Genomic DNA, 144,179 nt, shown 5'->3' on the forward strand with positions numbered 1-144,179 from the left:
TGCCCCTGCTTTGCACAGATTGCACCAATATGTCCACCTCTGTATATAAAAACCTAATTTCTAGTCACCCTCTTGTAATATCACTTATGCCTCCTGCCTGCAGACCCTCCATTCTGTAATGAGGTGCCTAGAATTGGGGGTCTGTGAGCAGCTCCTGGGGTCACTTCCATTGCAGAAATGTCAGTGAGCGAACTAGAATGGCGGTGCTGACTGCATGCCACCAGCCACAAGACTAGTCTCAGACTAGAAGGAAAGTATGGGTACGCCTTCGTGACGTCACGTCATTCACGTTTCTCACGTGACCTCCCGGAAGTACGCGCAGCTGTGCGACAGTCATGTGACTGGTTGATCCTACGTCGTGCAGTGTGGCGGCCATTTTCTCAGAGACCAATTGCATTCACACGTTGGGACTCGGTTTCTGGGCTCAGGCAGAATGGCGGCGAATTGAGCGGAAGTATCTGTATCACACCGAGCATTGTAGGCGCGTGTTCTCGGAGCGGTTGCTGGTTTGGGTGAGTTGCTCAGCTTTTGTGCGTGTGTGTATGAGGCCTGGGAGAGAAACGAGGCGCCCAGGAACCCTAATGTTAGGGCCAGTGCTTCTTACTGCTGGCCAGGCCTCTGTATGTGAGACCCAGCCTCTCATGTACTCTGCCATTAATATAGCACTGACCCCAGTGATCTGCCCCATGTACAGCACAAAAGGCAGCGAATGTGACAGAGGATGTCAGTTTATATTTATTTTCCATTTTTGACTTTTTTTCCCTCCCTTTCTTCCAGTAAAGTTATTTTTTTTATCTTCCTGCTGACATCGATACTGATGTTTTTTGTGTGAGGAAGAAACCTTTTTAAACTTGTAAACACTGGTAACCTTTTCATTTGTCTGTTGATGTGGTGTGAGGCCGTGTTTTTCTTGCTCCCATCTTCTCCCCAGGTCTGCCCCATCGTTACTGTGATTGCTGTGTTTCCTGGTGGCAGCACTGACCTGCAGTTCAGAAGGATTCCTCCCCAGGCCTGTGGTAAGCAGACTTATATATGACCAAGGTCAAAATGTGTCCTCTCAAGCCAGAGATGAGCAACACATACTTTTCATTTCTAAAGTTTTCTATCTCTTTTGCAGAGATATTGGCTTGAAAAGTTTAGTTTGTTATAAAAGTACAACTGGGCGGTCCTAGAGATGTCTCTTGAGTCATGTACTTCTCATTTGTGACAGAAGACAGTATATGGGTGGCCTTGAACAGCACCTAGAGGACATGTCATCAGATCAAAAGTGGCCAGTTTGCTCTCGTTTTAGTCCTGCTGGATCCCGTTTAAATCCACCATACTGTTCTAAAGATATGGGCCTTTTTATTTGGTGCTATTTTTATGATCTTTACCAGGGAGGTGATGCTCACAGGGTAATAATGCAGAGCAGCCTAAGGCTATGTGCACACACTGCAGATTCACCTGCAGGTTTTTTCCTGTGGAACCGCAGGTAAAACCACAGGTAAAGTGACCTGCGGTTTTGCTGCGGTTTCCCCTGCGGTTTCACACCTCTACTATGTTAAAGGTGTGAAACCGCAGCAGAATCCGCAGAAGCAATTGACATGCTGCGGAAAAAAAAACGCAGCTTTTCCGCAGGTAAAAAACCGCAGCATGAGCACTGCGGTTTTGAAAACCCATAGGCTAACATGGTAAAGTACCATGTCAGCGGAAATGCTGCAGTTCTGCAGGGCCAGAACCGCAGCAAAAACCGCAGTGTGTGCGCATGGCCTAAATGTACCCAGAGAATCCTGTCAGCAACACCCCTTTGGAAAGACCATAAAAATCACTAAATAAAAAGGCCAATATCTTGGGAACCAAAAGACAGATTTAACATAAAAAAGGGCAGAAGACTCAGGAGCAGCAGAAATAAAATGACAGGTCCTCATTAACCACTTAGGGTATGTTCCCACGGTCAGTGAATGCTGCGGGTGGAACGATGCGTACATCCGCAGCATCAAACTTGCAGCGGCCAGATGTTACAGCATAGTGGAGGGGATTTCATGAAATCTCATGTCCACTATGCGTGCACCCACACCCTCAGCGCCCCTGCAGAGACAGACACACGGCACGTCTTTCCACACTGCAGCATGTCTATTTATCTTGCGGAGACGCAAGTCTCCGCAAGATAAATTTAACCTGTCCAATGTACTGGATGCGGTGATTATGCACGTTTCAATGAACACATGCAGATTCACCTACATTCAAAAGCCGGCAGCACTTTGGACACAGCGGTCATGTGCTCCCTCCAAAGCGCTGCTTAGTACTGAACGTATGGACATAGCCTTACTGCCATGAAGTACTGTTATGTCATGGCTGCCTCCGCCCCCGGCTGTTAACCTGTTAAATCCCTCTGTCAATCTCTGACTGCGGTCATTAGTATGTGGTGTGTGTGGGGGGGGTGCGCACATTCCACGCTCCCATCAGCACGCTCGTGACTTGTCCCAGGGGTCTGCTGATGACCCCCGTGTATGTCATTACGATGACTGCCATTCATAGGAGAAAGCCATTTTAGCTATATATAGCAGTGCTCTTGCAATGCTAGGTATATCACAAGCAATCAGATGATTGCAGCTTCAAGTCCCTGAAGGGAACTAATAAAAAAAATAGTTAAAGAAAAAGAAAGTTTTTAAAAAATATGAAAAAAACAACATAAGTTCAAATCATGCCCCTTTTGCCCAATTAAAAATAAAAGAAAAAAATACACATATTTGGTATTGCTTCTTTCATAAAAGTCCGATCTATCAAAATATAAAATAAATTAATCCGATCGGTAAACTGTGTAATGAGCAGGGCTGTGGAGTCTGTGTCCATTTTCGTGGCGTTGGAATTGGAGTCGATATAAAACGGACCGAATCCTAAAATATATAATACATTGGGTACAGTAGTACAGTGCAGGATGTGATGTAAATGTTTCCTAAGAATTTGGAGAAATAATGAAATGTCCTATAAGTGTCTGATCTATTCCTCATCTAAGGAGAAATAAAATGGAAACACCAGAAGTACGTTTTTTTTTTGACCGCCACAATAAAATGCAATAAGAGGCGACTAAAACACTGTATCTACACCAAAATGTTATCAGTAAAAACGTCAGTTGAGAGTGCCAAAATTAAGCCCTCACCCAGCCCCATATCCTGAAAATATATAAGAAATGTGAGAATGATGGCCGGGTCTGGAAATTTCTTTACGAATTTCCAAATTTTTTTTTTTATTATTTAAAAAAAAAAAAAAAAACAACCCAAAACTATGCATGTTTGGTATCGGTGTACTCGTACTGATCTGGGGAATCATATTGCCAGGTCAGTTTTGCAGCAGAGGGAACAAGGTAAATTAAAAAAAAAAAAAAAACAGTTGTGAAATTGTGTTTTTTTTTTTTTTTTTCTTCCCCTCTTTCCAGTGCATCACATGGTAAAATGAATGCTGTCATTCAAAAGTACAACTAGTCCCTCAAAAACCAAGCTATAAAATAGCTATATTGGTAGAAAAATAAAAAAAAACTATGGTTCTTGGAAGAAGGGAAGGAAAAAAAAAAATGGCCTGGGGTGGTGGTGCAACACTCAGCACCCCGATTGTAAGCTTTGTCAGTACCCGGATGTAAACGCATTGAACCGAGCTAGGTGCTGTAGGCCAGGGTTCCCCAACTCCAGTCCTCAAGGCCCACCAACAGGTCATGTTTTCAGGATTTCCCTTGTATTGTACAGGTGATGCTGTAGGCCATCTGTTCAAGAGACATTCAGTGTGCTTTGCAGCTCTGCTCCAAGTGTTTACATCCGACTGCCACCAGGTCTAACATCTGCTAACAGCCGGTCAGTGGGAGCACTGGGGTTAGACTAGAAATGATCTGATATTAGTGATCTAAGGATAGTTCATCGATATCTGGGGACCGGACCTTTTCATCAGTATTTTGTGGCCGGACCCCTGCTGAATTAGTGGGGCTCCTTGTCCTTGCTTAGCGTTGGCCACTCTGCAGTCACTGTCTATTATCATGGGTGGGAAATAATGGTACAGCCAAGCTGACTGGATTGTTTGTGTCTCCTACAGCCTATTTGGGTTGTTGCTCACTGTTTAGACATTTATGACATAAAAATCCTAAAACTAAAATGTTATTGTGGAAAAAACAGTAAATGGAGAAAAGGCACCTGCAAACAAAGAGGTTATTAATATTTTTTTTCTCTTGTTTTAGCTACTGCTTGCTAAAAAGAACTATGAGTCGACCAAGAAAATATTTTAAAAGCGGAAGAGGGAATTATAGAAGTTTTTCTTATGTAAGTATTGTAATTTTTTATTTTCCGACACAGTTGTCAGACATTTTGAATATTATAATAATGTTGCAGAAAATACTCTAAATTATACTACCATCTGCATCTTACAGATTTAACTCACTAAAGGGAACCAGTCACCAGAAAAAAACGCTATCAGTCTGCAGATATGGGGTTAATCTGCGGGTTAATAGCGTTATCAATCTTCCTGGCACCTGCATGTAGCCGAACACTGCCCGGAAGAAACTGAGCTTTATTCCCCCCATAGCATTCCGGTTCACAGGGTCTGGTGCCCTCTCACTGGTTGAGTCACCGCTCTGAGAATACAGAGTGGCCGCTGTAACTGCGCCCCCAGCCCTGACTGACACTGGCTTTGCATTAGGGCCAGCTGTCAGTCCGTGCCGGGGCCGCCTTTACTGGACCCGCCACTCCCATGACTGACACCGAATGCTACCGGGGAGAGTAAAGTTAATTTTATAACCGCAGCGTTTAAGTGCGGGCACCGGGCAGATTAGTGACGTTATTAACCCTATATCTGCAAGTTAATAGCATTTTTTTCTGGTGACAGGTTCCTTTTAAATCACTTTGAAAACCAGTTACAGTGAAATGTCACTAAGGGTGCATTTGTACATCCGTGTGAAATGACTGGGTGATGACCAAATTTTTTTTTTACTGAATGGCACTTGGACTCATAGGGTCACAAATCCTTTCACACATCCATGAAAATCATGGATCCGAGCATGAGGTTTGTAAAACCTAGGCTGGTTTCACATAAGCGATTTTTAGCGCAGCGCATCATGCGCGTCCATGGGCTGTGCGCTACCTATGTTTAACATGGCGGGCGCATGGTCTAGCATTTGCACACGTTCATATGCGTTTTCGTGCGCATGCTTCTTTTGTAGTGTGCGCCTCGGCGCGCCAGACGCAACCTGTTGCATTTTTGGGTCCGTCCAACAGCGTAAAAAAACGCATGCGCAAACTTGTGCACGGAATGTGTCAAAATAATGCATTACAGTCTGTGGGAACACTGGCGTGCGCATGGAGATGACACTGGTGTGCGCATGGAGTTAGCATGACTAGAAACTGGTTAAAACGCATGCGCCTAAAAGACGCAAACGCATGCAAAACGCATGATTAGTTTTTTTGCATGCGTTTCTATTGCGCACGAAGCGCAGCGCTAAAAAACGCTAATGTGAAAGTAGCCTTAGAGCATGTTCTATTCTGATCCGATTTTGAGGATGAAACTAGAACATTATTCAGTTCGATAAAAAACAAATATCAGGTAGTACACCCACATTCACACAGATGTGATAAAGAACCTTAACCCCTTAGGCCTGTTTCACGCATCAGTTTTTGTCCATCAGTCAAAATCCGCCGTTTTGCAAAAAAAAATGGATCCGCCATTTTTTTTTTGCGGATCCGTTTTTTTTTGCCATTGAGTTGCATTACCGGCGGATCTTGACGGATGGGCATCCGTTGGATCCGTTTTTTTTGTGGATCCGCCAAAATTTTGACGTCCGCCGACATGCCCGAACGGAGCATGTAGCGTTTTTTCGGGCGGCAGGATCCGCACTTCTCACTGCGCATGCCCGAAACACTTCACTCAGGCAGAAATTTAACTCTAAACTCTGTTCTGGCGGCTGGAAAATTTCTCTCTCTCTCTCTCTCTCTCTCTCTCTCTCTCTCTCTCTCTCTCTCTCTCTCTCTCTCTCTCTCTCTCTCTCTCTCTCTCTCTCTCTCTCTCTCTCTCTCTCCCTTCCTTGTATTGCATTTATTAATAAAGATATCAGAAATGTAACAAATTAAAAAAAAATTGCAAATGTCAACTTTGATTATCTCTTTAACCAGAATTGTCAAATTAGCGGTCGGCGGCCACGTCAAAATGCCGCATGTGGACGCATGTCCCTGCGTACCCAATGTTAAAGATAGGGATGCATGCGGAAGTAGGTGGAGCGTAGACAATGCTTAATGGAGGAAGTACGTAAACCAGCCATACGCAAGTGTGAACTTAGCCTTAGGCCATTATTTGGCTGTGAATTGCTATGGAAGCCATCAGAACCACAAAATCATAATTTCAGGGTGCCAGCAGGGTTAAAGAGGAAGCCCCCACGCTCTGTTAAGAATCTAGATGCCATAGTTCCTATTGACAGGAGCATCTAAGGGGTTAAACTGCCATGGTTGGTGTCAATACCAATCTTGGCTGATGCAGCAAGGTGTCAGCTATAGTGTACAGCCGACACCTGTGGCATTTTCACCCATCGAGGGATGCTATGCTGTTATAGCTCAGCTCTAGGAAAAAAGCGTATTGGTGGTCATTAAGGGGTTAAAGCTGTGACACCACAATGTTGGTCATGATTAAAGGGAACTTATTGGAAGGAGGGTGAATTTATCCACGAAGTTATGGGTGGACACTTGTATAGAAGGGAGTGTAGTTTAAATATGCAAGTGAACATTTTCTAATTTGTCATTTTAAAGGGAAGGTGCCATCCCAAAAAAATTTTTTCAGCAATTGAAAAAATGTAAAGAATTAATGTTTACATTTTCTTAAAAAATATTATCATTTGTTTTTAATTTTGTAAAATATGAAAAATAATTTTAAAAAGTTTGGCATTTCCACTTGCTAACACTAGGGGGATACTAGCAGATACTGAAATTTGGCACAAAAACCTAGTGTACAACTAGCTCACATTACTGTCCTGCAGTAATTATGGGCATACAGTGTCCATGATGTTTGATTTTGATATATGATCATGCCCTAAAATGGACACTGTATGGGCGGAATCTGCTGACATGGGTGTGGTGTCACTCCTCTCCTCCCCTACTGGGTGCTTGCTAAGGGAAAAGAGAGGACGACATCTAGGAACACAGTGAGCAGCCATTTTGATGGGGCCTGCAAAGTTATACTGACTGTCTTTTCATATAAAGTCTGGATCAGAACAGGCCACCAAATCAGCAGAAATGTTTCCTGGATTTCTGTGGAGCAGACAAGCAGACGGTCCATCCATGTGTATATAACACAGCACTCTATGTACAATCCCTGGCACCGAACAGGGTGCCCCCCATAGACCAGCACACTGCTCTCCTGAAATACTCTGTGCTGCTGTCACCCTGCTCCTTCCTCCATATATCAGGCCCCTGTCGCCTCGCTTTCACACATCGCCAGGACAGGATCTGAGGAGAGGAATGGGGTCTTCGGTCACCGAGGATGGCAGGCAGCAAGGATTCTGGGAGCAGGGTGACAGCAGCACAGAGTATTTCAGGAGAGCAGTGTGCTGGTCTATGGGGGGGCACAGAGGGAGGTATATGGGGGAGGAGCAGGGTGACAGCAGCACAGAGTATTTCAGGAGAGCAGTGTGCTGGTCTATGGGGGGCACAGAGGGAGGTATATGAGGGAGGAGCAGGGTGACAGCAGCACAGAGTATTTCAGGAGAGCAGTGTGCTGGTCTATGGGGGGCACACAGAGCGATATATGGTAGAGGGAGCAGAGTGACAGCAGCACACAGTATTTCAGGAAAGCAGTGCGCTGGTCTATGGGGGGCACAGAGGGAGATGTATGGGGGAGGAGCAGGGAGACAGCAGCACAGATTTCCAGGAAACATTTCTGCTGATTGATGGCCTGTTCTGATCCAGACTTTGCATGCAAATACCACATTCCCCTCCTCAGATTCTGTTCTGGCGATGTGTGAAAGCGAGGCAACAGGCGCAGTCCGGGGTGACGCTGGGAAGTAGGATGGGGGGGGAATGGAGCCATACAGTAACAATAAAAATGAGACCCCTCTCTTCAGCTGCCTCACCAGCCCTCCCCTGACTGCGCCTATTACCCCTGACCCGTGTGCAGGTGCTCAGCCAGAAACACCCTACAATGGGTCCCCTTTTAGCAGATCACAAATAATACCGCCATATACTTCACACACAATGCCGCCATATAGATCATACACAATACCACCATGTAGATCACACACAAAACCAGCATGGTGACAGCAGCACAGAGTATTTCAGGAGAGCAGTATCACACAGGATAGGATTAGATACACGGCTAAGCAGATGGTATCACACAGGATAGGATTAGATACACGGCTCAGCAGTCAGTATCACACAGGAGAGGATTAGATACACGGCTCAGCAGTCAGTATCACACAGGAGAGGATTAGATACACGGCTCAGCAGACAGTATCACACGGGAGGATTAGATACACGGTTCAGCGGTCAGTATCACACAGGAGAGGATTAGATACATGGCTCAGCAGACAGTATCACACAGGAGAGGATTAGATACACGGCTCAGCAGACAGTATCACACAGGAGAGGATTAGATACATGGCTCAGCAGTCAGTATCACACAGGAGAGGATTAGATACACGGCTCAGCAGTCAGTATCACACAGGAGAGGATTAGATACACAGCTCAGCACACAGTATCACACAGGAGAGGATTAGATACACGGCTCAGCAGTCAGTATCACACAGGAGAGGATTAGATACACGGCTCAGCAGACAGTATCACACAGGAGAGGATTAGATACACGGTTCAGCAGTCAGTATCACACAGGAGAGGATTAGATACACGGTTCAGCAGTCAGTATCACACAAGAGAGAATTAGATACACGGTTCAGCAGTCAGTGTCACACAGGATAGGATTAGATACACGGCTCAGCTGACAGTATCACACAGGGGAGGATTAGATACACGGTTCAGCAGTCAGTATCACAGGAGAGGATTAGATACATGGCTCAGCAGACAGTATCACACAGGAGAGGATTAGATACACGGCTCAGCAGTCAGTATCACACAGCATAGGATTAGATACACGGCTCAGCAGACAGTATCACACAAGATAGGATTAGATACATGGCTCAGCAGTCAGTATCACACAGGAGAGGATTAGATACACGGCTCAGCACACAGTATCACACAGGAGAGGATTAGATACACGGTTCAGCAGTCAGTATCACACAGGAGAGGATTAGATACACGGTTCAGCAGTCAGTATCACACAGGAGAGGATTAGGTACACGGCTCAGCAGACAGTATCACACGAGAGGATTAGATACACGGTTCAGGAGTCAGTATCACACGAGAGGATTAGATACACGGTTCAGGAGTCAGTATCACACAGGAGAGGATTAGATACACGGCTCAGCAGTCAGTATCACACAGCATAGGATTAGATACACGGCTCAGCAGACAGTATCACACAAGATAGGATTAGATACATGGCTCAGCAGTCAGTATCACACAGGAGAGGATTAGATACACGGCTCAGCACACAGTATCACACAGGAGAGGATTAGATACACGGTTCAGCAGTCAGTATCACACAGGAGAGGATTAGATACACGGTTCAGCAGTCAGTATCACACAGGAGAGGATTAGGTACACGGCTCAGCAGACAGTATCACACGAGAGGATTAGATACACGGTTCAGGAGTCAGTATCACACAGGAGAGGATTAGATACACGGTTCAGCAGTCAGTATCACACAGTAGAGGATTAGGTACACGGTTCAGCAGTCAGTATCACACAGGAGAGGATTAGATACACGGTTCAGCAGTCAGTATCACACAGTAGAGGATTAGGTACACGGCTCAGCAGACAGTATCACACAGGAGAGGATTAGATACACGGTTCAGCAGTCAGTATCACACGAGAGGATTAGATACACGGTTCAGCAGGCAGTATCACAGGAGACAGTATTACAGATATGCCCACACTGGTGAAAACCCCCCCCCCCCCCTCAATTATACATTAGACTATGGGCTGTATATGTCACTGTCCTCCTCAGACAGCCATGAAAGCTCTCATAAAAGCAAAGGTATCAGATTACCGGAGATCACTGGGGCTGTGTGTGAGTGAGGAGGCGGAGACAGAGCAGGAGGACAGTGGAGCTGGAGCAGGAAGCACGGTGCAGAAAGTGGAGCTGGAGCAGGAAGCACGGTGCAGAAAGTGGAGCTCAGCAGTTAGCACTGGGCTACAGTAAAATGGCGCCCAGCCACACCTACAGCAGTGAATGGTGCAGCCCACAGGGGCGTGCCCAGTTCACTGCTAATGAGGCTGCATGGTGGGGTCGGGAGCCGTCGCAGTCTCCTATGTCCAGGGACGGCCATATTTGCAGACTGTATGAGTCCTCCACAGATCTGCAAATCAAGATGGCAGCGCCCAGTGGCTACATTAAAACATTATTACAAACAAACCATAAATCCTAGTTAGTACAACATTTGCTGAAACAACATGTTTTGTTACTTACTCTTTTTTTGCAAATTATATAAAATTGCGGCACCTTTCCTTTAAGGGACTGTTCACCCCGCTCCCTCACCTTATGCTTTCACCAAAAGTGAGAGTTTATCCTAGAACATGAAACAAACAAATTTTAGTTGTTGATTTTTAAATGTCTTTTTTTTTTTTAGTTAAACCAAAATCTACTCTAAGGCTGTGTGCCCACGTCACGTTTTTTTAAGCGTTTTTTTATGCGTTTTTCGGGGTCAAACCGCATCAAAAACACCTAAAAGAAGCATCCCATTCATTTTAATGCATTTTGGCCTTTTTGTGCCAATGGATGCGTTTTTTACCGCTAAGGAAACGCTTAGCGGTAAAAAAAACGCAGCATGTTCATTAGTTTCCGCTTAGATCTGCATTTTTGGCTATTTCCTATAGTTCAAAAGACATGCAGAAAAAAAAAGCGTGTTTTTTGCGCAAAAAAAGCGGAAAAATCGCGGCAAAAAAACGCGCGTTTCCTGGGCACATAGCCTTAATCAGAAAAAAATAAGTTTGTCTTGAAACAAAATCTCAATTGTATCTGTTTTCCTTTCTTTATTAAATAAGTTAATCCTTCTTTTTTTATTTTAGATAAGGACACAACACTTATGTGAGGTGAGTGCCTCTGTAAGAAGTACATAACCATATTTTGATATAAAGTGATTGTTTGGTTTTAGCAACCCATTAACAAATATTCAGCCCAAATCCTGAAGCAATACAGCAGTTTTCGAAAACTTATACAGTGGGGAAAATAGCTATTTGATACACTGCTTATTTTGTAAATTTTCCCACCTACAAAGAATGGAGAGGTCTTTATTTTTTACTGTAGGTACACTTCAACTGTGAGAGACAGAATCTTAAAAAAAATCCAGAAAATTGCATTGTATGATTTTTACATTATTAATTTGCATTTTATTGCATGAAATAAGTATTGGATCACCTACTGACCAGCATGAATTCTGGCTCACAGAAATATTAGTTTTTTACTCTTCGCCACGACAGCACCCACTGGAGGTATCGGATCCGCCCATTTGGAACAGGAAACCCTACAGGAAAGATAAAAGGGGCGGTCCGCCTTTCCTCCTCAGTTTTGGTTTCCTGTTCCAAATGGAGCAGGATCCTGCAGGATCTTACCCGGGCCATGCATCCGCCTGTGCGGTCTCCTCGGGAACGGCAGGGGCTGCGGTCCGGAAGCAGCGTCGGGGGAGATTCCGTTTGACGGCTCCCCCCTCGTCTGGTGGCATAGTGGTAATGACCGGGTCCGGGGAGGGCCGCCCGGTCTTACCAGGGAGCGGGCCGGGCCGGTCCGGGGGATCCCCCCCCCCCAATCGGTGGGGATATAGCGTGGAGGTGAGGCCATGAGCGCGCGAGCCGCGCTTGTGAGTAGCGGTGGCGCGGAAGCCGGCCGGCACCCGACGCTCCTATACCCCGGAAGTAATGGTTGAACTTCCGGGGTAGGATGGCGATGATGCGGCGCATGCGCCCTGTGACAGGGCGACTTCCGGGGGCACGACAAGAAGAAAGATAAAACAGCGCTGCAGCGCTGCATCGTTGGAACCATGTCGTCCCCCGCAGAGTCGCAAACCCCAGCAGGGGATTCAGCTGGGGGCAACTCCACCAGGGACCGCAGCGCCAGGACAGAGACTGCCCGCAGGAGCGAGGCAGCAGAAACCCGATCCAGACCGTCTCAGCCATCCGACCCGGTATTAAGCTTCACTGGGTGAGTGTGCAAAGTATATACTCTACCTATTAAGCTAACCTCCTCCCTCCCCCCCCCCCTCTCTCTTTACCTTTGACCTCTCACTTCAGTCAAAGAAAAAAGAAAAAACTAAACATAAAGAATGCGCATTATGTTCAGATCCTCTCCCTGGCTCCTACCCCAAAAAACTCTGCAAACAATGCACGAAAGAGACCAGGCAGGGGTCGACGATATCTTCCAAAGATATCCGAGCCATAATTAGGGAGGAAATACAAGCCATCAACCGCGCCAGCACTCCCGCAGAGTCCAGTCATAAGAAACAGGTCATTGTTAGTTCAGAGTCAGAGGAAGAACAGGAGTTAAACTCAGGCTCCGCATCCACGTCCTCATCGTCATCCTCGGAGATGGAAGGACGCGCATGTTTTCCACTGGACAGCGTAGATAACCTTGTAAAAGCGGTTAGAAATACTATGGGATGTGAAGAAGAAAGGGGAGCCCAAACCGCGCAGGACATTATGTTTGCGGGATTGGCAGAGAAAAAGAGGAGATCATTTCCGGTGATACCGGCAATTAAGGACCTCATCAAAAGAGAGTGGGAGAAACACGACCAGAGGGGTTTTCTCCCATCAGCTTCAAAACGGAAATACCCGTTCACTGATGAAGATCTATTAAAATGGACTAAAGTACCAAAGGTGGATGCTGTCATATCCTCCACTTCCAAACAGACCTCGATCCCGGTCGAGGACGCAGGATTGTTAGCAGACCCATTAGACCGAAAGGCTGAATCTTCGCTCAAAAGGTCCTGGGAATCCACCACCGGGGTATTCAAACCCGCAATAGCCAGCACATGTACTGCTAGATCAATGCTGGTATGGCTAGATCAATTAGACCAGCAGATTGAGCAAAGAGTGTCAAGGGAGAAACTGCGTGCAGCCATCCCGTTGATAAGAGGTGCAGCTGCCTTTATGGCAGACGCTTCAGCGGACACCCTAAGACTGGCAGCGAGGTCGGCAGCCCTGGTGAATAACGCCAGACGCGCGCTGTGGATAAAGAGCTGGAAAGGGGATGCACAATCAAAATCCAAAATTAGTGCAACCCCATGCGAGGGTGAGTTCCTCTTTGGAAAAGCCTTAGACGAAATTCTCGCCAAGGCAAAAGAAAGGAAAAAGGCCTTCAGTGATTCTCCCATTCCGTTTTATAGGAAAACCTTTAAAAGATGGCCATTCGGGAGAAGAAGGCAATCGGACAGAACGAACAGATGGGCCACGAAAGACGAAAAGCAGAAGGGTACCATCTTCAGAGGGCCAACATATAGGAGAGATAAAAATTAAGAGTTTAGACCCACCAGTTGGGGGTAGATTAAAAAATTTTTTTACCAAGTGGGAACAAATTACGTTAAACCCATGGATTTTGAACATAATCAAGGAAGGAATAAAGATTGAATTCCTTCGGATCCCCTATGAGTTCTTTGTTATAACTCGCCTTAATTCCTCACTTCAGCAAAAGGCTCTCGAAGACGAGATTCGAGTCCTACTAGCTAAAAAAGTTTTAGTTGACGTCCCTGAGGAACAACAGGGTAGAGGTTTTTACTCTCCCGTTTTTGGTGCCTAAACCAGACGGTACGTGTAGAACCATTATTAATTTAAAGAAGCTAAATTCATTTATAAAAAATTATAATTTCAAAATGGAATCAATTAGATCCACTATAAAGCTTCTTTTCCCAAATTGCGTAATGGCAGGGATTGATTTAAAAGATGCTTATTATCATCTCCCTATACACAACAGATTCCAGAAATACCTAAGAGTCGCAGTGGAAGTCGAGGGAAGGATTCGTCATTTCCAATACGCGGCAATGCCCTTCGGGCTTTCCACGGCACCAAGAATATTTACCAAGGTGATGGCAGAAGTGATGGCCTACCTTCGCCAAAAAGACACACTAATTGTGCCATATCTAGACGACTTCCTAATAATTGGGAATTCAGTCAAACAATGTACTGAACGCGTAACTGACGCAATCTCCTCTTTTCAGAGCCTTGGCTGGATCATCAATATCCAAAAGTCCAGACTCGATCCGCAATCTCTCCAGACATTTCTGGGATTTCATCTAGATTCCTTGACCCAGAGATGTCTACTACCTCAGGTAAAAATCACCCTCACAAAACAAAAAATACAAGCAGCTATAGATAAACCACGTGTATCCTTGAGAGAAGCAATGTCACTATTAGGATCACTAAATTCTTGCACCCCGGCAGTCCGGTGGGCCCAGTACCATGTCCGTACGCTACAACACCAGATCCTCCAAGAGGATAAGCGACATAGTGGTCATTTGCAGAGCAAAATAACCCTGTCACAAGAAGTCTTGACTTCCCTAGAGTGGTGGTTAGACGATAACCATTTATGTTCAGGAGTTCCATGGGTTATAGTTCCATCCTGTATCGTAACCACCGATGCCAGTCCCCAGGGCTGGGGAGCCCACATGGAGAATGGGTTTCATCAGGGAAGGTGGAGTAAAGAGGAATGCGATTACTCATCTAATTTAAAAGAACTGACTGCAGTGTTCTATGCTCTATACAACTTCCTTCCGCAGCTCCAACAGAAGCATGTAAGGATCCTGTCGGACAACACCACCACAGTGGCATATATAAACAGACAAGGAGGAACTCGATCAGAGACTCTGATGTCTTCAGCGTCAAGAATTTTAAACTTAGCAGAAAACTATTTTTTGTCCCTCTCGGCCCTTCATATCAGAGGCGAGAGCAATCAAAAGGCAGACTTCCTAAGCCGACACACTCTACGACAAGGAGAGTGGTGCCTCAATCGGAAGGTCTTCAGGGACATAGTAGCCTCATGGGGACAACCCGAGGTGGACCTTTTCGCCACAAAGGAGAACAGGCAGATAAAAACATTTGCCTCCCTATCTCCGTCAGATCACCCAGACATACTGGACGCCTTTCTGACTCCATGGAATTTCAACCAGGCGTATGCGTTCCCTCCATTGATCCTCCTACCTCAAGTAATTCGGAAGATCAGAGACGACAAAGCAAGAATAATCTTAATAGCACCGTTCTGGCCAAAAAGACCGTGGTTTTCGTGGCTGCAGATTATGTCAATAACAGATCCTTGGATCCTTCCGACTGCCAATCTACTCTCCCAAGGCCCCTTTTTCCACCCTCAAGTGCTCAGCTTGCACTTGACGGCGTGGAATTTGAGAGGCAGTTATTGAGGACAAGAGGATTCTCGGAGTCCTTAATTACTACACTACTACAAAGTAGAAAACAGTCCACGACCCAAATTTTGCACTAGAATATGGAAAAAATTTCTTCAATTCCATACAGTACCTCATACAGCAGAAGTTCCGATAATCCCAATCTTGGAATTTCTGCAGAAGGGGAAAGACTTAGGCTTAGCAGTAAATACACTGAGAGTACAAATATCGGCATTAGGAGCACTATATGGCCATAATATAGCAGGCAACAAGTGGATAACTCGTTTCATTACAGCATGTGAACGAATAGCTCCAATCCACATACCCTCCGTCCCTACATGGTATCTAAATCTGGTCTTAGACGCCCTAACGGTAGACCCCTTTGAGCCGATCGACACAATACCCTTCAAATACTTAGCACTTAAAATGGCCCTCTTAGTATCACTGACCTCAGCTAGAAGAGTGGGTGATATCCAGGCCTTGTCAATAGATCCACCTTTTTTCCCAAGAATACCAAGACAGATTGGTATTAAAACCAGACCCTGCCTACCTGCCAAAAGTGGCAACAAAATACCATAGATCTCAGGAGATACTCCTCCCAACCTTCTATAAAAATCCCTCTACTCCGGAAGAGCAGAAGTTCCATACTCTGGACGTCAAAAGAACTGTCCTGAAATGTATTGAGAGGTCCAACAGTTGGAGGCAGAGTAGGGCCCTATTTGTTTCATTTCAGGGCTGTAAGAAGGGGTATGGAGTCACGAAGAGCACCATTTCCCGGTGGATCAGAGAGGCCATTCGTTTAGCCTACTCCGCAAAAAACGAAGATCCTCCAGGGAACATCAGGGCGCATTCCACCAGGGCAATGGCAACCTCTTGGGCGGAAAAGGGAGATGTTCCGATTGAAACTATATGTAAGGCGGCAGTTTGGTCATCCCCTTCTACCTTCTATAACCACTACAGACTTGATCTTTCATCAACCTCTGACTTAAGCTTTGGCAGGACTATCCTTGGCACGGTGGTCCCACCCAGGTGATGGTCTCTGGAATCTCTCCAGTGGGTGCTGTCGTGGCGAAGAGTAAAAAGCCGGATTACTTACCGGTAATGCTCTTTTAATGAGTCCACGACCGCACCCGTTCACTTCCCCTCCTAAGGATATCAATAGTTAAAGTATATTAACCAAATAATGGATAAGAAAGATGTTAAAATAAGAGAACATTGCCTAATCCTTGGCGGTCCCTCTGGTACTCTGAAACGAAAAACTGAGGAGGAAAGGCGGACCGCCCCTTTTATCTTTCCTGTAGGGTTTCCTGTTCCAAATGGGCGGATCCGATACCTCCAGTGGGTGCTGTCGTGGACTCATTAAAAGAGCATTACCGGTAAGTAATCCGGCTTTTCTTTAAGAAGCTGTCCAACTCTGCACTCATTACCTGTATTAATTGCATCTGTTTGAACCCGTTACCTGTATAAAACACACCTGTCGACACAATCAGTCACTCTCCAGCCTCTCCACCATGGCCAAGACCAAAGAGCTGTCTAAGGACACCAGGGCCAAATTTGTAGACCTGCACAAAGCTGGGATGAGCTACAAGATGATAGGCAAGCAGCTTGGTGAGAAGGCAAGAACTGCTGGCACAGTTATTAGAAAATGGAAGAAACACAAGATGGCTGTCAAGCTTCGTCGGTCAGGGGCTTCATGCAAGAACTCGCCTCATGGGGTAAGGATAATTCTGAGAGAGTTCAGAAATCATTCCAGAACTACAAGGGAGGACCTGGTCAATGTCCTGAAGAGAGCTGGAACCAACAGTCTCAAACATTACCATTAGTAATACTACGCCTTCATGGATTAAAATCCTGCAGGGCATGCAAGGTCCCCCTGCTCACACAAGAACATATCCAGGGTCGTTTGAAGTTCACAAATTATCTTCTGGATGATCCAGAGGAGGTATGGGAGAAGGTCATGTGGTGAGATGAGACCAAAATAGAACTTTTTGGTATCAACTCCACTCGCCGTATTTGGAGAAAGAAGAATGAGTACAACCCCAAGAATACCGTCTCAACCGTGAAGCCTGGTGGGGGGACACATCTTACTTTGGGTGTGCGTTTTTTAAATGGGAACTGGACGACTGCACTATATTGAAGGGAGAATGTATCGCAAGCCAACAACCTCCTGCCCTTAGAGCTTTGAAGATGGGCCGTGGCCGGGTGTTCCAGCATGATAATGACCTGAAAAACACATTCAGGGCAACTAAGGAGTACCTCAGTAAGAAGCGTATCGAAGTCCTGGAGTGGCCTAGCCGGTTTCCAGACCAAATTCAATAGAAAATCTTTGGAGGGAGTTGAAACTCAGTGTTGCCCAGCAATAGTTCCGAAACATGAAAAACCTGAAAAAGATCTGTATGGAGTAGTGGGCCAAAATCCCGGCTTCAGTGTGTGCAAGGTCAAGAGCTACGGTAATTGCAAACAAAGATTTTTGTACCACATATTAGTTCTGTTTTTCTATTGTATCAAATGCTTATTTCATGCAAGTAAATGAAAAATTAATTATGTAAAAATCATACAATGTGATTTTCTGGATTTTACTTTTAGTTTCTGTCTCTCAAAGTTGAAGGATACCTAAGATAAAAATTACAGACCTCTCCATTCTTTGTAGGTGGTAAAATTTGCAAAATAGGCAGTGTATCAAATACGCATAAGCTTAGATCCTCCAAAGGATGTGGTGCACTTTACAGCAACTCTCCTCTCTGGCTACTAAAGAAAAAAAACATAATAGAACTGTATTTGATAACCACAAAATTACTTTTTTAAATTTAAATATTTTTTATTGAAAAACTCAAGATACAAATTTTCCATCTTTCAAATAACATAAATGACATAATAATTCCATAGTATAGTACATAAAGTAACTTAGCTTCAATTCCCTAACCCACCCTAAACCCAAATCCCAGCATTCCAGGGAGGACCATTTTCAGAGTAGTTGTAGACTAACAGAGTATAAAATTTGTAGAAGGGGGAAAAGAGGTTAAAAAGAGAAAAACAATTAAGGGATAGCATCGTAAATATTCTCTCTCTAATTAGAAGATTTGTGGGCAGCCCTGGAGTATCCAACCAAGGACTCCATATCTTCTTACGTTTGCGAATAGAGTTAGGTTAATGATAGACTCCTCTTTCCAACCAGATTATATTATTTATCCTTCACTGTAGTTCTCCCATAGATGGAGGTTGCGTATCTAACCAATGAAATTCAAGAAGTTTATGTGCTTGAAATAAGATATGATAGATACCTGTGAATAGGGGCAAGTCAGAATCCACTCCTCAAATAATCCCAATATACATATACGGCGATCTGTTAGCAATTTCACTTCATGCACTCTTTCTGTCAGAAGATGACCTAATCTTAAAATGGGCCAATCTGTCTACATTCCCACATTATACTCATCAAATGTGCCTCATCAATCCCATACCAAGAATATCGCTATGTTGCAAGATGCTGTATCTTGTGTAAAAAGCTTGTAATTTTGTATACTCTGTGAATTAAATACACTGCTCAAAAAAATAAAGGGCACACTAAAATACAACATCCTAGATATCTGAATGAAATATTCCAGTTGCAAATTTTTATTCATTGCATAGTGGAATGTGTTTAGAACAATAAAACATAACAATTATCAATGTAGCTCAAAATTAATATCCCATGGAGGTCTGGATTTGGAATGATACTCAAAATCAAAGTGGAAAATCAAATTACAGGCTGATCCAACTTCAGTGGAAATGCCTCATAACAAGGAAAAGATGCTCAGTATTGTGTGTGGCCTCCATGTGGCTGTATGACCTTCCTACTGTACAACGCCTGGGCATGCTCCTGATTAGGCGGCGGATGGTCTCCTGAGGGATCTCCTCCCAGACCTGGACTAAAGCATCCGCCAACTCCTGGACAGTCTGTGGTGCAACGTGACGTTGGTGGATGGAACAAGACATGATGTCCCAGATGTGCTCAATCGGATTCAGGTCTGGGGAACGGGCGGGCCAATCCATAGCTTCAATACCTTCATCTTGCAGGAACTGCTTACACACTCCAGCCACATGAGGTCTGGCATTATCTTGCATTAGGAGGAACCCAGGGCCAACCGCACCAACATATGGTCTCACAAGGGGTCTGAGGATCTCATCTCGGTACCTAATGGCAGTCAGGCTACCTCTGGCGAGCACATGGAGGGCTGTGCGGCCCTCCAAAGAAATGTCACTCCACACCATTACTGACCCGCTGCTAAACCGGTCATGCTGAAGGATGTTGCAGGCAGAAGATAGCTCTCCACGGCATCTCCAGACTCTGGCACGTCTGTCACATGTGCTCAGTGTGGACTTGCTTTCATCTGTGAAGAGCACAGGGCGCCGGTGACGAATTTGCCAATACTGGTGTTTTGTGGCAAATGCCAAGCGTTCTGCACGGTGTTGGGCTGTGAGCACAACCCCAATCTGTGGACGTCAGGCCTTCAGACCATCCTCATGGACTCGGTTTCTAACCGTTTGTGCAGACACATGCACATTTGTGGCCTGCTGGAGGTCATTTTGCAGGGCTCTGGCAGTGCTCCTCCTGTTCCTCCTTGCACAAAGGCGGAGGTAGCGGTCCTGCTGCTGGGTTGTGGCCCTACTACGACCCCCTCCACATCTCCTGGTGTACTGGCCTGTCTTCTGGTAACGCCTCTGGATACTACTCTGACAGACACAGCAAACCTTCTTGCCACAGCTCGCATTGATGTGCCATCCTGGATGAGCTGCACTACCTGAATCACTTGTGTGGGTTGTGGAGTCCGTCTCATGCTACCATGAGTGTGAAAGCACAGCTAACATTCAAAAGTGACTAAAACATCAGCCACAAAGCATTGGTACTGAGATGTGGTCTGTTGTCCCCACCTGCAGAACCACTCCTTTATTGAGGGTGTCTTGATAATTGCCAATAATTTCCATCTGTTGTCTATTCCATTTGCAGAACAGCATGTGAAATTGATTGTCAATCAGTGTTGCTTCCTAAGTGGACAGTTTGATTTCACAGAAGTTTGATTTACTTGGAGTAATATTCTGTTGTTGAAGTGTTCCCTTTTTTTTGAGCAGTGTATACTTGGGAGCCAATTTGGGAAGTTTCTAGAATCTCTTTCCATTGTCCATCGATATAGGGACTACATATGTCTCCCATTTAGCTTTCATAGAATCATAGAATCGTAGAGTTGGAAGGGACCTCCTGGGCCATCTGGTCCAACCCCCTGCTCAAAGCAGGATTCGCTAAATTATCCCAGTCAGATGTCTGTCCAGCCTCTGTTTGAAGACTTCCATTGAAGGAGAACTCACCACTTCTCGTGGCAGCTTGTTCCACTCATTGATCACTCTAACTGTCAAAAAGTTTTTTCTAATATCCAATCTGTGTCTCCTCCCATTCAGTTTCATCCCATTGCTTCTAGTCTTTTCTTGTGCAAATGAGCAGTAGCTATATAGCGCCCCAAAGGGACCCTCCACAGGGCCCCAGTCACGCGCATGGCCCTACCGCCAGCCTTCCTTTCATTCTGGGGGGGTCTGGTTTAAATCCGAGCCCCCCCCCCCGGACGACCGCGCCGTCCTGGAGCCCTGCTGGGCAGGAGACCTCAAATTTAGGCCGTGGCTTAGGCCTAGCCGAAGTCGCCGCCCCATTCCTGCCCCCCGGCCCGACCCCCGGATGACGAAAATGACACTGCAGTGTCATAGAAGGGGTGGATCAAGGCAGGAAGGGCGCGCTTTTACATAGCTCAGCGCGCCCTTTTCCAGCTCTCCGCCCCCTTCCCTCTCCACCTCAGAATCCGGTGGCCATCTTGCTGCACCTGAAGGAAGGCAGCACAGCAGTCTCTGGGGCGCACAGGACGTGGGACTTATCAGCGCTGGACCTAAGGTGGAGCACCTGTGGGGTAAGATCACAGCTGGGTTCTTTGTACTCAGCTGTGAATTCCTATAACCTATAGCACTCTCCTACTCCTTTCCTCTGCGTAGATACCCCTGTAGGGCCTCCACTAATCAGCCTAGGTACTATGTCGGGCTCAAGGAAAATAACCAGGCAAGACTGCTTTTATGCAGTCTACACACAGCCTGCAAGGCCACTCTCCCCAGCGGCAGCATGTACCCGCACTGCCGGGATTGTACTCAAAAAACAGGATCAGAACCCCAAGAAGTCCCTACCAATGCTTCTGCGACCACTACTGCGCCGGAATGGGCGACTCAGATGTCGCAGTCTATGACACAGTCTATAGATAACCTGACCTCCACATTACTGCAGGCTCTGCAGGGTCATGTCTCGGCTATGAACGTTACCCAGCAAAGGGACGTCTGGTCTCATGAACAGGGCGCTTCCGACAGTTCGAGGCGTAAGCGGACCCACAGGTCGCGTTCATCTGCGTCCTCACATAGCAATAGGTCTTCCCCCTCCAGGGAAAGACACAGTGGCCTCAGGTCACCGAGGCCGTCCCCTGATAGAGAAAGACAATGCGGATCTCCACAACGATCCCAGACCACGGGAAACCTCCGCTCTAATTCGCCCGCTAGGGAGCTCCTTAGCGATGCGCAAGACTCAGAGGGCATATGTGACTCCAATTCAGATAACGAAACAGAGAACGTTTTGCTCCCTTGTCCCCCTAGCAATACTGCGATAGTTGAGGATATCGTCTCTTCCATCCTTTGGGTGTTGGACATTTCAGAACCAACCCCGGAAGCACCAGAACACAAGATTTCCTTTGAAAGTGTTCAGAAACCATCGAAAGTCTTCCCTAATCACCCGGAATTTCAAAAAATCCTTTCTAAGCATTTTTCGCAGCCTGAGAAAAAATTCGCCAATCACAAGTATTTGGAAGCAAGGTACCCCTTTCCACAGAAAGACACCAAGGATTGGACAGATCTGCCTGAAGTGGACCCTCCAGTCTCTAGACTAGCAGCACAAATGCTTCTCTCGCTGCCGGACAGTTCAACCCTCAAGGACACAGCAGACAGACAAGTAGAACGCATGGCTCGTTCAATCTTTGAAGCGGCAGGTGCCTCTCTGGCTCCCGCATTTGCTTCAGTTTGGGCAGCCAAGGCCATCATGGCCTGGGCTGATCTATTGCAAAAGGGCCTTCAAGCTTCAAATCCTCAGCTGGTGGACCAGGCGATGCAAATTGCAGTAGTGGCAGATTACATGGTCCATGCAGCGTTGGACTCTGTAAGAGGGATAGCGGGAATAGCATCAAACGCCATCACAATCCGGCGTATTCTCTGGCTAAGAGAATGGAAAGCGGATGCGGCCTCAAAAAAGTCCCTAACAAATCTCCCGTACTTCAGTGGCCATCTTTTCTGTGAAAAGCTGGATACAATGATATCCAATGCTACCGGGGGCAAAAGTACTTCCCTCCCTCAACTAACACCAAAACGCACGTTTAAAAAACGTAATCAATCTCATTTCCGATCCTTTCGGAATTCTTCAGGCTGGTCCGTCTCACTCCCAGCACAAAACGTAATCGTTCCCCCGCAGGGACATCACACGTGCGGCACAGAGGCCGGACAGGAACTGGCAGTCAAAGGCAAGCCAGGCAAAATCTAAAGGAGGAAAACCTCAGACTTTTCCCTCATCTTGACTCATGCCCTCTGGAAGACACCCCACTTGTAGGCGGACGACTGCTACTTTTTCAGCAGGTCTGGCTGCCTATTACAGAAGACAAGTGGGTCAAGGAAATAGTGTCTCCAGGATACAAAATCGAATTTACTACCTGCCCACCGCACAGGTTTTTTCCCTCTGTCCCTCCAAAATCCCCGCTCAAAGCTCAGGCCTTCCGTCAAGCGGTTTCTTCCATCCTGCAAGCAGGAGTCATAGTGCCAGTCCCAGCAAAAGAGCGCTTCCGAGGGTTCTACTCCAACCTGTTCGTGGTGCCCAAGAAGGGAGGCAGCGTCCGACCCATACTAGACCTCAAGCAACTCAATAAGTATGTTCGAGTTCGTCACTTCCGCATGGAATCCCTCCGGTCAATCGTTGCGTCCATGGAAAAAGGAGAATATCTCGCCTCCATAGACATACAGGACGCATACCTGCATATACCGATTGCTCCCGCCCATCGGAGGTTTCTCAGATTCGCAATCAACCAAGACCATTACCAGTTTGTGGCCCTCCCGTTCGGTTTCGCCACGGCTCCCAGAACATTTACAAAGGTCATGGCAGCTACCATGGACGTTCTGCACTCCAGAGGCATAGTAGTCGTTCCATACCTGGACGACCTTCTTATCAAGGTCCCCACCCTCAAGGACTACGAGGTCAACGTCTCCATCACGATCGACACTGAGGCGCCTGGGATGGTTAGTCAATTTACAGAAGTCCTCGACTACCCCAAGTCAGTCTCTGACCTTCCTGGGGATGCTATTCGACACCTCCAAGGGTCTGTTGATTCTCCCCAGGGACAAGGCACTGGCTGTCCGTCTGGGAGTTCACACACTCCTCCGCAAGTCCCCCAGATCTCTCCGGTATGCCATGAGAGTACTTGGCAGGATGGCAGCAGCAATGGAGGCGGTACCATTTGCCCAGTTTCACCTCAGACCCATTCAACTGGCCATCCTCAAGTCCTGGGACAGGAATCCGTTCTCCCTCGACAGGGAGTTCCGGTTATCAGCAAACACCAGGAGGTCCCTGCACTGGTGGCTCGAGCCAACCTCGCTTGCAAGGGGAAAATCCTTTCTCTCCGGTCAATGGAAGGTTTTGACCATCGACGCAAGCCTTATGGGTTGGGGCGCGGTGCACCTACATCACAGAGCGCAAGGCAGGTGGTCACCAAGGGAATCGACCATGCCCATCAACATCCTGGAAATTCGGGCCATCTTCCTGGCGTTGAAAGCCTTCCATCACTTGCTAGCAGACTCTCATATCAGAGTACAGTCGGACAATGCTACGGCAGTGGCATACGTGAGCCATCAAGGCGGCACCCGCATCATCCAGGCGATGACCGAAGTAACACGTATCCTACAATGGGCAGAGGCTGCAAGGTCGGTACTCTCCGCGGTCCACATTCCGGGTGTGGACAACTGGGAAGCCGACTATCTCAGCCGACAAGGAATGGACTCGGGGGAGTGGTCTCTCCATCCCGAAGTCTTCTGTCAGATCTGTCATCGTTGGGGGACCCCGGACGTGGATCTGATGGCATCCCATCTCAATGCCAAGGTTCCCAATTTCATGGCCAGGACGCGCGATTCGCGGTCGCTCGGAGCAGATGCCCCGGTTCAGGACTGGACCCAGTTCCAGCTTCAGTACATTTTTCCACCCCTCCCCCTGATCTCCAGAGTCCTGAGGAAGATCAAACAAGAGGGTGTTCCCACCATTCTGATCGATCCAGACTGGCCCAGGCGTACATGGTACGCCGACATCATGCAACTCACAGCAGACGCTCCCTGGCGTCTCCCCACGCGTCCCGACCTCCTGTCAGAAGGCCCGTTCTTCCACCAGAACTCAGGGGCTCTCAATTTGACGGCGTGGCCATTGAGACCTGGGTTTTGACCCAAGCAGGTTTTTCACCGGACGTCGTTAAAACCATGATCAGGGCTCGAAAGCCAACTTCAGCCAGGATTTACTATCGTACCTGGAAGGTTTTCTTCACATGGCGCGAATCTCGTGGGCAGATCCCACTTCCCTATTCTCTTCCAAAGGTCCTTGGTTTCCTTCAGTCAGGCCTGGACGCTGGGCTATCCCTGGGCTCGCTGAGGAGCCAGGTGTCAGCGCTTTCAGTGCTCTTTCAGAGGCGTATTGCCAACAAGCCGCAAGTGAAGACTTTTCTCCAAGGGGTTTCCCGATTGGTTCTCCCCTACAAACGTCCGTTGGAGACGTGGGACCTCAACCTGGTCTTGACAGCACTACAGTCACCTCCTTTTGAACCCCTTAGGGTGGTCTCACTCCGCTTTCTATCACAGAAAGTGGTTTTCCTGGTGGCAATCACCTCGCTATGCAGGGTGTCTGAACTTTCAGCTCTTTCCTGCAGACAACCCTTCCTGCTGTTTCATCAGGACAAGGTGGTTCTCCGTACAATACCGTCCTTCTTTACGAAGGTCGTGTCCAGCTTCCACCTCAATGAGGAAATATCACTACCGTCTCTTTGCCCGGCTCCCGTTCATAGGGTAGAGAAGGCTCTGCATACGCTTGACCTTGTCAAGGCATTGCGTATTTACGTGTCTAGGACTGCTCCCTTCCGGAAGTCTGATTCACTTTTCCTTCTTCCAGAAGGCGTTCGCAAGGGCTTACCGGCTTCCAAAGCCACCCTTGCTAGGTGGATCAAGTCCACCATTCAAGAGGCTTACCGCCTCAACAATTCTCCCCTTCCGGCCGGTATCACGGCACACTCTACGCGGGCGGTAGGGGCCTTTTGGGCCATTCGGCATCAAGCCTCGGCACATCAAGTGTGTAAGGCAGCCACTTGGACTAGCCTGCACACATTTACAAAACACTACAGAGTGCATACCCAGTCCTCAGCGGATGCAAGCCTGGGTAGATGGGTCCTGCAGGCGGCAGTACCCCAAGTCTAGGGGACTGTCAGCACAATATTCGTCCACTGCTTCCCACCCAGGGACTGCTTTGAAACGTCCCACGGTTCTGTGTCCCCCAATAAGGCGACAGAGTAAAGGAGATTTTTGTGTACTCACCGTAAAATCTCTTTCTCTTAGCCTTTAATTGGGGGACACAGCTCCCACCCTGTTGCCCTTGCGGGCCGTTGTTACGGTTGGGTTCTCATATTGTTGTTTGAGCTTGTTTATAGTAGCCTTTTTTACAGGCATGGTTATGTTTCTGGTATATTCCTCCTAATGCTTTTGCACAAAACTGGAGAAGGCTGACGCCGTACAGGGGTGTATACTGCAGAGGAGGAGCCAAAGTTAATCTTTTTCAGATTATGCATAGTGTCGCCTTCTAGTGGACAGCAGCATAACACCCACGGTTCTGTGTCCCCCAATTAAAGGCTAAGAGAAAGAGATTTTACGGTGAGTACACAAAAATCTCCTTTTTGAGGAATAACCATGATTTTTAATCACAGCTTTCATGCGTCTTGGCATGCTTCTCACCAGTCTTTCACACTGCTTTTGGGTGACCTTATGCCACTCCTGGTACAAAAATTTGAGCAGCTGTTCTTTGTTTGATGGCTTGTGACTATCCATCTTCCTCTTGATTACATTCCAGAGGTTTTAAATAGGGTTTATGTCTGGAGATTGGGCTGGCCATGACAGGGATTTAATGTGGTGATCCTTCATCCACACATCGATTGACCTAGCTGTGTGGCATGGCTCATTGTCTTGCTGGAAAAACCAGTCCTTAGAGTTGGGGAATATTGCCTGAGCAGAAGGAATCAACTGCTTTTCCAGGAATACCTTGTATGCGGCTTGATTCATACGTCCTTCGCAAAGATTAACCTGGCCAATTCCAGCCTTGCTGAAGCATCCCCAGATCATCTCCGATCCGCCACCAAATTTCACAGTGGGTGCAAGACACGGTGATTTGTACGCCTCTCCAGGTCTCCGTCTAACCATTAGACAACCAGGTGTTGGGCAAAGCTGAAAATTAGACTCATCAGAGATTACCTTACTAAAGTCCTCTATAGTCCAATCCTTATGGTCTTTGGCAAACTTCAGCCTGGCTCTTCTTTGCTTCTCATTGATGCAAGGCTTTTTTTCTAGCTTTACATGACTTGAGCCCTGCCTCTAGGACCCTGTTACGAACTGTTCTTTCAGTGTATTTCACCCCAGCTGCCATTTGCCATTCCTTTTGTAGGTCACATGATGTCATCCTGCGGTTGCTGAGTAACATTCAAATAAGATGACGGTCATCCCGGTCAGTAGAGAGTCGTGTTTGCCCTCTGCCGATCTGTAGCTTTGTTGTCCCCATTGTCTGATGCTTGACCTTGTTGTAATGGACTGCCGTCTTAAATGTTAAGGATGGAGGCAATATGATGCTATCTGTATCCCTCTGCTAGTAAAGCCAGAATTGAGCCCTTCTTTTCCTCACTCAAGACTATTCTTTTCAACTCCTTTGGCATGGTTAATTATTTTTTCATTCCTTTTACTTTTGGGATATTACTAGCACTTGTTTTTCCCTCCAGCTTGTCCTATTGCAAGAGGATTGTGAACACCACAGCAGGGTTTTTTATACTTTTCCTTCGTTAAATAAGATTTGGTTCAGGTGATCACCTAATCAGAAGCACATTAAGTAGAATGAGGTGTACTCTGTTTGGAATTCAACTGGCCCTGGAATAGAATGGCTGTTAGACATGTAGAGAAGCTGATTTTTATAAAACTGTGCAGTGGTCTCTTAATTTTTGTCAGAGCTGTATATAGTAGTCATTAAACCTTGTATGACATGTAGAAGCAATAGTATCTATTAGGGGATGATGTTGTATGGTAATATCCAGAAATTTTACTCAGCATGGTAAAGAACCAAGTTTGAAAATACCATATTTTTCTAATTATAAGATGCACTCCCAGTTTTGAGGAGAAAAATGGGATTTTTTTTTTTTTTTTTAAATAAAATGGTGGTGCTTCTTTTAATCCATGCATCTTTTTTCTTACCGGGAGTGGTGGCTGTGGTGAACCGGAGTCCCAGGGTCACTGCTGGAGGAGGTAGGAGTGGGGTGATGCTGCAGGCTGGGATGAGAGAGCGCTCTGATGTGCGGCGCGCCTCTGCTGGTGTTCGGTGGTGCTGGTGTCCTGCGCTGTAGCAGGTGTCCGGCGGTGATACGGGGGTGTCCGACGGTGCTGCCCGGTGCTGTTGCGGGTGTCTCCGCACAGGAAACCTTGGAACTACCAGGGTTCTGGCCTTTCAGAAAATGTCGGCAGAGCCCTGGCAGCATCGGAGACACCCGCAGCAGCATCGGGCAGCACCGCCGGGCACCCCCTCATCACAGCCTGCGCCCTGCAGCAACGGTATCAGTAAGGTATATACGCATTATAAAGCGCACCCCCATTTCCCCCTTATAATTTAAGGGGAAAAAAGTACGTCCTATAATGCCAAAAATACGGTAATTGTTCTCTCGACCAGATCCCTTTTTGCTTTCGATCTGAAAAACACTTTAACTTTGATACTTCACCCAAATTGGGATTACGCCATAGTGGTGTGTATTTGGTGAATACCCATAAGTTTCTTTCCTCTGTCTCACACTTTATACATGAACGCCAGTGTGGGAGTTAGAGGATAGTGTCACAGGTACACTGTGTAAGCCACATGAAAAAGTGCTAAGAAATGTTAAAAAGATTGAACATATGCACTGCATTGACAAAACGACTTGCCCTGTGTTTTCAGTCTTTTGAGCTGATTTGGTTTTCAAAACCGTGACGTGGTTAAAAGAAGTGACCTGACCTTCCTTCAAGCATCTTCCTCTTGGAAACTGCTCACTGTTTTTTTTTTTTTTTTTTTTTAACTTGTATATGTAAAATAAACTCTAATGCGATTTCTGCTTACAAAACTCAACAGGTACTCCTATGTCTAAAAGATGACGTGTACACATAACCTTACTGTTTTATTCTCTTGTCCTCCGTTTGGGTATACTGTTCCCTACCGCTCTTTGGGTTCCCAAATTTTCTGGCAAAAACAGTGACATGATTGTAGACATAAAGTTTCCCAGATTTATATAGATACAGTGCTGTAACAAATAAGTGTAGTCTAAGCACCATTTTTTTAGTTATAGGGTTAAAGGGTTATCTGGCCTTAGAGTACAAGTCTGCAGTCACTTATTGTGACCGCAGACTTGTGAATCTTCACAGAGAGCAATTCATGCTGTGAGGATTCTCCAGCGCCGGGCACGATTACGAGTATATGATTTCTATACGTGCAAGTGTATTGATCGAGGCTGGACAAGTCTAGTCAGAATGTGACCAGAAGTATGTAAATCGCATACATGCAGTCATGTGGTTGCCCGCTACCTGGAAACGAAGAGTCTTCTTAGCATACAGTTGTCGAGTAAGATGCTGTGTTTTTTGCCCAGTGAAACTGCAGGACCGAAAACTCGCCAAACATTCATTGTGGGAACATAAGGGGGTTGCTCAGACTTAGGCTACAAGTCTGCAGTCACTCAATGTGACTGCAGACTTGTGAATCCTCACATTGAGCGCTGTGAGGATTCTCGGTGTCGGGAGGGAGCAGGCAATCATGTGACCGTACGTATGCAAATCACATACTTGAGCTCACATGACTGCCTGCTTACGACACCGGAGAATCCTCTCAGTACATGCGATGTGAGGATTCAGAGATCCTCAGTCACATAGTGCCTGCCGACTTGTAGCTTAAAGGGAATCTGTCACCCTATTTACATTCTGTAAAGCTGTAGATAAGCCTCCGATGTAACCTGAAAGAGAAGAAAAATTAGTTAGATTACACTCACCCAGGGGAGTTCCGGGTCCGGTCTTGGTCCGATGGGTGTCACGGTCCGGTCCGGTGCCTCCCATCTTCTACTGCAACGTCCTCTTCTTTGCTGCCTGTCGTGGCTCCTGCGCAGGTGCAGGATTCTGCTCTGCCCTAAACAGGGCAGAGCAGTGCGACTGCGCAGGAGCCACGACGGGAAGGAAAGAAGAGGACATCACCCGTGGAAGAAGGTAGGTGCCGGACCGGACCGTGACACCCATCGGACCAAGACCGGACCTGGAACGCCCCTGGATGAGTGTAATATAACTCCTTTTTCTTATCTTTCAGGATACATAGGGGGCTTATCCTACAGCATTACAGAATGCTGTAGATAAGCCCCTGATGTCGGTGCCAGCAGCTGATAGGCGAAAAATAGGGTGACAGATTCCCTTTAAGAGAGTACAACCCCTTTAAGTTCCCACAATGACTATCCACAGCAGACAGAGGAGCGAGTCTGCTCCTGATGAAACAACATGAAGAAGTCTGATTTATCATCAATTTTTTTTTTTATTTTACAATTTGAGGGGTTTTTTTGTTTTTATTTTTGATACATTATATGGTAAATTAAATTGTCATTTAAAAGCTGCGACTTGACTTGCAAAGAAAACAATCCTTGATATGTCAACAGAAAAAACGATGGGGGTGAAAAATCCAACACTTGGTTGTATTAGAAGAGGACTAGAAAAAAAAATACATCTCGCATTAAAGGCAATTTGTCACCACATTGGACCTATATAATCTATTAATATGCGAGTACAGGTTAGACTGCTCAAAAAAGTCATCCCTTATATAAAATGACCTCTTCCAGGCCAAGGTGGAGGACATTGCCTGGAAGATAACGCTGCCTCCAGAGCTTATTTTACATGAAGGGGATTTACCAGTATGATGTGTAATGGCTGCTCTCTGATCTCCTCATCTGTCTGCAGAGCTGTGTGTGATTATACCTGACACATCTGCAGGTTCCTCTCAGCTTCCATCTCACAGGCAGACAGGGCTGCAATATTGTGCTACTGTTCTGTGTTAATTACTTGTCTCACACTGGTAACTCCCCTTCATGTAAAATAAGCTCTGGAGGCAGAGTTATCTTCCAGGCAGCGTTCTCCCCATGGGCTGAAAGAGATCAATTACATAAAGTGATAAAAGATGTTTTCTCACCAACAAGGCAGCTGATATGAGGCATAAAGGTATCACTGTTTTCAGCATTTATAACCTGTATGCCCTTATTAATAGTATAGATAGATCAATTATAGTGACAGATTCACTTTAAGCAGGCTGCTGTTCAAAATCTTAAAGGATGTGGATATTTTTGTTTCTTTTAGGAAATATTTTGAGGGCATGATTAGGCCTCTTTCACACTTCCGTTTTTTACAATCAGTCACAATCCGCCAGGTTTTGAAAAAAAACGGATCCTCAAAATTTTTTTGAGGATCCGTTTTTTTCCCATTGACTTGCATTAATGGCGGATTGTGACGGATTGCTGTCCGTTGCATCCGTTTTTTGTGAGGATCCGCCAAAAGTTGCTGTCCGTCACCATCCTCAAAAATTTCAAAACGGAGCTTGTAAGGTTTTTTTCTCTGGCGGATCCTGCAAACACTGATTTAACTCTCTCTCTCTCTCTCTCTCTCTCCGCCCAGCGATTCCTTTAAATTTCTTCATTTTCAGGATCCGTCTGAAAACGGATCCTGTGCCATCCGTTCACATCAGTTGAGAACGGATCCGCTTGTCCGCCTTTTTGGCGGATTATAACTGATGCAAAAAACTGAAGTGTGAAAGAGGCCTTATGTGACGCCCAATATAAATATTACATCTTCTCCAAAATAAGACAAACTGCTCACCATACCTGCAGTCAATCCATGTAGGGTGTTTGACAAGTTGAGCAAGGCGTGTTAACCCCTTCATGACCAAGCCTATTTTGACCTTAATGACCAGGCCATTTTTTGCAATTCTGACCAGTGTCCCCTTATGAGGTAATAACTCAGGAACGCTTCAACGGATCCTAGCGATTGAGTGTTTTTTCGTGACATATTGGGCTACATGTTAGTGGTAAATTTAGGTCGATAATTTTTGCGTTTATTTGTGAAAAAATTGGAAATTTGGCGAAAATTTTTAAAATTTCGCAATTTTCAAATTTTGAATTTTTATTCTGTTAAACCAGAGAGTTATGTGACACAAAATAGTTCTAAATAACATTTCTCACATGTCTACTTTCCATCAGCACAATTTTGGAAACCAAATTTTTTTTTGATAGGAAGTTATATGGGTTAAAAGTTGACCAGTGATTTCTCATTTTTACAACAAAATTTACAAAATCATTTTTTTTTATGGACTACCTCACATTTGAAGTCACTTGGAGGGGTCTATATGGCAGAAAATACCCAAAAGTGACACCAATCTAAAAACTGCACCGCTGAAGCTACTCAAAACTACATTCAAGAAGATTATTAACCCTTCAGGTGCTTCACAGGAACTAAAGCAACGTGGAAGGAAAAAATGGACATTTTAATTTTTCCAACAAAAATTTTCTTTTAGCATCAATTTTTTTCATTTTGACATGGATAAAATGGATCCTAAAATTTGTTGGGCAATTTCCCCTGAGTACACCGATACCTCATATGTGGTCAAAACCACTGTTTGGGCGCACGGCAGGGCTCGGAAGGGAAGTAGCGCCATTTGACTTTTTGAATGGAAAATATGCCGAAATATTTAGCGGTTGCCATGTCTTGTTTGGAGAGCCCCCTGTGTGCCTACATATTGGAGCTCCCCCACAAGTGACCCCATTTTGGAAACTAGACCCCCCAAGGAACTTATCTAGATGCATAGTGTGCACTTTGAACACCCAGGTGCTTCACAAATTGATCCGTAAAAAAAAAAGTACTTTTTTTTCACACATTTTTAGCCTCCGTTTTTTCATTTTCACATGGGCAACAGGATAAAATGGATCCTAAAATTTGTTGGGCAATTTCTCCTGAGTACACCAATACCTCATTTGTGGTCATAAACCACTGTTTGGGCGCACGGAAGGGAAGGAGCGCCATTTGACTATTTGAATGGAAAATTAGCTCCAATCGTTAGCGGACACCATGTCGCGTTTGGAGAGCCCTTATGTGCCTAAACAGTGAAAACCCCCCACAAATGACACCATTTTGGAAACTGGACCCCTTAAGGAACTTATCTAGATGCGTAGTGAGCACTTTGAACCCCCAAGTGCTTTACAGAAGTTTATAACGCAGAGCAGTGAAAATGAAAAATCATTTTTTTTCCTCAAAAATGATTTTTTTAGCCTGCTATTTATTTTCACAAGGCTAACAGGAGAAATTGGACCACAAACGTTGTTGTGCAATTTGTCCTGAGTACACCGATACCCCATATGTAGGGGGGGGACCACTGTTTGGGCGCATGGGAGAACTCGGAAGGTAAGGAGCACCATTTTGAAATGCAGACTTGGATGGAATGTTCTGCGGGCATCATGTTGCGTTTGCAGAGCCCCTGATGTGCCTAAACAGGAGAAACCCCCCCACAAGTGACCCTATTTTGGAAACTAGACCCCCCAAGGAGCATATCTAGATGTGTAGTGAGCACTTTGAACCCCCCAAGTGCTTTACAGAAGTTAATAAACACAGAGCCATGAAATTAAAAAATCATTTTTACAGGTCACCCACCTGACAGCACCATGGAGGACGTCCTTCTTACCCTCAGTGGGACAAGAAACAACGAGAGTTAAAAAGGACCCTCCCCCACCACCCTTCAGTGTTTTTCCTGTCCCACTGTGGATCGGATCGACGAGAGAACCTCTGGCCGCTCCAAGCAGATGGTGAGGATTGTGGGGCTCAGCCTTACCCTTCCCACCCCGTCGAGTCTGCAGCTGACACCCGACCAGAGGGTCCCTCAGCATACCTCAGTGCAGCGCTGCTCCTGAGGAAGGGGTCGCTTCCCTCTGATGGGGGCTCTTGACCTAGCACGTTTTCCTCGGATTCCTCCGGGTCCGCCTCTATGAGAACTGACGGCAGGGTCCATCAAGTGGGTCCCGGAGGAAGCAGCGTTACCACAGCATCAGGGGGCGTCCCAGCGTGACCAGCACCGGCTTTCAGCTGCGTCATGTTTCACTTCCGGGTCAGGGGCAGCGTCACTCCCCCCGGGGGAGGGTGAGCTTCCGGAGTGAGGCCGGCAACACAGCGTCGGGATGGAATGAGCATCGCCAGGATATAGGAGGTAACGGGGATCCAGGGTCTTGTCAGGCGGGCTCAGACACAGGGTCTCCCTGTTTCCAGAATGGAAGATGCAGGCAGAACGGAAATGAGCTCGGAGAGCCAGGGGCATGTGAGTACCGGGCTGCAGATCCCCACATAGGCCATGACAGACGCTAGAAACCACAGGGTATATACGTTGTGTTTTCTAGGGAGAAGCATCCACCTTGACGGCGGTAAAAAAAAGGATGACAAGATGCCGGGGAAAAGTAAAAAGTGCCCTGTCTGCAGTAAAAAACTGACAGAGACTTGGCAGAAACCCCTCTGTAAAGCATGCACCAGCCGGATCGTAGAGGAAGAACAGGCGGCCCTTATGACAAACATGAGATCCGTCATAAGGCAAGAGGTGCAGGCTTCAGTGGCAGGGCTCGTATACCCCCAGGCCATCCAGGCAGACACCCAGGGACCCCGGAAGAGACTGAGAAAGTCGGGTACGTTTTCTGAAAGGGACCTCTCCGAATCTGACCCAGAGGAAGGAGGGTCAAATATGGATCCTCTAGAGAGGGGAAAAAGATATTTGTTTTCCTCCGCTGACACAGAGGAACTCCTCGGGGCAATAAGGCACACCATGCAGATAGAGGAGCCTCCTAAAACCCTCTCCGTACAAGATGAGATGTTTGGGGGGGCTGCGTTCACAGACATCTATGGTTTTTCCTGTAAACCTTCATATTCAGTCCATGATTCTAGAAGAATGGGAGGAGGTAGACAAAAGGCTCACGATTCCCAGAGACTTTAGACTACGACTACCATTTGACACTGAGGAGGTCAAGATATGGGGGAAGAGGTCCCTAAGATAGAGACTTTCGCCACTGGGATGTCTAAGGGAACGGCTATTACTTTCGAGGACTGCTCTAATCTGAAGGAGCTCCTGAAAAAAACATGGAAATCCTCGGCAGCCATAATACGTGCAAATATCGCAGCGACAACGGTAGCATGTTCCATGCACCTATGGGTAGATGACTTAGAGGAGCATCTGACATCCAGGACCCCTAGGGAATCGATTCTAAAATCTCTCCCCCTTTTATAATTAGCTACGGGATTCCTGGCTGATGCATCCGCGGAATCAGTGCGGTTCACAGCCAGAAATCAATCACTGTGCAATGCAGCTCGAAGAGCCATTTTGCTAAAGAGCTGGTCGGGGGACACGCAATCAAAGAACAAGCTCTGCTCCATCCCTTTCTCAGGTATTCGGGCCTGTCTTAGACGACATTGTAGAGAAGGCCTCTGATGAGAAAAAAGGTTTTCCTGAGGAAAAGCGTAAAAAATACCAGCCCTTTCGGAGGCCCAGTTATAGTCAGAGATCAGACTATAGGGGGTAAGGGAAGTTGGGAAGATGGAGCTATCCCAAGGGGGGAGAGGGCAGAGGAAGAAATAGAGCTTCTATCTTCTCAGGATCAGAGAGTTGGCAAAAGATTTCCATGAGTCCGTGGATTCTTCAGGTTATTGCCCAGGGGTACTGGATAGAGTTCGAAGACCGCCCACCAGAAAGGTTCATCGTAACCAGTTCCTCTATATCTTCAGCCTCCCTCATATGGTCAGATATTCAGGACCTCCTAAAGATAGCAGCAATCATTCCAGTTCCTATTCAAGAAGAAGGCAGGGGTCATTACTCAAGCCTCTTCTCGATAAAAAAGACCATCAGGGGAATCAAGGACGATAATAAATCTCAGGCCCTTGAACAGATGGTTGAGGTACTAAAAATTCAAGATGGAGTCCATAAGATCCACAATACCCCTCTTAGGCAAAGACGTGGTAATGTGCACTTTAGACTTAAGAGTGCATTTTACCACGTTCCGATTCATTCAGACCATCAAAAATATCTAAGGTTCGCAGTAAAAAGGGAAGGCAGGATACATCATTACCACTTCTGTTGCCTCCACTTTGGCCTGGCATCAGCCCCCAGGATCTTCACCAAGCTTATGATAGAGGTAGTGAGAAAATGGAAACGGTCTTGGGAGCGCAGGAAAGAGACTCAGACAAGAGATGGGGTTAAACCACCTGCGCTACTAAGACCGTTTCCATTTTCTCATTGCTCCTATCCTCCATTGGAGGTTTTCGGCTGGAGCTGCAGTGGAGACCTGACATTCTTGTCTGCCCCTGGGTTGCTTCCTAAGCGCTCCTCTATGACCGCTTATCACTGACTCTTATGATAGAGGTAGTAGCCTATCTAAGGAAGAGATCTATCACGGCGATCCCCTATCTAGACGACTTCTTGGTAGTAGCAGATTCATTAGAGCAGCTCAGAATCGACTGTCAGTCTGTAATCTCCACGCTGCAGAGGCTCGGATGGATTATAAACTGGGAAAAGTCAGACTTAGTTCACAAATCAAGAATAAAGTTCTTGAGCGTCATGCTAGATTCCAGCGCAAGAATGTCCTACCTACCAGAAGTAAAATTGACCAGCATAAGGGAAAAGATTTGTCTGTTTTCAAGAAGCCGAACCTCCATCGGATGCAATGAAAATTCTGGGGCTGATGACAATCCTGCATACCCTACGTAAAATGGAGCCAGTTCCATACTCGGGACCTACAGCTGGCGGTCCTAGCAGCCTGGGACAGAGAACAGCATTCACTGGACAGAAAGATACGGCTGTCCCATCGAGTAAAGAGATCCCTACACTGGTGGACCATTCCAAGGAATCTCCGTTCGGGCGTATCATGGATCCAGTCCCCCTGCGTCACCGTTAACACAGACGCAAGCCAACAAAGATGGGGAGGACACGTGCAGGGAAGATACTTTCAGAGGCTCTGGAGTCCAGAGGAAAGCAAACAATCCTCAAACTTCAGGGAGTTACACGCGGTATGGAAGGTTCTAGTCCAGGCCAGGTCCAGGTTGAAGAACAAGCACGTGAAGATCCTATCCGACAATGTAACGGCAGTGTCCTTCCTCCGTCATCAGGGCAGTCCAAGGCATCCAGCATTACTGCGGCTAGCAGAACGGATCTTCACTTGGGCAGAAGTATGGGTCCAGTCCATTTCAGCGGTGCATCTGGAAGGTACCAAGAATCAAGTCGCAGACATTCTCAGCAGAAAGTAAATTGTTGCAACAGAGTGGGAGTTGAACAACGAGGTATTCAACATGTTATGCTGTCGCTGGGGAAGACCAGACATGGATCTGTTCGCGACCCGACAAAGCTCAAAAGTGGAACCATTCTACTCTCTGAACCTTTGGGGGGGGGGGGCCCAGCAGGGGTAGACGCCATGGACCGGAGGTCTTCTGTACGTGTTTCCACCTCTCCCCCTGATCCCAAGAATACTCAGGAAAATATGCGACGAGGGAGCGACAGTGATCTTAGTGGTACCATTCTGGCCAGGAAGAAGCTGGTTTCCACTGCTGAAGAAGACGGCAGAAGACGATCCCTTTCTACTACCAAGAAGGAAGGACCTCCTCCACCAGGGCCGGTTTTTCATCAGAGCCCAGAATCCCTCCGGTTATCAGCATGGATCCTGAGAGGCAGGTCCTGAGATCCAGGAGGCTGTCGGATGAGGTTATCTCGATACTCCAAGCAAGCAGGAAACCAGTGACATCCGCAATTTACTGCAAGATTTGGAAGAGATTCTGCAGCTTCTGTGGAGAGACGACAGTGGATACTGACCATCCAAATATTCCCAGGATCCTTGACTTCCTTCAGTCAGGGTTCAAAAGAGGGCTTAGGCCTAGTACACTGAGAGTGCAGATTGCAGCCCTCAACGTATTCTATGATTCCCCTCTTTCTTCCCATTCCTGGGTAGCTAGGTTCTCCAGGGATGTTCAGAGACTAAAGCCACTAATACGCAGGTCAGTCCCGCCATGGTACCTTAATCTAGTTCTGAACACATTATCTAGCGACCCATATGACCTAACGGGTGAGATGGAGATCAGTAAGCTCTCAAGACTGCGTTCCTAGTGGCCATTACATTAGCGAAGAGGCTGGCAGAGCTACAGGCCCTGTCTATTCAGAACCCATACATGCAGGTCTTTGACGACCGGATAGTTTTAAGACTTGACCCACCTTTCCTCCTAAAAGTTATTTCAGAAGCAAACATTAATCAGGAGGTGGTTCTGCCCTCATTTTGCCAACTCCCTAAGAACCCGAAAGAGAGCGTATGCCATAACTTAGACGTTAGGGAATCGATCCTTATGTACCTAGAGGCGGCTAAACCTTGGAGGGTGGATAACAATTTGTTTATCCAGTATAGAGGGCCAAATAAGGGGAAGAAAGCTTCGAAATCCACAATTGCTAGATGGATAAGAAAAATAAGTTTAGCCTATAACGCTCAGGGGAAGAGCCCCCCGGGAGGTCTCAGGGCCCATTCAACTAGGTCTATGGCCGCCTCTTGGGCGGAAAAAGGGGGGGCTTCGGCAGAACAGATCTGCAAAGCGGCATCCTGCTCCAGTCTTAGCACCTTTTCCAAACATTATAAATTGGATGTGGTGTCAGCACAGTTAGCATTCAGTAGGAAAGTGCTTCGTGCCGTTTGGCAGATTCGACGGATGCACTGCGCATGCACCTGCCATTTTGGAAGATGGCGGTGCCCATGCAGGAGGGAGGAGGGCTCCGGGAGCGACACGGGGATTCAGGAGGTACCGGGGGCGGGGAGGGACGGTGATCGGAAGGCGGGGGGAGCGGAGGGCAGGGGAGGGGGAACAGATGGTGAATGCGGCGGCAGAGGGCAGATCGCCCCCGTTAGCCGGGGGGGGGGGGGTCGGATCGGTGTCTCCAGCCATGTCCGATGCTACTGCAGCATTGGCTATGGCTGGATTGTAATATTTCATCAAATTTCATTGATGAAATATTACTATCGCTCTGATTGGCTCTTTCACTTTTAGCAGCAAATCAGAGCGATCGCAGCCACGGGAGGGGGGGGGATGAAGCACAAAGCCCTCTGTACCTGCGGGTCAGGTGACCTTTCATTGACTCCGGTCACCCGCAGGGGGGGCTTTCAAGTCATGGCAAAGCATATGCGTCATTGGTCGGATTGGCACCAACTTTCATGACGCATACGCTGTCACTGGTCGGGAATGGGTTAATATAAATGAGTAAGAGAAAAGACTGCATGTGAGAAACTTGTAAAGATGGTTGACCCCCACACTCCAAGCCCAGCTATCAGGAGGAATTGAGCTTTATGCCTTCCAGGAGCTGTGGTGGAAGGCCAGGATATTACTTCTGTTGCCAGATGTTTCGAAGGCTTTTTGTTGGTGACCTTGAACTTGAGAATGCAAACAATTAAGGTGTGTACGACACTTATTTCTCTCTTCTCTCTGCTTGACTGTTCACGATAATCTTCCAGTGTAATCAGGCTGCCGATCACCCGATGAACGAGCAAAATGCTGGATCGTCAGGTGAAATCTCATGTGCTGCACAAAAAAAATTATCATTTTTAGCAGTGTGTCACTCTGTGTAAACAGACCTGTGCTGGCGACAACAATCTATCAGTGCGATTATGGTGTGGGGTTGGTGTGTAAACAGGCTATTAACCCCTTCGCGACCTATGACGTATACATGCGTCATAGGTCATGTCTCTGCATTCCATCTGCATTTCATGTTCCATTCCTCATGGTTTCCTGCACATGACTGCTGATTTCATCAGCTGACATGTGCCCCTAACAGCAGAAAGTGGAATCGAGATCCACCGAAGCTGTTAACATGTTAAATGCCGCTGTCAATGTTCGACTGTGGCATTTAACGTGGCCACGTCGGAAGCGCGTCAGTATTCCCGCCCATCGGCATCACTCACTTGATCACGGGTGCGCTGATGGGTTGGCAAGACAACCCGGGTCCTGCAGGAGACCCCTGTGCTTGTCGTTGACCCTCTGCTATGAGCAGCGCCCATTGGCCGACGTTCATAACGGATGAAACCTTGCTATGTGTAGCACAGATAATCGGAGTATTGCAGTTTCAAGTCTCCTAAGGATATAATTGAAGTAATTAAAAAGTAGAAAAAAATATGTTTCCAAATATAAAAATGATATGAAAGTTCAATCATCCCCATTTTGCCCCATTTCAAAATTAACAATACCAGTACACGATATGGTAAAAGCTAAATACTCGTCCCGCAAAAAAACAAGCCCTCAGGGCCATATTGACAAAAAAATAAAAAAGTTATGACTCTGGGAAGACTGGGAGCAAAAATGAAAACAAAAACTGAAAATCCCGAGGATCTGAAGGGGTTAAACAACTGCCAGTCAGCAAACAAGTAGCGGCTGTTTAGTGCTGTGCCACTGGTCAGCTACTGTAAATGAACCTTATCTGTCATATACCATATGTCTTGGTGTGTTACATGGCAAGAAGGTATCACTGCAGCATTAAACTATGCAGGATTTCTAGTCTATTATTATAATCAGGAACTGTAGAATTGAATGTAAATTTGATGTTCCCTGGTATGTTTTCCACCTTCATGTATAGTGATGTACTTTTCCTTCTCTGCAGGTTTGCGGAATTGCCTGTACATCTTTTGCACAGCTAAAGCAACATCAAAAGGGAAAAAAACATGTAAGTTTCTTGAATATTTCAGGGTCTATCATAAACAAGTATGAGTAAAGGCTGTTGATCATGTTACTGATATTTTAACCCCTTAGTGACAGAGCCAATTTTTACACTTCTGACCACTGTCATTTTATGAGGTTATAGCTCTGGAACGCTTCAATATATCCCACTGATTCTAAGCCTGTTTTTTTATGACATATTGTACTTCATGTTAGTGGTAAAATTTCTTCAATATAACTTGCGTTTATTTATGAAAAAACAGAAATTTAGCAAAAATTTTGAAAATTTTGCAATTTTCAAACTTTTAATTTTTGTACCCTTAAATCAGAGTGTGTGGCTCACACAAAATAGTTAATACATAACATTTCCCACATGTCAACTTTACATCAACACAATTTTGTAAACATTTTTTTTTGTTAGGACGTTATAAGGGTTAAAAGTTGACCAGCGATTTCTCATTTTTCCAACAAAACTTACAAAACCATTTTTTTAGGGACCACCTCACGTTTGAAGTGAGTTTGAGGTGTCAATATAACAGAAAATACCCAAAAGTGACACCATTCTAAAAAATGCATCCCTCAAGGTGCGCAAAACCACATTCAAAAAGTTTATTAACTCTTCAGGTCCTTCACGAGAACTAAAACAACATGGAAGGAAAAAATGAACATTTTACTTTTTCACAAATTTACTTTGGAACCATTTCTCCTACGTCTCATTGGGTGACACAGGACCATGGGTGTTATGCTGCTGCCACTAGGAGGACACTAAGTGAACATAGAAAGATTAACTCCTCTGCAGCATACACCCTCCTGGTGGCTCAAATTGAATCAGTTCTTGCTTAGTGTCTGTAGGAGGCACTTGGGTCCCTTTTGATTTTTCTGTAAACTTTTATTTTTTAACGGAGTGAAGGGGGCGACGGATCCTTTCAAGGGTCCGATCTCCCCCAAATCATCAACAGGCGAGAACGCCTCCCCGTACCTTCTCCTATGACGACTGGGTCATGCCTGAGATCACTTTAGAGGCGACGGTTCCTTCACGGTCCAGATCGCCCCACACCAGGAGCAGTCGAGCACATGGAGTGTCGCCTCCATGTATCCTCTCCTGGAGCCAGGCCTATAGCTGGACAACTTGCCTTGTTCCAAGGCTATACAGAGGCCCCACCATGGCGTCCGTGCAGCCCCCTCTGCATCTGATTGAAAGCGGATGATGGAAGGAGTCAGAAAGGCCCTCTCCACCCCCCTGGCTATGTGGATGGTGGATTGAGTGGGAGTTCCATGACCAGCAACACCGCAGCTCCAGCTCTGCTACATCACCTGGTCTGTGAGTGTGACTTCGGCTGGCACCATCCAGACGCAGAATGGGGTCCTGGTTCCTGGGGGGGGGGGTGGGCGGTGTCCTGGCGTCCAGCGGCGTTTTACACCGTTTTTGGGCCCTATCGGCTTGCGACCCCGCCTGCACTCATTTCCGGCAGGCTTCATAAATTTAGTCCCCGGCTTCTAGTTGGCCTACGCCACGATTTGCATGGCTTCGCCTACCGTGGCCTGTGCTGCCCATGCTTCTGTCGCTTCTCTTCCTAAATGAGAGGCGCCCCTTCTGCTCTCAGCGGCCATCTTCCTACACCTCAGAGCAAGGAGCCTGCTTATTGACAGTGGGGACGCACAGAAAAGCAGCGCTGACAGAAGCGCTGCGGGGAGTGAGGCCACTGACACCTTCCCTGGGGACACAAGAGCAGGACCTGGGTAATCTGAATCCTCTGGAGCTAAGAGCTTAACCCCTTCTTCACATGCTGTACACTTTTTCTCTGCATCTGCAGCACATACTCTCTCTATATCTTCGAAGGGTACACGATGTCTCAATCTAAGGCGTCCAAAAAGGCTAACAAAAGTGTTTTTTGCCTCATATACCATTTGCAATACTGTCCTGCCCCGAGGTCACAACACTCCATTCTACACTGCTTGTGATCCGGCACGCGCCCAGGAGCCATCCGCCGACGCTACAGACCCTAGTGGACCTAGTCCTCCTGAGAGGGCTACTTCTCTGTCACGGTCTATGGCTTCCCTGGCCAAGGCAATAGACTCTCTCCGGGACCCCTCCTTAAGTCAGGGCATCCGTTTTGCCAGCCGTGGAAGCCTCCTGCGACGGACGAGAACCGTCGACCAGCAGGGGTCGTACGCTATCAGAGAGTGCTCAAGTGTCTAGGAAAAGGACCTATGACCCGTCCCCTGTGCATTCTCGCGTTTCGGCATCCGTGAGTTCAATTTCTCGCTCCCCCTCTCCAGAGGTTCACAGCGAACATGATTCAGAATTTGAGTCTGATGCTTCATTATTCCAGGACTCGCATAACAATCAGGAGACACTTGATTCCCTCATTGAGTCAGTCAACAAGACTCTGAGGGTGGACGAGGAATCTATATCTGCTCCGGATCACGTAATGTCTTTTAAAAAGACTAAACCTCCTCACAAGGTGTTTGGCAATCACCCTGAGTTTCAGGACATTGTTCAGAGGCATAGGGATCGACCAGATAAATGGTTCACAGGACAAAAGCCTATGGAGTTGAAATATCCCTTTGCTCCTGCTTTAAGGAAAGATTGGCTACAGTCTCCTTCAGTGGATCCCCCTGTATCGTGCCTCGCATCCAAAACGCTTCTATCCTTGTCTGATAGTTCCTTAGTCAAAATCCCACTAACCGTCAAATTGACAACCTTGCTCGGTCAGTTTGAGGCCTCCGGAGCAGCGCTCTTTCCATCCTTTGCTGCGACCTGGGTGGCTAAGGCTATGGTCGCTTGGGAAGAGACTTTAGCCGCAGTAATTCAGGACAGTAATCTTCCCCCGGAGGCAGCAACCCTCGCTAGTCAGATATCTCAGCCGGGAGATTGGCGTAAGCGCTTCCTTAGATGCGGCCAATTGCGCAGCACAGGCGGCAGCAAACGCTATCACCATCAGGAAGATGCTGTGGCTCAGAGACTGGCGAGCGGATTCTGCTTCCAAAAGGTCTTTAACCTCTCTGCCTTACCAGAGCGGTCGTTTATTTGGAGAAAAACTGGATCAACTTATCTCCAACGCTACTGGAGGGAAGAGTAAATTCCTTCCGCAGCAAAGGACCATTCGGCCGATTCGGAGTCAACAGCAGGTTCGGACCCGGCCTTTTTGCAGCAATACCAGCCGGTCCTCTGCAACCGTCTCTTCCTTTTTCAGGGCGACCCCAGCGTAGGGACAGAGGTTCCCAGGTCAGATATAGGCCCGATCGATCGTTCCTGGAAGAGCAGGTCAAAACAGTCTGGATCCAAGGGAACCAGATCCTATAGTACCTCGACGCAATGACACGTTAACGGTATCCGATAAACACCAACAAAGTAGGCGGCCGTCTACTTTCGTTCCGCCAAGCCTGGCTCTCGGTCATTCACGACGAGTGGGTCAGGGAGCTGTTGTCTTCTGGATAAAAAATAGAGTTTTCTTCTCCTCCCCGACACATTTTTTCCTGTCTTCTCCTCCCAAAACAAGGGCAACAGTTTTTTTCCAAGCCATAGATGCGCTCCGAAGGGACTGAATCATTATTCCGGTACCTCAAGACGAAAGGTTCAAGGGCTTTTACTCGAACCTATTTGTGGTTCCGAAGAAAGGCGTATCAGCGCGGCCCATACTAGACCTAAAACTGTTAAACAAGTCTGTCAGAGTGCGATGTTTCAGAATGGAGTCTCTCTGCTCTATCATCGCCTCGATGGAAAAAGGGGAATTCTTAGCATCCATCGACATCCAGGATGCTTACCTTCACATCCCAATTTTTCCCCCTCACCAAAGATTCCGACGCTTTGCACCTTCTTCTCATGGTGCAAAGACCGTGGACGATCTCCTCTTGTGTTCTCCATTCCTTCCATTTTGGATTTTGTGCAAACCGGATTGGAGTCAGGTCTTGCGCTTAGCTCACTCAAGGGACAGATTTCAGCCTTATCCATTCTGTTCCAACGCAGGATTGCCACCAGATTACAGGTGAAGACATTCAGGGAGTTTCCCATGTGGCGCCTCCCTATAAAATGCTTTTGGAACCATGGGACCTTAACTTGGTTCTCGGAGTTTTACAGGAGGTTCCTTTTGAACCACTGCAGGACGTATCGCTAACCTTCCTTTCTTGGAAGGTGGTTTTCCAAGTCGCGATCACGTCAACCAGGCGGGTCTTGGAGTTGGCGGCCCTGTCCTGCCGACCTCCGTTCCTGATTTTCCATCAAGACAAGGTAGTTTTGAGGACATCCTCATCTTTTCTGTCAAAAGTTGTTTTCTCTTTCATCACAACGAGGATATTGTTTTGCCTTCATTCTGTCCAGCACCAGTCCATCCTATCGAGAAAGCTCTTCACACTCTAGATGTGGTTAGAGCTCTTGGAAAGTATGTCTCGCAGACGGCGTCTTTCCGCAAGTCAGATGCCCTGTTCGTGCTTCCGGAGGGGCATAGGAAGGGCCTAGCCGCTTCAAAGGCCACAATAGCCAAGTGGATTCGCTCGGCTATTCGAGTCCTACCGTGTCAGGGGCGAACCTGTCCCAGCAGGGATTAAGGCGCACTCCACTCGGTCAGTGGTTGCCTCTTGGGCCATTCGGCACCAAGTGTCAACAGAACAAGCCTGCAAAGCTGCGACTTGGTCCAGCTTGCATACTTTTATGAAACACTACAACATACATTCTCAGGCCTCTGCAGATGCAGCTCTTGGCAGGTGAATTCTGCAATTGACAGTACCACATCTGTAATTTCGTAGTACATGGGGTATTAGCAGTTGTGTTGCTCCTCACCAAGGGACTGCTTTAGGACATCCCATGGTCCTTTGTCCCCCAATGAGGAGTAGGAGAAATAGGGATTTTTGTGTACTCACCGTAAAATCCTTTTCTCCAAGCCAATCATTGGGGGACACAGAACCCACCCTGTTAACGGCTTGTATCCGTTCTTAGTTTTGACATAGTTTATTCTTGTTAATTGTTAGAAGCTCCTACTGCTTTGTTACTGAACTGGTTCAATTTGAGCCAGCAAGAGGGTGTATACTGCAGAGGAGGAGGTAATCTTTCTATGTTCACTTAGTGTCCTCCTAGTGGCAGCAGCATAACACCCATGTTCCTGTGTCCCCCAATGATTTGTGAGTACACAAAAATCCCTATTTTTTTTATTTTAACAAGGGTATCAGGAGAAAATGGACCACAAAATTTGTTGTGCAATTTCTCCTGAGTATGCAAATACCCTATATGTGGGGAAAAGCCACTGTTTGAGTGCATAGCAGGGCTCAGAAGGGAGGGAGCACCATTTGACTTTTTGAGCGCAAAATTGTCTAGAATCAGTGGTGGCACCATGTCGCGTTTGGAGACCCTTGATGTACCTAAGCAATGGAAACCACCCAATATTAACCCCAATGCACCCCTAACCCTAATCCCAACCCTATCACAGTGATCAAAATGAACCAATAGAAAAAGTTTCCTATTGGTGCCGGCTGGCAGATCTCTTCGGGCGCACTGCGCATGCGCCCGCCATTTTCTCCCGGAAGAAGACGCTAGCGGCCTGGGGAACTTCAAGGGGGGTTGCAGGGACAACCGAAGTACCGGGGAGGGGGATCGGGTGACCCTATGTCTCTTTCCTCTGATGTGCGATCACATCAGAGGAGATAGAAATTAAATGGAAAATCTGACTTTTTTTGCGGTTGCCGTTTTACCGTTTGTCATGTACCCGTTTCTCAGCACGTGACTTGGGGTTGCGCCTGCAAGGCTTAATCTATCTCCTCTCCCTCAGTCCAGCATTCAACCGCTGTTCTATGCTGCAATGGGAGCATAAATCACAGACCACGAACCCCTCTCATATACGCTGCCACCACTCACCACATGGGCGGATCCCGGAGATATTACTACTACTACTGTCTGCCAATCACCAGAATCACACTGTAAGGCTATGGATTCTTTAGAGCATACAAGGTTCAAACTTACTAAAGTTTTAAGCTTTAATAGAAAAAATACAGTGCTTACAATAAAAAGATATAAAAAAATGGAAATATAATATCGACATACAAATATGCAAAAACAGTGATAAAATAAAAGGGAGAAAACTTACAGAAACATCGAACTTTGCATTCTGGTATTCTGTCCCTGAGGGAGGGAGAAATATGAAATGGAACACATCAGCCTAGCTGCCCCTCATTGTGAACAGCTTTCTGTGTGTAAAGGCCTAATTTATAGATTTAGTCTGGAGATCGGATTTCTAGACCAACCTCTCATGTTAATTTTATAATTCTTGGTTTGTGACTGGATCATGGCGACTTTACCCATGAATACATTATTTTCTTCTGAACCGTATTTGTGTGATCTTTCTCATGGATAGTGTCAGGCTGTAATTGGCACCTCTCTTCAAGAGTCAGAAGGGTGTGAAATGTTTCCACTTTGTATGTTCTTAGCAAGGCCCCCTGGAAAGACTGGAGACAGGAGGACTACCTTTCTCAGGATAACATATGTTGGGACCATTGTGAGACCTGCAGCCTAGAACAAATGTTAATTAGGCTAGTTTCACACTAGCGTATGGAGGAGTGTTATGAATGGGTCACCGAAGAGAAAAAAACAAAACAAGCTGAGTCCCAGAAAAAACAGAGAGGTTGGTAACTATGCAGATTGCAGATCCCTGATCCTAACCACACAACTAGCAGCAGCCGTGGAGCGTTCCTACGATGATCCTAGACGCCTCGCCACCGCCGGAGGACTAAATAAGCCTAAAGGGGAAAACTATCTGCCCCAGAGCAGACCCCAAAGGAAAGACAGCCCCCACACATGTATTGACGGTGAAACAAGATGAAAACACAAACACAGGCAGGAAAATAGGCTAAGCAAGAAAGACACTGTCTGCAATCTGCCAAAAACCCTACAAAAATAATGTCCAACACTTCTGATAACAAAATTAACCCTGAAGTCACTAGACTTCTCCCACTATATCAGCACTCTGAAATATTCTGAGACAGAGCAAAAAGAGGCCAATCTAATAGGGGACAAAAGCAAATTGGCAAATACAGATAAATGAGTGGAAATTCAGCACAGCACCAGCCGGGGCTGACTGACCACACAAAAAACTGAATAGACCAACAAAATCAAGTGTGAACATTAGCAGAAAAAATTAGCTTTAGATGACTGGAACAGAGCTGAAAACCAAGACCTGACAAGCCAGAAGGAATCACCAGCACCAGAATAGGGCGTCGGCTGACTTAAATCCAGTCTGAGATTCCTGAGGTCCAATCGTCATCCTCCTTATCAGGTGGCAGATCTCTACTGATTAAATCAGCCTCACTACCTCCTGTTACCACCAGAGGGAGCCTGCAAGGAGAACTCACAACTGGTAGACCAGAAAATGAACTCACAACAGTACCCCCCCCTTGAGGCAGAGACCCAAGAATTATTCTCCTGGCCATAACCCTTCCATTTGACCAAATACTGGAGTCTCCGTCTAACCAAACGATAATCCAATATTTTCTCTACCTCATATTCCACGTTGCCTTCAACCAACACAGGGTCAGGAGGTGCTGCCATAGGAACCACTGGCTCAACAAACCTCTTCAACAGAGATTTGTGAAATACATTATGAATCTTGAACGTAACTGGAAGAGCCAATCGAAAAGAAACAGGATTATGAATCTCCAAAATCTTAGAAGGTCCAATAAATCTTGGCTTAAATTTTGGAGATGCAACCTTCATAGGAAGGTTCTTAGACGACAACCAAACCATATCACCCACTTTAAACCGGGGACCAATGGTCCTATGCCGGTTGGAAAATCGCTGGGCCTTTTCCTGAGAGAGTGACAACTTATCCACCACTTGGTCCCATATCTGCTGCATTCTCTCAACCACAGTGTCCACACCTGGGCAGGACGAAGATTCCACTTGCCCTGAAAAGAATCGAGGATGAAACCCAAAATTACAGAAAAAGGGTGACATCAAAGTTGCAGAACTATCTCTATTGTTCAACGCGAATTCGGCCAAGGGCAAAAATGAGACCCAATCATCCTCATCAGCAGATATAAAACATCTTAAATAAGACTCCAATGTCTGGTTTGTTCTCTCGGTCTGTCCATTGGTCTGGGGATGAAACGCGGAGGAGAAGGATAACTGAATTCCCAGATTGAAACAAAAGGCTTTCCAGAATCTGGAAACAAACTGGACTCCTCTGTCGGGCACAGTGTTCTCAGGAATCCCATGTAACCGAACCACCTGTTGTAAAAACAAGGGCACCAACTCAGCGGAAGATGGCAATTTTGGGAGTGGTACAAGATGGACCATCTTAGAGAATCTATCACAAATCACCCAGATAACAGTCATTCTCTGAGAGACAGGAAGATCAGAAATAAAATCCATTGAGATATGGGTCCATGGCCTCTTGGGCACCGGCAGGGGCATCAGAAACCCACTAGAATGAGAACAGGGTTTAGACCGAGAACAAGTCCCACAGGACTGTACAAAATTCCTGAAATCACGAGATAAGGCAGGCCACCAAAATGACCGACTCACCAAATCTCTAGTATGAAAAATACCTGGATGACCAGCCAATGTGGAGCAATGAATTTCAGACATCACTCTCTTTCTCCTCTGGTCAGGAACATACAATTTTCCCATAGGGCAACGCTCAGGTTTATCCTCCTGAAATTCCTCCAGACGAAATGGCAGAAAGAACTACCTCCTCACCTAGGATGGTAGTAGGCTCGGTCACATTAAGAGAATCGGCAAAGAAACTCCTAGTAAGGGCGTCTGCCTTAACATTCTTAGTGCCCGGAAGAAAAGAGACCACAAAATTAAAACGCGTGAAAAACATGGCCCATCTAGCCTATCTAGGATTCAAGCGTTTGGTTGACTCCAGATAAATCAAATTTTTGTGATCGGTGAGGACCACAACTTGATGTCTAGCTCCCCCCAACCAATGTCTCCACTCCTCAAATGCCCATTTCATGACCAACAATTCCCGATTCCCCACGTCATAGTTGCGTTCAGATAGGGAGTACTTTCGAGAAAAGAAGGCACAGGGATTCATCTTAGAAGTCACAGGGTCCTTTTGGGACAAAACAGCTCCTGCACCAATCTCAGAAGCATCTACCTCCACCTGAAATGGAAGTGAAACATCAGGTTGCCGTAAAACTGGAGCTGAAGTAAATCTCCACGTAAGCTCCTGAAATGCTGAGACAGCCTCAGGAGACCAGTTCAGCACATCAGCGCCCTTCTTGGTCAGATCAGTCAGTGGTTTTACAATACCAGAAAAATTACCTATAATTTTACGATAGAAATTAGCAAAACCCAAAAACTTCTGGAGGGCCTTCAAAGAAGTAGGCTGAACCCAATCATAGATGGCCTGTATCTTGGCCGGGTCCATTTCAATAGTCGACGGAGACCAGATAAATCCCAAAAATGAAATCCTCTGTACACCAAAGAGGCATTTCGATCCCTTAACAAACAGGGAATTCTCCCTCAAAATACGGAACACAGTCCGGACGTGTTCCACATGAGAATCCCAATCACTAGAAAAGATCAAAATATCATCCAGATAGATGATCAAAAAAACTTATCCACAAAATCACGGAAAATATCATTCATAAAGGACTGGAAGACAGAAGGGGCATTAGTGAGCCCAAAAGGCATCACCAGGTACTCAAAATGTCCCTCCGGAGTATTAAACGCCGTCTTCCATTCATCCCCGTGCTTGATGCGAATAAAATTATACGCCCCCCTGAGGTCAAGCTTAGTAAACCAGCAGGCACTCTTAACTCTGGAGAATAAATCAGACATCAGAGGTAATGGGTACTGATATTTAACTGTCATCTTGTTAAGGGAACGCTAATCAATACACGGTCTTAATGAACCATCTTTCTTGGCCACAAAAAAAAGCCCCAGCACCTAAAGGTGATGAGGATGGTCTAATATGACCCTTCTCCAACGACTCCTTAATATAGGATCGCATAGCATCATGTTCGGGTACTGATAAGTTGAAAAGCCGACCCTTGGGAAATTTACACCCAGGCATCAACTCAATTGCACAGTCATAACTCCTATGAGGAGGCAAAGATGCAGACTTACTCTCACTAAATACATCAGAAAAATTGGCCAGATAATCAGGAATATCATGAGACTGAGGAGAGGTGGAGAAAACAGGAGCGTCCTTAAGAACACACTGACAACCCCAACTCACCACAGACCCAGATTTCCAATCCAAAACTGGATTATGAGTTTGCAACCAGGGAAAACCCAGAACAATAGTATCATGCAAATTATGCAGCACCAGAAATTTACAATTTACTTGGTGGTCTGGGGTAACTCGCATTATCACCTGGGTGCAAAACTGGGGTTTATTCTCCGCCAAAGGAGTAGCATCAATACCCCTCAAAGGAATAGGCATCTGCAGAGGTGTCATGGACAAACCACAACGTTTAGCAAAGTCCAAATCCATCAGATTCAACGCTGCTCCTGAATCCACAAAAGCCTTAGTGGAAAACGTGGATAAGAAGCAGATCAGAGTAATTGCCAAAAGGAACTTAGGTTGTACAGTGCCCACAGCAAATGTGTGTGCAAAGCATTTCTCTCGTTTAGAGCAGACAGAAATAGTATGAGAGGCGTCTCCACAGAAAAAACAAAGCTTATTACGCCTTCTAAACTCCTGATGTTGCGCCCTAGACAAAACCCCATCACATTGCAATAGGTTCAGACGTTTGTTCAAAAGGTGGCAGCACCTCCCGTGTAGTTTTACGTTCACGTAAGCGCCGATCAACTTGAATGGCTAATGACATAGAATCATCCAGACCAGAGGGAACAGGAAATCCCACCATAACCTCTTTTATGGTCTCTGATAAACCCTTCCGAAAGAGAGCTGCCAAATCACCATCATTCCATGTAGTAAGGACCGCCCACTTTCGGAATTTTTGACAGTATAACTCTGCAGAATCCTGACCCTGGTTTAATGCCAACAGTGTTCTCTCAGCTTGATCAACAGCATTAGGTTCATCATACAACAACCCCAAGGCTTGAAAAAATGCATCCACATTAGTCAGAATAGGATTTTCAGGTGTCCGAGAAAAAGCCCAATCCTGGGGATCGCCGCACAGCAAGGAGATGACAATTTTAACCTGCTGCGCAGAGCTCCCCGATGAGTTAGGCTTCAAGGCAAGAAATAATTTACAATTCTTAAAATTCAGAAATTTAGACCGATCCCCAGAAAACACATCAGGAGTAGGGATCTTAGGTTCAGCAGCATGTGGCTGAATGAGGTAGGTGGAAATTCCCTGCACTTCAGCAGCAAGTTGCTCCACACGATCAGACAATTGCTTAATCTCCATTAGGGAAAAAAATCCTCCTACGGCCCCAGAGAAAAAGAGGAAAAAATCCATAAAAAATTCTGAAACTTTTTTTTTTAACAACCTTTATCTGCTTTTGAGTACCCTAGAATCTGCGAAATGGCTGGTGATTCTGTTATGAATGGGTCACCGAGGAGAAAAAAACAAAACAAGCTGAGTCCCAGAAAAACCAGAGAGGTTGGTAACTATGCAGATTGCAGATCCCTGATCCTAACCACACAACTAGCAGCAGCCGTGGAGCATTCCTATGATGATCCTAGATGCCTCGTCACCGCCGGAGGACTAAATAAGCCTAAAGCAAGAAAGGGGTAAACTGCCCCAGAGCAGACCCCAAAGGAAAGACAGCCCCCACACATGTATTGATGGTGAAACAAGATGAAAACACAAACACAGGCAGGAAAATAGGCTGAGCAAATGATGGGGCCCAAACTAACTAGAAAGGACAGGAAAGGAAAGACACTGTCTGCAATCTGCCAAAAACCCTACAAAAATAATGTCCAACACTTCTGATAACAAAATTAACCCTGAAGTCACTAGACTTCTCCCACTATATCTGCACTCTGAAATATTCTGAGACAGAGCAAAAAGAGGCCAATCTAATAGGGGACAAAAAGCAAATTGACAAATACAGATAAGAGTGGAAATTCAGCACAGCCCCAGCCGGGGCTGGCTGACCACACAAAAACTGAATAGACCAACAAAATCAAGTGTGAACATTAGCAGAAAAACTTAGCTTTAGATGACTGGAACAGAGCTGAAAACCAAGACCTGACAAGCCAGAAGGAATCACCAGCACCAGAATAGGGGGTCGGCTGACTTAAATCCAGTCTGAAATTCCTGAGGTCCAATCGTCATCCTCATTATCAGGTGGCAGATCTCTACTGATTAAATCAGCCTCACTACCTCCTGTTACCACCAGAGGGAGCCTGGAAGGAGAACTCACAACTGGTAGACCAGAAAATGAACTCACAACAGAGGAGCTGCGAAGGGATGCAAACTTCCTCCGTGAAGATCCGCCCCCTGCTTCGCCTCCTCTGTTCAGCCCCGCCTCTGTTGGCATGCGGCCTGCGTACCTTATCTTTAGTATTAGGTATTCAGGCCGTGCCGATGAATGCAGATGCCTCCGCATGCGTCTTTTTGACGGTGCGGCGAGCGCACCAAAATGCAACACGTTGCATTTGGCGCAGGACTAACCATGGGGGCTGGACTAACCATTATCGTTTGCAAACTTACCAGGGTGTCTTGCAACTTTCCCAGAATACATTGTGAATGGAGGGAAAAAATAGAAGCAAAAGTAAAAAAGAATAACCCGGCGGTTATGACTCTGGCCACTAGATGGAGCCAGAAACAATGAAAACATTAAATCTATGGATGAAACTGAACATTTTGAATATTCACTAGTAATATTATCAGATAGACAATCAAACATTATGAATTAAGTGTCGGAGACAGAATACTTCCCGTCTGGCATCAACGGATGTCACTATTCTTATTCTTCGAAGACAACAATAGGACCAGCTCAGTTACTGGTCTGGAGAATGTCTTAAGTTCATTTCCTTTGGGCATCCTAAGTTGGACTTTGCGGACATTGCCATCTTTACTCGGGAATGTTGCAGTCACTAGTCCAAGTGGCCACTGGTTTCGATGGGCCTGACAGTCTTTCCAAAGGACGCGGTCACCAATCCTCAGATTAGGCCTGGTAAATCGCCACTTCGTCTGTGGCTGCAGGGTAGACAAATACTGTTTGCGCCACCTGTCCCAGAATGTATTGACAAGACTTTGTACATGTGTCCATTGGCGCTTGTAGAGGTCCTTAGCGTCAAATCCTCCTGGAGGGGCATTGGATAGTCCTGTTTTTTGAGTGAGGAGAGTAGCTGGAGTCATTGTATGAAGTGTAGACACTTGGGCGGATTTCAGCATCTGAGTCCTCTCCTACTAGTTCAAAGGTGTCTGGACAACGTTCCTCAGTGTACAATAGTTTTGGTCCTGAGAGCCATGTTGTGCTTCCTAGTCGACTTGCATCAACTGCTCTAGTTGCGTGATCTGCAGGATTTTGGTCCTTGGGAATGTAATGCCACTGATTTGGATGAACTGATCTCCTAATTCATAGCACTCTGTTGTTGACATAAACGTAGATTCTTCTAGTTTCATTGTGGATATATCCAAGGACTACTTTGCTGTCCGAGTAGAACTTGGCCTGTGTCAGGTCGCTGTCCATCTCGGATGCGATGAACTCTGCTTACTCGACGGCTAAAACTGCAACACAAAGTTCTAACCTTGGTTATGGTGTGCTCTGGTTGTGAAGCAAGTTTGGCCTTCCCCATAATGAATCCAATGTAGCTCTGACATTTGGAGTCTACAGTTTTGAGATAGGCAACTGCGGCAATTGCTTTGACAGAAGCATCTGCAAATACATACAGTCTTTGGCTTTGTATTTCTGTAGATGGCACAGGGGTGTATGGTCTTGGAACATTCAGGATGGAGAGGGCTGCTAAAGAGTTCTTCCATACTTCCCACTGGATTCTCTTATCAGGTGGCAGAGGTGCACCTTAGTCAGATATTTCCTTAGTTAAGTCTCTTAGTTTGGCTTTGCCTTGTATGATAACAGGAGCTGCAAGCCCCAAGGGATCGTACAGACTGTTGATGGTAGACAGGGCACCTCTGCGTGTGAAAGGCTTTTCTTTCTCTTCCTGGCTGACCTGAAAGGTAAAAATGTCTGACCGTAGATTCCAGAGAAACCTAAGGCTGCGTTGCATTGGTGTGGGGTCAGACCCCAGGCCCAGGTCTCTGAGACTGTTACACAAGTCTTGTGAAGGGAATGCTTTCATGAGTTTTTGGCTGTTTGAGGCTATTTTGTGAAGCCTGAGGTTAGAGCAAGCAAGCATCTCTTGGGCTCTCCTGAGAAGACTGATGGCAGTCTCATTTGAAAGCATGGCTTTCAGACAGTCATCAACATAAAAGTCTTTTTCTATGAATTGTCTGACATCTGATCCGTACTCTGTTTCTCCTTCTTGAGCTGACCTTTTGAGACCATAAATGGCGACTGCAGGAGAAGGACTATTGCCAAAGATGTGCACTCTCATGCGATACTCTGTGACCTCTTTAGTAGGATTATTGTCTCTGTACCAGAAGAATCTTAGGAAGTTCCTGTCTCTCTCTCACAAGGAAACAATGGAACATTTACTGGGTGTCAGCGATGAAGGCAATGGAATCCTTACGGAAGCGCGTATGTACTCCCAGCAGTTTGTTATTGAGGTCTGGTCCTGTCAGTAGAACTTCATTCAGGGAGACATCCTCAAACATAGCACTGGAGTCAAGCACCACTCTAATCTGGCCCGGTTTCTTAGGGTGGTATACTCCAAGCATGAGTAGGAACCAGCATTCTTCAGAGTCTTTGAGAGTGGGAGCTAGTTCTGCATGGCAGTTCTAAAATATCTTTGACATGCAGGAGAAAAAGTGATCTTTCATCTCTGGTTTCTTCTGCAGATTATGTTTAAGGGAGGAGAAACGTTTTAATGCCTGATTTCTGTTGTTTGGTAGACGTGTGTGCGTTCTGAAGGGGAGAGGTGTGACCCAGCTGTTGGTCTCATCTTTTACAAGTCCCTTGTCCATTACCTCTAGGAACAACTTGTCCTCTACCGACATTGCTACTTGGTTGTCTTAGTTCTCTGTAAGACAGTGCACCCCAACTGATCCTCATAGCTTCCTGATACCATACTGCTGTCGTGAGTAAAGTCTATTAAATGATTGGGCAGTTGGATTCTGTGTGGTAGTTCTTTGACATGGAACTCGTTGTTACAAGGTTGAAACAGAGATGGGCGTCCTTTCTCCAATGTATTTGTTAGCATACTTGTCACAGAAGATGGGGCGTGCAAATGTCCCAAGCATACGTTTCCTATTATGACCCATCCTAGGTCTAGCCTTTGGGCATAGGGAGCATCGTGGAGTCCATTGATGTGACTTCTCACTTTATGAACCTGTAGGATATCTCTTCCCAACAGCAGTATTATCTGTGCCTGATGGTCGAGTTCCGGTATAAGGTGTGCTATGCGTTTTAAGTGAGCATGATGGATTGCCACATCTGGTGTAGGGATTTCAGATCTGTTGTGTGGGATCTGATTACACTCGATGATTGTAGGTAGTGGTAGGCAGAATTGTCCGTCTAAGGACTCAATTTGGTAGTCAGTGGCTTTCCTGCATGCTGTTGTCACAGTACCTGCACATATCTTTAATGAGAAAGGAGTGCTTTGTCCTTTGATGTTGAATAGGTCAAAGAATGTCGATCTAGCCAGGAATCAATTTCTTTGATCATCCAAGATAGCATACAGTCTGACAGATTTGTCTCTATGGTCCTTTGGGTACACTCTGATGAGGCATATTTTAGAACAGGACCTACTGTCTATTGTCCCTTTACAGACTTCAGTACATTGTGAAGTGATCTCTGGCGTAGCTGCATCAGTGCTACTTTCCTCCCCACCATGCTCACTGTCAGCTGGCGTGTTTTGCGCACTCCATGGAGCTGGGCCAGGGAGTAGGGCAGTGTTATGACCTGTGGTGCCACATTCTGTGCATTTTACACTGTCCTTACAATCCTTGGCAAGATGAGTGGTGGATGAGCAGCACTTGTAGCAGATACCGTTCTCTTTCAGGAAGCTACTGCGATCCGGCATAGATTTTCCTCCGAAGGCTCTGCATTTCAGGAGAGGATGAGGCTTCTGATGAAGCGGCCACTGCTTGTCAGGGTCCTGCACCTTTATCTCTGATTGAGAACGGCCGGCAGACCTGTAATTGGAACTTGGAGAAGAAACATAAGTCTTGTGCACTGCCACAGATGATCTGCGTGAGTTTGCAGCTGGTGGTGATGCGGCATATGACATTGCAAAGTCAAAGCTGGGATCATTTCTGATTGTCACTTGTTTGTGTATAAAGTCTACAAAAACGGAGAAGGGAGGGAATGGAACACTGTGTTTGTATTTCCACGTGTGAGCCACCTCTCCTGTAGATTGTAGGGCAACTTTTGGACTATAGGGTTAACACCTTTTGCTGTGTCAAGGTATGCAAGTCCTTGTAGGTCACCTCACATTTGGCAACTAGGACCTCCTTTAGCAGGTCACTTAGCTCTCAAGTTTTGGGAGACCTTTGTTAGATATTTTAGGAAAATCATGGATTCTTTTGAACAAGGCTCTCTATGACCTCTGCTGAGCCGTGTCACTCATCCAGCCTCTTCCAGATCTCTTTGAGGCTGATTTGAGGGTGGTTTATATTAATGTCTCTGAACCTTACTGCGTGTTTGACTGACTCTTCTCCTAGGTATTTGACTAAGAGGTCTTTCTCTTCCCTGTGTTGTAGCCCCAAGTCTCTAGTGACATTTTGGAAGGAAGCTTTCCAAGCTCTATAACCTTCAGCGTGGTCAGTGAATTTTATGAGTCCCTTGGCAACCAGATCACGTCGTGTGAAGAACTTAGCAAATTCTTTTGTGAACCGGTTGTCAGCAGAGTATACTGGTGATGGGTCATCCTGATAGTGATGTGAGGTGCGTTCATACTTGTTAGTATCCTCAGGGTGGCGCCTGCCGGTGTCATATTGCTTCGGTCTGATGTGTGGTGTGTCAGCAAGGTGATTCACGTTGGTTACCTGGCAAGGGGCAAGGTAGTCATTAGCTGAATTGTTTTGTTCCACGTTTTTCTGGAGCTGAGCCTCATGATGACTCTCACTCGCTTCACTGGATGTGTCGTGTTCTTGGTTATAGTTTAGATCAGGAAGTTCATTTACATACTGAGATGTGCGTTGTGAATCTTGCAGTGGCAATTTCAGACTTGATGCACTGCTACGGCTATGCAGCTCAGGGTTGTGCGCGGCTTCTAGTGATTCTGCCTCAGCTAGTGCTGCAGCAGTCTCTCTTTTTGCTGCTAAGCTCTCTAAGGCGGCATCCACGCGTGCCTTCTCTAACTGCGTCCTGCTCTCTAGGTCAGCTCTCTCTAATTTAAGTTGCATCTCTTGATCAGCAAAGCTTGCTTGTATTTTGGCGGCCTCGGCATTTGCGTAGGCAATGGCGACCGCACTGCTGATGGATACAGTCTTTGAGGAGACAGATGTAGCAGATTTTGACCTGTGTGATTTGTGGGACATGGTCTCTTGGAGGGATGCTTGGCTGTGCAGAGTTTGCTGTAGCTGTATTAGTCTCTGTGTAGCTGGTGACTTGAATCTCACTAGATGGATTTCTGCAGTTTCACTAGTTCCTGCAAGCTGGATGAAGGGCTGTCTTTTCCCTGAATTGCACTAGCTAGACGGCGCGGCGCTGTGTAACTGGCGGAGTTTAGTGTCATCTGCAAAGATTGAAATTTTGGAGTTTTAAAATTATTTTTCATGCTGGTGTTATAAAGTATTCTAATTTACTGACATAATTGTTTTTGGGTTTTCATTGGCTGTAAGCCATTGTTCTGTCCTCACTAATTGAAGCAGACTTCATGTAGCTTAAACAGGCAGCTAAACTGCTATACCGTGGTCCAATAAGGAGACTAGGTTGAATCTATATTTTATTGAACGTGGTGGTATATTGATGCGGTGAAACTACAAATAAAACATATACATACACTGAGTCAATACAGGGTACATCAGGGATACATAACATACATAACACATTAAGAATCAACATCTGCACTTTTAGCTGATGAGGGGGAAACTAACTGAGCAGGCTGATCTGAGACAGGAATTAGACACAGGAAGCATGTTTTCTTACCAGCGATGCTGACACAAGGGGAGGAGAGGAATGAGATGCTTCCAGAATGCAGGCAGAGAGAAAATCGCAAAATGGGGGCTGGACTAAGCATGATCCTTTGCAAACTTACCAGGGTGCCTTGCAACTTTCCCCCAATACATTGTGAACGGAGGGAAAAAATAGAAGCAAAAATGAAAGTAAAATAGAATAACACTGCAGTTATGACTCTGGCCACTAGATGGAGCCAGAAACAATGAAAGCATTAAATCTATGGAAGAAACTAAACATTTTGAATATTCACTAGTAATATTATCAGATAGACAATCAAACATTATGAATTAAGTGTCGGAGACAGAACAGCCATAATCATCAACATTAACTGAAATAAACACTTGAAATAGATTACTCTGTATAATATGAGTTTCACGTTTTATATTGAAGAACTGAAATAAATTAACTTTTTGAAGATATTCTAATTTTGTGAGAAGCACCTATATATTGTTTTAATAAATATGGCCAGGTTATCATAACCAATGCAACATCCTATTAAATTGTTTTTTTTTTTTCGTGCAGAATCTTCTGGCTTGGAGCTATCAGAAGGTGAGTGTCAGTAATTTGCAGATCACTTAGTACAGGGTAGAGTAGGTAAATGCCTTTGGGTATGATCAATGATTGAGTACAGAACTCATGCTGCTGATTGTTAATGGTTACAGAGCAGTAACAGTTGATATTTTTTAGAAGCAATCATAACACACACAAAAAATCTGTGACTTAATACAGTCGTTTGCATTCATCAAGGTGTTTCTACTGTAAATTCCTGTCTTTAAACTGTTGATCAAACCTGCATTAAATGTGCAACACATTTTTAATTGCTCAGAAATAATTAAAAAAATGGCAAATTTGTTGGAAAGCTCACCAACTACTCTTTACACTTTGATGTAAAACATGCCAGAATTAGGATGAATTTACACTGGCTAATTGTCAGCAACAAGCATTCCTGGGAAGATTCCTCCCGATAATCGACTAGTATAAAGAGGCAGCCAATCAATCAATGCATGAGCATTTACATTAGCCCCTTTCTGACATCTGACATACTATCCCGTCCATGTGCCCCGGCACAATTTGACCATGGATGGGATGGTACGTCATGGCGATCGGCGGCGCTCACGGGGAGAGCGCAGCTGATCGCAGTCGGGTGTCAGCTGATTCTCACAGCTGACAGCCGGCACTAAACTAAGTGCCAGGAGCGGTCACAGATCGCACCTTAACCCCCGGAACACTGCGATCAACAAGATCTCAGCATTCCGGTGCTGGCAGAAGGGCTGAGAGCTCCCCTGCCTTTGGATCGGAGACCCCGTGGCATGATGTGTGTTCCCGATCGCTCCCTTGGGGTAAACTAATGTCAGGATATCCGGGTTACCAGAACTGAGAAACTTCCTGGTCATGCGCAGTGCATGTCAGGAAGTCTCACAGGTCAGTGTGCATAGAGTGCAGCGCTGGCAGCTTATATGGCCTGCAGATGCTGCTTCATCTGCATGCTATAGAAGCTATCAGCCTGCAAAAAATGCGTGTTCCATAGTGGAACTAAGAGTAAAAAAAAAAATAAAAATTTTTAAATAATTGTAAAAATATAATAGTAATACCATAAATATTCTATCATTAAATCAATATTTGAATAAAAAAATCTAAACAAAAGTACACATATTTGGTAACGACCTGACCTATAAACTTGTCCCACTAGTTAACCCAGTTAGTGAACACCATAAAAAAAACAAAAACAATGCTTTATCATCATATCACCAAGCAAAAAGTGGAATAAAATGCAATCAAAAAGTCGGATATAAATAAACATGGTACCGCTGAAAACGTCATCTTGTCCCGCAAAAAATGAACCGCCATACAGTGTCATCAGCAAAAAAATAAAAAAGTTATAGCTGTCAGAATAAAGTGATGCAAAACCAATTATTTTTTTCAGTAAGGCTGGTTTCACATTAGCGCATTTTCAGCGCGCGCACGGCCGGGGGTAGCTCCGCTCCCGAGCCGGCTCTCTGCCCGGCGTGCCCGCCCCTTCCTTGTAGCGCCGCCTCCTAGCGCACAGCGGCGCCTGCGATCGGCGCACCCTATCTTTAGCATAGGGTGCGCAGATCGTGCGCAGGCCGTGCGCTAGTTGCGCTTTGACCTGCGCTGCGCACTTTTGACGGTGCGCCGTGCGCGCCAAAATCCGAAAAGTTTGATTTTGGCGCGCACGGCGCACCGTCAAAAGTGCGCAGCACAGGTCAAAGTGCAACTAGCGCACGGCCTGCGCACGATCTGCGCACCCTATGCTAAAGATAGGGTGCGCCGATCGCAGGCGCCGCTGTCCGCTAGTAGGCGGCGATACAAGCAAGGGGCGGGCACGCCGGGCAGAGAGCCGGCTCGGGGGCGGAGCTACCCCCGGCCGTGCGCGCGCTGAAAATGCGCTAATGTGAAACCAGCCTTAGATAGTTTTTATTACACTAAAGTGCCAAAACGTAAAAAAAGATAAAAACTGTCTTACCAATTTTAACACAACGCTGAATGGTGTAAACCCCCCCCAAAAAAAAAAAAAAAAAAAGAAATTCATGAATTGCTGGTTTTTGCTCTTTCTGCCTCCCAAAAATCGGAATAGAAAGCAATCAAAAAATGTCATGTGCCCAAAAATTATACCAATAAAATGTCAGCTCGTCCCGCAAAAAAACAAGACCTCGCATGACTCTGTGGGCCAAAATATGGAAAAATTATAGCTCTCAAAATGTGATGATGCAAAAACTATTTTTTGCAATAAAAATTGTCTTTTAGCGTGTGACAGCACCCACTATAAACGCCTCTTTCACACATTTTGATATTTCCGGTACATCAGTGTCTTTGTGTGTAATACTTGCGGCACACGTGTGGCATTTGTGTGCTGCATCAGAGCCACACGGACGGACGCCGGGGAGGAAGCGTTGCAGTAAGCGCTGTTCCCCAGCACCGGGTGCTGAAAACGGCTCTCGTCATTCTCCCCTTCTCACGCCGATCTCGGGAAGAACTCATGCTGCTGAGGAGTGTTACATTTAACCCCTTAACGATCGCCGATAAGCCTATTAACGGTGGAAGTTAAGGGTACTTAAACCACAGCGCCGCTTTTTAACTGCGCTGAGGTTTAGGGTTATAGCACCCCCCAGCATCGGAATTTCTCCGGGGTCTCTGTTGCCCGGGTTAGCTGAGACCCCAGAGAACATGATTCGGGTCAGTTTTTACACACCCCGGAGTTGCGATCGCCATTTTTAACGTTATAACGCAAAAAAAGTCTGATTTTTCCATTTAATTTCTCTCTCCTCTGTTGTGATCGCACATCAGAGGAGAGAGAAATAGGGTCCCCCGATCACCCCCCCCCCCCTCCGGTACCTCCGTTGTCCCTGCAGGATCCCCTGAAGTCTCCCGGGCCGCCGGCATCTTCTTCCGGGAGAAAATGGTGGGCGCATGCGCAGTGTGATCGCCGAGATCTGCCTGTCGGCACCCAGCAACAATAGATTTTTTCCTATTGGTTCATTTTGATCACTGTGATAGACCCTATCACCGTGATCAAAATGAAAAAAATAGTAAATCAAACCCCCCTTTATCACCCCTTTAGTTAGGGATAAATAATAAAAAAATATTCCATTTTCCCACTAAGATTAGATTTGGGTTAGGGTTGGGGCATACTCAGGACAAATTGCACAACAACTTTTGGGGTCCAATTTCTCCTGTTACCCTTGGGAAATCGTCATTTGTAAGCCGGACATGTGCTGCTGAGAACAATGACAGTGTATTTGCACTGAACGATTGTATTTTGGATTTTCCTGTGCACATGGGAAGTGCAGTTTTGCCTGTCTAAATAGGCTATTAAACAACTGTCGTTCAACAAAATATAAACCACTTTTTGATGCTGGAGCTCCATGTTGGTAGATACAGGTGAACAGAATAGTACATCAGATCACAAATAATTTTGAGCATTTCATTAAAATATACAATGTTTAACCAAGTTGAGCCACTAATCAAGAACGGACCTGGCAGCCATTATCTTGAATTTTGCTTTATTTTTTAGCATTAATGGCACACTAAACATAGATGTGAATTTTCAAATAAATACAGTATAGTTTTCCTTTTTTTTTTTTTTTTAGTCTGCAGCTTGTCTGCATAGTCATAAAACTGTCCATCTTGTAGATATCCTGCAGAGAACACAGATCTTAACCCCCGGAGCCTGCATCAAAGTCAGGACCTGTAAGCTGTTCAAAACAGGTGACATGTCCCGTCTTTGATGCGGGCTCACCCCCGGGAGCCCTCATCAAAGCGGGGATACTGCCATTGGACATACAATTCCGTCCAATGGCAGTAAGGGGTTAATCTGCTAATTTCGTTCAGTCTTCAGTTGGTGACTAGGTGAAACCCTACCCTTTTATCAAATGGGCAGGACTTTTATCTTTTGTCCTATTGTACACAGGGCATAGCAGGGTATCTTCTGCTTCAGCCAGTTATCTTACAGCAAGACACAGGATAGTGTGGATGAAGTAGGAGATGTGACTCAGAATGTGTTTAGTGTTTCTTTGAGCATAAAGGATACTTCACACATAGCGATATCGCTGAAACGTCACAGGTTTTGTGACGCAACAGCAACCTCGCCAGTGATCTCGCTACGTGTGACACATAGCAGCGACCGGCCCCCTGCTGCGATATCGCTGATTGTGCTCGAATGTCCTAGGCCATTTTTTGTGTTTTTTCAACGCCCCCTCAGCTCCGGTTGGTGGTCTCAAATTAGGATCTTTGTAGCGTTTCCTTTTATAGGTCAGCTATCAATTATATACAATCATAACATTTAACACAGTGGTCCTCAAACTTTTTAAACAGGGGGCTGGTTCACGGTCCCTCAGACCATTGGAGGGCCAGAATATAGTTTAAAAGAAAACGATGAACAAATTCCTATGCACACAGCACATATCTTATTTTGAATCTAAAAAATAAAACCGGAACAAATACAATATTTAAAATGAAGAACAAGTAAAGTTAAATCAACGAACTTACCGGTATTTCAATGGCAACTATGCGCCTACTTTTGTGTAACGAGATGGTCAATGTCCGGTTCTATATTTGTCACTGCTAGTCGTAACAAGTGAAGCAATTTTTCTCTTTCTTGATATCATTGTTTCCTAGGAATTTCAAATTGCTATTAGTAAAATACCAATATATATACAGCGCTACAAAAACCATATACCAGCAAAAAATTGCCCACACAGAGACATACAGACTGCACTGCCCATCAGTGCAGTCTGATTAGTGCCCATCAGTGCAGCCTTGCCAGTCCATATAATTTCAGCCTCACCAGTGCCCATATTGGTGGAACTCAGCTTTTACCTCAGCCTCAGACTGGTGTGGTGCGAGAGTCCCCAATAGGCAGGTAAATCTCCCCCGTAGGCAGCATAATCCCCCATAGGCATCATAGTAATACCCCCATAGGCATCATAGTAGTCACCAATAGGCAGCATAATCCCCCATAGGCATCATAGTAGTCCCCAATAGGCAGCATAATCCCCCATAAGCATCATAGTAGTCCCCAATAGGCAGCATAATCCTCATAGACAGCATAATCCCCTATAGGCAGCATAGTTGTCCCCAATAGGCAGCATAGTAGTCCCCAATAGGCAGCATAGTAGTCCCCCATAGGCAGCATAGTAGTCCCCCATAGGCAGCATAGTAGTCCCCCATAGGCAGCATAGTAGTCCCCCATAGGCAGCATAGTAGTCCCCCATAGGCAGCATAGTAGTCCCCCATAGGCAGCATATTAGTCCCCAATAGGCAGCATAATCCCCCATAGGCATAGTAATCCTCGATAAGCATAGTAGTCCCCCATAGGCAGCATAGTAGTCCCCCATAGGCAGCATAGTAGTCCCCCATAGGCAGCATAGTAGTCCCCCATAGGCAGCATAGTAGTCCCCCATAGGCAGCATAGTAGTCCCCCATTGGCAGCATAATAGTCCTCCATAGGCAGCATAATAGTCCCCCATAGGCAGCATAATAGTCCCCCATAGGCAGCATAATAGTCCCCCTTAGGCAGCATAATCCCCCATAGGCATCATAATAGTCCCCCATAGGCATCATAATAGTCCCCCATAGGCATCATAGTAGTCCCCAATAGGCATCATAGTAGTCCCCAATAGGCAGCATAATCCCCTATAGGCAGCATAATAGTCCCCCTTAGGCAGCATAATCCCCCATAGGCATCATAGTAGTCCCCAATAGGCCGCATAGTAGTCCCCCATAGGCAGCATAGTAGTCCCCCATAGGCAGCATAGTAGTCCCCCATAGACAGCATAGTAGTCCCCATAGGCAGCATAATAGTCCCCAATAGGCAGCATAATCCCCAATAGGCAGCATAGTAGTCCCCAATAGGCAGCATAGTAGTCCCCCATAGGCAGCATAGTAGTCCCCCATAGGCAGCATAGTAGTCCCCCATAGGCAGCATAGTAGTCCCCCATAGGCAGCATAGTAGTCCCCCATAGGCAGCATAGTAGTCCCCCATAGGCAGCATAGTAGTCCCCCATAGGCAGCATAGTAGTCCTCCATAGGCAGCATAATAGTCCTCCATAGGCAGCATAATAGTCCTCCATAGGCAGCATAATAGTCCCCCATAGGCAGCATAATAGTCCCCCTTAGGCAGCGTAATCCCCCATAGACATCATAGTAGTCCCCAATAGGCAGCATAATCCCCTATAGGCAGCATAAGTCCCCCATAGGCAGCATAATAGTCCCCCTTAGGCAGCATAATCCCCCATAGGCATCATAGTAGTCCCCAATAGGCAGCATAATCCCACATAGACATCATAGTAGTCCCCAATAGGCAGCATAGTCCCCCATAGGCAGCATAGTAGTCCCCAAGAGGCCGGGCCCGGTGTAAAAAAAAAAGCAGTACTCACCTATGTCCTCTGATGCTCTGAAGAGGCACGCGCTCTACTCCGTCTTCTTCTTGCACAGGCGGCGGGACGTCATCAGGCCGTGCAGGGGGCGTGATGACGATCATGTCGTCTGTGCTGTATATGGAAGGCCGCAAGTCCTTCCTCGCCGCCTTGTAGCTCTGCCCGCTAATAAGGGCCCGCCGGCATTGAACTGTTTTGACATTCAATGTCGGCTGGGCCGACGGGCCGGATAAATGTCCTCGGCGGGCCGCTTGGGGCCTGCGGGCCGTAGTTTGAGGACCTCTGATTTAACATTTACAGTTATAATAATCGTGTGTCCCCGTGTCAGTGACTGTGGATCCACGAATAAATAGTGCACTAGCGACTCAGACAGGGACGCTGAAGCAAACTGCGTAGTGATAGCACAGTAGTTAGGCTACCAATCGGAGCAGAGGGGCGTGGAAAAGGCAACGCTGAAGCACGCCTATGAAGGTCTGAGTCGTCAGAATAGCTGCTGTGTGACAAGGTCCCAACGACCGCAGAGGTCGTTATATGGATCGCCGTATCGTTGCTGCGTCGTTGAGTAGATCTGCCTGTTTGACAGCTTACTAGCGACCATGTAGCAACGTACCAGCGATCCTTACCAGGTCGTATTGTTGTTGGGATCGCTGGAGCGTCGCTATGTGTAATGGGACCCTAAGTCTTTCCTAATGGTGTCAAGGTTTAGTCTGAATAGTTTATGGTGAAAAAATGTGCAGTGATTGCAAATTATTTGTATTTTTTTTTTACAGAAAAAACAATTACGAAATCCCTCTGTCGAAGGTAATGAGCACCAATCTTTCACAATTTTATTTTAAAGCATGGAAATGTAATTTTTCAGTTAAATTGTTTACTTTTTTTCTAAACAGTTCATGTACTTGCATATATGCAGTTCATTTGGTTGCATAAGGCTAACTTCAGACTAGCGTTTTGGCCCGCAGCGCACGGCCGCCGCTAAGCCCTGCCCCCTGCCGCGCCCCCTCCGGTCATCTCCTCCTATTGTCGCACATCGCTGCATGCGATCTGCACACCCTATCTTTAGCATAGGGTGTCAAAAGGGCGCAGCACACTCAAAATCCTACTAGCGCACTTTTTCACACAGGGCCCTATCGGTTTGGATTTCTTTTCCCATTAATAACAAAGGCCTTCATTTAAAGGGAATCTGTTACCCATTTTTAGAGATATCATGTAAAGATATGACCCAATTATGCATCCCATAAGGATTCTATTAGGACTTTTGATTCCCCCCGACCCCGCACCTTTGATGCATAAATACCTTTTTAATTTTGGTGGAGATGTATGCAAATCGCCGTGGTCCAGTCCGATGGGCGGGGCTTATTCACCTCCCTCCCCCCCCCTCGGCTTGCTGAACGTAGTCTTCATCTGTGAATATCACAGATAACATTGTTTTCCACGCTAGCGCATTGAAAAGGCCTGTGCAGTATGCTTTGCCCAACTATGGGCGAAGCATATAATCGGTACTGCAAATGCGCCGGTATTTTTCGGCGTGGACTATGCCCCGGAAGTATGTCCTGCATGTGAAGACTTCTGGGGCATAGACCGCACTGAAAAATACCGGCGTATGCGCAATACCGATTATATGCTTCACCCACAGTTGGGCAAAGCATACTGCGCAGGCGCTGGAGGCCTTTTCAATGCGCAAGCGCGGAAAACAACATTATCTGTGATATTCACAGATGAAGATTACGTTCAACAAGCCGAGGAGGTGGGGGGAGGGGAGGCGAATAAGCCACGCTCATCGGACCGGACCGTGGCGATTTGCATACATCTCAACCAAGATTAAAAAGTTATTTATGCATCAAAGGTGCGGGGTCGGGGGGAATCAAAAGTCCTAATAGAATCCTTATGGGACGCACTATTGGGTGATATCTTTACATGATATCACTAAAAAGGGATGACAGATTCCCTTTAAAAACTGCATTTTGTGTTTACTTGTTTAATCTTTGTCTATTATTTAACTTTGTTTGATGATCTGAAACATTTAAATGTAACAAACATGCAAAAGAATAGGAAATCAGGAAGGGGGCAAGCACTTTTTCACACAACCTGCACTTCAGTTTATTTTGCCTTATGTAGATTTTCCATTTCTATTTGGAAATCCATGGTCTGCTTCTGTTCAATAAGTTTGTGTGATTTCATAGTGACCACTTGAAAATTACTTTCTGTATGTGTGAGTCACCATATAAATCAATAGACGTTCCTGAATGATGAAATTAAATGGACTGTACCACTGAAAATGTCCTGTAGGGGAAGACAGAAGCACTCATCACAGATTATGATGATTACTAGACAGCTTTCAACACACAATTGTAATGTAGAAGTTTACAATTCAGCCTCCTGACTGTATACTTAGTTAGTAGAAGGATATTCCCAGTGTCATTTCCGCAGACAGAGATTATATTGGCTGTAACTGATCATGTCATGTTATACTGCTACATCATGGGATCTATAGCATAGAGAAAAAAATAGGCTGGATAAGAGCTAGACATCAAAATGGAGGGCGAAAGGTAGGAGGTTGGAAAGCTACATGGAAGCAAGTACACAATATATAAGAAGTGCAACTTGGTACAATCAGGTCTTTAAAGAGGTTATTGTTATTAATTACTAATAAATTGCTGAGACCTTGTTTGCTGTGAATACAACTAATCCATACAACACAGCAAGTCTGCTAAGAAAATGTAGGGGGTGTAGCCTCTTCTTTGGAGTGATTTAGTAAGGGACCAGTGGTTTTACTATCATTACTCAGCAGCTTGTGGCTTAGTCTGTGCAATTTTATATATAGTCGACTACTGTAAAATGCTGAATTTATATTAGTGATAACTGCAAAATGATTCTAGCATTTAATTTGTGCAAGACCTGGCATGCTTATTTATTATGAAGATTTTTCAGATTGGGGATTGTGAACTTTTGAAATTAAGCTGCAGACTTATGGTTTTTTTTTTTCTTATGTCTTTCAAGTTGTAGAGGACACTTTCCCCCTGGAGCATATGGTTGTATTAGATGAGACTGAAGATGATTTACCAATTGCCAGTGCTGCTTTACCCGCTTCTTGTGATTCTTCAGACTCGGAGATTGCAACCACTTCAGGTAATCATCTGATTAGGTAGGTTCAGACCAATTACTATATTTTTTTTGGACTATAGAAAACACCTTACTAAGAAGCACCCTAGGCTTGGACAACATCTAAGCATACACTCACTGGCCACTTTATTAGGTACACCATGCTAGTAACGGGTTGGACCCCCTTTTGCCTTCAGAACTGCCTCAATTCTTCGTGGCAGAGATTCAACAAGGTGCTGGAAGCATTCCTCAGAGATTTTGGACCATATTGACATGATGGCATCACACAGTTGGCGCAGATTTGTCGGCTGCACATCCCTGATGCGAATCTCCCGTTCCACCACATCCCAAAGATGCTCTATTGGATTGAGATCTGGTGACTGAGGAGGCCATTTGAGTACAGTGAACTCATTGTCATGTTCAAGAAACCAATCTGAGATGATTCGAGCTTTATGACATGGCGCATTATCCTGCTGAAAGTAGCCATCAGATGCCTGTTCTTAGCTGAGAGGAGTGGTACCCAGTGTGGTCTTCTGCTGCTGTAGCCCATCTGCCTCAAAGTTCGACGCACTGTGCGTTCAGAGATGCTCTTCTGCCTACCTTGGTTGTAACGGGTGGCAATTTGAGTCACTGTTGCCTTTCTATCAGCTCGAACCAGTATGCCCATTCTCCTCTGACCTCTGGCATCAACAAGGCATTTCCGGCCACAGAACTGCCGCTCACTGGATTTTTTTTCTTTTTCGGACCATTCTCTGTAAACCCTAGAGATGGTTGTGCGTGAAAATCCCAGTAGATCAGCAGTTTCTGAAATACTCAGACCAGCCCTTCTGGCACCAACAATCATGCCACGTTCAAAGGCACTCAAATCACCTTTCTTCCCCATACTGATGCTCGGTTTGAACTGCAGGAGATTGTCTTGACCATGTCTACATGCCTAAATGCACTGAGTTGCCGCCATGTGATTGGCTGATTAGAAATTAAGTCTTAACACACAGTTGGACAGGTGTACCTAATAAAGTGGCCAGTGAGTGTATTTCCTTCTAATTAAAACTTCCCTGGTGGTGTAAAGAAGTGAAGGAGTCAATATCATCATTTTTTTGTTTATCTGCAGCATGTGTATTATACACACACAACTTTACAGCACACACCTTATGCACGCTCTCTGCAGCACGCACATATACACAGTACACATAGACATGCACAGCTCTGCTGCACCAAAATGGCCACAGATGATTCTGGACACTACAACACACACATTTTTAGCAATATTTTTTCTTGCTAAAAAGTGAATAATATAGTAAAAAAAATATTGCCTGATGTTTTCAATCAACAGTATTTTGCTATCTTACAAAAAGCCTCCTGCAAGAAGATAAGGATACTTGTTTGGGTACCATGGCAGGTTAAGGCAATTTGTACACAGCACAGTGGTCATGCTGCAAAACACTGACTTGGGGCCCAAATATAATTACTTTTTTTCTCCGTGTGGTAATGTGACAATTTTACAATAATTGTGGTTTTTAACATTTTCCTAGAAATGAATTAAGTGAAATGCCATATTGGAGTGCTGCAGAGGTAACTGCAAGTAAAGTTGTGCTTCATTTATGGTTACCACTTAATTACGTGAAAGTGGGGAAAAGTTCATCAAAATCTCCAAAAGGGTATTTCAGTATCAACAGTATTCCGATCATTAAACAACGCAGTTACTAAAATGGAATGACATCGCATTTACTACAGTCCAATATCAGAAAATACACGTGTGACTTCTACTTGACTGCCTAACTATCTACCAAAGGGAGTTCACCTCATACAATGATTGAGTGACCAGGTTGTGACAAAATAGAGTCTGCACTGTGACTATATTTTGTTACATTCCATTTCTATTTCTCCTCCAATGTCATTTTGGGTGAGTCCACTTTTGTATTAGCGTTGAATACCATATTTTTTGGACTATAAGACACAGCCCATATTATGCACCTAGGTTTTAGAGCAGGAAAAGAGAAAAAAAAAATGAAGTAAAAATGTGGTCATGATGCACTGTTATGGGGGTTGGGGGGACGCTGCTGACACTGGTATAGAGGTAATGTCCCACAATTCTGTACTAATATCCACCATCCTGATATATATGACTCCCAATCCAGGTATACATGGCCCCCTATCCTGTTAAACATGCCCCCCCATCCTGGTATACATGGCCCCCTACCACAGCTATAGCCGGACTAAATAAGGTACACTCAGACTACAAGAAGCACTACATTTTTGGGGGGAAAAGTGCATTTATATATGAAACATAATGTAATTCGGGCTGTCTTGCATCATATATTATTTAATTTGGACATTCCCACTTATTTGTATTATACATAAAATGTATTTTTTCAAGGTTTTGCAGAGTAAAAAGATAACTATCAGTGTTGAGCAAACATGTTTGGATAAAACTGCTGACAGATTCTATTTAAAGGAGTATGCTCATTTCCAAGATCCTATCCCAATATGAAGTAGATGAAATCTTATTGGCAAAGACCTCCAATTAGAGATGTAGTATAGTTCTTCTGATTTGCTATCACACTTACCCCACGTGCAGGGCATTCCAGTAGCTTGGTTGTAACCAGTTGCCAGTGGTCGTAACATGGATACCTATGCTGCTGCAATGCACATGGGATTAGTGACATAGTGTATAGGAACTATACTACATTTTAATTGGTATATTTGCTAATATTATTATTATTACGCCTACTACATAATGGGATAGGATTTTGGAGATGTGAATACCCCTTTAAGTCCTGGTTAACATTTATAGGGGTTCTCCAAGAATGTGAGAAATTTGGCGCTTGTGACATAATTCACATTGCAGCCGCTTTAGTCAAGGCTGCTACTGTGCAGGCGCGGGCAGCGCTATCTTGGAGGAGGAATGTTTTTTTTTTCCTCTCTAGCAAGATGGCACCGACGGCGCATGCGCAGTAGCAGCTACCGGAACACCTCTATATACACTTATAGCTGCTACTTCGCAGGCGCCATTTTCAAATGGATTTTATATATATATATATATATATATATATATATATATATATATATATATATATATATATATATATATAGCTGAAGAGCCCGGCGCTGCCCGGGCATAGTAAACTAACTGTGGCTAGTCATAGAAAATTATAATTATCCTCCATCCCATAGTCCCATGCCCATATACCCATCATACATATCCACGATCCCATAGGCCCGTGCCCATATACCCATCATACATATCCTCCATCCCATAGTCGAGTGCCCATATACCCATCACACATCCTCCATCCCATAGTCCCATGCCCATATACCCATCATACATATTCTCCATCCCATAGTCCCATGCCCATATACCCATCATACATATCCTCCATCCCATAGTCCCGTGCCCATATGCCCATCATACATATCCGCCATCTCATAGTCCCGTGCCCATATACCCATCATACATATCTTCCATCCCATAGTCCCGTGCCCATATACCCATCACACATCCTCCATCCCATAGTCCCGTGCCCATATACATATCCGCCATCCCATAGTCCCGTGTCCATATACCCATCACACATCCTCCATCCCATAGTCCCGTGCCCATATGCCCATCATACATATCCGCCATCTCATAGTCCCGTGCCCATATACCCATCATACATATCCTCCATCCCATAGTCCAGTGCCCATATACCCATCACACATCCTCCATCCCATAGTCCCGTGCCCATATACATATCCGCCATCCCATAGTCCCGTTCCCATATACCCATCATACATATCCTCCATCCCATAGTCCCGTGCCCATATACATATCCGCCATCCCATAGTCCCGTTCCCATATACCCATCATACATATCCGCCATCCCATAGTCCCGTTCCCATATACATATCCGCCATCCCATAGTCCCGTGCCCATATACATATCCTCCATCCCATAGTCCGGTGCCCATATACTCATCACACATCCTCCAATCCATAGTCAACCATTATGACATCATAATGAGCGGCGGCGGGGCTTGCAACCTTTGATGACATCAGCGTCGCCATGGCAACCATTGTGACATCATAATGAGGGGCGGGGCTTGGCGTGCACACACTGCTTCCCCAGTATGCAAATAGGGGCATTGTGACATCATAATGAGGGGCGGGGCTTGACGCGCACACACTTTTCCCCCCAGTATGTAGATGGGGCAAAATTGTTTGGTGAATTGTAACGCGCGGTGTTAAAATTTCGCCTCACAACATAGCTTAGGACGCTCTCGGGGTCCAGACGTGTGACTGTGCCAAATTTTGTGGCTGTAGCTGCGACGGCGCGGATGCCTATCCCGGACACACACACACACACATACATACATACATACACACATACATACACACTTTGAGCTTTATATATATATATATATATATATATATGCACACATACATACACTATCAGGAAAATCTCAAGCACATTTATTATTAACACAATAAACATGCGGTTATGCTGCAGCACAGATGCCATGGCTGGAGCCTACCTGCAGAAGGTTTTTTTTTTTCCAGTATGTACTGTACATACATTCATTATGAAAACTAGAGGGTAAGTCATTGAGGGATCGGCGACCTGTCAGTCTGCATTTTGAGTAACTAATCAGAGCACCACATGAAGGCCGCCCCCGGAGCACGAGCATATCATTAACTCAAAACTGAAAAAAAAGATTAAAGATCAGCCAAAAGACGGATTTCATCAACCAAGGTATCAATTTAATCAGTATAACGGCGCTGACCTGACACTGTCTGTAGGTTACTGTGCACAATCCTGGTGACAGGTTCCCTTTAAAGAGGTTTTCCCAGACTTAAAGGTAATCTATCTGCATGTTATTTTTGCTACCTCATCTGAGTAGCAGAATGTAGGGGTAGAGACCCTGATTCCATTGATGTATCACTTACTGGGCTGCATACTGTCATGTTGATAAAATCGCTACTTTATTGCTTCAGATCTACCACTTCTCTACCAGTTTTAAGAGTGCTGAGCTGACGGTTGTAGTTTGAATTATGTCACAGGTGCCATGTTTTTCACATTCTCGGCAAACCCCTATAACCTTACAGTAAAAAGTGTTGTTTTATGTGACCAGTAAATTTTGAAAATCTGAATCGATTACATTTACCGGTAAAAAAAAGAGTCATTTTTAATGTAATAGTAATGCTTTCTTGTTCTTTTACTTTCTTGTTCTTTTATTTTTTTCAAAATAGACAACATTCTCAGTAGCCATATGGTTATCTTAGATGAGACACATGACGACAATGATCATCCTGCTTCCCCTGCATCTTGTGACTCTTCTGCTTCAGATTCTGCCCCGTCAAATTCAGGTATTATTACCATCTGTTTCTGCCATACCCCTTTTTATTTAACAATTTTTCATTTTTACTCATCTGCATTTGGCTATTTTGTTTTGCATATGTGTGTCATAAGATCTAAAAGTAGCAGCCTATGCATCTTTTTCGAGAGAACGCATGTTTTCCCCAATAATATCAATTTTCCATGGCTGTTGTCCCAGGAATTACCTTTTGAAGTTACTGTACTTTTCAGATTGAGATGCACTTTTTCCCCCAAATTTGGGGGGAAATGGGGGGTGTGTCTTGTTATCCAAATTGTAGCTGTGGTGGAGCTTACTTTGTGCTGTGGAGCAGGTGCCACGATCGCTGCTGCCGGAAGCTTCTGGCGGAGACCGCAGTTGGGCAATGACTGCGGGGCCCAGGCTGGTACGAAGAGATGTTCGGCAGTGCGGGTGCTCCCCCGACATTTTGTGAAAGCCCTGCACTTTCCATACTCTCCTACTCGCTGACCTCCGTGAAAATGGCCACCGAACTCAGCTCATGCACAAACTGAGATCTCATCGCTTGAGATCTGAATTGCAGATGCGGCGCCTCCAGCAGCTATTTTCACAAAGTCCACATCATTATGGAAAGTGCGGGGCTTGAGGCTGTTACAAAATATCGGCAGAGCCCCCAAACCACTGAACTTTTTGTCGTGCCAGCCTGGGCATCCATACCCCAACTCCTGCCGCCGCCAAACACCCCATCTTAACTATAATAAAAGTACCAGGTAAGATACCTATAGCAGAAGGCTAAAGCACTGAATAGTCCAAAATAATCCAAAAAATGGAAAAAGCATAAACTTCATACAAATTGTAAACAAAGGAGAAACAGTGCATATATAAAATGCAAATATTTAATAATGTCATATCAAAAAGTCATAATAATAACAATAAAATACAAACAGTAAGGGATACAAAAGGATGGACTGATGGAGAAAAACCCAAATGGTGCCCAGCCAGCTTAAAAAGTAAAATTGCCTAGGCAGAGAGCTGCTCCAGTATAATCTCAAAGCCTGCTCATTGTGGTAATAAATCACAAAATAGCAAGTAGGCAAAGTGAATCAGCACTGAGCCGGCACCATGTTTAGGATCTGGCAGAGACCCCCGACTCGCATTCCGCTTTGAATGTGACTGCTTTCTCAAGGGAATGTAAATGGAAAGAGCACAAGGACGTTCAAATACCATTGGTGGCCAGTCACGTGACCCGGTCACATGTATATTCATTGACCCATAGCGGCAGCTTTCTCGGTGCATTAGCATTCGAAGGCGCACAGGCAGCGCCCATAGCTGTGCCACGCTTCTGTAGATAAATGACGTCCTTAAAGGGGTTGTCCAGGCTTTTCACATAATCTCAGTGCCTATCTGGGCTGCAGAATGCTGACAATAAGTAATTTACCTTCTGTGGCCAGTCTGCACGGTTTCCAAGATATCACTCTCTTGCTTCTGAAAAACGTCCGGGGGGATGTTCTGGCGTTGAAATGAGAACTGGTCTTTTCCTCCTTCTCTACTTAAAACATGCCCTCTATAGCAACAACCCCACCCTCCATAGCTACAGGCCCTCCCCGACCACATGAACAAGCCCTCCTCACACAGTAACAAATCCTCCCCCTCTAGCAGCCTCAGTGCAGAGAGCAGGACCACCCAGCTGCTCCTCCCCCAGACACACGCTGAACAGTGATCTATAGAAAGTGAAACTAGTGAGGAGGAAATGACCATTTCTCATTTCAATGCCAGAACACAGCCCCCCCCCCCCCCCCCGAACGTTTATCTTAGAAGCAAGAGATGATATCTTGGAAACCGTGCAGACTGGCCACAGAAGGTAAATTACTTATTGTCAGCATTCTGAAGCCCAGATATGCACTGAGATTATGTGAAAAGCCTGGACAACCCCTTTAAAAACAAAAAAGTTGTGGGTTAGGACAAAAAAGAGCAGCTGTTCTGTTTTGTCCTAACCCGCAACTTTTTTGTTGTTAAGGATGTCTCTTATCTACAGAAGCGTGGCACAGCCATGGGCGCGGCCTGTCCGCCTTCGTACGCTAATCTCTTCTTAGGTGCCTGGGAGAGATCTATCTTTGGCGACGGAGGCGCGCAGGCTGCTGACCATGTGCTGTGTTGGCTTAGATATATAGATGATATTTTTATGATGTGGGGAGGGACGGCACTGCAGCTTGAGGTGTTTATGGATCAGCTAAATTGCAATTCGTTTAACATTATTCTGACATACCAATATGATCTTTATAAAATTGGCTTTCTGGACATCACGTTACAAATTGATGGCACCAGAAAGATTCAGACGGATGTTTATAGAAAGTCTACAGCCGTTAATGCCTTGCTTCATGTTGAGTCTGCACATAATCCTGCTACCATTAGGGCTGTCCCGGTCGGACAGTTCCTAAGGATGAGACGAATCTGCTCTACTGATGAGAAATTTTATTCTCAAGCGGCAGATCTAAAAACCTGATTTGAGCAGCGCGGATACAGCTGCAGGTGCATCAGACGTGGCTATGACAGGGCCAGAAGGTCACCATGTAACGATCTTTTGTACTCTCATGGTCATGGGGTGACAAATCTAGGGAGGAGAACAAGGTTATATTTATCACAACATACAGCCATGAATGGGCGAATGTGAGCGACATTCTGGACAAGCACTGGTCAATTTTGACCACTGAGCCCTTCTTTAAATTGGCAATAGGTGTTAGACCTTCTGTGGTGGCCAGGAGATCCCCTAATCTGGCCAACATGTTAGGAGTCGTCATATGCCTCTGATCAAGAACCCCTTTGCCACGAGGGGTCCAGTTTTGGGTTGCTTCCCGTGTGGCCGTTGCCTGGCATTTGCAAATGTCCAAAGAAGCTCCCAATTTGAATCTTCTGATGGTCTTAGGCAGTATAGTATCAGACAGCATATCGCATGTGGCACTACAAATGTCCTCTATTATGCCACGTGTAGTTGCTCTGATATTTCATTTGGCTGACCTCCAGGGAGCTTCGCGTGCGCGTTCACGAGCATTAGGGACATTCGCACGGCCAGGACTGAGTCTGATCCCTCTTGCCTGAAGACATTACCCTGCCACTTTAAAAAGTTTCATGATTGTGATGTGGGTTCTCTTAGGGTTAGAGGGATCGAGAGTATCCACCTGGGATTAAGAGGCAGAGATTATAAGAAAGTTTTGGCCCAACGAGAGGCGGGCTGGGTTGTACGCCTCAATACCCTGACACCGTCGGGCCTTAATAAGGCCCTTAGTTTCACCTCATTTCTGTAGTATATACTTGAACTCTGTTATGGTCTTCTCTGATTAGCATTGCAATTGTCCTTACTGTCCTTACTCTTGGACAGTTCCTCTTTTGGATCTTTTAACATTATTTTTAATTGTATTTTTGTAGTTTGTTTATTTCAGTTCTTATTTTCAAGTCTGCAAGGACCCTCTATTTGATACTTTCCAGTACTGGATTTATGCTATTATCCTTGGAAATTGGAAGATGCCCTCTCCATATATGATCTATTTGTCGTGATTGTATATGCTGTTTAACATAATACGGTACTTATTATGTATCTAGTGTGTTAATTATTGAATTCATATGGTGTTATTTCATTGTATAATTTCATCACTATGGTCCTTTATGTTTGGGGATGTCATGTATTTCTGGGGCACTACAGGCATCTCCCCGTGATGGGGTGTAATTGCGGCAACTGATATTGCAGCCACAGCAGTGTGCATGAGGCATGTGTGCTTGTTGTGTTCCTTTCTTGGAGCGGCATATTTGTTTACCTCTCGCACGTGACCAAAGTGTTCGGGACTTTGTCCAGCCCCCCCGTGCAGGTGCAGTGATGTATTGACGCCAGCTCTGATACAGGACCTGGCATTCACCGCGTGCATGCGCCAAGGAAGCTGCCGCTATTGGTCAATGAATATACATGTGACCTGATCACGTGACTGGCCACCAATGGTGTTTGAAGGTCCTTGCGCTCTTTCCACTTACATCCCCTTGAGAAAGCAGTCCCATTCTTAGCGAAACGCGCATCGGGGGTCTCTGTCGGATCCTAAACCTGGTGCCCTTTGCCCGCTCCCCTCACTGGTAAGCGCTGCTTCACTTTGCCTACTTGCTATTTTGTGATCTATTACCACAATGAGCAGGCTTTGAGATTATACTGGAGCAGCTCCTCTGCCTAGGCATTTTACTTTTTAAGCTGGCTGGGCACCATTTGGGTCTTCTCCATCAGTTCATCCTTTTGTATCTCTTAGGCTACTTTCACACATCCGTTTTCTGGAATCCGGCACGATGCGGCGAAAATGTAAAAAACCTGATCCGGCACCGGATCCGGTTTTTTCCTCATTGACTGTCATTATCGCCGCATCGTGCCGGATGGGCATGCGGCGTGTCAGGTTTCTGCCGGAGACGGCAAAAATGCGCCGTCCGGCGTCTGCAAAAAACGTTCCCTGTAACGTTTTTTGACAGCGCCGGAACGGTTTTCAGAACAGCGCATGCCCGGACACTTTGTGTTTTAACCCCATAAGTGACTGCCATCTATAGCTAAAATCTCTCTCTCGTCTCTCTCTCGTCTCTCTCTCGTCTCTCTCTCGTCTCTCTCTCGTCTCTCTCGTCTCTCTCTCGTCTCTCTCGTCTCTCTCTCGTCTCTCTCTCGTCTCTCGTCTCTCTCTCGTCTCTCGTCTCTCTCTCGTCTCTCGTCTCTCTCTCTCTCGTCCCTCTCTCTCTCGTCCCGTTCTCTCTCGTCCCTCTCTCTCTCGTCCCTCTCTCTCTCGTCCCTCTCTCTCTCGTCCCTCTCTCTCTCGTCCCTCTCTCTCTCGTCCCTCTCTCTCTCGTCCCTCTCTCTCTCGTCCCTCTCTCTCTCGTCCCTCTCTCTCTCGTCCCTCTCTCTCTCGTCCCTCTCTCTCTCGTCCCTCTCTCTCTCGTCCCTCTCTCTCTCTCGTCCCTCTTGTCCCCCTGATCATCATACCTGTTTGCTCGCCCTCTATGCGCTCTGGCTCCTTTAAATGTTCACGACACCGTATCCAGCCGTACACATACATCCGGTGTCTGCGCTCCACGCCGCATTCGGCAGTACGGCTTTTCACCGCAAGGCGCCGGAACACTAAAGACGGATGTCTGAAAGAAGCCTAACTGTTTGTATTTGTACTTTATTGTTATTATGACTTTTTGATATGACACTAATAAATATTTGCATTTTATATTTGTACTCCATTTTCTCCTTTGTTTACACCCCTTCCTACCTGCTTGGAGTTCGCAGCTTCTACCTCTTCAAGTAGCATGAAAAAACGCAATAACTGTAAATTTGTCAATGAGACCAGTCTGGAAAATGCTGCATAATAACATCATATTGAAATGATGGAAGACAGGCACAACAACAATAGTTACTAGATAATACAATGTAAGCAACACAAGCTACAATATTAAAATGAAAAAGCCAATACAAGGAGACTCCTCTCCAAATGGTAAGTAGAAAAATCAATCTTTATTAAGTAAATATACAGAATAAGAACAGTAAAAAAGTTACTGTTGAGAAAAAAACATTCCGTTGATGTCCAATTGAGAAAGTAGTGTGCCTCCTACTAATTAAATATTCTCCATGAGGCTCAAATTGCCTCAAAACAAATATTCCGATTATTCACATAGAGAAAAATGTATGCGATCAGATTATAAAAACAAACCTGAGAAAGGGTTACTAGAACAACACAATATATGAACAATATCTCCCCTTACCGGGCCAATTGGACATAATACCAGTATCCAGTACATCAGATCAAGATACAGAAGGTTTAGGTTTATGAAAGGATATATAATCCAGAGGAAACTGATGCAAACAGATATAAGTCTGAAAGTTCTGTATATAGAGAAAGATACCAACAGATAAACCAAACATCAGACTGCTATTGAAACTTAACAGGCACCAGACACTGAATGGACAGAAAAGCGCTTGGGAGAAATTGTTAGGCATGAAAGGAAAGTAAGCACATAATAGTTACCACCAGACGCCCTGACGTGGGTTTCGCACTATGGCTTCTTGAGAAAGGGTGTGCAGTAAGTTGTATACCCGGACGGAGAATATTTAACTAGTTGGAGCCACACTAATTTCTCAATAGGATATCACTGGAATGTTTTATCTCTGCAGTAACCTTTTAACCTTTAACTATTTTTACTCTGTATATATACATAATAAAGATTTGATTTTTTTTATTTATGGTTTGGACAGGAGTCTTTGTATTGGCTTTCTTGTTACTTTTGTAGACTCCTATTAACATGTCTGACTGTTTAGGTTATTTGACATTAAAATGAAATACAAGATTTTAGGCCTTTCATTTGTTTTCTCCACCTACTGTTTTCACTACCAGCACATATACCATTTCTGAAATCGTACCTTAGCATATATCATATATAGAATTAAATACAAACTGAAGGTAGCATTGATAAAACCCTGTTGTTTTTCTTTTTGCTACTTTAAAAGCGTCAAACGGAACGGCAAAGAAGAAAATCAAAACTGAAAAACTTGACGATGATCGGACTGCACAAGTGTCACGACTATCTGTTAAATCCAGCTCCCCATTTTCTAAGCCTGTCCCAAGTAGGTTGTACAGAGTATCTACATTGGTGATGGTCATTTTGTAAAAGCTTCCAGTGTTTAATTTGGGCTTGTTGTCTGTAAAACTATTATACAGTACAGACCAAAAGTTTGGACACACCTCATTCAAAGAGTTTTCGTTATTTTCATGACTGAAAATTGTAGATTCACTCTGAAGGCATCAAAACTATGAATTAACACATGTGGAATTATATAATTAACAAAAAAGTGTGAAACAACTGAAGATGTGTTATATTCTAGGTTCTTCAAAGTAGCCACCTTTTGCTTTGATTACTGCTTTGCACACTCTTGGCTAGAGTTGAGCGAAACGGGTCGAAAAATTTCAAAAGTCGCCGACTTTTGGCAAAGTCGGGTTTCATGAAACGAAACCTGACCCTAGGATGAGGTCGGCCACGAGGTCGGCGACTTACGCGCCAAAGTCGCGTTTCAAAAGTTTGTTTTGCGCTCTTTTTCAGCCAATCAGGATCCACGGACACTGTGGGCAACGTGATGACATAGGCAGGGGTCACCACCATCTTTCAGAAGGGCATGCAAGTGATTGGCTTGCTTTGGTGGGCGTCACAGGGGTTATAAAAGGGCGTGCACGCCGACCGCCATCTTACTTCTGCCGATCTTAGCATAGGGAGAGGTTGCTGATTCTGTAGGGAGAGCGTTAGGCAGGGAAGAAGAAAAAAAAACTGCTTCTGCTGCTAGCGATTTTGCCTGTACAACACACCAGTCACTGTGTGTGCAGTGCAAGGGGAGGCTATATTGTGGTGGATCAGCGGTGTTGGTTGTTAGGCTGCCTTCTAAGGCTTCCTGACAGCTGCATTGCTGTTTACCCACTGCTCTGCAAACTGCTTTTTTAAAAGCAATCCCAATTTTTTTTTTTGTCCTGCTGAGGTACTGAGCGTGCATTTTTTCACACCATACAGCGGTGTACGCTCCTCACACAGTACCGTGTAACGGCTGTTATCACGGCCACAGTGAAGCTATCTGTGTGTCACTGTGTAAGGATAAGTGGAGGACTTGTTCCGTTCTTACAGACCTACACTCTAGGGAGATTCCTATTCTGCCCAATTCTACATACACCTTGTAGTTTGTGATACACTAGCCAATTTCTGCCTGTGACATAGCGCTCTGATATTCAGTGGGCCTCACACAATCCAAAAGTGTCCAGTGTCCACTAGTGTGTGCAGAAATTCAAAATCTCCCTTATCCTGTAGTCACTTTTTTCACACCTGTGCCATCGAGCCTGTGACATAGCGCTCTGATATTCAGTGGGCCTCACACAATCCAAAAGTGTCCAGTGTCCACTAGTGTGTGCAGAAATTCAAAATCTCCCTTATCCTGTAGTCACTTTTTTCACACCTGTGCCATCGAGCCTGTGACATAGCACTCTGATATTCAGTCGGCCTCACACAATCCAAAAGTGTCCAGTGTCCACTAGTGTGTGCAGAAATTCAAAATCTCTGTGATCCTGTAGTCACTTTTTTCACACCTGTGCCATCGAGCCTGTGACATAGCGCTCTGATATTCAGTCGGCCTCACACAATCCAAAAGTGTCCAGTGTCCACTAGTGTGTGCAGAAATTCAAAATCTCCCTTACCCTGTAGTCACTTTTTTCACACCTGTGCCATCGAGCCTGTGACATAGCGCTCTGATATTCTGTGGGCCTCACACAATCCAAAAGTGTCCAGTGTCCACTAGTGTGTGCAGAAATTCAAAATCTCCCTTATCCTGTAGTCACTTTTTTCACACCTGTGCCATCGAGCCTGTGACATAGCGCTCTGATATTCAGTGGGCCTCACACAATCCAAAAGTGTCCAGTGTCCACTAGTGTGTGCAGAAATTCAAAATCTCTGATCCTGTAGTCACTTTTTTCACACCTGTGCCATCGAGCCTGTGACATAGCGATCTGATATTCAGTGGGCCTCACACAATCCAAAAGTGTCCAGTGTCCACTAGTGTGTGCAGAAATTCAAAATCTCCCTTATCCTGTAGTCACTTTTTTTCACACCTGTGCCATTGAGCCTGTGACATAGCGCTCTGATATTCAGTGGGCCTCACACAATCCAAAAGTGTCCAGTGTCCACTAGTGTGTGCAGAAATTCAAAATCTCCCTTATCCTGTAGTCACTTTTTTCACATCTGTGCCATCGAGCCTGTGACATAGCGCTCTGATATTCAGTGGGCCTCACACAATCCAAAAGTGTCCAGTGTCCACTAGTGTGTGCAGAAATTCAAAATCTCCCTTATCCTCTAGTGACATTTTTCACACCTGCGACATCGAGCCAGTGACATAGCGCTCTGATATTCAGTGGGCCTCACACAATCCAAAAGTGTCCAGTGTCCACAAGTGTCTGCAGAAATTCAAAATCTCTCCTGTCCTATAGACACCTTGTACCTTGTTTTACATTACTATATAGTTTGTTGGATTTTGTCTACATTTCTACCAAAAATGAGGAAGGCTGGTGGAAGAGGCCGTGGAATTGGGCAGGGGTTGGCAGCTGGTAATGATGGTGTTGGTGGTGGATCTGATGGTAGTGGCAAAAGCAAAATAGGACCGAATGCAGGAGGTGTTGAGCCTGCGTCATCGTCTGGCTCCACAAGGCCTCGAAGGCTTAGTTTTCTAGGAGTTGGCAAACCGCTTTTAAAGCCAGAGCTTCAGTAAAAAGTTTTGTCTTACATTGCTGACTCAGCCTCCAGCTCTATCGCCTCCTCTTCTGAAGTTGTAAAAAATAAAAGCACTGAGTCGTCATTGGAGGCTCATGTTCATGAACCACACCTTTCCTTGTGTCCTTCACCCCAACCAAGATTGAAGGATGACGCAGGCCATGCTACTGATTACTCCATGGAGCTGTTTTCACATACCATGCCTGGATTATCAAGTGAAATGGTGAATTACCCAGGCCAAGATGAATCTGACATGGAGTGCACTGATGCACAGCCGCTGATAGATGATTCTGCTGGTACATTCACTCAGAGCACTACATTGTCCTCGCAGTGTACAGAGCCAGATTCTGACCCTGATGAGACTCAGGTGCCCCTTCCCGCACACTATACCACCATACACGGTGACACAGAGGAAGGTGCACATGACATTGAAGAGGAGGTGATGGATGACCCAGGTGTTGACCCAGATTGGCATCCATTGGGGGAAGAGGGTGCTGCTTCCAATAGCTCAGATGAGGAGGAGCATCCACAGCAGACATCGACTTCGCAACAGCTGTTATCTGGCAGGCCCGGAGCACTCCAAAGACAGGTTCCAAAAATCAAAAGAGTTGCTGGACAGCTTGTCCAGAGGGTCAAAAGATCACAGCATGCTAGGCCGCAAAATGTCTGCCAAAGTAGGAAGAGTGCAGTGTGGCACTTTTTTGAACAAAATCCTCATGATCAGGCTAAGGTTATCTGTAAGAAGTGCGCAAAGACCTTTAGCCGAGGGAAAAATCTGAAAAATTTGAATACCAGTTGCATGCTTAGACATTTAACCAGCATGCACTTGCAAGCGTGGACACAACACCAAACCTCAAGTGCCACATGTGCAACTGATCACAAAGAAGGTAGTCAGCAACGCTACATTGTTTCCCCCACTGTAAGCCCACCGGTTAGCACAGCAGCAAATGTTGAGGTGTCGTTGCAAGGCCACAGCAGTCAGGGAATCCCACTGTTATATCAACGAAATACTGAATCTAGGCCACCAGAAAGAACACCAACTCCATCACCATCATCAACCCTCTCTCAGTCCGCCCTGTCCACCGCTACTTCCACCATATGCAGCTCTCAAGTCCAGCTCACCCTCCCAGACACTATGAGTAGGTCAAGAAAGTACTCAGTCTCTCATCCGCGTATACTGGGTTTGAACGCCCACATTGCCAAACTAATCTCGTTTGAGATGATGCCCTATCGGTTGGTGGAAAGCGCAGCTTTCCGCGAACTCATGGCCTATGCAGTACCACGCTATGACCTACCCAGTCGCCACTTCTCTCGCAAAGACATCCCAGCCCTCCACCATCATGTAAAAAACCGCATTGTCCATGCACTCAAGCAGTCTGAGTGGAAAGGTGCACCTCACAACTGATGCATGGTCCAGTCGGCATGGCCAGGGCCGTTACGTGTCCATCACTGCGCACTGGGTTAATGTGGATGCAGGGTCCACAGGGGACAGCGGTGGTGGGACAGTGCTGCCTAGCCCACGGTATAGGAAACAGTTGGCTGTAGGCATTCGACCCTCCACCTCCTCCAGAAGCGAAAGCTCGTCCACAGAGCGCAGTCGTACGAGCACTCCATCTGCAGCTGCCACTGTTGCACACGAGGTGTCCCCCTATCGAGCAGCTAGTGGAAAGCATCAGCAGGCTGTGTTGCAGATGATGTGTTTGGGCGACAGACACACCGCCGAGGTGCTGGCCGAGTACTTGAAGCGACAAACTGAGTCATGGCTGGGCAGTGTACATCTTGAGGCAGGCAAGGTAGTTAGTGATAACGGCCGTAATTTTGTGGCAGCCATAGCCCTTTCAAAACTCAGCCACATACCTTGCTTGGCTCACACCTTGAACCTGGTGGTGCAGTGCTTCCTCAAAAATTATCCGGAGTTAACAGCCCTGCTCCAGAAGGTGCGAAGACTGTGCGCGCACATCCGCCGGTCGCCTGTACACTCCTTTCGTATGCAGAAGCTGCAGCGATTGCTCCACCTTCCCAACCACCGCCTCATTATCGACATTGCAACAAGGTGGAACTCCACCCTGCACATGGTGGAGCGGCTGTGCGAGCAGAGGCAGGCCATAATGCATTTGTGGGAGGATACACGGCCAGGCACTTTGAGAGCAGACATGGAGTTGACAGGTGTGCAGTGGTCGAAGCTGAAAGACCTCTGTAAAGTCCTTCAGTGTTTTGAGGAATGCACACGGCTGGTAAGCGCAGACGACGCCGTCCTAAGCATGAGCATCCCACTTATGCGTCTGCTCATGCAAACTTTGACGCACCTTAAGGAGCAGGCGTCTGCAGCCAATGTTGATGAGGAGGAGGGAATCCTTGATGACATTCAGCCATTGTCTGCTCAGGGACCTCTCCTGGACGAGGTGGAGGAAGAAGAGGAGGAGGATGATGGGGATGATTACTTAGGGGAGGAGGATGCATCTCGTGGGGCAAGTGAAAATGTTGGTGTGGCAAGGTCTGGTACAGGGTTTGTGCGTGACTGGAGGGATGTGGATTTGCCAGAAAGTGCTCCTCCACCCAGCACTCGCAGTGCATCATTGACACCGGGAACATTGGCCCACATGTCAGATTATGCCTTGCAGATCCTAAAAAGGGACCCCCGCATTGCCAAAATGATGAACGATGACGACTACTGGTTGGCCAGCATCCTGGATCCACGCTATAAAGGCAAATTACAAAACATCATGCCACAGGAGAACCTTGACCTAATATTGGCTAATAAACAAGCAACTCTGGTAAATCGGTTGCTTGAGGCATTCCCAGCACACAGCAGCGGTGATGGTTCTCACACGAGCCGTACGGGCCGGGGGCAGCTTGGCAGAGGTGTTCATGGTGCACACAGCAGAAGTGGCGTTGGAGACAGGGGTTTCATGACAATGTTGTGGACTGATTTTTCAAGTACCGCTCACACAACTGGTAATACTGCATCGATGGAAAGTGACAGGAGACAGCAGTTGTCAACTATGGTTACAAACTACTTTTCCTCCCATATCGATGTTCTCCCACACAGGTCATTCCCCTTTGACTATTGGGCCGCTAAACTGGACACCTGGCCTGAATTGGCACAATATGCCTTACAGGAGCTCGCTTGCCCAGCTGCAAGTGTGCTATCGGAAAGAGTCTTCAGTGCAGCTGGATCAATCCTGACAGAAAAAAGGACCCGTCTGTCAACCCAAAATGTGGATGATCTAACCTTCATTAAAATGAACCATGCATGGGTTTCCAAGGATTTTGTCCCACCTTCCCCTGATGACACATAGGGTGACAGAAAAATGGCTGGCTTTGGTCCACCTCTTCCTGGGACTTCACCTATTTCGCCTTTTGCATCAGCTGAATGTCCAACATCAACATATGCCACTTTCTAAAACTCCCTAACTGTGCTGCCTCCCCCCCCCATGGCCGGGGTCACCACCTAGCGCACGACACCGTGCGAGTGCCGTTGCCCTGGACAGGTGGGTAGGCCGACTCTTGGGCGCGGGCACCCCCACACCATCAAACCACCTCCTCCATGCTTCACGGTGGGAGCCACACATGTAGAGACCATCCATTCACCTTTTCTGCGTCGCACAAAGACACGGTGGTTGGAACCAAAGATCTCAAATTTGGACTCATCAGACCAAACCACAGATTTCCACTGGTCTAATGTCCATTCCTTGTGTTCTTCAGCCCAAACAAGTCTCTTCTGCTTGTTGCCTGTCCTTAGCAGTGGTTTCCTAGCAGCTATTTTACAATGAAGGCCTCCTGCACAAAGTCTGCTCTTGACAGTTGTTGTAGAGATGTGTCTGCTGCTAGAACTCTGTGTGGCATTGACCTGGTCTCTAATCTGAGCTGCTGTTAACCTGCGATTTCTGAGGCTGGTGACTCGGATGAACTTATCCTCCGCAGCAGAGGAGACTCTTGGTCTTCCTTTCATGAGGCGGTCCTCATGTGAGCCAGTTTCTTTGTAGTGCTTGATGGTTTTTGCTACTGCACTTGGGGACACTTTCAAAGTTTTCCCAATTTTTCAGACTGACTGACCTTCATCTCTTAGAATGAGTGGCCATCATTACTTTAACAGTCTATTCAGTAGGACTATCAGCTGTGTATCCACCAGACTTCTGCACAACACAACTGATGGTCCCAACCCCATTTATAAGGCAAGAAATCCCACTTATTAAACTTGACAGGGCACAACTGTGAAGTGAAAACCATGTCCGGTGACTACCTCTTGAAGCTCATCAAGAGAATGCCAAGAGTGTGCAAAGCAGTAATCAAAGCAAAAGGTGGCTACTTTGAAGAATCTAGAATATAAGACATATTTTCAGTTGTTTCACACTTTTTTGTTAGTTATATAATTCCACATGTGTTAATTCATAGTTTTGATGCCTTCAGAGTGAATCTACAATTTTCTTAATCATGAAAATAAAGAAAACTCTTTGAATGACAAAGTGTCCAAACTTTTGGTCTGTACTGTAAATGTATATACTATGTACTGTATATCATACTATATAGTATACTGTGCGTATGTATGCTATGTATATTCTAATCCATGTAATATGTTTGTGTATTAAATGTATTATATGTGTGTGTATATGTATATACATACACAGTATGCATACACATTTGGCCCAGAAGACTACAGATCTGGGACCAGTTTAGGTTTTTAAGGCCACTTGCCTGTTTTTTTTTTAATATATTTTGATCCATTTCATATAGAAAATGCCATTATAATGAAGTATCTACAACATGTTCACACAGGAGGCCCCCCATCCCCTTCCAAGCATTTTTACAGGCATTTTTTAGGCTGAAAAAAATCCAAAAATGTTTATTCTGATTTTGTATGTAGGGCATTCTTTTCATTTTAGTTGATTCAGAAGTCAAATTTGGGGAATTTTTCAAGCTAAGCCTCAAAGATTAACATGGTAGTTTTTGCAATGTGTAAAAACAGACCCATGTTTGACACAGGTGCTTTATCAATGGAATGAATAGGAAGTTTATTCAAAGCATATTAGAAGAGCCTTTATCTTGGAGAAGACTTGAGGGCGCTACACCAATAGCCGAATAAATCTTCTTCCAGCTCCAGCACTTCATAAAGTAGTGGTGCTGTTGTCTAGCACATTACTTTCTTAGAAGGTGCAATCCCAAATGGTCTTCATGTATAGGAGATAGTAAGGATTAGTCAACTTCCATTTTCTCACTGAATTTTGACTTGTTTTTTGCAGAGGCAGAAGCTGTTCCTGGCACATCAAGGAAATTTTCTAGGCAAGTTTTAATTTTTAATTTAATTAAATGCTCTGTTTTTAGTATATAATTTTAAAATAAAATGTTCTTTAAAACTGTGCAATCATGAATCTTTCAGTTTTTCAAGTTTTGTATTTTATACTGCTTTTTCTTTTAAGGAAGGAGAAAATAAAATCCTTTTAGGGCTAGATCTGGTATTGGTTATACAACTTTATGTAATTTTCTAATGTGCTATGTGTTTTAGCTCCTTACTGACAGACAATTTTGTACTTAATGACCAAGCTAATTTTTTACAATTCTGAACACAGTCACTTTATGAGGTTTTAGCTCTGGAACGCTTCAACGTATCCCACTGATTCTGAGTTTGTTTTTTCGTGACATATTGTACTTCATGTTAGTACATTTTTTTCAATATAACTTGCGTTTATTTATAAAAAAAAAAAATGGAAATTTGGCAAAAATTTAGTAATTTTCAAATTTTAATTTTTTGTGCCTTTAAATCAGAGAGTTTTTATCACACAAAATAGTTAATAAATAACATTTCTTACATTTCTACTTTACATCACCAGCACAATTTTTGAAAAATAATTTTTTTTGTTAGGACGTTATAAGGGTTAAAAGTTGACCAACGATTTCTCATTTTCCCAACAAAATTTACAAAACCATTTTTTTAAGGACCGTCTCACATTTGAAGTGAGTTTGGGGGGTCAGTATAGCAGAAAATACCCAAAAGTGACACCATTATAAAAACTGCACCCGTCACAGTGCACAAAACCACATTCAAGAAGTTTATTAACCCTTCAGGTGCTTCACAAGAACTAAAGCAGTGTGGGAGGAAAAAATTAGCAGTATACTTTTTCACAAAACATTTACTTTGGATCCAAACTTTTTTATTTTCACAAGGGTAACAGAAGAAAATGGACCACAAAATTTCTTATGCAATTTCTCCTGAGTACGCCGATACCCCGTATGTGGGGGAAAGCCACTGTTTGGGTGCATGGCAGGGCTCAGAAAGGAAGGAGCACCGTTTGACTTTTTGAACGCGAAATTGATTGGAATCAGTAGCAGGCGCCATGTCTCGTTTGGACACCCCCTGATGTACGTAAACAGTGGAAACCCCGGGGGGCGAGGTCTGCGCGCTGAAGATGGAGGGAGTGTGATTCCAGAGCTCCAGTGACTCCAGACTTACATCGGCTCATCTCGGCATTCAGCGGCTTCCTCGACCAGTGCAGTGCACCACCGGCTTCCTAACACCCCCGGGCACATGATGACCCGTGGTAGAACACAGAGAAAGGCTTCTCCTCCGCACCTGCCTGACTTCTTTCTGAGGACTCAGACTGCACATGCAGCAGGGAAAATGGCAGCAGCTTCCCCTCCCTCAGGATCATCTCGTTCCTCCCACGGCTCCCAGGGCTCAGAGAGAGGTGAGACCTCAGCAGATACACATCACAGTAACTCTGCACCTATGACTAGGGGGGACATGAGGGATTTCCTGGCATCTATACGCACTTCTTTAAGGGAGGACATGCAGGACATGTTAAAGGAGATAAGAGGAGAAGTTAACTCTTTGGGAGCACGTACAGACCACTTAGAAAACAAGATGTCTGAGTATGTTTCTGTTATCAACGCTCTTGTGGGTGAGAATCAAGCCATGAAAGATAGATTGGCAGGGGCATTTGATAAAATACACGATCTGGAGGACAGATCTAGAAGAAATAATCTTCGTATAAGAGGCATCCCAGAGACTATAGGAGATAAAGATCTGGCCCCCGTCCTCCAAAACTATATGCAAGCTGTCCTGCCATCGCTCTCCCCAAGGGACCTGTTAGTTGACAGGGTCCACAGGACGCCCAAACCCAAGCACTTGGATTCGTCTCTCCCCAGGGACACTCTTGCAAGGATACACCTGTATACTACTAAAGAGACCTTTCTGAGACAAATAAGAAATCCTCCTGAGCTTCCTTCTGAGTTTCAGGCACTGCAAGTTTTCCCAGATCTGTCGGCTGCTACGCTGTCTTAAGAGGCGGGAATATGCCCACGTCTGCAGAGCCTTGAGGGAGTTCTCCGTGAAATATCGGTGGGGTTTCAATCCTCTGAGGCTCTTCATCATTCATGACGGAAGTACAGTCGTCTGTTCCTCTCCTAAGCAAAAGGAGGAGAAGCTCACGAGCTGGAAGATCCTTTTTTCACCGAGACAAGCTGACACGGGTCGGAAGGTGGCTTCGGAGTGGTCTATGGCTTGACTGTACTGCATGGTATGATTCTGGATAACTGGACTCTCCTGCTACGCTTCCTAGTGGGCCTTGGTTCGTGAACTTTTCACTTCCACCCCCCTCGTAGATCCTAGATCTGCGGATCGTCCCAACTGTTCTGGATGTTTATACGAGTGGCTCTCGTATATTTGACTATGTTTTGGTTTCTTATCTTTTTCTTTTTTACTTTTCCTTTCTTTTTTTGTCTGTTCTCTTTTTTATTTTCTTTTTGGCATCCTTTCGGGTCAATACTCTGGCCCATCTGTAAGTATATCTGCTCCCATTTTGTCTTCCAGGTTTTTTCCTCCCAAATACCCAGGCATCTATGTGCTACAATGGACTCTCAGTGTATTTGTGGACGTGTTGGTTCTAACATGCTATATGTGACTATATTAAGTGTGCAGTTCCATTCTGCCGGCAGCACTGTGAACTTCTCGTATCAGTATTATGAGTATACAAATCTTATCCTTGAATGTTAGGGGCCTAAATTCCCCTGAAAAACGCTCTATGATGTGGAGGGAGGTGGGGAGGTCACGGGCGGATGCTGCCTGCCTTCAAGAAACACATCTATTGGAAGCCGATAATTTCAGGCTTCGACACCCTCCCTTCCCCACATATTTTTTGCTAATGGTCAGACCAAAAAGGCTGGTGTGTGCATTATGGTGAAACGTACAGTAGCATTTCAGTTGTTATCACTATGCTGACTCCGTAGGTAGATGCTTGACAGTCACTTGCCTGCTAAATGGAGAGGTGCACATAATGACAAATGTATATGCTCCCAATGAAAGCCAACACAAATTTTTGAGAACTACCTTTAATGATATCTCTTTAAAAGCGAAGGGTAGCAATATCATATGTGGTGATTTCAATCTCCCCATGAATGCGGACCTTGACTGCTCTTCAGGAAGGAAGAGAACTAGAAGGGGTTTGAACCTCCTATCCCATGAATTTCACCTGCATGATTTTTGGAGATACTCACACGCATCGGAAAGAGATTATACTTTTTATTCTCCTAGGCACTCCACATACTCCCGTATCGACTATTTCTTAATAGATAGTGCGACCCTAAGCAGGTGTCTAAATGCCACTATTGGCCTAATCGCCTGGTTTGACCACGCTCCTGTCTCTCTGACCCTTGCTCTTGCCCACCAGGCTGACCCTGCATTCAGGTGGCGTCTTCATGACTCATTGCTCCTGAGGGGGGAGGTGGTTGATAGGGTTTCCTCGGAGCTGGAGGGCTACTTTCAAATAAACGATAATGGGGAGGTCTCTGATGAGACCCTTTGGTCTGCTCACAAAGTGGTGGTTAGGGGAGTTCTCCCACAACAAGCTTCATATTTAAAGAAGAAAAGAGAAGCCAGTAGAGAGGCTCTGCTCTCCCGTTTACATTATTTAGATGCTATTAATAAGGCTGCACATACGCCCTCCGTCTCTGAGGAGATCTCCCAAATTAGATTTAAATTAAGGGAAAATTTCCTATACAAATATGCAGGGCTGTGGAGTCGGAGTCGTGGAGTCGGAGTTAGTTTTGGTTGGAGTCGGTAGAAATGTACCGACTCCGACTCCAGCTTTAAAAAAAAAATGTATTAATATTTCATAATTGAACTTTCATATGAATTTTATAAATGTTACTCAAATATATATGTTCTATCAAACTATGAACAACAGTGATAAGCAGTTCTGCTGGAGATAGACATTTCTTACTTCTTGTGTGTCACTGTTCTCCACTGCCCTTATCTAATCTTATACTTGGTTAACCTCATGCTGCCCCAACCCCCTACTTACAATGTATGAAACTGAAAGTGAAAATGTGTTGCAAATTCTTAGTAGTAAAGCTCCTCCTCTAGACTAGATCATACTAGGTGTGCGTCTTCCAAGCATCTCACAGCTGCCTGCTACTCAGAAGAGGAAGACTGTAAGAATTATTATCCTTTCAACAAACTTTGCATCAGTTAACTGTGAGTACATTGGGCACCACATTTTAAAAAAGACATCAACAAACTGGAGCAAGTTCAGAAAAGAGCGACCAGAATGGTGACCGGTCTGCAAACCCTGTCTTATGAGGAAAGGTTGCAGGATTTGGGAATGTTTAGTTTGCAAAAGAGAAGACTGAGAGGAGACTTAATAGCTGTCTACAAATATCTAAAGGGCTGTCACATTGTAGAAGGATCAACTTTATTCTCATTTGCACAAGGAAAGACTAGAAGCAATGGGATGAAACTGAATGGGAGGAGACACAGATTAGATATTAGAAAAAACTTTTTGACAGTTAGAGTGATCAATGAGTGGAACAGGCTGCCACGAGAAGTGGTGAGTTCTCCTTCAATGGAAGTCTTCAAACAGAGGCTGGACAGACATCTGACTGGGATGATTTAGCGAATCCTGCTTTGAGCAGGGGGTTGGACCAGATGGCCCAGGAGGTCCCTTCCAACTCTACAATTCTATGATTCTATGATTCTACATGAGGAATAATAACAGTATTACTGACCACTATATCAGTTGTACGACCTGGCAATAATTTTGTACAATTGTTTTTAGGAAAAACAATTGTCATTTGGATTGTGAATACAGAATTAAAAACATGAGAATGTCAAAGAAGCATCACATTAAATCAGCTGTATTTGAACATTTCACCATCACTCAAGATAGAAAACATTATGTCTGTCAGTGTATGACAAATGATCCAGACGAAAACAAATGCTGTGAAGCCAAGATGAGTGCATATTCAGGCAAAGATAAAAATGCTCCTACCAGAGCTTCTAATCTAAAGAGACATTTACAGCGCTTTCATCCAGAAGTACTGAAAGCAGTGGATGAGAAAGACTGCATCCAAACCAATGAACCAGTGCCCAGCTCTTCCAGCCAAACAAAGGAGCAAAGAACTTTGCAGCCATCAGTTGCGAGATATTTTGTCAGTGACAAAGTTACTGTGACAATGACAGTAGATACATTTAAAAAACAGATCATAGAGCTTGTTGTAAAGGATAGTGTGCCTATTTCATTATTTTCACGACCAGCTTTTATGTGTCTGAATGGGGAAATGGCCCGCAAGCTTGGTGTTTCTCTGGAGAGAGAGAGTATTAGAAAATTAGTAATCGAAGAAGCTTTTAAACAAAAGGAAGAACTTAAAAAAACTCTCAAGGGACGTTTTCTGTTTCTTAAAATGGATGCCTGCACACGTCACAGAGTGAACTATTTTGCCATCAATGTCCGATTTGTTTGTGACAAAAATGAAATAGTTATCAAGACATTGGCAGTAAAAGACACCAAAGCTCATCACACCAGTGAGTTTCTCCAGGTCTTGGTGGAAAAGGTTCTGCAAGACTATGAACTTAAAAAAGAGCAAGTTCTTTCTGTCGTATCTGACAATGCTTCAAATATGATAAGTACTATTAAGCTAATGAATGAGAGTAATGATGGTGACCAGCAGCTAGAAGAACATTCTGGGTCCACAGACACAGAAATGTTTGAAATAGAGGAACACAGTATTGTAACTGAGGAGCAAACTGAAGTTGCTTCAGATGAACAGCAACATGATAGTTTAGATGATCTTGTTGAAACTGTCAATATGTTCTTTCATTCATCACATGCGCTGTGTTGTGCATACGCTACAGCTGGCTATAAGAGACAGTCTGCAAGAAGGACATGCTGCTGCACTGATTGGCAAGGTGAGAAAATTGGCTACTGTTGCCAGAACCCCTAAAGTTGACTCAATTTTGAAGAGACGTGCTGGAAAAGGGGCAATTATTGATCAAGCCACACGATGGGCCAGTACTTACTTAATGATTCAGCGCTTGGTTGAACTGAAAACCTTTCTTGTAGACATGGCTAACCCTCAACTGACGCTAGATGAAAGTCAGTGGAATCAGGTGACTGAGCTGGAAAAATTGCTAGAGCACCCATTTACAGTGACTAAAAAATTACAAGCAGAGGACTTAACTCCAGGTATTTTCTTAAAGGAGTGGAAGAACCTGATGTTTCGCCTGTCCCAAAGAGGAGGGTTAATTGCAAGTGGCATTGCTACATCAATGAAACGGAGAGAGGAGCTACTATTACAAAATAGCATTCTTTTGGCAGCTGTTTATGTAGACCCAATGCATCGGATTCTTCTAGATGATCAACAGCTAAGTAAAGGAAAAGAAGCTCTGTTTGAAATAGCAGTAAGGATGAAAGGGTTGCAGAACAGTCAGGAGGAACAAGAAGAATTTGGTCGTCCTGCCACATCTTCACCCTCATCATCAACTGATGAAGAATTTAATTTAAAAAAATATTTGGATCACAAGGACCGTGCAAAGCGTTCCCGCATAGAAGAAGAGTCATCCCCATCAAGGAACACAGCCAGTACATTTCAGCAGAATTTTTCATGTGCACTAAAAGAAATTGAGAAATTTGACCGTTCATCAAAAATAACAGTGCAACAAGCGCTTCCTCTGTATCCTGACATTGTCAGAGATGTTGCCCGAGTGGTTACTGCTTTGCCACCAACACAAGTTAGTGTAGAGAGGTTGTTCTCTGCTCTCAAAATAATTAGATCAGATTTGAGGGCATCCATGAAGGAGGATCTGACAGAGGCAATACTTTTTCTGAGGACAAATTTATAGATTTCTTCTTATTAACTGCATAAAAGTGTTTATTGCATATTTACTTACAGTTTAGAAAAGTTTATAAAAGTTATTTGCTATATTCTAATTGTATTCTAATAAATGTAGTTTTTGCTCTAAGTGGTCTGATTACTTATATGATGGTGAGAAACTGAATAAGCACGATGTTTAATATTTTACAACAGTAAATTTGTTGTTATGAATTGGCCATTTATGAAGGAGCCGGAGTCGGAGCCTGATAAAATCCAGGAGTCGGAGTCGCAACTGTGGCTTACCGACTCCACAGCCCTGCGAAATATGCATACAATATGAGGAAACTTAAAACTAACTTATATGCTACCGGGGACATGGCGGGAGCACTTCTAGCTCGCAGAGTTCGTAAACGGGAGGTCATGTCACGAATTGACCACATATTGGATGAGCAAGGTAGAGAACTTAGGTACCCACGGGACATAGTGCAAGCCTTTGCTCAATATTACACTGCCCTCTATAATTTAAAAGATGATGCCTCCACCCCTCAACCTGACCAAACATCTATTGATGCATACTTAGATTCTGTTAATTTGCCATGTATTACCATTGACCAATTAAATTATTTAAACGCCCCCTTCACGGCTGCAGAAATTCAGCAGGCGATTAAACAGACTAAACTTCATAAAGCCCCAGGCCCGGATGGCTTAATGAATGATTATTATAGGACCTTTTCTCAGCAATTAACACCATATCTACAGCGTCTGTTCACACTCTGGAGAGACGCTGGTACTGTGATGGCCCCTAATTTAGAGGCCACTATTTCCACTATACCAAAACCGGGGAAATCACTCACACATCCCGGAGATTTCAGACCCATTGCTTTGTTAAATTCAGATGTCAAACTGTTTACTAAAATCATAGCATCTAGACTGAAACTAATTATACCGACTATAGTGTCACCAGATCAGGTGGACAGGAGACGAAGGATGGCATACGACGTATGTTGAATTTGATTAAAATATCTGAGCTGTCTGGCCAACCCAGTGCATTCCTGTCACTTGATGCTGAAAAATCTTTTGACAGGGTGCACTGGGGATATTTAAGAGCAGTCCTGAAGAAATTTGGACTGTCGGGCCTTATATTATCCGCTATCTGTGCCATGTACTCGACCCCCTGCGCCAGGGTTTTGACATCTGGCTTCTTGTCCGGCCCGTTCCAGATCACGAACGGTACGAGACAGGGGTGCCCGCTCTCGCCTGTTATTTTTGCGCTGTGCATGGAGCCGCTTGCCGAGCGCATTAGAATGTCGGCGGGCATTTCTGGGATTAGGGTTGGACAGGTGGAGCACAAAGTCGGTCTATACGCCGATGATGTCATTCTATCCTGTGCAAATTTAGAATCTTCGTTTTCTGCGATTATTTGTGAACTTGGGGAATTTAGCAAGGTCTCATACTATAAACTGAACCCCACAAAATCCCTGTTGTTTCCGGTGGCGGTTCCTTGTGCGGCAAAGACAAGGCTGGAGGCCATTTTTCCGTTTAAGTGGATGAGAGAGGGTATTCCATATTTGGGCATTACACTGACGGGTTCTGAGCAGATTGTGGATAGGAACTTTACTAATTTACTAATACAGCTTAAGAAACAATTGGAGCAGCTTCATGCTGTCCAGACCTCCTGGATTGCAAGGATTAATGCCTTTAAGATGATTGTCCTACCTAAAATATTGTACCTACTCCGGTGCATACCAATGATCCCTAAAAAAAGAATTCTAAGATTGCAAACTATGGCATATAGTTATATTTGGTCATATAAAAAGTCTAGGATCTCCAGGGCCCTAATGTATTTCCTGTATAAAAAAGGGGGACTGAGGGTACCAAAGTTGTTAAAGTATCATAAAGCCGCTATAATGACGGGACTGAGAGACTGGTGGCAAGCGGACAGAGACCATAAATGGCTTCAAATAGAAAATTATTATGCTACCGCCAAGTCTACCCGATATATTTTGGAGGCTGAAGCTATTAAAACTACTAAATATTCCCCACTTTTGCCAACTATGAAAGCTGCACTACATCATTGGAGGACAGTGGTCCCATCTCTTATTAAACTATCACGCCACTCCATATCGTTAAAGGCCCTTGAGATGCATATTCCATACCTTAATCTTCAGTCATGGGTTGCTGCCGGAATTGTGAATCTGGGAGACCTAGTGGGGAGTGGTGGGTTAATCCCGTTTGACCAACTGGCTGCTGAGTTTCCGGCCACCCGGAGGTGTTTTTACCAATACCTACAAATACGTCATATGTTGCATAATTCACCGGACTCGGTTTTTTTCAATTCACAACTAAATAACACAGTTAACGGTTATTTTCTGCTGCCTGATTCTGGCCCGAGAGGTATCTCATTATTATATAGAGCCCTGAATGACCCGCCGGATAATCCAAAACTGCTTTATATGATCAGGTGGGAGCGGGATCTGGGTTTTCTCTCCGAACCTGTTGACTGGGAGGAAGGATTGTGTGAAGTTGTACCGGTATCTTCATGTGTGAACCATCTGGAGCCGTTGAAAAAGACGCACCTGAGATGGTACCAGTTCCCGGTCCGAACGGCACATTTTGGAGCTGGTGGGTCTGGTGAATTCTGAAGAGTTTGTGGGATGAGGGGTACACTTGAGCATACTTGGTGGTCCTGTCCGGTGCTCCAGCCTTGGTGGAGGGGTGTTGATTTATTGATCTCACAAGTCTTGGGTATCCAGATGACTCTGACCACAAGCCAGGCAATTTTACACATTGGCCTGAACGAAATTCCTCATATTCTTAGAGGTACGTTGTCACATATTTTGATAGCTGCTAGAGTGTTGACAGCAGCTAGATGGAAAGATCCCACCCCCCCAGAGGTTGCAGGACTAATTGATAGAATTAACACTCACTGCCAGCTTGAACTAGCACTAGCTCACTTGATGACCGCCATAATAAAAAGACAACATTTGGCACCCCTGGATACATAGTAGACACTCCACGGTTGCCCCGCTCCAGCCTGCTTAGCCGTATATAATTAAGCTGCCGGATATTAGATATTGGATGTTGTTTGTTTTCTTTTCTTTTTGGAATATATTACTGTACTGCAGAACACTGAGACTTATTATGTGTACTTGCTGTTACACATAGTTCTATCGATGCCACTAATGCCTGTTCCTCCCCTCACCCCTTCCCCCCCTTCCTTTCCTGTTATTCATTTATCGGTCCCCACTTTCTGCTCCTTATTTTCTCCTCTCGTTCCCCTAGTTTCATATATATATATATATATATATATATATATATATATATATATATATATATATAGTGGTTGTAACTATGGTTGTCATTGTTTTGACTTGTTTTCTTGTTCAACCTCAATAAATATAATTGAAAAAAAAAAACAGTGGAAACCCCGCAATTCTAACTCCAACCCTAACACACCCCTAACACTAATCCCAACCCTAATCCCAACACCACCACCTTTAACCCTAGCCCATCCCTAACCCTAATGGAAAAAAATTCATTTTTTTGTTATTTTTACCTAACTAAGGGGGTGATAAAGGTAGGGTTTGATTTATTTTGATCACTGTGTTAGGATTTATCACAGTGATCAAAATGAACCAATAGGAAAAATTTCCTATTGTTGACGGGTGCTGTCCGGTTATTTTCCGACACTGGGGGGGGGTGCTATACCCTTATTTCACTTTTTAACGGTGCCAAGGAATAAATACCCTTAACTGCTGCCTTTAAAAGGCGTATCGGCGGTCATCTAGTTTTGGCCTTCGACATGTTTGGTGTTCATTTTTTCATCCAAGTGTTTCTTGAGCCACAAACATGTTTGTGTATGATCCTGAGAACCCTGTGCTGTGGTTAACTAGTTAGTCAACACCCTTAACACACCCCACTGGTAAATTTTTGATTTAGAAAATGAAGCTGAAAGTATAGATGCCTGGACTGATATCTTCAGGTTGAAGTTTTTAATTAAAGTTTATTATTAGGTTGACTATCTTTCTGTTTTAAATGTAATCAAAAATGTTTTGCGCTTTAGAACTCTTTTGAGACCTGTATCTTTAGTATACTATTTCTGATAATTTATAAACTATAGGTCCACAATTTGACCATGTCATACTGCTTATGAGTTTGTTTTTCTCCAAATAATGTATTACAGCAAGAAACAATATGCAGAAAGAAGCAAGAAAGCAAAGAATGAATCCATAAAGGTAGGAATATTTGATACTGACATATATTAACTGGTAATATTATTTCCTGTTTAAAAGGAATCTGTCACTTGACTCAACCATAGATCATAGAAAGTTGAGTAAAGTGTTATTTTCATATCTGTGATCTGTTAAGATCTATAGGCTGAACATAGATCTCTCTGCGAATCCGCCTCCAGAGCTTATTTAAAATGAAAGGGGGGGCAGGGTTACCAGTGTGAGACATGAAATGACTGATAGTCGTTATTCCTGAGCTACATGTCTCACACTGGTAACGCCTCCTTTCACTTATAATAATCTGGAGACAGATTTTTAGAGAAATCAATGTCCGGCCCATAGATCTTAGCAGCTCATTTACATATTAAGTAAAATGTGAGCATTTCTGGAATTAGACTGGAAAAACATCTGCAAGGAGTTGCTTAACCCCTTCATGACCCAGCCTATTTTGACCTTAATGACCTGGCCATTTTTTGCAATTCTGACCAGTGTCCCTTTATGAGGTAATAACTCAGGAACGCTTCAACAGATCCTAGCGATTCTGAGATTGTTTTTTCGTGACATATTGGGCTTCATGTTAGTGGTAAATTTAGATCGATAATTTTTGCGTTTATTTGTGAAAAAATCAGAAATTTGGCGAAAATTTTGAAAATTTCGCAATTTTCAAATTTTGAATTTTTATTCTGTTAAACTAGAGAGTTATGTGACACAAAATAGTTACTAAATAACATTTCCCACATGTCTACTTTACATAGCACAATTTTGGAAGCAAAATATTTTTTTGTTAGGAAGTTATAAGGGTTAAAAGTTGGCCAGTGATTTCTCATTTTTACAACAAAATTTACAAAACCATTTTTTTTAGGGACCACCTCACATTTGAAGTCACTTTGAGGGGTCTATATGGCAGAAAATACCCAAAAGTGACACCATTCTAAAAACTGCACCCCTCAAGCTACTCAAAACTACATTCAAGAAGATTATTAACCCTTTAGGTGTTTCACAGGAACTAAAGCAACATGGAAGGAAAAAAAGGACATTTTAATTTTTCCAACAAAAATTTTCTTTCAGCATCAATTTTTTCATTTTCACATGGGCAACAGGATAAAATGGATCCTAAAATTTGTTGGGCAATTTCCCCTGAGTACACCGATACCTCATATGTGGTCATAAACCACTGTTTGGGCGCACGGCAGGGCTCAGAAGGGAAGGAGCGCCATTTGACTTTTTGAATGGAAAATATGCTGGAATATTTAGCGCTTGCCATGTCGCGTTTGGAGAGTCGCTGTGTGCCTAAACACTGGAGCTCCCCCACAAGTTACCCCATTTTGGAAACTAGTCCCCCCAAGGAACTTATCTAGATGCATAGTGATCACTTTGAACCCCCAGGTGCTTCTCAAATTGATCCGTAAAAAAAAAAAAGTACTTTTTTTTTCACAAAAATTATCTTTTAGCCTCAGTTTTTTCATTTTCACATGGGCAACAGGATAAATTGGATCCTAAAATTTGTTTGGCAATTTCTCCTGAGTACACCGATACCTCATATGTGGTCATAAACCACTGTTTGGGTGCATGGCAGGGCCCGGAAGGGAAGGAGCGCCATTTGACTTTTTGAATGGAACATTAGCTCCAATCGTTATCGGACACCATGTCGCGTTTGGAGAGCCCCTGTGTGCCTAAACATTGGAGCTCCCCCACAAGTGACACCATTTTGGAAACTAGACCCCTTAAGGAACTTATCTAGATGTGTAGTGAGCACTTTGAACCCCCAAGTGCTTCACAAAAGTTTATAACATAGAGCAGTGAAAATAAAAAATCATTTTTTTCCTCAAAAATGATTTTTTAGCACGCTATTTTTTATTTTCACAAGGGTAACAGGAGAAATTGGACCAAAAAAGTTGTTGTCCAGATTGTCCTGAGTATGCTGGTACCCCATATGTGGGGGGGGGGCACTGTTTGGGTGCACGGCAGGGCGCAGAAGGGAATGAGCGCCATTTGACTTTTTGAAATGAAAATTAGCTCCAATCGTTAGCGGACACCATGTCGTGTTTGGAGAGCCCCTGTGTGCCTAAACTTTGGAGCTCCCCCACAAATGACCCCATTTTGGAAACTAGACCCCCTAAGGAACTTATCTAGATGCATAGTGAGCACTTTGAACCCCCAGGTGATTCACAGAAGTTTATAATGCAGAGCAGTGAAAATAAAAAATCTTTTTTTTTCCTAAAAAATTTTTTTTTAGTTGGCAATTTTTTATTTTCACAAGGGTACTAGGATAAATTGGACCCCAAAAGTTGTTGTCCAGTTTGTCCTGAGTACGCTGGCACCCCCTATGTGGGGGGGAACCACTGTTTGGGCACACGTTGGGGCTCAGCAGGGAAGTAGTGACATTTTGAAATGCTGACTTTGATGGAATGGTCTGCGGGCGTCATGTTACATTTGCTGAGCCCCTGTGTGCCTAAACAGTAGAAACCCCCCACAAGTGACCCCATTTTGGAAACTATACCCCCCAAGGAACTTATCTAGATGTGTGGTGAGCACCTTGAACCCCCAAGTGCTTCACAGAAGTTTATAATGCAGAGCCGTGAAAATAAAAAAATCATTTTTTTCGCTCAAAAAAAATGAATTTTAGCACGCAATTTTTTTTCTCACAAGGGTAACAGGAGAAATTGGACCCCAAAAGTTGTTGTCCAGTTTGTCCTGAGTACGCTGATACCCCATATGTGGGGGATGACCACTGTATGGGCACACGTCAGGGCTCGGAAGGGAAGTAGTGACGTTTTGGTATGCAGACTTTGATGGAATGGTCTGCGGGCATCATGTTACATTTGCAGAGCCCTTGATGTACCTAAACTGTGGAAACCCCCCACAAGTGACCCCATTTTGGAAACTAGACCCCCCAAGGAACTTATCTAGATGTGTGGTGAGCACCTTGAACCCCGAAGTGCTTCACAGAAGATTGTAACGCAGAGCCATGAAAATAAAAAAATCTTTTTTTTTTTCCTCAAAAAATGAATTTTTAGCTCGCAGTTTTTTATTTTCACAAGGGTAACAGGAGAAATTGGACCCCAAAAGTTGTTGTCCAGTTTGTCCTGAGTACGCTGATACCCCATATGTGGGGAGGGACCATTGTTTGGGCACAAGTCGGGGCTCGGAAGGGAAGTAGTGACGTTTTGAAATACCGACTTGATCGAATGGTCTGCGGGCATCATGTTACGTTTGCAGAGCCTCTGATGTGCCTAAACAGTGGAAACCCCCCACAAGTGACCCCATTTTGGAAACTAGACCCCCCCAAGGAACTTATCTAGATGTGTGGTGAGTACCTTGGACCCCCAAGTGCTTCACAGAAGTTTATAACGCAGAACCGTGAAAATAAAAAATCTTTTTTTTCCTCAAAAAATGATTTTTTAGCCCGCAATTTTTTATTTTCACAAGGGTAACAGGAGAAATTGGACCCCAAAAGTTGTTGTCCAGTTTGTCCTGAGTACGCTGGTACCCCATATGTGGGGGGGAACCATTGTTTGGGCACACGTCAAGGCTCGGAATGGAAGTAGTGACGTTTTGAAATGCAGACTTTGATGGAATAGTCTGCGGTCGTCATTACGTTTGCAGAGCCCCTGATGTGCCTAAACAGTGGAAACCCCCCACAAGTGACCCCATTTTGGAAACTAGACCTTCCAAGGAACGTATGTAAGATGTGTTGTGAGCACTTTGAACTCCCAAGTGCTTCACAGAAGTTTATTATGCAGAGACGTGAAAATGAAAAAATCATTTTTTTCCACAAAAATAATTTTTTAGCCCCCAATTTTTTATTTTCCCAAGGGTAACACGAGAAATTAGTCCCCAAAAGTTGTTGTGCAATTTTTCCTGAGTACGCTGATACCTCATATGTTGGGGTAAACCACTGGGCACACGTCAGGGCTTGGAAGGGAGGGAGCACCGTTTGACTTTTTGAACGCAAAATTGGCTGGAATCAATGGTTGCACCATGTCGCGTTTGGCGACCCCCTGATATGCCTAAACAGTGGAAACCCCTCAATTCTAACTCCAACCCTAACCCCAACACACCCCTAACCACAGCCCTAACCCTAACACATCCCTAACCACAAGCCTAACCCTAATTCCAACGCTAACCCTAATTCTAACCCTAACCCTAATTCCAACCCTAACCCTAATTCAACCCTAACCCTCTTTCCAACCCTAACCCTCTTTCCAACCCTAACCCTCTTTCCAACCCTAACCCTCTTTTCAACCCTAACCCTAATGGAAAAATAAAAATATTTTCTTTATTTTATTAGTTGTGCCTACCTATGGGGGTGATAATCGGGGGGTTTATTTACTACTTCTTTCATTTTGATCACTGTGAGAGTGATCAAAATGAAAGAATGGAATCTGCAGCCGGCAGATTCGGGCGGGCGCACTTCGCATGCGCCCGCCATTTTCTAAGATGGCGGCGCCCATGAACTGGACCCGCCGGACACCGGGAGCGACAGGGGGACTTAGAAGGTGCCGGGGGAGGTGAGAGGGGGTGAGGGGGTTATCGGATTCTGGCGGGGAGCAGAGGGAATGGGAGGGGGGCAGATGATGACAGCGGCGGCAGATCGCCGCTGTCATTCAGTTGCGGGGGGGGGAGATCGCCGGTGAGGGGGGGTGGAGTCGGTGTCTCCAGCCATGTCCGATGCTACAGCAGCATCGGCCATGGCTGGATTGTAATATTTCATCATTTTTCATTGATGAAATATTACTATCGCTTTGATTGGCTGTTTCACTTTTAACAGCCAATCAGAGCGATCGTAGCCACATGGGGGCGAAGCCACGCCCCCTATGGCGAAGAACAAAGCCCCCTGTATCTGCAGGTCTGATGACCTTTCAGTGACCTAGGTCACCCGACCCGCAGGGGGGTTTTAAAGTCATGACGCCACATAGGCGTCATGGGTCGTTCTGGCACGACTTTTCATGACGCCTACGTGGCGTCATAGGTCGTGAAGGGGTTAATAATAAACATTATTATTCTTAGGCTACGTTCACACGTAGCGGAAATTACTGCGAGAATTCCGGATTCCATTCTGCTAGCTTTTCTGCAGGAAAATCGCATTTTAAATTCCTGCGATTTTCCCGCAGAAAAGCTAGCATTTTGCAAGCGTAATTAGCTTGCAGAATGCTAGCGTTTTCCAAGCGATCTGGAGCATCGCTTGGAGAACTGATTGACAGGTTGGTCACACTCGTCAAACATAGTGTTTGACGAGTGTGACCAACTTTTTACTACTGATGCTGCCTATGCAGCATCACACAAAGGGGGGGACGAATCCAAAATACAACAAATGGTCATGTGTGAAATTGCTTTATTGAAGTGAAAGGCAAGGTACAAACATAGCGTGCTAAACAGCCACAGAAAAATAATTAAAAATGATTAAAAAACAACAGCAAATAGGGACGCAAGGACCCATGAAGCCAGTACTGCACTAATTGATATATATAGTTGCATAGCAGTGGTATACATTGCACTCTGTCTTAAAGAGCCTCAAATAGGACTGATAAAGTACCTATAGTAAACTGACAGATAACAGGCTAAATGATAGTGAACCCAGGTGACGGTCAGAAATATATATTCATGTGAACAATTTCATTACCTGAATCAAATGGCAACTGGCAGACGGCAAACAAAGGGTCCCTGTGTCCGCCCCAACGCGCGTTTCGGAGCACCTTCGTCAGGGGGCGCAATAAATGATGTGAAAAGCGCTGTTTAAATACCGGGCATAAACCGGAAGTGAAGCTGACGTCACAACCGGAAGTGGTCATGCGTTACTATGGTGACGCGCTCACAACCGCGTGTGTAATAAGTAAAAAATGAAAGGCAACATGAGCCAATATCTAAGAAACGCCCACACTCTCCCCGGCATGGCGTCAAGGAGATAAGATGCCCAGAACAAGCGGGGCCCCGCAAGACTGGACACCCATTGCTCCTGACGTCAGCACAGGAAGTGCTGTGGGAGTCACACAGACGCAGAAGGAGCACTGAAGGAAGCGCCACCATATTGGAAGCTGGCAACCATGCACACATTTATACATACAGTTGTGGCCAAAAGTATTGACACCCCTGCAATTCTGTCAGATAATACTCAGTTTCTTCCTGAAAAGCCTTGTATACAGGGAGGAAAAAAAAGAGAGAAGATTCTATAAAGTCAAAAGGTTCTCAGTTTAATTTCAACCGCGTAATGGGAGAAAGAGCCGTGTGGAGATGGACAAAGAGAATAAAAGTGTATGTACAGTTGTGGCCAAAAGTATTGACACCCCTGCAATTTTGTCAGATAATACTCAGTTTCTTCCTGAAAATTATTGCAAACACAAATTCTTTGGTATTATTATCTTCATTTAATTTGTCTTAAATGAAAAAACACAAAAAGAATTGTCCTAAAGCCAAATTGGATATAATTCCACACCAAACATAAAAAAGAAGGTGGACAAAAGTATTGGCACTGTTCGAAAAATCATGTGATGCTTCTCTAATTTGTGTAATTAACAGCACCTGTAACTTACCTGTGGCACCTAACAGGTGTTGGCAATAACTAAATCACACTTGCAGCCAGTTGACATGGATTAAAGTTGACTCAACCTCTGTCCTGTGTCCTTGTGTGTACCACATTGAGCATGGAGAAAAGAAAGAAGACCAAAGAACTGTCTGAGGACTTGAGAAACCAAATTGTGAGGAAGCATGAGAATCTCAAGGCTACAAGTCCATCTCCAAAGACCTGAATGTTCCTGTGTCTACCGTGCACAGTGTCATCAAGAAGTTTAAAGCCCATGGCACTGTGGCTAGCCTCCCTAGATGTGGACGGAAAAGAAAAATTGACAAGAGATTTCAACGCAAGAATGTGCGGATGTTGGATAAAGAACCTCGACTAACATCCAAACAAGTTCAAGCTGCCCTGCAGTCCGAGGGTACAACAGTGTCAACCCATACTATCCATCGGCGTCTGAATGAAAAGGGACTGTATGGTAGGAGACCCAGGAAGACCCCACTTCTTACCCCGAGACATAAAAAAGCCAGCCTGGAGTTTGCCAAAACTTACCTGAAAAAGCCTAAAACGTTTTGGAAGAATGTTCTCTGGTCAGATGAGACAAAAGTAGAGCTTTTTGGGCAAAGGCATCAACATAGAGTTTACAGGAGAAAAAAAGAGGCATTCAAAGAAAAGAACACGGTCCCTACAGTCAAACATAGCGGAGGTTCCCTGATGTTTTGGGGTTGCTTTGCTGCCTCTGGCACTGGACTGCTTAACCGTGTGCATGGTATTATCAAGTCTGAAGACTACCAACAAATTTTGCAGCATAATGTAGGGCCCAGTGTGAGAAAGCTGGGTCTCCCTCAGATGTCATGGGTCTTCCAGCAGGACAATGACCCAAAACACACTTCAAAAAGCACTAGAAAATGGTTTGAGAGAAAGCACTGGAGAATTCTAAGGTGGCCAGCAATGAGTCCAGACCTGAATCCCATAGAACACCTGTGGAGAGATCCAAAAATGGCAGTTTGGAGAAGGCACCCTTCAAATATCAGGGACCTGGAGCAGTTTGCCAAAGAAGAATGGTGTAAAATTCCAGCAGAGCATTGTAAGAAACTCATTGATGGTTACCGGAAGCGGTTGGTCGCAGTTATTTTGGCTAAAGGTTGTGCAACCAAGTATTAGGCTGAGGGTGCCAATACTTTTGTCTGGCCCATTTTTGGAGTTTTGTGTGAAATGATCAATGTTTTGCTTTTTGCTTCATTCTCTTTTGTGCTTTTTCATTTAAGATAAATTAAATGAAGATAATAATACCAAAGAATTTGTGTTTGCAATCATTTTCAGGAAGAAACTGAGTATTATCTGACAAAATTGCAGGGGTGTCAGTACTTTTGGCCATAACTGTAGGTCAATGAGGACAACTATTGGCACACACGAACAGAATGCTGCGCACCAATTATATAACTAAGGCTACCAGTGCATGATAACAAGTTCTGAATATAATAAACAACTCCACTGAAAATAGTGTAATGTGGTAATACACATGGACTAATATGTATACATATATCCGAAAATAGAGGCACATATACACATGAATATGCACTATTAGCATGTATATAATAGAATAGAAAAAATTATGACCATATCAAAAATACGTATAATAGCATATTCATAAAATAGGACAATATACATATACAGGTTACAGTAATAATGTAAATGGTAGCACTCAAATTATGGCACCACGAGAATAACAAACTGGGCGACACACATAATATGTATAGCACCATATGAAAAGGTACCCGATTGAAATAATGAAAAGGTACCCGATTGAAATAATGAACACGAGGAAAACAAGAAGTCTACGTAGAAATGTCCATGAAGTTGCAACCACATAGACTTCTGGCACATAACCATAGGGAAAGGAAACTTCATGGCCACATAAGGATTCATCCATAGACCGTAAAATGAGCAGGCATAGACTGTGCATATACACCAGCAGATCCATCAGGAGACCCACGAATGGAACACTACCATCTTCTGGCATGTCAGCAAAAGGAGAGGAAATTCATTTCAGTGTACACACCAACTGATCCATCCGAATGCCCGCAAATAGAACATAAGCAGCTAGAAAATATAAAAATATAAAATCAGAAAAATGACTAAAGGCTATAGAGCAAAGGAACTCCACAAAAACCTATTCTAAAAAAGGGGCAAAGCTGAGGCTCTCATTTAACCCGTCAGGGTGCACAGTTTTCAACGTCCAAATCCAACACGCCTCAAGACGTGCCAATTTAGTCGATAACTTCCCTCCCCTAATATTGACATCAACAGCATCAATACCTCTGAACCTAATCAGACTTCTATTACTGCCATGGCAAAGTTTGAAATGTCGAGGAATTGTCTTCAGGGAGGATGCATCCTCCTGGCCAACTGACGCCTCAATACCCAAGACATGTTCACGCACACGCACCTTCAACTGACGGGAAGTAAGACCTACATAAATAAGTCCACATGGACAAGTGGCATGATAGATGACATACCTAGTGTCACACGAAATAGATTTCTCAATATAAAAGATCTTACCATTAGAGTCAGCGAAGGTGGTGGCGCGATCAATGCTTGGGCAAGCGACGCAGTGGCCACATGGATAGCAACCGGGCCGCATAGACCTGCTGTCAAGGAATGTAGTCTTGGGCTCACTCACATAGAGACTGCGAGTAAGACAGTCCCTCAAATTTCTAGCCCTTCTGAAGGATAATGCAAGTCTCTCAGGTACAATTTTCGACAGAATTGGATCCACCCTTAGGATAGACCAAGACTTCTGAAGCGCTTTACGAACCTTATTTGCCTGGGAATTATAACCAGTCACAAACCTGACCTGAGGCTCATTAGATGAGTGCGTACCACATGTATTGCCATAGAGAAGGGATGAACGGGAGCTGTATTTGGCCCTATTATAGGATCTTTTTATAGAACGCTGGCTATAACCCCTCTCCAAAAAACGACTCCTCAGTTCCTCAGCCCGTTTCTCAAAGTCCAAATCTGAGGAACAGATCCGCCGCAAGCGGAGTAACTGTCCCACAGGTACTGCTCTAAATCACAAAATAATGGAAAAAATTGTTTATACAGTACCCAAAAATAAATATTTTTACATAAAAAATTACCTAAAAAAATCTATTAAAAAAAGAAGCAAAAACCATGCATTATCATACTGCCGAACAAAAAGTGGAATAAAACTCTATCAAAAATAAAACCAATTCTTCACCTGCTATTGATTTGTTCTTTCTGCCTCCCAAAGATCGCAGTAGTAAGGCTCTGCTCATTATTTATCCTGCGCTGAGCGCTTACTACTGGGGTTTCCGTGTAAATTTCTGAAATATGTGATTCAGATGGAACCCCAAGCGGAAGATTCCCTAAAATGAGACAGATGTAGAGACTGTGAACGCTGTCTGGTCTGTGATCCAGCGGTGTCCATCTTTTTACGTATGCATAACGCGGTCCACCACGGTTTTGTGCATTTTTTTAAAAAAAGGACATTGCTAAACAAAGGTAACGCTGCCTCGTTATAGTGAATGGATCCTTCGGTGGTTTCATCTGAATCGCGTCACTCGGAGATTTAGACGGAAACCCCAAGGTAAAGGCTCCGTCTCACATAGCGAGATCGCTGATGCGTCACCGATTTTGTGACGCAACAGCAATCTCGCCTGCAATCTCGCTACATGTGACACATAGCGGCGACCGTCCCCCCCTGCTGGATATCGCTGATCATGCTCGAATGTCCTGGGCGATTTTTCCTCGTTGGCGACGCAGAACTCAGGGACGCAGGCTGGAATCGTTCAGAATAGCTGTTGTGTGACAGCGCACCAGCGATCCTTACCAGGTCGCTTCATTGTCGGGATCGCTGGTGCGTCGCTGAAGAGATCTGCCTGTTTGGCAGCTTACTAGCGACGCACCAGCGATCCCTACCAGGTCATATTGTTGTTGGGATCGCTGGTGCGTCGCTATGTGAAACGGGACCCTAAGTGATAAGCGTTATGTAAAATGTTCCCAATAAAAGCTTCAACTCAATCCACAAAAAAAGCCTCCACTCAGGTACGTCATCTGTCAATGGAAATATAGGGGGCTTCCATGTTTCTTTTAGCATAAAGGCTCTGTAAAAGCTAAATAGTTCCTCGCCCCCCCACTCCACAAAAGAAATTCAGCAAATTCTGCTCTCCCAAATCCAAATGCCCCCCTCCCTTCTGTGCCCCACAGTGTGCCTAAACCACGTTTAGCATCTACATGTAGGGCATTTCAGTAGCGATGAGAGCTCACCTAATTCACGGGTGCGTGTCTGCAGATGCATGAGCTGGGCACAATGTACTGGTCACTACAAGGGCAGTTTTCAATTTTCACTCGTCAACATCCATGCTTGTTTCTGGAAAGCACCCATGGAGATAAAATCTTGTAGATAAATTCCTAAAGGAGTATAATTTCCAAAATCGGGTCGTTTGAGGTGGTTTCTGCTCTTCTAGCATATAAGGGCTCTGTATATGGAGTTCACAAATTATTGTAGGCAAATAGCACTCTGTCCCTCCCGAGTCTCGACATATAGCTAAGCAGAACTGTCCAGCCACATATGGGGTAGTTCTGCTTTCAGCAGAAATTGTGGGACAAATTTTGGTGCCATTTTTACTCATTTCTCAGTGTGAAAATGTGAAATCTGGGGATAACACAAAATTTTTGGGGTAAAAATGTAATTAATTTGTCTGCACTGCCCAATGGTATAAAATGATGTGACACATCTGTGGTGTCAATGTGATCACTGCACCTTGAGATTAATTCATTGAGAGGTGTAGTTTGTAAATTGGTGTCTCTTATTGGGGTTCTGCCATTCTGGCACCTCAGTGCCTCTGATAATGTGATATGTAACTTATTCCCTTCTGAGCTTTGCACTGTGCCTTGGAAGTAGTATTTGACCACATATGGGGTATTGGCTTACTCAGGAGAAATTGCACAACAATTTTTGGGTTACATTTTCTCCTGCTACCTTGTGAAAATAAAATTTGAGGCCTAAAAACATTTTTATGGGAAAAATGTTTTTTTGTGATTTTTTTTTTTTTTTTTTTTTGCATTTTCATGACAACGTTATAAACGTCCGTGAAGCAAATGCGGGTGCAAGGTGCTCACCACACATCTAGATAAGTTCTGGAGGAGTCTAGTTTTCAAAATGGTGTCACTTTTGGGTGGTTGCCACTATTCAGGCGCATTAGGGGCTCTCCAAATGCGACATGGTGTCCGCTATTCCTGCAAATTTTACATTCAAAAGTCAAATGGCACTCCTTCCTTTCCGAGCCTTGCCGCGCGTCCAAAAAGTGTTTTTCCCCCACATATGGGGTAACGGCATGCTCCGAAAAAATTGCACAACAAATTTTGGTTTCCACTTTCTCCTGTATCCCTTGTGAAAAAATGGGTCTAACGTTAAATCTTTGTGAAAAAAAGTTATTTTTTTTCACATTCCAAATATTTCTGTAAAGCACTTGAAGGGTTAATAAACTTTTTGAATGTGGTTTTGTGCATCTTCAGGGTGTTCTTTTTAGAATGGTGTCATTTTTGGGTGTTTTCTGTCATATAGACCCCTCAAAGTCACTTCAAACGTGATGTGGTCCCTAAAAAAAATGGATTTGTAAATTTTATTAATGACTTAAGAATTAAGTTAGAAAACTGTGCACTTTTCAAAATTTTCTCCAAATTTCCATTTTTTTCACAAATAAACACATCAATTTTTTTTACCACTATCGTGAACGACAATATGTCACGAAAAACATCCTCAGAATCAGTGGATTCTGTTGACGCATTCCAGAGTTATTACTACATAGTGACACTGGTCAGAATTGTAACGATTGGCCCGGTCATGAATGTGAAAGCAGCCTTGGGGGCGGTCAACGAGCTAATAAGGAAAAGGAAGGCTTAAGGTAGTTTTGACATCCCTGTTCTATGGTCTTCACCACTCACAATTCTGTAAACTGTGACATATAGGCTGAGTTCACACGTGGCGTTTTTTTCGCGTTTCTGCGGCGGTTTTAACCGCGCGATTTTGCCGCGAAAACGCAAAAAATAAGCATCCCATGCATTCCTATGGGATTCCGCAATGCTGTGCTAATGCTGCGGTTTTTACCGCGGCGGAATCGCTTCGCGGTAAAAACCGCAGCATGCTCATTAATTTGCGGAATCGCGGCGATCCCGCACCCATAGGAATGCATTGTTCCGCTTATTTCCCGCATGTGGCTGTGCACACCATGCGGAAAGTAAGCAGAACATTTGTGGATGGTACCCACGGTCCGGAGGAGAGGAGACTGTCCTCCGGGCTTTGGGTACCATATCCCTGTAAAAAATAGAATTTAAAAATAAAAAATATTGTTATTCTCACCCTCCGACGTCCCGCGCAGCCTTCCCGCCTCTCTTCACGCTCTCGTTCCCAGTAGTCCTTTGCGAAAATGCTCGCGATGACGTCCGTTCCCGCGGGATCGCGAAGTCTCGCGGTCATTCGCGCGACGTCATCGCGAATAACAGCGAGACGTCGCGATCCCGCGAGAACTGACGTCATCGCGAGCATTTTCGCAAAGGATTACTGGGAACGGATGCGCGGGACGTCGGAGGGTGAGAATAACACTATTTTTATTTTTTTTTACATTCTATCTTTTACTACTGATGCTGCATAGGCGGCCTCAGTAGTAAAAAGTTGGTCACACTCGTCAAACACTATGTATGACGAGTGTGACCAACCTGTCAATCAGTTCTCCAAGCGATGCTCCAGATCGCTTGGAAAACGCTAGCATTTTGCAAGCTAATTACGCTTGCAAAATGCTAGTTTTTCCGCGGGAAAATCGTGGGAATTTAAAATGCGATTTTCCCGCGGACTGGAATTCCGGAATTCTCGCGGTAATTTCCGCGAGAGTTCCGGTACGTGTGCACTTAGCCTTAGTCATCGAAAGCTGGGGACTTTCAATCCATTGCCAAAATACACAGTCTTTTACTGCTCCAATACATCTAGAACAAAAATGTACAAGCACCCTTAACTAATATTACCTGGCATTTGGCATAGTGTATACACTTTTCTGACTGCTTCATTCAGCTAAACTATTGTTTAATGAAAACAAACATGAGCCATTTCTAGACTACAATATGGGTAAGTTCACACTGGGCTTTTTTGCTGCGTTTTTTATACTAATTTTCAGTTGCTTTTTACAGTACCAGCAAAGCCTATGAGATTTCAGAAATCTCATGCACACACATTGGTTTTTTGTGTCATCAGGATTTTGTGCTTTGCTGCTTTTTTTGACATAGAGCATGTCACTTCTTTCAGCGTTTTTGCTGTGTTTTTCACCCATTGGCTTGAATGGGTGTTGAAAAAACTCTGCAAAAAGCAGGTATCATTATTTGCAGCTTTTTTGCTGCTGAAACGTCAAGGACATTAGCATGGACAAAGAGGGGAAAAAAAAAGCAACTAAACCTGCGTTTTTGCCACAGCTTTTTTCCTGCCAAGAAGATCAGGTTTTGCAGCAGAAAAAAAGCAGAAAAAAATCCCTGTGTGAACTTACCCTATGACTGCAAATGTTTAAAGATATAATCTGATTATTGATGTGTATTTTACAGATTTTCCATGTAGAACCAATAGAAAACAACCAAGATGTGTTCAAATTTCTGGTATGTATTGAAAGCAATGTAACTTTCTGTTAGAGAAATATACTGACCTAGTGACTTGGGCATGTTTGATGGAAATGATTGGGTTTTATTAATTAGTTTTAAGTTGCTTCTTTTTTTTTTAAATAATTCTCTACAAAGACCACACTTTCATCCTGTTATGTTTGTGTTTTAATGAGAGAAATAGCACATATTATTTCAGAGACAAGTACAGACATCCCTTCCTCCATAGACCGTACACCGAGATGAAGCTCTGCACATGTCTTCACTGATGTTGGTCTGTAATTTAAAGTGTAACCACTGTTTTAATTTTCATTTAATAAATCAATAGCTCTATTACAAAGTTAGTTATTTTTATGTATGGTATCTTATCAGTAGCAACAACCTCCTATCTCAATAATGTAAAAATCTGTTGTCTCAGTTTACAGATTCGACCCATGAATTGAGTATGATTGTTCAGTCCTGACAGGAAAAGAGCAGATTTCTCTGATGAGATATGATACAAAGTTGCTCTTTTCAGTTGTAATATTGTTTTATTGATTATTAAAATGACAGTTACTCTTAAACGCTCTGTTAATTGTTAGGAGCTCCCATGCACATTAGCCTGTTGGAGAAACCCATTGGGATTGACTGGTATTTGTTTGTGTATGGGTTTCATTATAGCACACATCTCTGCTGATATCGCCCTAATCTGTAAAGTAAAGCTGACCATTGAGCAGTAGAAAACAGAAGCATTAAAGGGGTCAGCCTACCATAATGTCTTAATGTCTATCCACAGAAGCTCTGTGCTCGGCTGTTTCTCTCAGACCCATAAACTGTGAATTGAATAGTAGTCTGTAAGCTCAACCTTAACTCCATTCAAGTTGGAGCCTCATGAGGCCCATTTTTGGTATCGGTGGGATCTCAGCAGCCATGACCCCAGTTATCAGCAATTTTGAATCAACTAGTATTGATGGTCCCTACTCCTTTAACTTGTGTGACTTCTTTAGAGCGAGCCTGTAAGCAGGATTTTGCTAAGTAACCTACAGACACTGTCAGGTTGGCAGTGATATACTGATTTAAATGATACCCAATGTCAAGAAATCAGTCTTGTGGTTCTTGTGTAATTAAGTTAATGAGATACCCATGCTTTGGGGCGTGTAGGGGCGTCACAGAAACCAAGGAGATACCTGCCCACATTCCCACCCAGAAACACAAACAAGTTTCTCATCATAGAGACAGAATGCTTGTGCTTCAGGGACTGTGTGCAGGTCTCTCCTTGGTTTCTGTGGCCTAGAGCAGGAAGATAAGATTCTGCCCACAGTCCCGCACCAAAGCACAACCAGTCTGTCTCTCTTTGATGAGGAAGATGTTTGTGCTTCGGGGCGGCCTGTGGGCAGGTCTCACATTGGTTTCTCTGGCTTAAAGAAAGATGATCAGACTCTGCCTACAGTTCCACCCCGAAGTACAGGCGTATCATTAACTGAAAACTTCTAACACTGATTACACAAGAATTGCAAGACGGATTTCTTCACCCTAGGTATCATTTTAATCAGTTTAACATTGCCAACCTGACAATGCCTGTAGTTTACTTAGCAAAATCCTGCTGAGAGGTTCTCTTTAATGACTGGTAAACTAGAATATTTACAGATATTTTCTCCTTCGTCTCATTGGGGGACACAGAGACTGTGGGTGTGTGCTACTGCCGTCTGGAGGCTTGACACTAAGTATACAAAAAATAAGTTAGCTCCTCCTCCGCCGCATACACCCTCGCCCCGATAGTGGGCGGAAACCAGTTTTTTGCTTAGTGTCTGATGGAGGCACACGCAGTCTGGGTCTCTCCAGACTATTTTTTTTTTTTTTTTTATATATTTTCTCGCTATGAAGAGGAGACAGGGGCGACGGACCCTATTGAAAGGGTCCGATCTCACCAAAACATCAACGGGCGAGCACGCGCGAGTATCGCCTCCGCGTATCCTTTCCCGCACCGAGGCACATCTCTGGGACTTTTCCCCAGACATCTATTTTTATTTTTTATTTTTTGAGAAGATATGACAGGGGCAACACATCCTATTGAAAGGATCCGATTTCCCCAAACCAGCAACGGGCGACCACGTGCGAGTGTCCCTCCACGTTTCCTCTCCCGCGACGTGGGACATTATGCCAGACTTAGCCCTGTCCACCCCTAGGTAGTGAAACCATGGGATTGCACAGAGGCACAAGACTAGTCTGTGTGCCCCCCACTGCTCCACCAAAGCATGACGGCGGTGCTGCATGGAGGCGGATGGTCCCTCTCCTCGCCCAAACAAGGCGGACAGAGCTAGGGTGCCTGCACCGTCCGAAGATGGATTACCTCATGGCCTCAAGGAGGTATGGTTGGGCTGGGAGGGCCCCTGGGCAGCGAGTGGCTCCAGGCTAGCGCCGGCTTAGGGAAGAGAAGCAGGTCAGCACAATCCGTATGCCCCAGCAACTCAGGTGCTGGAGCCGCAGAGTTACCATAGGGCTGTGATCAGCAGCCATCTCCCTCCTGCCTCTCTCCTCCCCGCTACCTCTCTCCTTCCTCCCTCCCTCCCATACCTGTAGCCAGGGTGCGTGGAGGCCCCGCGCGGGGCATAATGGTTCTGCCAAGGAGATTCCCCAGCTGGGGAAGGAGGGCGCCTCAGGGCGGTACCGGGGGAGCGCCAGGATAGCGCGCCCATGCTCGGGCGGGCAGTGTCAAATTTAGCCCGCGGCTTCGGCCTAGGCCGCGGGGGAAGGCCCGCCCCCGGCGTGACGTCAGATCCGGCGACGCCCCCAGGTCCGGGGCGGGCGCTGGATTAAATCGAGGCCCCGGCTTCAGAACAGGGTAGGCCGCGATCAGGAGAGCATCGCAGCCTACCCAGAGAGGAAGGAACAGCAGGATCAGGAGCGCGGGGAGACAGCAGGAGCCGGGTAAGTGCGACCCCGTCCCGGAGCCACACTAGGGCAAGTTATCCTCCTCCTCATTCCCCCTTATGCCTTAAAGAAAAAAAAAAAAAAGAAGGAAAAAGAGAGAGAGAGAAAATTGGCCTTTTTCTGCAGTATGTCTGGGAAAGGGAAAAAGCACACGTTTCTTTATACCGCATGCGTTTCCTGTGGGTTTGTGTTCACGCGAGCGCAGGCTATTAAGTTATGTGAAGCCTGTAGTTCCGAACGCGCCCAGGAGCCCTCCCGTCCAACGGAGCCCAGGGGTTCGGACCCCCCGGAATGGGCGTTACCACTTTCTCGGTCTATGGTTTCGCTTACGAAGGCGATTGAGACCCTTCAGGCCCCGGATAGGGGTAAAGACGACGGCTCGCCTGTTTGGGAGGGTTCATCCACCTCACAAGAGCCGCCGGCCTGCAGGGGCCGCACTCTCTCTAAGCAGACGTACAGGGAGAGATCCCATATGGCGTCTCCGGGCCCCTCCGGTGCTTCGGCATCTGTGAGTGCGGCGTCTCGCTCACCGTCACCATTGTCTGGGAGCGAGCAGAGTTCGAATGAAGACATGCAGGAATTCTTGGACCTGGATACCCCGGGGTGTCGGGAGATGGTAGACAGTCTCGTTGAGGCTGTCAATCAGACTCTAGGTATTGAGGAGGATGTCCCACTAACCGCAGGGCATAAAATATCTTTTAAAAAGGCCAGGCGACCACATAGGGTGTTTAGCACTCATCCAGAATTCGAGGACATGGTGCAACGGCACAGGGAACGTCCAGACAAGCGTTTTTCGGGACAAAAAACGCTAGAGATGAGATACCCGTTTGCACCAGAGCTCTGTAAGAGATGGGCGGAATCTCCGATTGTGGATCCCCCAGTGTCACGCCTGGCCTCAAGATCGTTGTTGTCAGTGCCTAGTGGTTCTTCTATTAAGAACCCCACGGATCGGCTCATAGAAGGTTTAGCCCGCTCAGTGTATGAGGCATCAGGATCAGCGCTTTTGCCTTCATTCGCGGCAACATGGGTGGCCAAGGCCATGATGTCATGGTCAGAGTCTTTGAATAGAGTCCTGCAAGATAGAGACTTGCCGATAGAGGTATCTGACATAGCAAATCAGATCGCGATGGCGGGTGACTATCTAATTAATGCATCCTTGGATGCGGCTAATTGCGCGGCACTAGCAGCGGCAAACGCTATCGCCATTAGGAGAACCTTGTGGCTAAGGCTATGGCGGGCTGATTCAATTTCTAAGAAATCGTTAACGTCCCTGCCATATCAGGGTAACCGACTATTTGGAGAGAAATTAGACAAACTCATTTCGGATGCCACAGGGGGAAAGAGCAGCTTTCTCCCACAGCAGAAGAGTAGACTGCCTTTTCGTCAACCGCAGGCGCGCTTTCGAGCATTTCGCACCCCCAGATGGGCAACAGTGGCCAGTTCTACCGCCCCAGCTCGCTACAACCAAGACAGAGAGCGCCAGGTCACGTATAAAGCCAACCCGCTGGGGAGGATGCGGGACCGACCACCCAGGTCAAGGGGGGCCAGGTCCCAGAGGCCCTCAGCAAAATGACTCAAGGCATCAGGTACCCGAAGACAGCAGAGTAGGCGGTCGTCTGCTCAGGTTCCGCCACGTCTGGGTCAAGGTGGCACACGACGCATGGGTGGCAGAATTAGTGTCATCCGGGTACAAAATAGAGTTTATCGGACATCCTCCAAGACGATTTTTTCTTTCCCGGCTTCCCAAATCGGAATCCCGGGCAGAGGCGTTGCTAGGAGCCATCAGGATTCTTCAGTGCAATGGGGTCATTGTCCCGGTACCAGAGGGCGAAAAGGCTCAAGGATTTTATTCCAACCTGTTCGCGGTCCCCAAGAAGGACGGAACAGTAAGACCGGTTCTGGACCTAAAGCTCCTAAACAGGTTCATCAGAGTCAGGCACTTTCGAATGGAATCCCTCCTGTCAGTGATATCGGCCATGGAGCAAGGAGAATATTTGGCCTCAATCGATGTCCAGGATGCCTACCTGCACATCCCTATTTTTCCCCCCGCATCAGAAGTTCCTTCGGTTTGCAATCAATGGCCAGCATTTTCAATTTGTGGCTCTGCCGTTCGGGTTAGCCACGGCTCCCAGGGTATTCACGAAGGTAATGGCGGTCGTCATGGCCATTCTTCATTCTCGGGGCATAGTGGTTTTGCCGTACTTAGACGACCTCTTAGTAAAGGGGCCGTCCTTTCAAGCATGCAAGGAGAATGTCAGCATCACGCTGGATACCCTATCTCGCCTAGGATGGTTGGTCAATGGGAAAAAGTCCTCTCTTATCCCGGCTCAGAGGATTCCATTCCTAGGGATGATTTTCGACACTTCCCGAGGGTTGGTAATTCTCCCTCAAGACAAGGCTCCGGCAGGGAGTTCGGAGTCTTCAGCAACCAGGCCCTCACACGATTCGATTTGGGATGAGGGTTCTAGGGAGGATGGTAGCGGCAATAGAAGCAATTCCGTTTGCTCAATTTCATCTTCGTCCCCTGCAGCACGCTCTCTTGGCAGCGTGGGACAGGAGTCCATTCTCCCTAGATCATCAGTGCAGGTTGTCCTTTCAGGTCCGACGAGCACTTCAATGGTGGACGCGCGACTCCTCTCTCCTTCAGGGGAAAACCTTTCCTCCAGATCAATGGTTGGTGATCACAACCGACGCGAGTTTTCTCGGTTGGGGAGCAGTATTTCGCCATCACACGGCACAGGGGCAGTGGTCGCCCCAGGAGGCTCGTCTTCCTATCAACTTGTTGGAGATTCGAGCGGTGCGGTTGACGTTGCAGCATTTTCAGCACTGGCTAGCAGGACGCCCAGTCCGGGTCCAGTCAGACAACGCCACGGCAGTGGCGTACGTGAATCACCAGGGAGGCACGCGCAGCAGGGCAGCCATGCTTCGAGATAGAGCATGTACTCCGTTGGGCCGAGAGGCACCACTCAGTAATCTCAGCAGTTCACATACCAGGCGTGGAAAATTGGGCAGCAGATTTCCTGAGTCGGCAGGGTGTCGTGGCCGGGGAATGGTCCCTGCACCCCGAGGTCTTCCAGCAGATTTGCCAATGGTGGGGGACTCCGGACGTGGACCTGATAGCCTCCAGGGAGAATGCCAAAGTGGGCATGTTTGTCGCTCGGTCCCAGGACCCGCGAGCAATCGCAGTGGATGCGTTGGTCCTTCCATGGAGCCAGTTTCGGCTCCCATACCTGTTTCCCCCTCTGCCACTTCTCCCGAGGGTCATCAGAAAGATCAAGACAGAGAGGGTCCCGGCAATTCTGCTGGCTCCAGACTGGCCCCGTCGGCTTGGTACGCGTATCTAGTACAGCTCCTCGCAGACGTGCCATGGCGTCTACCGGTACGGCCAGACTTATTGTCCCAGGGGCCGATCTACCACCCGAACTTAGGGGCCCTGTGTTTGACGGCATGGCCGTTGAATCTTGGATTCTGACCCAGGCGGGGTTTGGGCATGAAGTGGTTGCTACAATGGTTAGCGCCCGGAAGCCGGCCTCGGCGAGGGTTTATCATAACACTTGGAAGGTTATCTTTCTCTGGTGTCGAGAGCACGGGGTTGCGCCTTTGTCCTTCTCGGTTCCCAACATCCTGGCGTTTCTGCAGTCAGGCTTAGACGCAGGTTTGGCCCCGAGTTCCCTGAGGAGACAGATATCGGCCTTGTCGGTTCTTTTCGAGCGAAAGATCGCTACCAACGGGGTCTCTCATTTGGTGCCCCCCTTTAGAGCGCCCATAGACGTCTGGGACCTTAATCTGGTTCTGGGTGTCCTGCAGGAAGCTCCGTTTGAGCCGTTGCAGGAAGTCGCATTGTCATACCTTTCCAGGAAGGTCGTGTTTTTGGTAGCCATAACTTCCATTAGGCGGGTCTCGGAATTGGCAGCCCTATCCTGTAGAGCTCCGTTTCTGACTTTTTTTTAAGGATAAGGTAGTCCTTAGACCACCGCCACCGTTTCTGCCGAAGGTTGTCCTCTTTCCATATTAATGAGGACATTGTTTTGCCTTCGTTTTGTCCAGCTCCGGTACACAGAGTGGAGAAGGCGCTCCACACGTTGGACCTAGCAAGGGCCCTCAGGAGGTACGTGTCAAGGACAGCACCTTTTCGCCAGACAGACTCGTTTGTGATCCCCGAAGGGCGCAGGAAGGGGCTCGCAGCCTCACGGTCGACCATAGCCAGATGGATTCGCCTAACTATTCAAGAGGCTTACCGTATCAGAGGCACGCCGATTCCAACTGGAATAGGGGCGCACTCTACTCGGGCAGTGGGCGCCTCTTGGGCGCTTCGACACCAGGATTCGGCAGAGCAAGTATGCAAAGCGGCAACCTGGTCAAGCCTGCACACGTTCTCTAAGCATTACAATGTGCATACTCAGGCTTCGTCAGATGCGAGCCTGGGTAGGAAAATTCTCCAGGTAGGAGTAGCACACCTTTAAACAGGTGGGCATGCGGTTTGGATTGGTGAGTGGCTCCCACCCAGGGACTGCTTTAGGACGTCCCACAGTCTCTGTGTCCCCCAATGAGACGAAGGAGAAACATGGATTTTTGTGAGTACTCACCGTAATATCCTTTTCTCCGAGACGCTCATTGGGGGACACAGCACCCACCCTGATAGCCAGTTGGCTTTGGTTTATTTTGATTAGTGTAATTCTTTATTGTAGGGTGGTCCTTTTTTCAGACATATGATTTTCTGCGGTAAGGCTAATTCGCTCTTGGCTTCTCCTACTGCTTTTGCACTAAACTGGTTTCCGCCCGCTATCGGGGCGAGGGTGTATGCGGCGGAGGAGGAGCTAACTTGTTTTTTGTATACTTAGTGTCAGCCTCCAGACGGCAGTAGCACACACCCACAGTCTCTGTGTCTCCCAATGAGCGTCTCGGAGAAAAGGATTTTACGGTGAGTACTCACAAAAATCCATGTTTTTTCATGAATAATCAAAAAGAAATTATAGATAATTTTCTGATTAAACATTTCCCTGATAAAATAGATGACAGTGGAGCATAATCACATTTATCACCACCTGTAAATATAGTTCAGTAGAGTCCAGACAAAGTCGTATCTTTTTTACCAGCTTTGATATTTCTGTAATTCTACATGTATTTCAGTGTGGGGGAACACACTGAAATAGCTGGTACAATTTCCAACAAAAAGAACAAACTCAATTTTTCATACTTCATTTCAGTAACAGTACGTATAATTTTAATTGTTTTCTTTTTTTCTTTTATTAGAAAACATTTGCAATTGCAAACTCATCTGATCTAGCATTCGCAAAAAAGGTTAAAGAAATGTTCTCTGATGCACTCACGAAATACAAACAGATACAAATGGAAGAGCTAGTAAGTCTTTTATTCTTTTGTCTTTCACTTTTATTTAAAATGACTATTCATCTGAATTGTGTTTTCTCTATCGCTTCATTGGGGGACACAGGAAACCTTGGGTGTATGCTGCTGCCACTAGGAAGCTGACACTATTTATTAATCTAATTGTGCTAGAGTTATGTCTTAATTTGCTCCAAAAAGGGAAAAGAAGATATGGCTGGCTGGGAAAGGGTGTTTGGTATTAAGTGCAATTTCATACTCCAAATATTACTGGCACCTAGTAAGGCAACTCCTGTAATAGGCGGTGTAATGTGAAACTTTAGGCACTTTGGTCTATCGTCCTGGATGAGCCACTGAGATAAATCTGGTGCATTTCTAGACTGGTTTAGTGAGTAAAAATTAGACTGCTTTAGTAAATCTCTCCAACTATATTTAACAAATTAACCCCTTAATAAATACATATCCTTACATAGGTGTCTGTTGATGCATGCTCCTCTTTGGAAAAAGTGAATGTAAAACTGACAATTAGAAACCATGCATCATCATTATTATTATTTATTATTATAGCGCCATTTGTTCCATGGTGCTTTACATGTGAGGAGGGGTATACTTAATAAAAACGAGTAAAGTAGTCTTAAACAGTACAAGTCACGACTGGTACAGGAGGAGAGAGGACCCTCCCCGTGAGGCCTCACAATTTATCATCAAGCCGACTAACTTGAATAAGGAATTGATACAGCTTCACATTTATCAAAAGCTCACTGGTGTTTTTTAGTTATCCTGCTGTGAATTTTATTAATCAATCAACTTTTTATTTTATCAATTAATAGTTGCCTACAGTGTTTGCCAGGATTTCCACCAGGAGTACATGGATCTAAGGGGCAGGTTTTCTCCTAGTGGAGAGGGACATGCCCGATCTGGCACGTCAGTCTGAGAAGGCTTAAATGCCTTGCATGCTGCTCTGAGAAATTAATTTCCCAGAGGAGCTTTCAAGGTGTTTAAGCCTCCTCATACTGGCGTGCCAGACCGAGCATGTCACTCTCCACAAGGACAAAACTTGCCCCTTAGATCCCAGTCTTAGCTTCTCACCGAGCCAAATCAGATCTCATACTTTGCACTGACAAGGGGTAATTCCCTGAGACACCATGTCTACAAATTGAGATTCTGATTCGGTTTTTATCCCAAGTCATATTGCAAGACTTGTTAAAGGGTTGATATTGACTTACAGGATCGCTACTTCCAATAGGTGGCACTAGAGTTACATTTTGCATACAGGAGTACATGGGCACTTTCCAACTGATCAGCTCCATTTTCAGCTGGTAAATGACTTATGGGGTGGGGTTTAGCTCAGGGGCAAGACTTATAGGTTTTATACTACTAGGATATTCATAACCTAGAATAGGCCATCAGCATGGTGGCTCAGTGCTTAGCACTATAGCCTTGCTGCATTGGGTCTTGTGTTAAAATACAACCAAAGACAACATCTGCAACGAGTTTGTATGTTTTCCCGGGTTTCCTCCCAAATTCCAAAGAAATACTAATAGGGAATTTAGATTGTGAGCCCCAATGGGGACAGTGACATTAATGTCTGTAACCCCTTTCTACCATGAGACGTACTATCCTGTCCATGTGCCCTGGGACTTAATTCCCAGGGACGGGATAGTACGTCACAGCGATCAGCGGCGCCCACGTGGTGAGCGCCGCTGATCGCGGCCGGGTGTCAGCTAATTATCACAGCTGACACCCGGCACAATGTGGACCGCCCCCGACACGTTAACCCTTTGTACACCGCGATCAAACACGATCGCGGTGTACCGGGGGTTAAAGGGAAGCATCGGCAGGGAGGGGGCTCCCTCCGTGCTTCCCTGAGCCCCCCACGGCAGCCCAATGTGCAGCGCTGCTGCGGGGGACTCCTTCCCTGCCGGCCCCCGAATCCAAGATGGCGACGGGGGCCTGCAGGGAGCCGGCTTCCTCAGTGCCTGCAAAGCGCAGGCATGAGGAAGTCTGCAGCAGTGCCTGTGACAGATCGCTGATCTGTCACAGTGATCTGTGATGTGTCAGATCAGCAATCTGTCACAGGACAGTGATGTCCTACCTGGGACAATGTAATAAAGTTAAAAAAAAAAAAAAAGTGTTAAAATAATTTTAAAAAAATCGCCAAATAAATTAGGAAAAAAAAAAAATATTCCCCCAATAAATTCATTTTTTGGAAATAAAAAAAAATAAATAAAAGTACACAAATTTGGTATCGCCGCGTCTGTAACGACCTGCCCTATAAAACTGTCCCATTAGTTAACCCCTTTAGCGAACCGCTTAAAAAATAAAAATAAAAAACAAAGCAAAAAAATGATTTATTATCATACCGCCGAACAAAAAGTGCAATAACGCGCGATCTAAAAGACGCATATAAATATCCATTGTACCGCTGAAAACGTCATCTTATCCCGCAAAAAACGAGCCGCCATTCAGAATCATCAGCAAAAAAATAAAAAAGTTATAGCTCGCAGAATAAAGCGATGCAAAAATAATTATTTTTTATATAAAATAGTTTTCATTGCATAAAACCGACAAAACATAAAAAAAGACCTATATGAGGTATCGCTGTAACCGTACTGACCCGAAGAATAAAACCGCTTTATCAATTTTATCGCATGCGGAACGGTGTAAACGCAGCCCCCCCCAAAAGAAATTCATGAAATGCTGGTTTTTGTTCATTCTGCGTCCCAAAAATCGGAATAAAAAGCGATCAAAAAATGTCACGTGCCCGAAAATGGTACCAATAAAAACGACAACTCGTCCCGCAAAAAATAAGACCTCACATGACTCGGTGGGTCAAAATATAGAAAAATTATAGCTCTCAATATGTGGTGATGCAAAAACTATTTTTACAATAAAAAGCGTCTTTTAGCGTGCGACAGCTGCCAAACATAAAAACGGCCATAAATAGTAAATCAAACCCCCCGTTATCACCCCCTTAGTTAGGGAAAAATAATAAAATTAAAAGAAAATGTATTTATTTCCATTTTCCCATTAGGGTTAGGGCTAGGGTTAAGGCTGAGATTAGGGTTAGGGGTGTGTTGGGGTTAGGGTTGGAGTTAGAATTGGGGGTTTCCACTGTTTGGGCACATCAGGTGCTCTCCAAATGTAACATGGCGTCTGATCTCAATTCCAGCCAATTCTGAGTTGAAAAAGTCAAATGGTGCTCCTTCCCTTCCAAGCTCTGCCATGCGCCCAAACAGTGTTTTACCCCCACATATGGGGTATCCGCCTACTCAGGACAAACTGCAAAACAACTTTTGGTGTCCAATTTCTCCTGTTACCCTTAGGAAAATAAAAAATTGGGGACAAAAATATCATTTTTGTGGAAAAAAATGATCTTTTTATTTTCACGCCCGGGCGTTATAAACTTCTGTGAAGCACTTGGGGGTTCAAAATGCTCACCACACATCTAGATAAGTTCCGTGGGGGGGGTCTAGTTTCCAAAATGGGGTCACTTGTGGGGAGTTTCAATAGTTTAGGTACATCAGGGGCTCTCGAAACGCACATGACACCCGCAGACCATTCCATCAAAGTCTGCATTCCAAAATGTCACTACTTCCCTTCCGAGACTCGACGTGTGCCCATACAGTAGTTTTCTCCCACATATGGGATATCAGCGTACTCAGGACAAATTGGACAACAACTTTTGGGGTCCAATTTCTCCTGTTACCCTTGGGAAAATAAAAAAATTGGGGACTAATTGATCATGTTTGTGGAAAAAATACGATTTTTTTATTTTCATGCCCGGGCATTATAAACTTCTGTGAAGCCCCTGGGGGTTCAAAGTGCTCACCACACATCTAGATAAGTTCCTTAGGGGGTCTAGTTTCCAAAATGGGGTCATTTGTGGGGGGTTTCCACTGTTTAGGTACATTAGGGGCTCTCCAAAGGCAACATGACACCCGCAGACCATTCCATCAAAGTCTGCATTCCAAGACGTCACTACTTCCCTTTCGAGCCCCAACGTGTACCCATACAGTAGTTTTCTCCCACATATGGGGTGTCAGCATACTCAGGACAAATTGGACAACAACTTTTGGGGTCCAATTTCTCCTGTTACCCTTGGGAAAATAAAAAATTGTTCAGATGAATAGCAGCTGATCTGCAGTACCTTTTGAAGCGCGGTAATCATTCCTACCACTGGCACTTATTTTCAGTACAGCTAGTGGCTGCAGTAGTTACATGTCCCTGTTTTGGGGTGCCATGTCTTGAGCAATATATAGAAACAGACAAGAGGCCAGGCAGCCTTTTTCTATATGTTTTTGCACGCCATTCTAATATTGAAATTTTTTTTTGCTGTACAGCCCTTTTAGGGTTGATGATACCTTGTGACTGATTTTAAATATTAAGCTAAAGCCCAAAGGAATACATGGACAAGTGAAGGCCACAAGAATGCTTGCAACTCACTGGATGAGTGGGACTCTGTTGAGTTTCAAGTTTAGGGACACTTTTTGACATAGAATAGTGATATTTACATGTTAAGCTTAGTACATGAAATTGCACCAGGTTTTAGCTTGTAATTTTCATTTATTTTCAGACCTGATGAGAATGCAGTTTGCAGTCTGATCAAGAGGCCCAGGCAGCTCCATTGCTGCGATGTGGTGGCCTCTGGGAACATGGCCGCCGGAGCCCACGCATGCTCAGATTCAGATCTCGTCCCGAGATCTCGGGAGACGAGATCTGAATCTGAGCATACATGGGCTCCGGCGGCCATTTTCAGGGGGTTTCCACTGTTTAGGTACATCAGGCGCTCTCCAAAGACAACATGACACCCGCAGACCATTCCATCAAAGTCTGCATTCCAAAACGTCACTACTTCCCTTCCAAACCCCGACGTGGGCCCATACAGTACTTTTCTCCCACATATGGAGTATCCGGGTACTCAGGACAAATTGGACAACAACTTTTGGGGTCCAATTTCTCCTGTTATCCATTGGAAAATAAAAAATTGTGGACTAAAAGATCATGTTTGTGGAAAAAATATGCTTTTTTTATTTTCACGCCCGGGCGTTATAAACTTCTGTGAAGCACTGGGGGGTTCAAAGTGCTCCCCACACATCTAGATAAGTTCCTTAGGGGGTCTAGTTTCCAAAATGGTGTCATTTGTGGGGGGTTTCCACTGTATAGGCACATCAGGGGCTTTCCAAACGCGGCATGGCGTTCAATCCCAATTCCAGCCAAAAAAGTCAAATGGCGCTGCTTCCCTTCCGAGCTCTGCCATGCGCCCAAATAGTGGTTTACCCCCACATATTGGGTATCAGCGTACTCAGGACAAATTGCACAATAACTTTTGGGGTCCTGTTACCCTTGGAAAAATAAAAATTGAGGGTGAAAAGATCATTTTTGTGGAAAAAATGTTTTTTTAATTGTACGGCTGTACGTTATAAACTTCTGTGAAGCCCTTGGGGGTTGAAAGTTCTGACCACATATCTAGATAAGTTCCTTGGGGGGTCTAGTTTCCAAAATGGTGTCATTTGTGGGGGGTTCCACTGTTTTGGTACATCAGGGGCTTTCCAAACGCGACATGGTGTCCGATCTCAGTTCCAGCCAAAAAAGTCAAATGGCGCTGCTTCCCTTCCGAGCTCTGCCATGCGCCCAAATAGTCGTTTACACCCACATTTGGGGTATCAGCGTACTCAGGACAAATTGCACAATAACCTTAGGGGTCCTGTTACCCGTGGGAAAATAAAAACTTGGGGTGAAAAGATCATTTTTGTGGAAAAAATATGATTTTTTTAATTGTACGGCTGTACATTATAAACTTCTGTGAAGCCCTTGTGGGTTCAAAGTTCTTACCACATATCTAGATAAGTTCCTTGGGGGTGTCTAGTTTCCAAAATGGTGTCATTTGTGGGGGGTTCCACTGTTTTGGTACATCAGGGGCTTTCCAAACGCGACATGATGTCCGATCTCAGTTCCAGCCAAAAAAGTCAAATGGCGCTGCTTCCCTTCCGAGCTCTGCCATGCGCCCAAATAGTCGTTTACACCCACATTTGGGGTATCAGCGTACTCAGGACAAATTGCACAATAACCTTAGGGGTCCTGTTACCCGTGGGAAAATAAAAAATTGGGGTGAAAAGATCATTTTTGTGGAAAAAATGATTTTTTAATTGTACGGCTGTGCATTATAAACTTCTGTGAAGCCCTTGTGGGTTCAAAGTTCTTACCACATATCTAGATAAGTTCCTTGGGGGGTCTAGTTTCCAAAATGGGGTCACTTGTGGGGGGTTTCCACTGTTTACGTCAAGGGCTCTCCAAACGTGACATGGCGTCCGATCTGAATTCCAGCCAATTTTGCATTGAAAAAGTCAAACGGGGCTCCTTCTCTTGACTGAGCTCTGCCATGCGCCGAAACAGTGCTCCCCCCCCCCCCACATATCAGGTATCAGCGTACTCAGGACAAATTGCACAATAACTTTTGCAGTCCAATTTCTCCTGTTACCCTTGGTAAAATAAAAAAAAATTGAACCTGAAGTATTTTTTTCGTGAAAAAAAGTTAAATGTTCATTTTTTTTTTTAAATATTCAAAAAATTCCTGTGAAGCACCTGAAGGGTTAATAAACTTCTTGAATGTGGTTTTGAGCCCCTTGAGGGGTGCAGTTTTTAGAATGGTGTCACTTTTGGGTATTTTCTATCATATAGACCCCTCAAAGTGACTTCAAATGTGATGTGGTCCGTAAAAATATAATGGTGTTGTAAAAATGAGAAATCGCTGGTCAAATTTAACCCTTATAACTTCCTAACAAAAAAAAAATTTTTGGCTCCAAAATTGTGCTGATGTAAAGTAAACATGTGGGAAATGTTACTTATTAAGTTTTTTGTGTGCCGTATCTCTGTGATTTAAGGGCATAAAATTCAAAGTTGGAATATTGCGAAATTTTAAAAATTTCCGTTTTTTTCACAAATAAACGCAAGTTATTTCAGTGAAATTTTACCACTAACATGAAGTACAATATGTCACGAGAAAACAATGTGAGAATCACCGGGATCCATGGAAGCGTTTCAGAGTTATTACCTCATAAAGGGACAGTGGTCAGAATTGTAAAAATTGGCCCGGTCATGAGCAAACCACCCTTGGGGGTTAAGTGGTTAAATTGTAGGGGGTCCCTAAAAAAAAATTGGTTTTGTAAATTTTTTTGTAAAAATGAGAAATCGCTGGTCAACTTTTATCCCTTATAACTTCCTAAAAAAAAAAAAAAAAAAAATTTGTTTCCGAAATTGTGCTGATGTAAAGTTGCCATGTGGGAAATGTTATTTTTTTAAGTACTTTGTGTGACATATCGGCTCTGATATAAGGGCATAAAAATTAAAAGTTGGAAAATTGCAATATTTTAAAAATTTTCGCCATGTTTCCATTTTTTTCATGAATAAACGCAAGTCATATCGAAGAAATTTTATCACTAACATGAAGTACAATATGTCACGAAAGAACATTGTCAGAATCGGCGGGTTCTGTTGAAGCGTTCCAGAGTTATAACCTCATAAAGTGTCAGTGGACAGATTTGTAAAACTTGGCCTGGTCATTAAGCTGCAAATTGGCTCTGTCATTAAGGTTAAAGGAGAGCAGGACATTGTTATTATATGTCTCCTAGTGCATCCACACCTAGCATGACACCGGTGTTGTGCATCAGGGAAATTAACTCACGAAGAGATGAGTTATTCCAAGATGTCTTATTTCTTTAATGTCTTCACGGCATACAACATGCATGTACGTGATATGTCGTGTCCTTACCTTTGATACGAGCTCACATGCCGAGCCAACAGCTTTCCCCATAATGTGCCTTTCACAGAGCGAGTGGAGCAGAGCTCTGCCCATGGCTGGTTAACCTGTGAAATGTGCTGTCAATTTGTAACAGTGGCAGGGGGAATGTCATTCCAGGTGCCCATTGGCATGCCCGTGACATCATCGCTGGGCGCCGATGGGTTGCTATGACAGCCAAGACCTTCTTGCCTGTCCTTATGATACTTATGTGAAAGCCAGAACTTAGCTGGTGTTCCTGGATGATTGTGATTTTGACTATACATAGCAATGCTGATGCACTGCTTTGTATAGCACAAGTGATCAGACAATTGCACCTTCAAGTCTCCTATTAAATACAGTAAAAAAAAAAAAAAGTTTTTAAAAATAAGAAAAAACCCTCAAGTTCAAATCACCTCCCTTTTGCCGTATTAAAAATTAAAACAATTAAAAAATACAAATATTTTGTATCGCTGCATTCGTTAAAGTCTGATTTATCAGAATATAAAATACATGAATCCAATCGGTTAACAGCGTAACAAGAAAAAAAATCTAATTGCCAGAATTCCGGGGTTTTTTTGTCCGTCTCAAAATTGCAATAAAATGCAGTGAGAGGCAATCAAATCATTGTGTCTATCCCAAAATGGTATCTGTAAAAAATGTAATCTGAGGATGCAAAAAATAAGCTTTCACACAGCCTCATATCCTGAAATTTGGAAGCGTTACGAGTCTCGGGGAAAAAAATTTTTTTTTCACCACTCAAGAAAAAAAATGTCTGCATGTTTGGTATCTGTGTAATCGTACTGAAATGGAAAATCATATTGCCAGGTCAGTTTTACCTTATAGTGAACATGGTAAATTAAAAAAAAAAAAAAAAAATTGTGAAATTGCACTTTTTTTATGCGGTTTTAACACACTTAAAAATTTTTTCCCACTCTCCATTGCATCATATGATAACTGGCTGTGAGGACGGTAAAAGTAGAAAAGTTATAGCTCTTGAGAGAAGGGGAGGAAAAAAAGATGAAAAATAGAAAATGGCTACAACGTTAATGGGTTAAAAAATTTTTGTAAGCTCACAAAAATTACAGGTTGTCATAATTTCTTTCATATTTCATCGGACTATTGTGTTTGCATTTAGTATTGCACAGAAGCAGAGCATGGTCCGACTGAAGAACCTATCGAAATATCTGACGATTCCTGCGACCATGGTGAGTTTGACACAGCAGATGTTTTTTTTTTTTCATTACTCCTTTTTTACACTTGTACTATGAAATGATTTGCTCTTGCCTGTTAAATGAGAGTTAAGAATATGTATTTTAAAGCAGTGTGTCCTTGTTTTGTTTTATTTTTTACATATCACAATCCGTGCAAAAGTGAACCTGTCAGCAGGATTGTGCTCAGTAACCTACAGACAGTGTCAGGTCAGCGCTGTTATACTGATTAAAATGATACCTTGGTTGATGAAATCCGTCTTGTGGTTGTTGTTTAATCTTTATTGTAGTTTTCAGTTAATGATATGCTTGTGTTGCGAGGCGGCCTGTGGGTGGGGGTCTTCATGTGGTGCTCTGCTTACATATTCATACTGATCCCTCAGTGACCTGCCCCCTATTTTACATGCTGCATAGAATATGTATTGGAAAAAAATCACATTCAGCAGGCGACGGCGCCTGGCTGCATAATAATTGCATCTATAATATGCATTAAATTATTTTATTTAGCGATATACATTTATTCTGAAAAAAAAATATTTCTCAAAATGGATCTCCGATAGATGCTATCGCGTTAGGCGCAGCCTTCGCCATTTTGAGAATTTTTTTTCAGAATAAATGTAATAATGTAATGCATATTATAGATATGATCATGCTGCAGCGCAGGCAACTGCCTGCTGAATGTGATTTTTTTTTTCTCTAATACATTTTATATTTAGTACGTAAAATAAGAGGGCAGGTCACTGAGTGATCATTAACCTGCTATAAGCCCATACTGATGAATACGTAATCAGAACACCACATGAAGACCCCCCCCCACAGGGCGCCACGGAGCAATAGAATCTCATTGACTGAAAACTACAAATAAAGATTAATTAAACAACAACCACAAGACAGATTTCATCAACCAAGGTATCATTTTAATCTGTATAACGGCGCCAACTTGACACGGTCTGTAGTTTACTGTTCACAATCCTGTTGACAGGTTCCCTTTAAGGAAAAGAATGCCTGCAATTTTCACACTGGCCACTGGGTTTTTTAGGTTGAAATTCCTGTTTAAAGAAATTAATATTTACATTGGCCACAGTGGTCAGATCTTGAGCCTTTTTATTTTTATCTTTTAACTTTGTTTTTATTGAATTCAAAGATTTTTTTTCCTTACATAAATACATCAATGCAAAGATCTGAGGTGTATATATTAAAACATCTATTCTAGAAGTTGCATTTGTTCACATGAGAATAAGCAAAAACAAAAACCGGGAAAAGGGGAAGGAAAGAGGGGAAAAAGGTTTGTCAGAAACGGGTACATTTTTTACCTATTGGGTGCCTAACTCTAATCTCAGGATCCAACGACACCGAAGTAGACCCCTAACACCTGGAAGTGTCTCCTTGCAGCGACTCTCCCAGAGATATCACTTTATAGGTGTCTCTCCTAGTGTTCTTAATACCAGATTGTTGCCTGCAATCAGGTTTTAATGTCACTATGCATTGTGGAAGCAGAGAGATGAAACTTTCCCAAGTTTCAAAAAAGGACTGCATCCTTCCCCCTTTATGCAAAGAGGCCTCAACACAATCCATCTGAAGCAGAAATGACAGTTTTTCTAAAAAGATCTTGAAAAGGAGGGGCATGGTCATGGATCATGTCTGTAGAATAGCCTTAGTACCTGCTCCCGCCACTAAATGTAATAGTTTACGGGCCCCTGGAGAGCAGATGTATTTGTCTGGTTTTTTTTTAATATCCAAAAATGGCCCATAGAGGTACATCAGGAGCAAAGTATGTCAGGTGTGTGATGGTGACTCACCGTACTCTCTCCCAAAATGGTCTGATGACTGGGCATGCCCACAGGCAATGGAACAAGTTGGCCTTTGGGGAGTGGCATTTTGGAGGTTGTGTACAGCCCCATTCTATGACCCTTTTGTAGAGTTAGGTAGGATCTATGACAGATTTTCAGTCTCATTTCTAGGAAACGAGCAGAAGGGAGGAATTTATAGGCTTGATCTAGAGCTTTCAAAATGGTGTCATAAGACAAGCTGGAGTCCTCAGTCTGCCATTTTGTTAGCGGAAATTGGGATTGTTCATAATCCAGGGCTACATGGATGAATTTGTAGTTGGTGGCTACTTGGCCAGACGAAGAATTAAGATCTAGTGAACCATCTAAGCAGGCATGGTTTCCACTCGTGCTCAGGAAGATGTGCTAGTATTTTTGTTACATAAGTTTTGCCTTGGAAGTATTGGAAGGGAGGGAATATAGTGGTGGGGTATTTACATTACAACTCCTCCATTGAGTATATCCATGTAGACATCAGAAGTGTGTTAACTCTTACTTCAACCTGCAGTTCAGTATAAGGGAGATGTAAGAGGGCAGGAAGAGCTAGCCTCGGGGTGAGACAGCACTCCAAGTCGTATTGGGTGTAATAAGATGTCCCTCCCAGCCAGTCCACCACCACCCGGAATAGGGATGTTAGGTTATAGTGTCTAATATGAGGGAAGTTTATCCCCCCATTTCCCCTCAACTCTTGGAGTAATTTAAAGGCTATACAGGGCTTTTTTTCCCTTCCAGATAAATGAGCGGTATAGATAATTAATTTGGTTCTCCTCTTTAGGACCGAAATAAATTGGGAGAGTATGGAAGAAGTAGAGAAGGTGTGGAAATTCTGTCATTTTAATTAAATTGGCTCTGCCTAGGTATGACAAGCTTAAAATCCTTCCATATGGCTAAGGTGGATTCTAAGTTTTTGAGATATGAATTCATATTGGTTTTGTATAATTTGGCTGGGTGTCTTGTCACCTGTATTCCCAAGTATTTTAATGAGCCAGTAGTAAACTGACATGGGAACCTCGATATCCATAAAGGTCTGTGGGGGCCACGCTCATCATCACTTGTGTCTTATCCCAGTTAATATACTATAGCCCAGCAAGCCTCCCACATCCTCCAACTCTTCTATAAGAGAGTGTAGGACCCGTTTGGGGTAAATTACTTCCAGCAGAATATTATCTGCAAATGCTGCGACCTTTAGTTCTTTAGAGCCCATTGCAAGCCCCCTAAAAATAGGGGTCTGCAATAGGTGACATAGTAGGGGGTCTATAGAGAGGTTGAATAGGAGGGGTGACAAAGTGCATCCCTGTTTAACTCCCCGAAAGAGATCAATTGTTGGTGCACTATATCCGTTAACCGTCACACAAATACTTGCATTTGCATGAAGATATTGGACATGCTGCAGGAAATTCGGGCCGAAATTTCTCCTACTCAGGACATCATATAGGAAATGCTATTCCACTTTATCAAAGGCCTTTTCGACGTCCAGACTCATCAGCATTGCAGGTGGTCTTGATGCGTCTTGGGCCAGGACCGTAGCTGCGACTGCCATGTGTATATTTTCCACACTGCTCCGTCCCTGGGTAAAGCCTGTCTGAGCCTCACATAGAAGGCGAGACAGCAGCGTCTGCAGACAGTTTCCTAGGATCTTTGCCAAGAATTTATAATCGTGGTTGAAGAGTGAGATTCGGCGGTAAGATTGTGGCAATAAGGGGTCTCTATTAAGTTTAGGGATAACTATTGTGCACGAGTCTTTAAATTGGTCAATAGAAGCTCCTTGAAGAAAAGCCTCTTTAAGGCTAGTTTCACACTAGCGTTCGGGAGGGCTGCGTAGTTCCTCTGTTAAGCCCCGCCCACTACCGCACCTCTTTCTTCAGCTCCGCCTACGTTGGCATGCGTCCTGCGTACCCTATCTTTATCATTGGGTACGCAGGCCATGCGGATGCCTGCGCATGCATCGTTTTGACGCTATGCCAAATTCAACATGTTGCATTTTATTGCGGTCGGCGCGGCATCAAAACAACGCATGCGCAGGCATCCGCATACATTTGCATGGCCTGTGTACCCAATGTTAAAGATGGGGTACGCAGGACACATGCCGAGGCGGTGCTGAAGGAAGAGGTGCAGCAGTGGGCGGGGCTTAACTGAGGAAGTACGCAGCCCTCCGCAGCTCTGCTGAACGCTAGTGTGAAACTAGCCTAAAAAGATTAGTCAAAATGGGCACCAAGTCAGGGGAAATAATCTTATAATATTCAACGGAGAGACCATCATCAGGGCCTGGGGTCTTACCGGTAGATGCGCTTGCTATAGCTTGTCTCACTTCATCCTCTGTTATCTTTGAGTCTAAGATCACTTGTTGTTCATTGGTCAGAGATGGCAGATTAATAAGGTTCAAAAGGGAGATGACCGCGGGGAGATCAGCAGGGCAGGCTCTATAGAGGTCCATATAGTAGTCATTAAAAATTTGTGTGATCTCCTCACTCGTCTGCAAGCGTAGTTTATTAACTGGTTTGTAGGGTTGTTTGGTTTTAGTTACAGTAGCTAGCAATTTGCCCATCTTGTTTCCCCAGCAATAACATTTATTTTGATGCAGTTGAACTTGCCAGTGTGATTGGGAGTGTCCATGAGATGTTTGGCCATAGAATAAGCTTGTTGTGTATCAGGGGATGTGGGACAGGGCAAGTGTTGTCTGAGTCTGAAGGAGGGAGGCATGCAAGACGTCAAATTTCTTTGTGTGCTTTCCTTCTGCATGACAGATAACCGATGATATGGCCTCTCATGACAGCCTTAGAAGTGTCCCAGAGTAGAGGGAAATTATCAGTATGGATGTCGTATGGAAATCATTCCAGTGTAGTTTAAGGAAGGTTTTCAAATCTGATTATGCCAGGTAGGATGGAAATCTCCAATGCCGTGTCTGGGGGCTGGGGTCTGTTAAAGTCAGGCATAGTGAAATGGTAGCATGATCTGAGATCAGTATTGGGTGGATGCGAGAATCATGATGTTGGGGTAATAGTTGTGTGGAGATGAGGAAATAGTCAATACGAGAGAAGGACTGGTGCGTAAGGGAGTGACATGTGTATTCTTTGGCTGCAGAGTCCAGCACTCTCCACGGGCAACAAAGTGAGAGCTGCTCCATAAAGTGTAGGAGAGAAGTGGTGGCTACTTAGGTCTGTGGGGAGTGTGAGGAACGGTCTAAGGCAGGACCTTGTATTAAGTTAAAGTCTCTTCCTACTTTTGGATGGTTAGGCCCAAATCCTGAAACTTAAAAAAAATCTCAAATAAATCCTAAAATAAATCTTGCCAAATGAGACAAAGTGATGTTCTGGATTTGTTTTCTCATTTTGACTCTCATAGTTGTGGTCTGCTTATGATGTCAATTACAGACCTCTCTCATCTTTTTAAGTTGGAGAACGTGCACAGTTGGTGGCTGACTAAATACTTTTTTTCCCCACAGATTAGGCAAGAGCCCTCAGAAAACACGTCTTCTCTCCAGAGCAGCCAGGCCATGCCCCCGATCCTATCTTTTATATTGAATTATCAGCTGTGACAGCACATATTGTGATTGGTGGATCTTGTGTTATCAGCTATGTATAGAGCTTGTTATGTCATTGTATTCCTGCCTCTCATGATTAACCCCTTTCTGACATTTGTCGTAATAATACGTCCCTGGGCCTTTCTGACCAGGGACGTATTATTACTGCATGACGATTGCTCGCCTGCACAGGCTCTGCGCGGGCGATCGCTGCCGGGTGTCGGCTGATTCTGACAGTTGACACCCGGGCACTAAGTGCCAGGAGCGGGCACACACCATTCCCGTAACTTTAAACCCCTAAATGCTGCGATCGCTTTTGATCGCAGCATTTTGGGAGCAGACAGAGGACTGACAGCCCCTCTGCCTTTGGATCGGAGACCCCCGCGGCGTGACGTGGGTCCCGATCGTTGTCATGGTGACCCGATGTTGTCATGATGACATCCGGGTCACCAGAGCTAGAGAAGTTGCTGATCATGCGCAGTGCAGAGGTGACAGTTTCTACAGCATAGGGATGCTGGATGCTGCTGTATCCCCCGTACTGTACTAGTGATCAGGCTGCAAAAAATGATATGGGACAAAGTAAAAAAGTGGAATTTTTTTTTTTAATTTGTAAAAATGTTTTTTAAAAATATCAAAAATAAAGCAAGAAATTGTATCTATAAATAAATATTTGTATGAAAAAATATATATACAATAAAAGTACACATTTTGTATCGCTGTGTCCACAACGACCCGGCCACTAGTTAACCCCTTTTAGTTAACAGCATAAAAAAGAAATAAACAAGGCAAAAAATGCTTTATCATCATACTGCCGAACAAAAAGTGGAATAAAACGCAATCAAAAAGACGGATATAAATAAACAAGCAACCACTGAAAATGTCATCTTGTCCCGCAAAAAACAAGCCGCTATACAGCTCAATCAGCGGAAAAATAAAGTTAGAGCTCTCAGAATAAAGCAATGCAAAAATAATTGTTTTCTATAAATGTTTTTATTGTGTAAAAGCGCCAAAACATAAAAAAAAATGAAAAAACATGTTTTGCAATAAAAAGTGTATTTTAGTGTGTGACAGCAGCTAAACATAAAAACCCGATATCAATCAGATATCGGTGTAATTGCACCGACCCAAAGAATAAAGTCATGTAATCACTTATACTGCACAAGGAACGGCGTAAAAAAGAAATGAAATCAATTCTTCACCTGATTTTTTCATTCTGCCTCCCAAAGAGGCAGTAAGGCTTGGCGCATATTTATCCTGCGATGAGCGCTTTCACCGCGGCTTCCGTGTACATCTCTGAAATACATTAATCAGACGGAACATTTGGCAGAAGGTTCCCTATAATGAGGCAGATGGAAGCACTGTGGACACCGTCTGACCGTGATCCGGCTGTGTACATCTTTTTAGGATTGCATAAAAGTGCTGTCGGCCACAGTTTTGTGCACTTCTGAAGAGGACACCGCTGAACAGAGGCCAGACAAAGTCCAGAGTGACTATGCTGCCTCATTATAGTAAATGGATCTCTCTGGGTTTCATTTGAATCGCGTCACTCAGAGATTTAGCTGGAAACCCCAAAGGAAGTGCTCAGTGTAGAGCGCCGGATAAATGTGATCCCAAACCTTATGTAAAATGTTCTCAATTAAAGCTTCAATTCAATCCACAAAAAAGCAACGGAAATATGGGGGGCTCCTACATTACTGCTAGCACAAAGGCTGTGGAAAAGCTAAATGGCTCCTCACCTGCCAAAAGAAATTTAACAAATTTTGCACTCCGAAATCCAAATGCCCCCTCCCTTCTGTGTCCCAAAGTGTACCTAAACCACATATATCATCCATGTTTGGCATTTCTGAAGCTTTGAGAGCCTGCGTAACTAACAGATGCATGCCTTCAGAAGCATGGGCTGAGCATAACGTATGGGTCACTACAACGGCAGTTTACAATTTTCATTCGGCAACATCCACTGCTGCTTGTTTCTGGAAAATACCCATGGAGGCAAAATCGTCACTACTCCTGTAGATAAATTCACCAAGGGGTATAATTTCCAAAATGGGGTCACTTGAGGGGGGATTCTGCTATTCTATCAATTACGGGCTCTGTATATGGAGTCCACAAACTGTTCTAGGAATATCTGCGCTCCAGGGGGCAAATAGCACTAGTACTCTAGAGCCACATATGGGTTATTGCCACATACAGTAGAAATTGTGGGACACATTTTTGGTGCCATTTTTACCCACTTGTGTGAAAATGTAAAATCTGGGGCTAAAACAAAATTTTCATGGTAAAAATGTAGTTATTTTTTCTTCACTGCCAAATGGTATAAAATTCTGTGACACACACGTGGTGTCAATATGATCACTGCACCCCTAGATGAATTCATTGAGGGGTGTAGTTTGTAAAATGGGGTCACTTATGGAGGGTGCTGCTGTTCTGGCACCTCATGGGCTTTCCCAGTGGGTCATGCACCTGCAAACCATAACCGTAAAACCTGGCGCTCCTTGCCTTCTTAGTTTTGTACTGTGCCTGAAAAAAATATTGGCGCACTCAGGAAAAAATGGACCACAGTTTGTTGTAAAAAAAATAAATATCCTGTTAGCTCTGAGAAAAATTAAAATCTTTTGACTAAAACAATATTTTAGTGGTAAAAATGTAAATTCTTTCTTCACACGGTGATTCGCACGCGCCTGACCACGACCTTCACAGGGATAGATCAGGAGAAAGGTCTAGGAAGCAGACTCTGTCTAGCTCCTCTTCAGAATCGACAGCACTAAGGGTGCCCCTTTCTGCACGTTCCCCCTCCTCGGAGTTGGACGTCAGATCAGATGTAGCCTCTCTGTCAGAGTCTGACTCTGATGCAGATCAGACCTCTGGAACACAGGACATGGTAGATAGCCTCATTTCGGCTATCTTTCAAACCCTCGAAATAAAAGAGGAAAATGCTACTGCTCAGGACAAATCCGTTTCATTCAAACGGATAAAACGTCCTTTCAGGCTTTTTCCCAATCACGACGAGTTTGAGGTCACTACCTCTAGACACTGGGAGCATCCCGGCAAACACTTCCCGGGAAGAAAACGACTAGACATCCTTTACCCATTTAGTTCAGACCTTGTCAGCAAATGATCTGAATCTCCAAAATTACTGCAGACCAAAATTACTAACGCCCTACTTACAGCCAAATCAAATGGACAATACTCTATACTCCTGCTTCTAGACCTGTCCTCTGCATTTGACACAGTTGAAAACTGCCTCCTACTACAGATCCTCTCCTCCTTCGGCATAAAAGGCCTTGCCCTATTCTGGATCCCCTCATACCTTTCCAACCGCTCATTCAGCGTCTCCCACACCACCTCCTCATCCCACCCTCTCTCTGTTGGCGTCCCCCAAGGCTCTGTTTTAGGACCCCTACTCTTCTCAATCTATACACTTGGTCTGGGGCAACTCATAAAGTCCCACGGATTCCATTACCACCTTTATGCTGATGACTCTCAGATCTACCTCTCTGGCCCAGACATCACCTCTCTGCTGTCCAGAATCCCAGAGTGTCTCTCAGCCATATCCTCCTTCTCCTCTCGCTTCCTCAAACTCGGTGTAGACAAATCTGAACTCATCATCTTTCCTCCATCTCACAGATCTTCCTTACCTGACCTAGCTATAACAATTAATGATATCACACTTTCCCCCATACCAGAAGTCTGCCTCGGAGTAACCTTTGACTCTGCCCTGTCCTTCAATCCGCACATCCAAGCTCTTTCTACCTCCTGTCGCCTCCAGCTCAAAAATATTTCCAGAATCCGTCCTTTCCTCAACCCTCAATCTACTAAAATGCTTGTGCATGCCCTCATCATCTCCCGCCTCGACTACTGCAACATCCTTTTCTGTGGTCTCCCTGCTAACACCCTCGCACCTTTCCAGTCCATCCTTAACTCTGCCGCCCGACTAATTCATCTCTCTCCTCGCTACTCCTCCGCTTCCCCCCTCTGCATATCTCTTCACTGGCTCCCATTCCCTCAGCGTAACTTACAAGGCCATCTATAACCTGTCTCCCCCATATGTCTCTGAACTAATCTCCCGATACATTCCCTCAAGTAATCTCCGGTCCTCCCAAGACCTCCTTTCCTCCACACTTACACTTATTCGCTCCTCACCCAACCGCCTCCAAGACTTCTCCCAAATAGCCCCTATTCTCTGGAATTCTTTGCCCCAACAAGTCCGACTATCAACCACATTTGGATCCTTCAGACGGAACCTGAAAACCCACCTCTTCAAGAAAACCTACAGCCTGCAATGACCCCGCTACCTCTTTCTCTCTCACCACTGCCGGTGATATCACCTCAACCAACACCGGAACTGCTGCAATCCACCATCCTGTATCATGTAAGCTCGAAAGGGCAGGGTCCTCTCTCCCCTCTGTATCAGTCTGTCATTGTTAGTTTTACTGTAAGTGATATCTGTAATTTGTATGTAACCCCTTCTCATGTACAGCACTATGGAATCAATGGTGCTATATAAATAATAATAAATAATCTATTGTGGACCCACCAGTCTCATGCTTAGCATCCCACACAGTCCTGTCCATTCCCGATGCGGCGTCTCTCAAGGATGCTACGGACAGGCAGATTGAGGCTGTAGCTAAATCAGCTTTTGAAGTGTCAGGTGCTTCTTTCTGCCCAAACTTTGCCTCCACATGGGTGGCAAAAGCAATATCCACCTAGGCCAAGATACTTCGTCGAGGCATTGTGGCGGCAGCTCCCACAGAAGAGCTAGCAGATTTGGCAGACCAAATTGCTCATGCGGGTAAATACCTGTTGAATGCTTCCCTGGATGCTGCTGCTTGCTCAGCAATGGCAAACAGCAACATTATTGCTATTTGCCGCATCCTTTGGTTGAAGGCGTGGAACGCAGATCCAGCTTCCAAAAAATCTCTCACTGGCCTACTGTTCCAGGCTCTTTGGGGCCAAACTAGACAAGATCATTTCAGATGCCACCGGAGGGAAAAGTACTTCTCTGCCCCAATCCAGGCCAAGATGCCCTTTCAGCAGAAAGGGCCCCCAGCCTTTTTGGCCCTTTCGACCTTTTCCTCAGGCGGATCCTCCCAGCAGGACCGTTCTTCCGCACAAGGGGAAAGAAGGAAACCTTCCTTCAAACCTACCCCTCACTGGAGGTCTAAGAGCTGCCCCTCTAAGTCTTCTGGTTCTCGCAGCCACAGCTTTTCATCAAAATCACGGGTCACCCCCACCTGGGAATCTTTCCAGGGTGGGAGGCAGACTGCTTCTTTTCAAGGAGACTTGGTTGGCGGCGGTCGACGACGCCTGGGTCAGGGAGATTGTCACATAAGGCTGCGAGATAGAATTTTGTTCGCCCCAAAAAGACAATTTTGTTCGTCCACCAAAACAGCCCTCTCATGCCCCAGGGATTTCCCAGGCTGTCTCTTCCCTCCTAAGCTCAGGAGTAATCGTACCCATTCCTTGGCACAAACGGTTTTCTGGGTTTTACTCAAACTTGTTCGTAGTCCCAAAAAAGGACGGTTCCCTTCGCCCGATCTTGGACTTCAAGCAGTTGAATTGCCACCTTCGGGGTTGCCACTTTCGAATGGAGTCCTTGCGCTCAGTGATCGCCTCCATGGAGCCAGGGGAATATCTTTGCTCTGGACATTCAGGATGCTTATTTGCATGTTCCTGTTTGTGTGCAGCATCAGAGGTTCCTCCGGTTTGCTATATAATAGTACCATTACCAGTTCCTGTCCTCCCATTTGGTCTGGCGTCCGCCCCCAGGGTCTTCACAAAGGTCATGGCTATCCTTCGTTGAAAGGGGATTCTTATAATCCTTTATCTCGACGATCTATTGGTCAAGTGCCCATCTCGCCAACACTGCGATCACAGCCTCCAGATCACTCTGGATACGCGGTGCCGTCTCGGCTGGATAATCAACAAAGAGAAGTCGACCCTGATCCCAACTCAGCATCTCGTATTTCTGGGCATGGAATTCGACACCATCCAAGCTCGAGTCTTCCTTCCAAAGGAGAAATTTTCGTCCCTCCGGCAGGGGATCAAAGCCCTAAAGCGCCCGGTCCCTCTTCCCCCTTCGGCTCTGCATGAGAATCCTGGGGAAGATGATTGCCTCTATGGAAGCAGTGCCGTATGCCCAGTTTCACTCCCGCCCTCTCCAGCTGACCCTCCTGTCTGCCTGGGACAAGATGACGATTTCCCTAGACAGACCGGTGCTTCTGCCTCTCAAGGTGAGGCAATCCCTAACCTGGTGGACGCTTTCCAACTCGGTTTTATGCGGGGATATCCTTCCTTCCTATTAGGTGGCAAGTCATCACCACCGATGCCAGTCTCCTGGGTTGGGGACCGGTTTTTCTCCACCTCACAGTGCAGGGCCGCTGGGATGTTCAGGAGACTCTCCGCCCAATCAATCTCTCCGAGATCAGGGCAATCCTTCTTGCCCTCATCCGCTGGCAGTCCTTCCTCGAAGGCAAGCCAGTCCGCATCCAGTCGGACAACGCCATGGCCGTGGCATACATAAATCACCAAGGCGGAACTCGCAGCAAGCAGATCATGCTAGAGTGGCAAAGATTCTACGCTGGGCGGAAAGCCATGTTCCCGCCATATCGGCCGTCCACATTCCAGGGGTGGACAACTGGGAAGCCGATTTCCTGTGCCTTCAGGGGCTTGTGTCAGGCGAGTGGTCTCAACCCCGCTATCTTCCACCAAATTTGTCTGAGGTGGGACATTCCGGATGTCGACCTCATGGCATCTCGAACAAACCACAAGGTTCCCCGATACGTTGCCTGGTCTCGGGATCCGATAGCCGTCGGTTGCGATGCACTTGTGATCCCGTGGTCCCAGTTTCGCATGCCTTATCTGTTCCCACCTCTTCCCCTGATTCCAAGAATCGTGAAAAAGATAAAGGCAGAAGGGGTCCCTGTTCTGTTAGTAGCTCCAGATTTGCCACAGAGGGCCTGGTATGCGGAGCTAGTGAAGATGCACTCGGACGTTCCCTGGACGCTTCCAGACCTTCTATCGCAAGGGACCCTCTTCCACCCGAATTCTCGGTCTCTGAATTTAATGGCATGGCCGTTGAGGCTGCGGTCCTAAGAGACGAAGGTTTTTCCCACAAGGTCATCCAGACCATGATTAAGGCAAGGAAGCCAGCGTCATCACGCATCTATCACAGATGTTGGAAAGCCTTCTTTCGGTGGTGTGAGGTCAACAGTTTGTTTCCTATGACTTTTTCTCTTCCTGCCGTTCTTGGTTCTCTACAGACGGGTCTCGATCCCGGCCTTTCCCTCAGTACCTTAAAGGGTCAGGTGTCCGCTCTGGCTATCCTCTTCCAAAAGGATCTGGCTTCTCTTCCCCAGGTGAAGGCTTTTCTTCATGGTGTTGCTCACATAGCGCCTCCTTACCAGTCTCTGGTCGATCCATGGGATCTAAATCTTGTTTTGAGCGCCCTCCAGCGTGCACCCTTTGAGCCGATTCAGGATATTTCTTTTTCCCTCCTCTCGTGGAAGGTGGCCTTCCTGGTCGCCATCAGCTCTATTAGGAGGGTCTCAGAGTTGGCGGCATTGTCCTGCCGTTCTACTTTTTTAGTTTTGCACCAGGATAAAGTAGTTCTCAGACCCGTTCCTGACTTTCTGCCAAAAGTGGTCTCTGCCTTTCAACATCAATGAGGACATCGTCCTCCCCTCTGTGTCCCTCTCCAACTCATCTCTTGGAGAGATCCCTCCACAAGTTGGACTTGGTCAGGGCAATTCGAGTCTACCTTGCTAGGACTGCTTCCTACCGTCAGTCCGATTCCCTGTTTGTTGTCTCTAAAGGTCGTCGGAAAGGGTTTCCAGACACCAAATCCACCATTGCTCGTTGGATTC

At 45.1% G+C, this 144,179-nt stretch overlaps 2 protein-coding genes across 3 annotated transcripts in view; both read left to right on the forward strand.

Moving 5' to 3' along the window:
* Window positions 1–231: 231 nt before the first annotated feature.
* LOC141099806 (uncharacterized) lies at window positions 232–88,570 on the forward strand. Its single transcript, XM_073587873.1, has 10 exons — window positions 232–512; window positions 4,202–4,283; window positions 11,121–11,144; window positions 40,485–40,547; window positions 59,166–59,192; window positions 66,310–66,340; window positions 68,537–68,665; window positions 73,868–73,984; window positions 80,453–80,569; window positions 88,482–88,570. The coding sequence occupies exons 2-10, from the start codon at window positions 4,224–4,226 to the stop codon at window positions 88,568–88,570; spliced, it is 657 nt and encodes a 218-aa protein (XP_073443974.1). The 5' UTR covers window positions 232–512; window positions 4,202–4,223.
* A 10,849-nt stretch (window positions 88,571–99,419) lies between these two features.
* The window catches only part of LOC141099778 (uncharacterized), a 63,272-nt gene continuing 18,512 nt past the window's right edge, over window positions 99,420–144,179 (forward strand). The window contains exons 1-4 of one of the 2 annotated variants that reach the window (XM_073587840.1): window positions 99,420–99,560; window positions 113,680–113,730; window positions 121,894–122,001; window positions 130,899–130,968. In XM_073587840.1, the coding sequence (XP_073443941.1) occupies window positions 99,498–99,560; window positions 113,680–113,730; window positions 121,894–122,001; window positions 130,899–130,968 (292 nt within the window). In that variant the 5' untranslated portion in view covers window positions 99,420–99,497. The remainder of the gene's footprint in view (window positions 99,561–113,679; window positions 113,731–121,893; window positions 122,002–130,898; window positions 130,969–144,179) is intronic. The other variant, XM_073587839.1, reaches the window with a different exon arrangement.

Source organism: Dendrobates tinctorius, unplaced genomic scaffold (genome assembly GCF_039654945.1).
Source record: "Dendrobates tinctorius isolate UK_male_01 unplaced genomic scaffold, ASM3965494v1 ptg000102l, whole genome shotgun sequence".
NCBI lineage: Eukaryota > Metazoa > Chordata > Amphibia > Anura > Dendrobatidae > Dendrobates > Dendrobates tinctorius.

Bases quoted from the DNA above. Each gene is read 5' to 3' on its own strand.
- LOC141099806 (XM_073587873.1), top strand. From the start codon at position 4,224: ATGAGTCGACCAAGAAAATATTTTAAAAGCGGAAGAGGGAATTATAGA. The intron at 4,284-11,120 runs GTAAGTATTGTA...TTTTTATTTTAG, and splicing joins ATTATAGAAGTTTTTCTTAT to ATAAGGACACAACACTTATG. The intron at 80,570-88,481 runs GTAGGTTGTACA...TGTTTTTTGCAG, and splicing joins ATTTTCTAAGCCTGTCCCAA to AGGCAGAAGCTGTTCCTGGC.